The sequence below is a fragment of the Megascapheus bottae genome, chromosome 31 (genome assembly GCF_031878675.1).
Source record: "Megascapheus bottae isolate mThoBot1 chromosome 31, mThoBot2.hap1, whole genome shotgun sequence".
Taxonomy (NCBI): domain Eukaryota; kingdom Metazoa; phylum Chordata; class Mammalia; order Rodentia; family Geomyidae; genus Megascapheus; species Megascapheus bottae.
In genome coordinates, this window is record NC_143539.1 from 4,639,119 (window position 1) to 4,741,236 (window position 102,118).

A 102,118-nucleotide genomic window follows, 5' to 3' on the forward strand; every position below is an offset into this window, starting at 1 on the left:
AAAAAAAAAAAAAAAAAAATGGAGATTCTCCCGCGATGTGGGGTTGAGGGAGTTGGAGGCGTGTTCCGAATGCTACTTGTGAGTTTCTTCCCTCAGGAAAACTTTTTGATTTCATTTTAGTTTTGCTCTTTGTATTCCGAGTCCTGGAACTCCAATCGCAAAAGGGCTGTCGGGTGCTGTTTCCCAGGATGCACAGCGCTATGCAAACGAGGCTACTTCCCGACTGAGGAGGGATTTATGTGAAACAGTTCCAGAGAAAGAAAAGAAAACTTGCCAACCATACCTGTGATGCTTAAGGAGAGATGATAGAAATTCATGGATATCAAAATTAACTGGCTGAAAGTTCAAAAAAAAAATTATATCACCATGAGTGTAAAATGTTCACTTTCTGGTACTTTATATAGCTGTATGGAAGAGTTGCTTCCTGCCCGAATGAACCTCAGTGGTCTGGGGTGCAGGCTTCAAACCTGTAGCTGTTTAGCGACAGAGTGGTTCAATTCCACCTTTCGGGCGGGAGTATCTATCCCATTTTTGTCCCCCCAGACTAAATTCCCTTCTTGGCTTCTATTTCCTTAGGGGTGCGATTCTGGCGGCCGCCTGCAGAGGGCACTGTGACCTTCAGCTTTCCGCCAGCTTCCCGAGAATATTACAGATCCTTTAAAAAGGAGGATCTGTAGGCTATTAGGTATTTCCAGTGGGGACATTTGTTTTCCTTGCGTGGATTGGGCTTTTTAGTCACTGGTTCACTCACGGATTAATCACGCATTCTCTGAACCAGGGCCGCATTTGTTTCCTTGGCACATGTTTGCAATTAGTCATTGCACCGGTTTTTGTTATAAGATGATAAATGCATGCCACACCATCTACTGAGACCGAACCTACCAGATGGCAGGGTTCCTGACACTAGCGCCGACTCACAAAGTGTGATGGGGCCAGCCAGGCATTGGTGTTCAAGCCTGTAATCCCAGCTACTCAAGAGCTTGAGCTCTGAGGCTCATGCTCTGTAGCCAGCCTGGGCAAGAAAGTTCATAAAATCTTTACTTCCAATTATCTAGCAAAAAGCCAGAAGTAGAGCTGTGACTCAAGTGGTAGAGAACTAAACCTTGAGCACAAAGGCTCAGGGGCAGGGCCAGGAGTATGGCCTAGTGGTAGAGTGTTTGCCTAACATGCACGAAGCGCTGGGTACCATTCCTCAATAACACACACACACACACACACACAGAGAAACCATGTGTGCTATGACTCACATGGCAGAGGGCTAGCCTTGAGAAAGCTCAAGGACAGGGCTCAGGTCCTGAGTTCAAGCCCCAGGACTGGCACCAAAATAAATGAAAGGATGTAAGGGTTGGTTAATAGGAGGGGAAGTAGATTAGGTCAGAGACCAAAAGGATGGTAATGCACCCTCATTACTCAAGCTGAGTCCTTCCAACAGCCCATGCAGAAACTGAAGATGGGAAAGACAAAATCCCTTGGTGATGATCAAGCTTCAGCTCCATAATTGACTTCTACCTGCCTGTGCCCTCCCCCCGCCCCCCGCAACCCCTCCAGTCCTGTGTCCTCTCTTTCCTGCCACCTTGTCCTTTCCCAGGCCTCCTTCCCATCTAACTCCTCCCCTTCCCACTCCTCTCCATCTGATGGCTGCCAAAGCACAAACCTGTCTCAGATTCTCAGCTCCTCAAAAACCTGCCACAGCTCTCTAGTTCCCTGCAAAGAGGTGTGGCTGACATGGCAGGGAGTTGGGCAAGACACACCTCACCTCTCCTGCCTTCTTAGCCACTAAGACATGCAGGTGCTTCCACCATGCCCAGGGTGCTTGCAGCGGTGCAACTCAACACACTCAGCTCTTTTGCAGTTGAGCTCTGCTGCATGTTGTCAGTCCTCAGGCTTGAACTCAGGGCCTGGGCACAGTCCCTGAGCTTCTTTTGCTCAAGCTAGAGCTCTACCACTTGAGCCACAACACCACTTCTGACTTCGGTGTATGTGACACTGAGGAATTGAACCCCGGGCTTGATGCAGGCTAGGCAAGCACTCCACCACTAAGCCACATTCCCAGCCCCTCTGCTACATTTTTGGAAATACAAAATGGTGATTGATGCATGGGGAGTTCACCTAAGTGTCTAGCCTCTTTCCATCCTGCTTGCTGCAGGCGGATTCCCTAGTCGGCATTCCATCATGGCACTTGTGTGTGTTCTTCCGAATGATTTCATCTCTCTTGCTGAAACAAAGTTAAGGAATGCGTTCAGACAGAAAATAGACACTTGGGGTCCAGCGTGTAAATTTTAAGGATCTTTTATTATTATTATTATTGGCGACAGTGCAGAACCAAGAGGTGAGGGGAGGGCAGCCCAGTGCTTGCCTGTCCCACCCCAACCCCCAGGCAAGGTGCAAAATACAAAATAAAAATAAAAATCACAAATACAGCATGGTTAGCAGTTAGGGATTCAATATTGACAAGGGTCGGGCACTTTGAAATCTCCTAATTCTCAACAATCCCAGTCAGATGGTAACAACGACAATAAAAAAAAATGACAATCTTTCACTCTCTCAGCTTCACTCAAGCCAAACCACAGGTTCCCAGCGTGGCCAGAGTTCAAAAGATCATGGGGGAACAGACGCCAGAAAGAGACAGGTAGAGATGGTCAAAGGAAAACAGAGGGCAGGAGACACTGAGAGAAACAGCTAGCGAGGCAGGAGACAATCAGAAAAAAAAAAAAGGCAGACAGACAGACTCCAACTTTCCAGAAAGCACTCTCCAACTCCACCACACATGGCTTAGCTGCAGGAAGCGCTCACACACTCACACACACGCACACGCGCCACGCACGCCCATATATAATATACTTATTTATACATAATAGATTATAAGTGCCTTTGGGAAATCAGGAAAGGGATAAATAGCAGTGGGGGCCGGGGAGGGGCGGGTGGAATGTTCTAGTCCATGCAGCGTGGGGCACAGGGCCGCCAGACCCAACCCCGATATTAAAAAATAGAAATCTACCACGGGGTGGAATTCCCACGAGGTAAAGCACAAGGTGCGTGAGGGGCAGGGGAGCCAGAACCCCTGGAGAGGCGGAGAGAGGGAGGGAGAGGGTCACGAGAGCCTGGCCCCTCCACAGTGTCACTGATCCCCCCCAAAATAATTGGGGTGGAGAGGCGGGTCGAGGGGTGTGGGGGGAGGGCAGGCAAAGCCTCAGCCCTGAAAACTTCTCCAGCAAATACAAAAGAAACCCCGCTGGACCCACCCCCCCTTCTCCCCTTTCTGGAGAGGATTGGGGTGCAGGGTCAGGGAGAAGTTGGCGTCCTCGGCTGGGGGAGGCCACGTGGGGGGGGCGGACCACTGTCACCTCTGAGTGGGAGAGAAAGGGGGGACCACCGAGGGAAGGCCTTGGGGGAGTGGGGTCTCCCACCCTGCGTACCCCACATTCTGCCCACCGCTCATTCACAGTATAAACGCCCCGGCAGGAGGGCATCCCAGAGCCGCTGCTGTCTAAAACCAGAAAGGCCCAACGAGGAAAGCCAGGGCGGGCTGGGGAGGAGGGGGCGGAGGGGGGGAAAACGGGGGGCTAATACTGCAAAACAGGGGGGGGTGCTGAATTCAAACAGGAAGGACAAGGTCCAGCCCAGACCAGTTTTGCTGGGAAAGGGCTGGCCGGGACAGCCGGAGACACTTCACATTGTAGGTAAAGTTGGGATGCAGGTGTGGGGGGGCCCCCAATCCCTAGAGGGGGCGGTCGGCTTCCCTGTGTCGGGTAGGGATGGGAAGGGGGCTCAGTTCTGCCCAGAGGAGACTCCAGGGAGAATGGGCTGAAAGAAGCTAAGGGAGGGAGGGGTCGCCCCCTTGAAGGGGGGAAGGGGAGGGAAGGGGGGGCTCTGTGGCATTCCCTGGTTGGGCCTCTCTGAGCACAGGTGGGGGGAGACGCAAGTTCACCCCACAGCCCACCCTCACACCCCAAAACCCTCCCTTCCCTCTGCAGCCTCACACCAGGACGCCAGAGATGGGCGTCTTCCCCCACCCCTCCCACCACCCACGGTCCCCAGAAACGGGGTGGGAGTGACAAGAGCAAAAGGACATGTCGGGGTATTGGGGGGGGGCCATGTCCATCCGTCTCCACCCCATCTCCCTTGCCCACCTCCCCTCCCACCCCAGTCCCAAAGTCACCAGGGAGAGAGGCACGGGTTACAAGAGGAGGCGCGTGGGACGCATGGCGGGTCTTCTTCAGTCCAGTGGCAGTGGCAGGATTCGAACTCAAGTCCAGAAGATCCCCATGGACGGTGATGGTGGGGGGGGAGGGCTGTGTGTGTCTCTTCCCCAGTTCCTCCTCCTCCTCCTCCTCGGTCCCCAGCGTCCCCAGCGCTGGGCGTGGGGCGCGCGTGTGCGCGCGTGTGCGCGCGTGCCGCCCGGCCCGGGTGGGTGGGTGGGTGTGTCGGGGGGGCTCACAGGGCGAGGAGGGAGGGCGAGCTCAGGGGGTCCGCGGGCTGCTCGCTGCCGCTGCTGCGCTGGGCGCCGGCGAACTCGAGGACAAACGAGGAGGTGTACGAAGGGTTAACAACGGGGAAGGGGTCGCCGAGGCCCGGGACCTCACTGCGTGTAAAGAGAGAAGCCGTGAGGTGGGGGGCCGCGTCGTGGCCGGCGTGGAAGGGCGGGGGCGGCGGCGGGGGCGGCAGCAGCCAGCGCAGACCGTCTTCCTTGGCCGAGGCGGACCCCGGCAAGCCCCTCACCTCCGCCAGGGGCCCCGGGCCCTCTTCGTACGGGATCTTGCAGCCCGGCTTGTGAGCCACCAGCACAAACTCCAGGCGCTCTTTCTCCTTCTGCAGCTCGGCGATCTCCGACTCCAGTTCCGCCTTTTCTTCCTCCAGCTGGTCGGTCTCCTGAAGTGGGGACGGGGGACGGGCGGGGGTCCCCGGTGGGTGGGCGCAGGCCGGGTCAGGTCGGGGGGAGGGGCAGAAGGGGAAGGAAGCAGGGGCCGTCAGTCAAGGTGCCTGGAGCCCCCCAGGCCTCCCACAGACCAACCCCCCCCTTCCGCCCTGAGATGGGGCCTGGTGGGCTGCGACGCTGGGGGGAGGGCTGGGGGCGCCTCTGGGGGCCTCAGTTTCCCCCAGGGGTGAGCGGAGGGCTGGGCGTGTGTGTGCGGATGCTGTCCCTGCCGTTATTTGGTTTCGTTTGGTTTGGTGCTCTACCACCTGAGCCACAGCCTGGGCTTTCCAGCCTCTTTGGCTGGAGCCATGGGAGATAAAAGTCTGCCAGGAACTTGTGCGCCCCGGGGAGCTTCGGAAGCGCGGGGTTCAGATCCCAGCCTCCTCCGCCATGGCGAGGACAGAGGCCCGGCCTGGCGCACGCTTTGCGTGGGTTCCGCCAGTCCTCTGCCCGTTCCCGGGTGGGACACCGGGAGGTTCCCGGGTCCTGCGGGGGCCCGGGGGGCGGCGGTCTTAGCAATCTTTGATGGCCTCTGCCAGCCCCACTATGCTTGGAGAATGGTGAAGGGCTGGGGCTGAAAGTGAGCGAAGTGACTAAGCTGAGCTATTTGGTGGGACCAGTGGACAGGTGGGGAAAGAGGCAAAAGTTGGGGTGCCCAGGCCTCAGTGGAAGAAATGGCTGGGACCCCCTCTGCCAGTTGTCCCTTCTGGGACAACGATGTGTGTGGTCAGAGGAGATGAGGGACTGGAGAGAAGCCTGAAGGGGGTGTCTTCGTGTGATCACAAGGGGCCACCCCACGCAGCCTGGCCCCACGCGTGAACCCCGTTCCCACGCCCACCCCAGGACCGGTCCTTACCGCTTGCAGCCTGTCAGTCAGTTCTCGCCTCCGGTTCCTGCACTTAGCTGCAGCTAGCTTGTTCCTCTCCCGGCGAACCCTTCTCTTCTCTTCTTCCTCTGGGGTAAGCTGAGGCAGGGAGACAGAAGCCGTGAGATTCGGGGGCACCATGACCTTCCCCCATCTCTGCCAAACCTCCTCAGCTTCTAGAACTCCCACGAGCCAAACACGGCCCCTCCAGTCCTCACTACCTCCAGCAAGGTTTATTGAAGCTAGGAGGCTTAGGGGACCCTGCCTCACGGTGACAAAGTTGGACATTTCTTGCTTCCAATTCCCCCAGATTTAACTCTCTTCTTCTGTCTTTTTACTTTTTGGTGATGGGACTTCGCTTTGAACTCGGGGCCTTGACCCAATTCATCCATCCCTTGAGCCACACCCACCCAGGCTTTTTTTTTTTTTAAGGAGTTATTATTCAAAGAGGGTCTCTCACTTTCTGCCCTGGGCTACCCTGGAACTAACTGAGCTTCTTCTGCCTATGCCTGCTGTATGGCTGGGATTACAGGCATGCACCAGCATGCCAGCTCCCCTCCCCAGATCAACTTCTGATGCTCCACACTTACCGACTCTTCTCGGGGTCTCCTAGGCCGGGCTCGGGCTGGGCGGGAAGGCCCAGGTCCACTGGTGGTGCCACTGGTAGAAGGCCCGCCACTGGCAGCAGCTGCAACACTGCTGTAGCCACTCAGGCCTGGTGTGGAGTAGCTGGTCCCTGGCATATCATAGGGGTCCACAGCTGGGGGCTGGGAGGCCAATGGCTGCCCCTGGGACTGGGCCATGGAAGAGATGAGTGTGGGTTGCACAAGCCACTGGAGGTCCTGGCTGGTGGTGATCGCCGTGACCGTGGGCACGAAGGAACCGGGCATTTCCCCGAGACCGGCGCACTCCTACGGGGTGACACATACACACACAGGCGTAGACACACAAACAATGACACCAACACATACATACCCAACACACATAACACACACCGAGCCCGTGAGTGAACACCGGGGCGAACGGGTGTGGATGTGTGTGTCACAGGCAAAAAGCCACAACACCCACCCTTCCACTACACCATGACGCAGTGCTTAATGAGAGAATTTCTGCTCAACCAGCTTCTACCTCCTCCTTCTTCCTCGGGGAAAGGTTGCACGGTTGTCGAGGGTGGTGAATCACACCCCGGGTTGGTGACTCTTAGGTGGGGGGGGAGGAGGCTGGACACAGCCGGGTGACAGAACTCCCAGGATGGAGTCACAGCCACACACAGCCACAACACCCCACCCCCACCCCAGAGGCAAGGGGGAGGGAGCGGGAAGACCAAGCCTTCCTGCACTCACACACAGCCACACACCCCTGGGTGCCAGGCCCCGTGTAGGGGCGGAGATCCCCTTAAGGAGGGAGTAGGGGGACTGGCCTAGGAGTTGGGAGCGTTATTTCAAGTAATCATCTCGGCCAGTGAGACTGACAAGTGACAGGTGAAAGGGAAGACAGGAAGGGAAAAGTAACCGTCTGACTCCCTCCGTCTGTCTGTCGCGGGGGAGAGGGCTGCTGTCAGACCTGAGCCCCCAAACGCAAGCATCTCCCCCCGCCCCAAAAGTGGAATGCTGGAGCCACACTGCGGGATAAACTACTCTCCCGGGGGGCGTGGCGAGGGAAGGGCTGGCGCGCCGACCAATCAGCGGCCTAGGAACCCAGAGGGGGCGGAGCTCCCGGAGACCACCTGCCCGGGTCCCCTTCTCCGGAGCTAGCCCTCGGGTTATGTCTTTGGGACAGATCGGAGGGATCGAGTGTCCCGAGTAGAGGGATCGAGACTCGTGTCTGTGTGTCGCTGGAAAACCGGGGCGATAGCCGCCAGATCTCCCGAAGAAATGCCGGCACACAGACATCTACAAGCTGCTGAGAGCCGCGGAAAGCAGGTCCCCTGCCAGGTCCCCCGCAGACCCACTGGGTCACCGAGAGTCGTCCGGGTGGCAACAAGCATCCCCGTCGCTTTGCCTCTGGGCAGCTCATTAAAGAGACCCCCTCAAAACCCCAAAGAACCCCGAGTTCCGAGGACGGAGACGGGGAAAGGAGGGTGGGGGGAGGGGGCAGTTTCGCCCTACAAATAGGAAGGGAAGGTTGATTGGCTGGAGCCCGCGCCGCGCCGACCAATCAGGACGCCGGCCTGCCCCCTCCCTTAGCAACGTGGCCGCGGCGTTCCAAAATAGAACGCGCCGGGGACGTCAGGGGCGGGGCGGAGGGGGCGCCGAGCGCGCCGTGCGTGCCCCGCGTCAGACGGAGGATTCCAGCGCGTCAGCCCTTACGCACGGGTCCCCCCGTTACGTCTCCGCGCAGGAGGCGGAGGCAGCGCCGCCGAGGGTTCGAGGCTCTCGCTTTCCCGCTGGGCGGTGGAGGTGGAGGTGCAGGGGAGGGATGGGGCGCCTGAGGTGGCTCTCGGAAAGGAGCGGGACCGGGGAGGAAGCTACTGGAAGCTTCCCGGATATATTATATATATTATATATTATATATATATTATATATATATATTATATATTATATATATATATATTATATATATATATATAGTCCCTAACTGGTCTGAGCTTGAAGGTTCGGATGGTGCGGGGTGTTGGGAGAGACCCGAGGCCGGGGCAGATTCAGGGCCTGATCAAAGTTCTCAGCCGGTCAGCCCGCAGCCCCGCAGCACGATCGGCCGCGGTTCCTCCCCACGCTCGCCACAGTTACTTGCAGTTTGCTAAGTGCACTGTGACTTTTCATTCTCTCCTAGATCCTGGCTTAGGGCGCGACTTTATAACCAAATAATAATAATAATAATAATAATAATAATAATAATAATAATAATAATAAGCAGCGACACTCACCTGAGAGGTGGCGGCGGCGGTAGGGGGACTGCCGAACGAATCCACCGAGGACAAGTACTGCGACTCGGCGGAAGGCGAAGAGCTGCACCGGGAACCGGAGTCGTAGTCTCCGGGGAAGGCTTGAAACATTTCCCTGGGCACAGGGGGACCCCTGTGACCACGCTGAGGCCGCCGGGAAGCCAACGCTGCTGGCCGCGTTGATGAAGGTTAAGATGCAAATCCGGGGTGAGCCGAGCGTGTCCTCTTCTCCCCCCCACCCCCCAAAAAATCAAACCAACGAATCTTATTTCTTCAAGTGCGCTGTCCTCGGGCAGCTCGGGGCGGGGGGGCGGCCACGTCCCGCTCCGACAGTGCGTGGCAAAGTTTCGGTGTCGTCCCCCGTGCGGTGCCCCTGGCACCTGGAGGATGGATGTCGCCGTACCCCGCGGAGAAAGTCCAGGCTCCCGTCGGGGACTCCGGGGGTGATGGATGAGGACGAGGAGCGGTGGTGGTGGTGGTGGGGGGACCAAACCCCCCAAAAGCTTGAAAGCGTCGTCCCGCGGTGTAGAATTCGCTTCCCGTTCTCCTGGCGCGCTGTCCGGCGAGATGAATGGGGAGCAATAAGCTGGGAGAAGAAGAAGAAGAAGAAGAAGAAGAAAAGTAAGTCGATCTTCCAAAAGTGAAAATGAAGAAATATCGAGAAGGATTCCTCCAACACGAAACTTTCCGGAAACAAATTTTCACGGCTTCCAAGAAGAAGAAGAAGAAGAATCACAATAATCAAGTTCTTCTCTCACCACCCCCCCGCCCTCACCCCTCAAATCCGAGCGCCGCGTGTCCCTCCGGTAGCCGTGGCTCCTCAGTCTTATGAATGAACCCCAAAGCCGCCAGCCTGTATTTATACGCCCGGGACCCGCCCCCCCGCTTGCGTCACCTCCCCAACGCTCAACAAACTTCCCAAAATCTCCAACCCCCCTCCACCCAGCTCCCTGCGGCTCAGCCAGGGGCCGTCCCCGGGCTGGAGCTGGAGGTCCCTCCGACCCCTTTGGCCTTGGGGGTCTCGGGGGTCGCTTTCCGGCCCTCTCGGCGGGAGGGGATCCCGGCCCCGCCTCCCCGAAGTTCCTGTGACGCAATTAGCCATATAAGGAGCTCGGCCGGCGCGGCCCAGTGTTTGTTTGGTATCCTAGCAATGACGTCAGAGGGAATCCCTCGCTCGCGCCCGCGCGCGCCGGGAGCGCCGGCCCGCCCGCCTGCGCGTGCGCACTGCGGCGGCCGAGGGCGCCTGGACCGGGGCTGGAGTTCTTGTTCTCCCCATTGAGACTCCCGGGGAGGGTCCTCGCCCTGCTGACCCCGGCCGCGATGGGCGGGGGGAGCAAGGGGAAGACCCTCTTTCTACAGGTCTCCTAATTAACCCTGTCTATTCACCCCGATCCTCGCTGGCACAGCGCCTCCCCTGGAGGGGGAGAGTAAGATCGAGAATCTCAGCTAATCCTGATTAATGGGGTTCAGTCGCGTAGGCGGGGAAACTGAGTCCGAGGGTGGTGAGAAGAGGTCAGTGATGTTCCGGGTGAAAGGAAAGGTGAGGTCGGAGTCTCTTTGTCTCAATTTCTTCCCTGATGAGCTGTGCTTACACAATTGTTTGCCCTGTCTGAGTCTCAGTTTCTCCCAGATGACCCCCAAAAGGTGTAAAATTATTCATATCAATTTTCTTGGACTTGCCTGGCTTTGTATCCATATGCTAATATGGAGGGAAAGCCTCTTCCACCTAACCCCAAGACAGAATGAGAGGATGCAGTTAATAATCACATGTATTTATTATTATTAATCATCATCATCATCATCATCATCATTATTGATGGCATATATTTAGCACTTGAACTGTAATGTTTCCATCAACTTTGGAAGGGAAAGAGGATTTGTTTTAATTTCATAAAGAAGGAACACGTTTCTCCGAGAAGTTAAATGTCCTGGCTCAAGACCCCCAGTCCAAGACATTTAAACCCAGTGGGGTCAAGCCCTAGAACTCACTTTTCAATTCATATTATTTTGAAAGAGGGTCGTGCTGTACAGTGGAGAAGGCCCGTCTCCAATTCTTGGATTCAAAAAATGCTCCCATCTCTGTCTCTTAAGTAGCTGGGACTGCAGGTGTGTGTCTTACTGCTGGAGATTGGCTGGGAACAGGATTAGAGGTCCCCTGTCTGTGAATTTCTGGCTTGGTTTTTTTCATCTGCCTAGCTAGGGACATTGTGTCTAGGGAGTATATAAAGCGATTAGGGCCATTAGGGTTGTGAGGATCCGGATTAGGGTTGTTAGGGTTAGGGTTTTTTTTTTTTTTAGTGTCAGGTGTTATTAGGTTTAGGAACATTAGGGCTGTTAGGGTTGTAAGAGTTAGGGTTAGAGTTGTTGCCCCTCCTGACAGTGTGGTGAGGGCAGTATTGCTTGCTTGAGGCAGCCTTGTAAATAGGCTTCAAGAGCTTAATCTGAGCTGGGCGTGGTGTCTCATGCCTGTGATGCTGGCACTGCCCTCCCGTCACACAGTCTGAGAACCCCGGAGCACAGTGGGAGAGAAACACATTTTAAGATGTTGCAGCTCACAGCCCCAAAGAGGGACAGAGCATAGCTCAAGGTCACACAGCAGCTTTGAGGCAGATGGTATGCTCCGTAGTTTCCAGTTGAGTCTTTTCTCTGCTCCAACAGTGAGGAGGGATGGGGATGGTTAGTTATGGAGGACTTGGAGGGTGGAAAACAGGGAGACTGTTAAAATTCCCAGACAAAAGCATCACCTTCAATTGCCCTCTGTTGGGTTCTCCTACGCCCCCTCTGTCTGCCCCCAGCAGGAAAGAGAGACAGGGACAGAGAGATGACACAGCAGCCACCACTCGCAGTGACTGGACACCGGTGTCAGACAGGGAGGCTCCACATCCTCTGGCTTCTGAGACCCTCACCTCCTTCTGTGGGGGAAAAAGAGACAGTCATGCGCCCTCCCCTGCCCACCCCAACACAGACAGCCCGCCCTCCACAAAGCCACCAGCACCCACTCTCCCGCCCACAGGTCCTCATAGCCGACTCAGACACCTGCCCACACATACCAACACTCAGGCACACACTAGGATGGAATGCCACACCCTCCCAGCACTTGTGGCTCATGCCTGTAATCCCAGCTACTCGGGAGGCTGAGATCTGAGGACTAAAGTTCAAAGCCTGTCTGTGCAAGTAAGTCTGTGAGACTCTGGTCTCCTAATAATTACCAGAGGAAAAAGCCTGAGGTAGAGCTGTGACTCAAGTAGTAGTGCATCAGCCTTGAGCAAAAAAGTTTCAGGGACAGAGCCCAGGCCCTGAGTTCAAGCCCTAAGCTCAGCACAAAAAAGAAACCTCACCCACCCCTAACTGCTTATACACAGGTCTTTGCAAACATGAGCCAAGAGTTCAGGTGGTCGGCATACAGTGGGAGAGATGGGAAATACGCAAGAGGCACTGGGTCTTACTGCAGACACACATGAACACATATTCACACAGGAATGCACACACACACCACACACACACACACACACATGTGTACACACACACACACACACAGAACAACAAGTAGCATCCTGTAGAGTTGTCCTGGATCCCATATAGCAGCACAATAACAAAAAGTGATTCTTCTTCAGTGTTGATATTCACCTTGAATTCTCTTAAAGATGGGCATTACTATATTTTGTGTTTTTTTTTTTAATTTGCCAGTCCTGGGGCTTGAAGTCAAGGTCTGGGCACTGCCTCTGAGCTTCTTTTGCTCAAGGTTGGTGATCAACCACGTGAGCCACAGTGCCACTTCTGGCCTTTTCTCTTTATGTGGTTTTGAGGAATCAAACCCAGGGCTTCAAGCATGCTAGGCAAGCACTCTACCACTAAGTCACATTCTAGCACAAAGATGGGCATTATTGACAGGTGAGAAAAACAGAAGCCCAGAGAGGTCAAGTCATGGTGCAGAGTCACACAGCGGTGTGTGGCAGAGCAGGACCAAGCACGCAGGGGGCAGGGCAGCACATTCTGTGTTTTCCACTGTATATGTTCAATGAGTTTATTAATGTATTTTTGCCAGTCCTGGGGCTTGAACTCAGGTCCTGATTACCGTTCTTGCGCTCTCTCAAGGCTAGAGCTCTACAACTTGAGCCACAGCACCACTTTCAGCTTTTCCTATGTACATAGTAGTGAGGAATCGAACCCAGGGCTTCATGCATGCTAGGCAGGCACTCTACCACAGCCCTTGCATTGTTTTCATTTGTTATAATAAAGATGGTGTACAGAGGGGTTACAGTTACATAAGCCAGACAAAGAGTACCGTTCTTCCTTCCTTCTTATTTATGTATTTATTTATTTATTTTTGTAATTCATGGGGCTTGAACTCAGGGTCTGGGCACTGTCCCTGCGTTCTTTCTACTCAAGGCTGGTGTGCTATCACTTTGAACCACAGTGTCACTCCTGGTTTTCTGGTGCTTCCTGAGCGGTAAGAGTTTCACAGACTCTCCTGCCCAGGCTGGCTTGCAACCATGATCCTCAGCTCTCACCCTCCTGAGCAGCTAGGATGACAGGCCTGAACCACTGGTGCTAGGCCAGGAGTATCTTCCATTCTGGACAATCTCACACGTTCCCTTGCTCTGCTCTCTCCCAGTTTTTCCCTCCCGTCCCCACCTACAAATTGTATAATTCATTTCCACATAGTGTCTAGTGAATATCAATGAGATTTTTTTAAATTGTGTGTGTGTGTGTGTGTGTGTGTGTGCTCACACGCGCGTTTGCCAGTACTGGGACTTGAACTAGGAACCCTTACACTCTTCCCTGGCGTTTTTTGTTGGAGGCCAGTGCAGCTTGTAGGCTCTTCTCCATTTCCCAGAAGTTCCTGAGCCATGGCTCCTTTTGGTAATGTGTTGAATTGTTTGCAGGGCTGGCTTCCAGGACCTGGTGTGGGTTAATGCTTATTTAAGTGCCTAAATGTAACTGAGCCACAAGCCTGAACCCCTAGTCTTGTTTTAAAATTAAATATGTAATCTTCCTCTGCCGGTACTGGCAGAAAATGTGATCAGCATAGAGGTAATTAGTGATCAAAATAGTGTAGTCAAACATGGTTAATAATCATAGTGACTGAATATTATTACTGCCACTCAGACTGAGGAAGCTGAGGGTTGGTCAGCCTGGGGTGGAGGGGGGGCTGAGGTGGGTGAGGAAAGGGCACTTAGGCTGGATGGTGTGGGTGTGTGCGTGCGTGTGCACGGGTGTGCGTGTGCATTATCTGGTGACTCCATTGCCCTCTCACCCACAACTTTGCAACTTCACTATTCTCTGCGCAAATCCAGATGTCCCCCCCAATTCCAGGTCCTCACCCACCCCCACCCCGCTGGTCCCCAGTTCCCTGCCCACAAGCCACAGCCTCCCGTCACACTCCCGTCACACACTACTTGTGTGACTGTTCCTCCCAGCTCTTCCCTCTGTGCACCCAGGCTGCTGTGGCTGTGGGTTTCACTGGCTTGCAGCCATCCTGTCCCTGACTCAGGCCCATGTCCCCTCCCTGACCCGCCAACCCTGGCCACGGCCTGGGCGCCCCCGCAGCCAGACAGGCCAGGTAGGGGGGGTGGGGGTGTCCCCAGGGGTCACCGCCGGCCACGTGCCCGCGCCCAGGGCGGCGGAATTCCGTGTGTGATTCAGTCCGCTTGTCTGGGCCACCAGGGTGTCCTGGCCGGGTGATGTCAGCGGCCAGGTATGTGGCCAGGGTTTCTCTGGGGTGACTCAGCGGCCAGCTCCCCTCTTCCTCCTGCAGACACCGAGCTGGGCGCCTGTCCAGGACCACAACCGCCCGGCCTGACTCTTCTTTCCAAGCCCAGGCTGCGAGAACAGCCTGGATCCTGACAGAACTAGAGGTGTCAAGGTAGGGCCCCAGGGGAGCTGCCTGGAGCTTTTCTCACCTTGCCTAAGATGTGTGAGGGTTGCGAATGGCATTCATTCACTCAAGCATTTGTTCATTCATGCCTCCATTCATTCATTAATGCATCCATCCATTCATTCATTCATGCACTTAACCAGCATCCTTCCCAGTCCCTGGCTTTGCAAAGTTCCTATTCCACTTTGTGGTTGTTGCTAAGGGAACTTGAATTTGAACATGGGGCCTTATGGTTTCTAGGCAGGCTCCCTAATGCAGAACAAGGCTTCCAGCATGCCTTCTTTTTTTTTTTGTTTTGTTTTTGGTCGGTGGTAAGGCTTGAACTCAGGGCCTGGACTCCGTGGTTGATCTCTTCTGCTCAAGGCTAGTGCTCTACCACTTTAAGCCACAGTTCCATTTCCAGATTTCTGGTGGTTCGTTGGAGATAAGAGTCTCACAGACTTTCCCACCCAGGCTGGCTTTGAACCCTAATCCTCAGATCTCACCCTTCTGAGCAGGCCTGAGCCACCAGCATCTTGTCTTATTATTATTTTTTAAATTTAGTCTTATCTATTTTCAGTAATTCAGGGATTTGACCTCAGGGAGACAGAAATTCTCACTTTGGCTTTGAATCTTCATCTTTCCAGATCTCAGCTTCTTGAGTAGCTAGGATGGCAAGAGTGAGCGATTATTAGCACTTGGTACATTTTATTTATTTTTTGAAGTTTGTCCTTCTTCCTCAATTCTATCAACCTGCAAGATCCCAGGCTTGCTTTTCTTACAGGAAGTCCATTCTAAAGTCTGCCCTTCAGCCAGCCTGTGACTCTTTCCTCCCTTGGTGACTTTCCACATTGCTAGCTATTTGACTTTCTATTCACACCTCGCTAGACTCTACTTTCATCTGCCTCTCTCCAGAACCTGCATTTCCCAGGTAGGTACTGGAGAGTCACTGCAAATGTACCCAGCTTCGCTGGAGCCCAAACACCCCTACAGCAAGTCTGTGAACATGCTTATCATACAAGTTGGAAACTGAGGCTCCGGTTTTGATAGCTCAGATTCTAATACTCCTTAATTCAAGTCCAGATGGTGAATGCATGCCTACAATACCCTCAATACTGGTGGCAGTCACGCCAAAAGGCCTTGTGTTCTACCATTTGAGTCACAGCTCCATTTCCCTCTTTTTTTTTTTTTTTTTGCTGGTTAATTGGAAATAAGTGTCTCATGGATTTGTAGCTAACAGTCCAGTGAAGGAGACAATCATAAAGGAACAAATACATCCTGAAACACTGTAATCAATCTGCAGTGGGAAGGCTGACAGATACTTTACACATGGGTCACTGAACCGGCATGGTGACACCGAGATCAGAAATTCACAGCAAGAAATACGACCACACACACTCATTCACACTCATTCTTGCACGCCCACCTACCTCCCAGGTGCCACATACAGAAATGCACAAGAGCTCACACAAACAGCCATATGTGTCAACAGGTCACACACACAAATGTGGGTCTCACAGACCACGGCTGTTCCCAACACACCACAGGAGCTCTGGAAAGCTGGGTGTCACCCAGGAAATGCCAGCCGTGCCCGGGGTCCCCTGGGCTCTGCTCCTCCATGGACACTGTCACACACACACACACACACACACACACAACTCACAACTTCCCTCTGCTTGGAGATTGGCCCTGTCCTTGGTCACATGAAGCTACGGACTGGGGTGTGTGTGTGGGGGGGTGGATGAGTTTCTAGAACCTCCCAGCTGTGGACAGCCTCCAGGACACGAGAGGAAGGATGGCCGGCCGAGCCTGCCTGATGGAAGAGCTGCAGGAAAGGCAGGCAAGAAACTGAGGCAGCGAGAGAGGACAGGGTTCAGGCTCAAGGTGGGGCAGTGTGTGTGTGTGTGTGTGTGTGTGCGCGTGTGCAGGTGTTTTTTCCCCCCCGAGCCCGGCTGCACCGGTTGGGAGTCCCCCAAATCCCAGCCATGCACCCGACCCCACCCCAAGCCCAACAAGGCTAGACAGGGAAGCTGGCCGGCCTCTATTGTGGTGGCTTGTTGGAATGAGACAGTCATGGCGCGGGTGGTACAGGACAGACAGACACAGGGGGCGGGAGGAGGATGGGGACAGACGGACACCCGAACGGAGGCGGTCCCGGGGAAACCGGCAATTTGGGTCCCCCCGCGGTCGCCACGGCATCCCCCATCCCAACACCCCACCCCCGTGGTGGGCTCCCGGGCACGGTGTGTCCGCCCGGGCCGGAGTCGGCTGTGGCCGCGCGCGGCCGTGCCGCGGAGCCGGGGACAAACAACCCTCGCGTTGCCGGGCGACGGCGCTGCACCGCGCGCTGCGTCAGCGCGTCTGCGCGGGCGGGGCGGAGGACGGGGGGCGGAGCGCGCAGCCGGCCGGCGCCGGGTTTGTTGTCGTTGCTAGGCAACCGCCCCGGCGCTGCCTGGCAACGCCGGCCGACTGTTCGCAGTCTTAAAGGGCCCGCAGCACTTTCACTGCGTCTGGGGCGAGGGGAGGGCGCTCCTTCCAGGTTTTGGTCGACCTGGAGGCCGCGTTGGTGGCCCTCAGAGGCAAACGAAGACGTCCTGGCCAGGGTTCCTTGCTAACTGAGTTGTCGCCGTGGTGCTGCGAGCACGTGGGGACCGGTGGATTGTCCGCAGAGCAGGTGGCCCAGGCAGATGGCTAGAGAACCAGACACCCGCCCTGTGACTCTGACCTCTGACTTCCTCTGAGCCTCCTTCCTTCCCGAAATGGGGAGCAAACATCCCTCTTCACCTATGAGATTCCGTGCAGCACTTGGTCAGTGCTCGGCTCCTAACAGCCTTGGTGTGCACTGTTCTCTAAGAACTGCGCCTGCCCTCCTCCCTCATTGGAGTTCGCTGCAGCGCCTTGGGTGGTTGTATATGAGTGTTTATTCTTGCATTGGGTGGATAGGACAGGACACTGGCAGATACTCCTGAAATCCTGGGCCTTGCAGAATCCTGCTGCGTGACCCCAAGCAAGTGCTTTGCCCTGTCTGACCTTCTTGTTGCCTCTCAGTGAGACGTGAGGCGCCCCTAAATTCACAGAGTTCTTTGCAGGTCATGGTCGTGGTTGGGGTAGGGGGTCCCCCTCACTGGGCATGTCAGGTCAGTGCCCCTTGTCTGTGGTGTGACTCATGGTGCTATGTTATATAAAGCTTCCAGATTCTGCACAGAGGACGGGCAGGTTATATAAACGTGTGTTCTCTGCATCCTACTGAGCAGGCCTGGGGGAGAGACCTGATTTGGGATTCTGAGCTTGCCAAATGGCTGCATTGGCCAAGTGTACACTGTCTCATCTCTTTCAAAAGAACACATATCCCTCCTGGGGGATCTCTCTGAGCCCCTAATTAGCAACCTTTTCTCTGACCTTTAATGTGAGTGTGTGTATGTGTGTGTGTAGCTTTCTGATCAAGACCTCTCTGATCTTTGTGTCTCTTGTCACTCTTCTATTCCCTAGTCTCCCTGTCCCTGACACTCCTTTATTATCATGGGGCTTTGAACTCAGGGCCTGAGCACTGTCCTTGGCCTTTCTCAAGGGTAGAGCTCTACCACTTGAGCCTCAGCACCACTTCCAGTATTTTCTATCTATGTGGTACCAAGGAATCGAACCTGAGTCTTTGTGCATGCTAGGCAAGCACTCTACCACTAGGCCTAATCCCAGGCCCTCCTTTGTCATTTCCTTTAACTCTTTTCCACCTTGTTCCTAAGGGACTCAAAGGTGAATGGTGGAGCGCTGAGCCTTTTACTACTTGAGGTGAACCCTAACTTTAGTGCTCCTCTCTTCTCATCTGGAAAATCAGATGGAGTTACTGGGTGCTGGTTCTCATGCCTCTAATCCTAGGTGCTCTGGAGGCCAAAGTCTGATCACAGCCATTAAAAGTCAGCTCAGGCAGGAAAGTCTGTGAGTATTTTATCTCCAATTATCCACCAAAAAAAAAAAAAAAAAAAAAAAAAAAAAAAACACAAGTAAAGTGAAGCTGTGGATCAAATAAAATAGCACGAGCCTTGAGTGAAAAAGCTAAAAGCTAAGTACCCAGGCCTTGAGTTTAAGCACCAGTACCTACACACAACACACACACACACACACACACACACACACACACACACACACACATCTTCTGTGCTTTCTGCATACCACCTTAGAGCCCAGGGCCAGAACACCTCTCTGCACGCAAAACCTTGGTGCATGTGTGTGCTTGCGAATAGCAGGTTACTGCAGGCCATGTTGGGGTGTGCCCAGTCGGGCTGTAATCTGATGTGGGAGGCAGATACTAGTGGGAAGGTTCTGGGTGCATCCCTTGGCCTGTGCCTGCCTGCCTCTCTAAGCAAGTGCCCTGGCCTGGCACTGGTGACAGCCTGACAACTCCAGCACTAGTCAGGCAGCATTCTCCCAGTCGCTAGGACAACACCCTACTGGGTGTGGTTGTAATGGGGGATTGGGCACAGGGCTGGGTGTAGCTCCAGGCACTGAGGATGCTATATCTGGGTGTGTGAACTTAAGAGTTTGACTGAGCTTTGAGTCCCTGGGAAAAGTTGAATGACCTTGCTGGGCCTTAGTTTCCACATCTGTAAAGTGGAAGAAGAGCTAATCTGGGCAGTTGGGCTGACCTCAAGTAGCCGTTGCCTTCTATTGAGCCATGGCCGGAATGTGCTTGTCTGCAAATTCTGCCGCTCAAAGTTCATACGCCTCCAGATTCTCTGCTAATTCTCAAGCCAAGTAATGGTCACTGCTCTCCTTCCTTCACTGGTTTTCTGGGTTCACTTGTCCCCACCCTCCCCCAACCAATTCACTCCATAGAGCTAGAGGCATCTTGTGAAAATCAAAATCAGGAAGGCCTGGTAGCACACATCTGTAGTCTCTGCATTTGTGAGGCAGAGGCAGGATGACATATTCCAGGGTGTTGGTGGCTCTCCCTTGTAATCTTAGCTGCTCAGGAAGCTGAGAACTGAGAATTGTGGTTCAAAGCCAACAGGAGTAAGAAAATCTTTTAATGTCAGTGCAGTGGCTCATGCCTGTAATCCTAGCTATTCAGGAGGCTGAGATCTGAGGATCGAGGTTCAAAGCCAGCCCAGGCACAAAAGGACCTGAGACGCTTATCGCCAATTAACCTCTAGAAAATGGGAAGTGGGGCTTGGCCCAAGGGTAGAGTGGTACCTTGAGCTGTAGAGCTCTGGTACAACACCCAGGCCCAGGATTGGGCATTAGCCTTGAGCTCAAGAGCTCAGGGACATCAGTCTTTGAAGCTACGAATGTGGTTCAGTGGTAGAACCTTGTTTAACATGCATGAAGCCCTGGGTTCTATTCTTCAGTATCACATAAACAGAAAAAAAGCCCAAAGTAGTGACTCAAGTAGTATAGAGTTAGCCTTGAGCAAAAAGAAGCTTAGGGAGAGTGTCCAGGCCCTGCAAGCCCCAGGACTAGCAAAGAAGAAAGAAAAGAAAGGAAAAGAAAGTCTTTGAGAGTGTTATCTCCAACTAATCTGCAAAATGCTTAGATTGTAACTGTGGCTCAAATGGTACACCAGCCTTAAAAAAAAAAAAAAAAAAGCCAAGTGAGAGCCTGAGTCAAGAACTCTACCTTGGCTGGGAGTTTGGCCTAGTGGTTAAAGTGCTTGCCTAGCATGCATAAAGACCAGGGTTCGATTCCTCAGTACCACATACATAGGAAAAAGCCAGAAGTGGTGCTGAGGCTCAAATGGTAGAGCTCTAGCCTTGAGAAAGTCCAAGGACAGTGCTCAGGCCCTGAGCCCAAGCCCAGGACTGGCAAAAAACAAAACAAACAAACAAAAAAAAAACTCTATCTCTTGAGCTACACATCCACTCTTTTCGTTTGTCTGGTAAGATCTCCATTTTTGCCCCTAGCTAGCCTGTGATTCTCTTATCTATGCCTCCAACATTGGGATCATTGATTGAGATGGGATGTGGAGGGGGTCTAACTTTTGCCCATCTGGAACTGTATCTTCCCATATTCTTTTTCCTGGGAGCTGGGATTACAGGCACGAGCAGTTGTAAGGCTTTCAGTGCTTCCTAATTCTCCAAAGCACCATAAAATTTGCCCGTGTATTACACACACACACACACACATACACACACACACACACACACACACATATATATATATATATATATATACACATATATATCGGTAGTGGGACTTGAACTCGGCCTGAGCGCTGTCCCTGAGTTCTTCAGCTCAAGCCTAGTGCTTTGAGCCACAGTGCCACTTCCTATTTATTGATGGTCAACCCATTTTTTCTTTTCTATTCCCAAAGAATAACGACCCCAGGAAGGTGGAGATTTTTTTTTTTTGAGCACTCCTAGTGCTAAACAAGGACCTGGCATTCCAGAAGACAGAAGGTGCTCAATAAAGATCTGCTGGCTGCGTGGTCACTGTCAGGAACCATGCTACAAAAGCCCTGCACAGTGACGCTCACACAGGCACTCTTGGCTAAGCACCACCCTAGGAATGGGGTACAAATTTGCAGATATGAAACTTGAGGACGAGAGAGGGAAAGTGCCGGGAACAGGCCGCAAAGGAACCAAATACCCTCAGAGCTCAGTGATTCTACCCTGCGTGTCGTCCCTGCGGGTCAGGGTAACTCCCTACTTAACCACACTTTCTCCGAGTTTAGGTCTAGACCGGCCCCTCGTCTCCATTGGACCGGAGCTGCTCGCCGCCCGCCGCGCCCCGCCCACCCCGCCGCCGCGCCCGCGTAGCTCCGCCCACCAAGGGCGGGACCTGTTGCCTGGAGACCAATGTTTTGCCGCGGCAAACTGGGTCTCTGGGCCACCGCGGGAGCGCAGCCTGGGAACCCGAGCGGGGCGTGGGAGCGGGCCCGGAGGGCAGCGGGGACCGGGGAGCGGCTGGAGGGTGTGTGTTTGGGGGGGTTGTGTCAAGAAGAGGGGGACATAGAAGAAAGGGTTTGGGGGACGAGATCGTGATAGTGGGGCATTTCCGAGGGGCCAGGGAGATTAGGGGACGAAAAATAAAGATTATTAGGTGTGAGTTTGACGGGAGCGGAGTGGAGTTTGGAAAGACTGAAAGTTATTGGGAGGGATATTAGAGGAGGGGGACAAAGGTAGGGATTGGAAACGTAAAAGCCCGGACCGGGAAATTTAGGGGAGCTGGAAGACCAAGAATTAATGATCCAAGGAAGAGCATGGAAAACTAATTTTAGCGGTTTCGCTGCTTGCAAGTGTTTGTAAGCACAGGGAGGATTTTTTTTGGGAGGTCTTCAACTTGAGGGCAGAGGCGCCTTTGGAGGACACAGTCACGGAAAGAGCCGAATTGTGGGGTGCAAGGAAATAGTAGACTAGATTTCCTGAAAAGGAGGCCGGATCGGGCCGGAAATGAGGATGAATCAGAACGCGGCCCGGTCCACTGTCCGGCTCCTGGCGGGAGGGGCCCTGCCGGCCCATTGTCCCTGGCCCGCCAGGATGTCTGGCGACGTCCCTGGGGAACCAGCCAGACCGCGCGTTACGTAACCCGGCCGACGTGGCCCCGCCCCGCCTGGCCCCGCCCCGCCCCTCGCGGCCCGGCCACGCCCATCGCCCATGCCGCGGGGCGGGGCCGAGGTCGGCCTCGCCGAGCAGGTCGCGTCGTTCTGGGGGGGCGGGGCCCCGCGAGGCGCGAATTCGATTTTTGTCTTCCGGAGGAGAACTCGGGTCCTGATCTTGGATGTTCATCGGTGCCCCGGGTGGGATCAGCCCAATGGCCGCGTCCCAGATGGGTAAACAGTCCCGGAGAGTCCCCTTTCGTTTGTTTCATTTATCTTAACAAAGGTTTACTTCTCACTTTTTAAGGGTCCCAGTTACTCCCCGGTAGTGATGGTGATTCAGCAGTCCAGGAAGTGGGAGTCCCGGATCCCAGAAGTCGCTGGGACTGACCCCTGTCTCCACCCCGATAGTGGCTGACCCTTGCCGGATGTCCTTGAGGACTGGCATTCTGTCCTGGACCAGGTCCCAAAAGCTGGATCTTTTCCAGCTAGCCCCCTGAGGAACCCTCGCCTTGCGCAGACCATCGGTGCCTCCTGTCCTAATCCCCTCGTGGGGCATGACTAGAGATGCAGCTGGCGAATCACTTCCACGTCATTACAGCCAGCTGTGCTGTCACCGAGGTGTGTCCCTGAGATGTCATCAAGGAGCCTCATTCTCCTGGAAGTATCTCTGGGGGCCTGCTGGCCTGACGAAGGGGCTCTACTCTGCTACTACTGTAAATGCCTCAACCTCCCAAAAGGGATGAGCCACTTCCACCCAAGGCCTGCATCAGGAGGGCCTGGAGGGTGATATCTCCACCACTCTCACACCTTCTCCAGGCAGCCTTCCCTGATTTCTCACCTCTCACCTTGCCTCTCAAACAATGTCCACTTCCAAGACCCAGATTTTGAAAGCTCTTCAGGGCCTGCTTGCCCCCACATTGCACCTCTTCAAACCTCACTTCAAAAACAAATGTCATTGCACTCCCACCCCTAGTCACATGTAATTTCTCAGCAAGTTCTCTGTGTGCTGGACTTAGTCCAGGTGAGGCACTGGGACAGTGAAGGAAAAGTTAACATCAGAAACCAGGACCAGAGGGTAGAGGAAAAGTTTTCTGTTTCTTCTTGCTTTAACTTTTTCTTTTTGTCTCTATTGGGGGTTGAACCCAGGGCCTCTATCATTTGTAGATACCTTCCTTCCTATTGTTTCTATTTTAGTGTCTTTCTTGGCAGTACTGGGGTTTGAACTCAGAGCCTCATGCTTTCTAGCAGATGTTCTATAAACAGCAATTTTTTTAAAAAAAAAGGAAACTAGGTACAAGTGACTCATGCCAGTAATTTTAACTGCTCTGCAGGCTGAGGTCTGGAGGATCTGGGTTTGAGGTTAGCTCAGGCAGAAAAATGTGAGACTCTTATCTCCATGCCATTCTATGTGAACTAGCCTCTGTGTGGCTCACCGGGGGGGGGGGGGGGGGGGGACTGGAGTCAGATCCCATCACATCTGAACTACCTGGTCCTGGAAACTCGAAGCTGTCCAGCTGGTTGAGAACTTCTGGAAAATGTAGTGTAGCTTCTGGAGTCGACCAGATCCCCGCGAAGGGCCCATTGCCCAAGGGGATCCGGCTGGACCCGCTGCTCCGAGCTCTCGAGCCCATGACATTAGCGCAAGGGGGTCCGGGTGAACCCCACAGGGGCCCTGAGCTGGGACTCGGAGACCTTCCCGCCCCGTGGGCCGCCTACGGGGGCTGGGGGCAGGGCGCGCCCCGAAGCTGGCTCACCTCACCGGGGTGCTGAGCGCGGACCCCAGACCCAGCCCAGCGCCAGGCAGTCAAGCCTTCCCCCCAAACCCAGGCCTCCTGTGACCCCAGGACCCCGTGGGGTTCGAGATCGGTGGCAGTGTGGGGCGGGGGCGGGGTGAGAAGAGCGCAGGGTGGCCGGGGCCTGGGTGAGGACGGGGCGCCGGGGTCCGGGGTCGCAGCGGGCGTCCGGGTGACCGCGGCTCCCTCCCGCCTCCCCTTCCGCTCCCCGGAAGCGCTGAGTCGTCCTGCCTTATCTGGGGCCGCTATTTCGGGCTCCGCTCCGAGCGCCGCCACTATTTTTAGCGATGCTGGGGTAAAAATGGACGCGGCGCTGCGCGGGCTCCCGAGGCGGTGCGCGCTCCCCGGCGCGCTCCACCCCCCGCCGGGCACGCGTCCGAGGCGCGGCGCGCAGAAACTTCCAGCGGGGCCCAGACGCGGCGGCCGCAGACGCCTGGCACCCCCTGGTGGCCGCGGCGCGGAACTGCAGGCGCGAGCGGCCCTAAAGAGAAGGCATCCATCCGCTCACCCCTCAAGTGGGGAAACTGAGGCCTGCACAACTGGATTGCAAGGAACGATCTTGGAGCTTGTTCCCCATAATGCACTATTTATGAGATTAAGACTTGTTTATTAAACTATTTGACAGGCTGTGTGCTTGCTAGGCAAGCCACTTAACCCCACTCCCAGTCCAGGGTTTTTTTTTTGTTGTTGTTTTGTTTTGTTTTTCATTCTTTTCTTTTTTCTTTCTTTCCTTTTTCGTTTTGTGAGTCGTGGGGCCAGCTATGAAGAGAGAAATTTAAATCAAAAATGAGGCTGGGCATGGTGGCTCACGTCTGTAATCCTAGCTACTCGGGAGGCTGAGATCTGAGGATCAAGGTTCAAAGCCAGGCTGGGCACTAAAGTCCTTGAGACTCTTGTCTTCAATTTACCTCTAGAAAACGGGAAGTGGGGCCCTGGCTCAGGGGTAGGGTGGTAGCCTTGAGCTGAGGAGCTCAGGGACAGCACCCAGGCCCAAATTTCAAGCCTGGCAACGGGCTTTAAAAAAAAAAATCTTATTCTTATTTTTATTACTTGTTGTGTCTCTGTGTGTGACAGAGACATAGTACAAGGGCTTGAATTCAGATCCTGGATGCTGTCCCTGAACTTTCTTTGCTCTAGGCTGGCATTCCATGCCACTTGAGCCACAGCTCTGCTTCCAGCTCTTGGTGGTTAATTGGAAGTAAGAGTCTCAGAATGTTGGGTCTCAGCCTCCTGGGTAGCGAGGACGACAGCTACAATGCAGCTGGGGAAAGTTGCTGTTTGAAATATTTGTTGTGCCCACAGCACACCACTGGGTGCTCAAGTTAGTTTCAAATTCAAATTTCTTGTCTGCCTTTCAGGTTGCTCAAGTGTACTCTAGACATGGACCCTTAGGTGTTTTTTTTTTGTTTTATTTTGTTTTGGGGGGTGGGGAGGGGCCTGGAGACGGGAGTTTGGCCTAGTGGTAGAGTGCTTGCCTAGCATGCACGAAGACCTGGGTTTGATTCCTTGGTTCCACATACATAGAAAAATGCCAGAAGTGGTGCTGAGGCTCAAGTGATAGAGCTCTCACCTTGAGAAAGCCCAAGGACAGTGCTCAGGCCCCGAGTTCAAGGCCCAAGACTGGCAAAAAAAAAAAAAAGGCAAGGTGGGAATCACACTGTGAGAATTAGCCTTTCCCTCTTTCTGTAAGGCTCAGAGTTGCCACATGGAAATGTAGTGCACTGGGGGGGGGGGAATGGGGATCTGGGTCCCCCATTCCTAGTCTTTGGGACCTTTCTTGTTGCTAACTAGATCACGCTATTTTTACATATTCAGAGGGATCATTTTTGTATGTGCAGAGTACATCCTTCCTAGGGCCGTAGCAGGCTCGTAGGAGTAGGAGACAAGTCAGCAGTCGTGCCTGGCACAGAAGCAGAAAATAAAACATCTGCTGCTGTAATTTGGGAAGTGTCATGTTATTTTTTCACCAACACTTTTTATTCATGCAGGCTGCTTCCCCCCCCCCAGCCTCGGTGGGGAGTGGAACCCAGGACTTCTTGCCTGAGCTTTACACAACAAACCACAAACCCCATCCCAGAGGCCTGAACTTGGGGATGGTAGGGAGAGGTTGGTGTCTGGTTCCCCCCGGGCGGAGGAGGGAGGAGCTGCGGCCCCGGGGGACCCTGGCTGGCGCTCTGCCATTTGAGTGGAGGCTCCACTTCCAGCCTTTGGCTGGTTCGTGGAGATGCAGAGTGTTGCAGGCAGTCCTGCTCCCGGCTGCCTTCGAACCCAGGTCCTCAGATCTCAGATGCCGGAGTAGCTGGGAAGACAGGCACGAGCCAGAGGCCCACGGCTCTGTGACCGGTGGAGAAGAGGGTTCTGGGCTGGCTAAGGCCATCCTGCAGCTCAGGGATCCTGGGGAGGGGGGAGAATACACCCAGGGTGGGTGGATCAGGAAACAGAGGGGCTCCAGGACTCTCAGAGGGTTCCTAGAAGTCGGGGGCAGAAAGAAGACAATCATATAATCATATATGGGGGAGGGGGCTTTTTCTGTGTATGTGGTACAGAGGAATAGAACCTAGGGCTTCCTAGATGCACGGCAAACTCTCTACCGCTAGGCCACACTCCCAGCAGGATATGTCCTATTTCTAGGAAAGAAAGATGGGCCTGGAGTGTGGCCTAGTGGTAAAGTGAAGACCCTGCTTCAATTCCTCAGTGCCACATACATAGAAAAAAGCCCAAAGTGGTGCTGTGGCTCAAGTGGTAGAGCTCTAGCCTTGAGGAAAGCCCAGGGACAGTGCTCAGGCCCTGAGCTCAAGCCCTGAGACTGACGAAAGAAAGAATGAACAAACTCACCCCAGCATTTAGGAGGTTGAGTAGGAGGATTAGATGTTAGAGGTCCAGTTGGACAGTCTTAAGAAAAAATGTACAGGTGGCCATGAATTTGGCCCAGTGGTAGAGCTCGGTTCAAGTGGTAGAGCTCTAACCTGGACTAAGTGCAAGGACAGTGCTCAGGCCCTGAGTTCAAAGCCAGGACCGGCAAAAGAAAAAGAAAAAAAATGTACAGGGCTGGGAATGTGGCTTAGTGGTAGGGTGCTTGTCTAACATGCATGAAGCTCTGGGTTTGATTGCTCAGTACCACAGTAAAAGCCAGAAGTGGTGCTGTGTCTCAAGTGATAGAGTACTAACCTTGAGCAAAAGAAGCTCAGGGACAGTGCCCAGGCCCTGACTTCCAGCACCAGGACTGGCAAAATGAAAATAAATAAATAAATAAAATGTAGAGAAGATTCACCAACAAGCAGTTGAAGTAGGTGGTTGCCTGTGTTTCACATGAATAATCCTAGCTACTCAGGAGACTAAATCTGAGGATAGTGCTTTAACACCAGTGTAGGCACTGAAGTCCTTGGGACTTTTATTTCCAGTGAACCACCACAAAGCCAGAAAGCCCGAAGTGGCGCTTTAGCTCAGGCAGTACAGCAAAACACTTAGTGACAGCTCCCAGTTCAAGTCCCAGGACAGATAGACAATACAATTATGACATTTCTTTTTTTTTTTTTTTTTTTTTTGCCAGTCCTGGGCTTGAGCTCAGGGCCTGAGCACTGTCCTTGGACTTTCTCAAGGCTAGAGCTCTACCACTTGAGCCTCAGCACCACTTCCGGCTTTTTTCTATGTATGTGGTACCGAGGAATCGAACCCGGGTCTTCGTGCATGCTAGGCAAGCACTTTAACCACTAGGCCAAACTCCCGGCCAATTATGACATTTCTAACACAACAAGCCAAGGGCAAAAGTCACCGGATAGATTGTTAAACAGGTGGAAACAAATCCTAAGAACTTCTAGATAAAATTCCAATACAAAGAATAAACAAGAGGTTCCATATATTGACGATGAATAGAACTGACAACACAGGAGCAGAATCAAAAATTACTCCCGTACATTAACAGTAACGATAATATTATTAATAATAATTGCTCCCAACCTATGCCTATGTCTATTTGAGGAGGGAAAAAAATCGTTTTATCGAATTGCTTCTTCTTTTTTTTAATGGACAAAGGAAATGAGCAAGCCACTCAGAGCACAAAATATTTATGGCCATTAATCTCACACATACAAAAAAGGCATTTTATTTCCTTAGTAATCAGGGCTGCGAATTGGAACACTGTGATACTGTCGTCTCAGGAAATGACTAATTCTAAGTCATCCGCCGGGTTTGCTCCGGCGTCCCTTCCTCCAGGAAGTCCTTCCAGACTTCCCGGCTGGGTCCAGCGCTCTCAGCCCCACCCCGGGGGAGGAGCCTTCCACCAGGGCCACGCCCACTCCCAGGTCGTCAGGGAAACGCGCCTGTCAGTTGCTGGGCTGAGGATGCTGGAAAGTGATGCAGGCCACGCCCACATTCCGGGGGTGGTGCGGGAATCTGATCGGATCTGACATCTCTACTGAGCCCTGGCTGGAGTCGGGCAGCACAGGAAACGCTACACGGAGCTCTGGTATCAAACTATTGCTTTTTGATAGTGAGGACTGTCGAGTCTTTACTACGTCCCCATTTCCACGGTCCTCCAGGACCATAGAGAGCAGCTCCTCTCTAGGCTCCACTCGCCCTCGGAGCCCCAACGAGACGGACGACGCGGCCGGAGAGGCCGGAAGTGCAGCGGGTCGGGCCGCGCGGTCGGCTGCACTTCCCGATACCCGCCCCGCAGCGTTGATTCCTCCAGGCCTAGGGTCGAGTAGGTGAGTCCTACACGTTCGGTGACCCCCGCTTCCATGTAGAGGTTGAGAGGGGAGGGGGGGGGAAAATAGAGGCTGCGATTGACAGCCTGAGTAGCCAATCCTTGCGGATTCTGAGAGCCCACCACCAGGGGGCGCGCCTTGTGGGCGGGGACAAGGGAGGTCGGGTTGCCAGGGGCGGGCAAATTGGCGTGTGCGCCAATGAGGAGCGTGGACAGGCGAAGGGGGCGTGTCCACAGAGGCGCTGAGCCGGGGAGTCCTGAGATGCTTTGGGCGGGAAATCCAGGCATGTGGGCTCCGGCTGAGACGAAGCCCATGCAAACGCTGGTTACCTCAACCGCTTGGTGCCACCATCTTTCTCCACGAGGCCCCAGATGGACCCTGGAAAAGGAGAGGAGGGGGCACCGCCTCCTGAAGCGCCGCCCGCCAAGAAGAAATTTGTCATCCCGCTGGACGAGGATGAGGCCCCTCCCGCAGGGGTAGGAAGAGGACTGCAGAGGCTGGGGGTGGCTGGCGAGCGGGACGCAGTGCTGCAAGGAGGAGCAAGAAGGGGCTGCCATGGTGGGGGGGCACGGTGTGGGTCCTTGTGAGAAATCAGCTTTTTGCCCATTCCAGGCCTCAGTGTCCCCATTTGTAAAATGGCATGCATCACGTTTCAAAGTGACACTGAGGCAAAGTCCCACCAAACTAGAGCAAACAGATTTTAAAGTCATTGTGTTGGTGGGGTGGGGGGTGGGAGAGGGAGTGCCAGGGCTTGATCTCAAGGCTTGACTGGTGTCCCTGAGTTTTTTTGCCCATGGTTGGTCGGTTGGTGCTCTACCACTTGAGCCACAGCTCCACTTCTGGCTTTTTGCTGGTCTCACAGACTCTCCTGCCTGGGCTGGCACCAAACTGCAGTCATCAAACCTCAGCCTCCTGAGTAGCTAGGCATACAGATATGAGCCACTGGCTCAGGACCCCCATTCATCCCACCCTTTCTCTGTACAGGCCAAACCTTTATTCAAATCCACACGGAGCCCATCCACCACTGTGACCTCTGCCCAGGAAGCCCCTCAGACGTATGCAGAGTATGCCATTTCTGGTCCTCCAGGAGGAGCTGGGACTACCATTCCCCCTGGAGCAGAACCACTGACACGAGAGACCTCTAACCAGACCCTGAAACCAGGGACAAAATCCAGTAGCATCATCGTGAGCCCTCGGCAGGTGAGGAGACAGAGCTTTGGAGTCTCAGAAGAGAAGCCCTGGTATAAGGATTGTAGGCTGGGGGAACAGTAGAAGGAGATATAAATTCTACCCGGTAGTGGGTAGTGCCTTCCCTCCCTCCCTTTCTAGATGGGATCTTGATTCTGGAGAAAAAGTGGTAGAAAATCCATGGCATCTCTGCCCCTAGTGATGCCAGCAGCATTGGGGTCAGAGAGAGGGACAGTATATGGTGACCTAAGAACTAAGCATGGGAGAAAAGTCCCAACATTGTCAACCACAGAGAAATGCACACCAGAAATCCTCTTGGGGTGGCACCAGTGACTCACACCTGTAATCATAGCTAGTCAGGAGGCTGAGAGCTGAGGCTCATGGTTGGAAGCCAACCCAGAGAGGAAAGTCTGTGAGACTCTTAGCTGAATTTAACCCCCACAACACCAGAAGTAGTGCTGTGGTTCCATGTACTAGAGTGCTCAACCTGAGGGAAAAGAAAACTCAGGGACAGCACCAGGCCCTGAGATCAAGCCCCGTGACCAATAAAAATCAAGAAAAGAAGTCCTCTTGGAGTCAGTATAGTGGTTCACTGGAAGTAGGAGGGTGGAGAGATCCGGACCAGCCCTGGAAAAGTTACCAAGACCTCGTCTCAGAAGCAAAATACAACTGAGCTTGGTGATGCTTGCCTGTAAGTCTGTGATGTGAGGGGCGTGGGTCTGAGGCTGGCTGGGGTAAAGTTACTGAGACCGTAGGTCACCAGTAGTTTGCCAAAAGCAGTGTGGGAAGGTAGGGGGAGCAGGCCTGTGCTGCCCCAAACTCCCACATGGGGGGTCTACCCCCCACCACACCCAGGACATGTGCTGCTCACAAATGAAAAACACTTGTTTCTAAGTGACCCTTGCTGCCACACTTGACCGGTGACACCAAAAGGCACATGATACTCAAGTTGGGATAAGAAAACAGCAAGTACCCCCAAGCTCACAGACCCCCTCAAGTCATCTGTGCCCTGGGGTCCCCACTCACCGCTTATAGGGGTCGTAGGTGGGGCTCTCTCGGCGGGCATAGCTAGAGAGGAAGCAGGGAGGACAGGTGAGGGCCCACAGCAGCACACCTGCGGGCTTGGCCCAGCCCCATCTCTCTCCCACCCGTCTACCCCACACCTGCCTGCCCAGCTCACTGAGGACCCGCAGGACTGCACCAGGTGTGGCCACATGCTTTCTAGTGCTCTCCACCACTCTGATATCAGAGAGCCAGGCCCAAAGAGACAAATTCACTCACGAGCCATTATCTAAACCCAGACCATGTGGCATGGCTTTGGTCTGGGCTCTTCCACACCCAACCCGGGCCCCGAGCCCACAGCACAACCCTCCTTTAGCACAGGCAGCTAAAGATGCATGGATTTTCCCTGGGGGACAGACAACCAAACCCAGTTGCTCAGCCCAGATCTTGATGGACACCTCTGGAGGAAGTGGGGACAGGGTACTGGGACAGTGCCCAGGCCCTGACTTCAAGCCCCAGGACTGGCCAAAAAAAAAAAAAATAGAATGAAGACTGGGAGTTTGGCCTAGTGGTAGCGTGCTTGCCTAGCATGCATGAAGACCTGGGTTCGATTCCTCGGTACCATATACATAGAAAAAAAAAGCCAGAAGTGGTGCTGAGGCTCAAGTGGTAGAGCTCTAGCCTTGAGAAAGTCCAAGGACAGTGCTCAGGCCCTGAGCTTAAGCCCCAGGACTGGCAAAGAAAAAAAAAATAGAATGAGTTGGAGGGGAGAGAGGTCCAGCCAGGCTCTCTGGACCATGGAGCATCTCCTGATCGGGGCAGTGGGAGGAGTGGACACGGACCATGGAGAACCTGGGGTCCAGCAAGACACACTGAAGCTGGGGAGGGAGATCAAGCTGGAACCCATAGATAAGGTCTAGGGTTTCAGCGATGCCAGGGTCAGAGCATCTAGAACATTCCAGAGGAGGAAAAGGCATAGCTGAGACAGGTGCTAGGTGAGTGGGGTGAGAGGTGGTGGGAGTTGGGGAGTGTGTGTTGGAGGCTTTCCTAGCCAAGGTACCAGGGTCATTCCAGCCACTGCTCCAGCCCTTTTTCCACAGAGGGGCAATCCAGTGCTCAAGTTCGTGCGCAGTGTGCCCTGGGAATTCGGTGACGTGGTCCCCGACTATGTGCTGGGCCAGAGCACCTGTGCCCTCTTCCTCAGGTAAGTTCTGGGGCTCTGCCCATTCTTAAGGAGAGGTTACCCTGTGAGGTCCAGTTTTTCATGTTGGGCCACTCTAGCATTCTCTGGGCATTCTAGGATTCTCCACTGCAGGATCCTAGCCACTGCCTGGCATTGCTGACACAAGGGGGCTTTCAGGGTCTCAAGGAGACCAAAACCCCCACCCACTGCCTGCTGCCTCTCTCTGCTCCACCAGCCTCCGCTACCACAACCTCCATCCCGACTACATCCACCAGCGGCTGCAGAGCCTGGGGAAGAGCTTCGAGCTTCGCATCCTGCTGGTCCAGGTGGATGTGGTAAGCCGTGCCTCTGCAGGCCTCAAGCTTCCTGGCTAATGTGCAGCTTTGCAGCCCTGGAGTGGCATGGAATCCTTCTGGGGAAAGCTCAGCCATTTTCCACACCTCACATGGACCCATCTCACCCTGAATCAGCCAGGCTCGGAATGGTAGAGTCACAGGTCCTTCTTGGCCACACCACTTCTGTCAAGCAGGCCCCCTATGTACACACCCCCTCTGGGTGTGTGTAATCACTGGGGATGGGACCTAAAATCTCTTGCAGGCAAACCCTTCTTACCCCTTCAGCCATGCCACTGGCTCTAAAAATCAAACAATCAAAAACCTTTTGTATGTGAGTGTGTGCTGGTCCTGGGACTTGAATTCAGAGCCTGTACTTCATGAGCTTCCTTAGCTCAAGGCTGGTACTTTGCTACTTGTGCTATAACTCCTTTTCTGGCTTTTTGGTAGTTTAATGGAGATAATCCCACAGTTTTTCCTGCCTAGACTGGCTTTGAACTGTCCTGAGATCTTAGTCTCCTGAACAGCTAGGATTATAAGCATGAGCTAGCAGAGCCCAGCTAATCTCTATTTTCCCCCAGTCGTTGGGCTTGAACTCAGGGCCTGTGTGCTGTCCCTGAGCTTCTTTTGCTCAAGGCTAGCACTCTACCACTTGAGCCATAGAACCATTCTTGTTTTTTTTTCTGTTTATTTAGTACTGAAGAATTGAACTCAGTGTTTCATGCATGCTAGGCAAGCACTCACCACTAAACTACACTTCCAGCTTCTCAAATACTTTGGTTACTATTATTTTGTATGCAGGTACTGGACCTTGAACCCAGGGCTTAGGTGCTGTCCCTTAGTTTTTTGTTTGTTTGTTTATTTGTTTTTGGTCTCAAAGCCCTGCTCAGTCACTGCTAAGGCTTGGCCTTGCCCACTACAAGCTGGCTTTGGCTGGCACCACAAACTTCTGTTTTCAGATTGTAAGTCTTTATATCCTGACAGGTCTCTAATTCTGATCTTCTCTTCCAGAAAGATCCTCAGCAGGCCCTCAAGGAGCTGGCTAAGATGTGCATACTGGCAGACTGCACACTGATCCTTGCATGGAGGTAAGATCGCACCCCCCCCCAATTCAGGCTACCTTCCTACTACCCAACCCTGCCCTCCACAGCTGGAGGGTTCTTCCTCAAGCCAGGCCCTGCCCCTCTCGGTCTCAGCAACCTCATCTGGGAAGTGAACTGACTATACCCAGCCTTCTTACATACTTATAGCAGAAAAGTGCATAATACACATGAAGCTTTCAGACCTGCTCAGTGTTTCAGTTACATATAAAATCTGACTGGAACATTAATTCTTTATCTATGTATTTTTTTTTCCCCTATGGCAGTACTAGATTTGAACTCAGGGTCTTTCCCTGACTAAGTAGGCTGTATACTACTTAAGACGTCCCTCCAGACCTCTTTTACACTGAGATAGTCTCCTTTTTTCGCCCTGTAGTTACTCTAACAGATGTGCACCACCACACCCAGCTTTCTTCCACTGAAGTCTCGTGAATTTTTTTATTTTTATTTTTTTTAGGTTATGAGGCTTGAATGCAGCCTGGGTGCTGTCCCTGAGCTCTTCAGCTCAAGGCTACCTCCCTACCCTTGAGTCAAGCCCTACTTCCTGTTTTCTAGACATTAACAGGAAATAAGAGTCTCATGTCCTTTTGTGCCCGGGATGGCTTTGAACCTTGATCCTCAGACCGCAGCCTCCTGAGTAGCTAGGATGACAGGCGTGAGCCACCATGCCCCAGCTAGTCTCATGAATTTTTGAGCCTGGGTTGGCCTAGATCTAGTTATCCTGATCCCAGACTCTCAAGTAGCTAGGGTGACAGGTGTGGACAGGTGTGGTTGAGAAGAGATTTTGCAAATGGTTTGCCTTCAGCAGGCCACAAACCCCAGTCCTCTTGAACTCATCCTCGCAAATAGAGGGCTAGCACTTCTTTTTTCTTTCTTTTTTGGTTGTGGGTCTTGACCTCAGGGCCTGGCTACTGTCTGTCCTTGAGCTCTTTCACTCAAGGATAGTGCTCTAGCACCTTGAGTCATGGCTCCACTTCCAGTTTTCTGGTGATTCATTGGAGATAAAGAGTTTCACAGATTTTCCTGCCCAGGCTGGCTTTGAACAGTGATCCTCAGATCTCAGCTTCCTGAGTAGCTAGGATTGTAAGCATGAGATAACATCATCCAGTGAAAGCTAGCATTTCTTAACAGGCTTTGAACAACCAAGGTTCTTATCACTGGTCAGTGACCAGCTGAGGCCCACAGAAATCAAGTGGGTAGGGGCTGGGAGTTTGGCCTAGTGGTAGAGTGCTTGCCTAGCATGTATGAAGACTCAGGTTCAATTGCTTCATACCACATACATAGAAAAAGCTGGAAATGCTGGGTATAGGGTGTAGTGGCTCACGCCTTTAATCCTAGCTACTTAGGAGGCTGAGATCTGAGGATTGCAGTTCAAATCCAGCCCAAGTACTAAAGACCCTGAGACTCTTATCTCCAATTAACCACTAGAAAGTTGGAAGTAGCACTGTGGCTCAAGGGTAGGGCGGTAGAACTCTAGCCTTGAGAAAGCTCAAGGACAGTGCTCAGGCCCCAGTTTAAGATCTAGGACTAGCCAGGGGGAAAAAAAAAGGAGAGAGAGAAAGAAACCAAGTTAGTAGCCCAGGGTCACCCAGGCAGGAGGCAGGACCTGACCCCAGCAACTTGGGCTCCCAAGCCCTACCTCTGAGCTAGAAAAGAAGCAACCAACTGGTATAGTGTGGACTAGAATTCCAGAGCAGCCTCGGGGAAACTCAAAGCTGAAGATCTATCCAGCAGGGACTCGGGAGCTTTGAGTTTGCAGTTGTTGCCCTAGCCTGCATTGCATATAATAAAGGGAAGCCATTCTCTTGTGTCCTCTCACCCCAGCCCTGAGGAAGCTGGACGGTATTTGGAGACCTACAAGGCCTATGAGCAGAAGCCAGCAGACCTCCTGATGGAGAAGCTGGAGCAGAACTTCCTGTCCCGGGTAAGGCCCCTCCCCTCCTCCCTCCCTTCTCCCCCCCTGCCAGCTCCCCTCTTGCCTTGCAGTTTGTTTTCATAAGGATCTCATTCTAGATGGTGTGAGGATGTTCTTTGTTTATCCCAAGTGGAGAGCAAATACCATAATCACTATTATTAGCCAGTACTGGGGTTTGAACTCCACCTCTTGCTTGCTTGACTGGCACAGTACCATTGAGCCATCATCTGCCTGCTGTAGACTTTCCCTCGTTCCTGGGTTGTGGACTTCGCAGTCCTCACAATCTCAGCCTCCCCTGTAGCTTGGGATGACATACTCCATTACAACCAGCTGTGGGGTTAGAAGAGATCTTTTCAACCTTTCTGCCAGTCTGGCCTCAAACTGATCCATCTGTCCTTAGCCTCCCAAGAAGGTAGGATTGTAGGCGTGAGCCACTAGCAAAGAACATCAATGTTGTTAGTCTTTTCCTGATTACTGATTAGTATTATTTCCCAGTCCTGAGGCTTGACCTCTGTCCTTGATCTCCTTTTGCCCAAGCCTAGTGCTCTACCACTTGAGTCACAGCACCATTTCTGGCCTTCTTTGGTGGTTAGCTGGAGATGAGTCTCTAGGACTTTCCTGCCCAGGTTGGCTTCTACCTGCAATCCTCAGATCTCAGCCTCCCAAGTAGCTAGGTGACAGGGGCGAGTCCCAGTGCCCAGCTCTGATTCATTGTTTCCTCCCCTTCCCAGGCCACTGAATGTCTGACCACCGTGAAGTCGGTCAACAGGACAGACAGCCAGACTCTCCTGGCCACTTTTGGAGTAAGCATCTCTCCCTCCTCAACAGTTCTCAGAGGGCCCCCCTGTCCATTCCCTGTCTCCCACCCCCCCCCAACCTCTCAGCACTCCCAAGCTCCTCCCTTGGTCAGGCCAGGCCCCTGACCCTGTCTCTACTTCCTGCAGTCTCTGGAACAGCTCATTGCTGCTTCGAGGGAAGACCTGGCTTTGTGCCCTGGCCTGGGACCCCAGAAGGTAAGAATTATGGGCAAAGGTCAGAGGAGTTGGGGTAGCAGTGGGACCAGAGCAGGGGCTCAGATGCCAAGGTTTCAAAGTTTGTGGATTCACACCTACACCTCTCCGTTCATAGAGTTGTTACCTGCACGTTTGAATGAATCAAACATCTTGTCCTTGTTAGGCAAGTCACATTCAGAGCCTCTTTGTTTTTAGTAAGATTGCATCTTGCTACCTTTGCATACACTGTTCTCAAGCTAGTTCTCCTGCCTCCAACTCAGAAGAGCTGGGATGACTGGCTTCAACCTTACATTTCACCTTCTTACAAATGGGGAAACAGGAGGCCTGAGAGACTGAGAGCCAGCCCAGCCTCGCCTCCCATCTCCAGCTGGGTAAAAGGTAGAATGGGGGGGGGGGGAGATGGACACAATGACAGGACGACATGACACCATACCAGAGACGCATTCGATGCAGTGAACAAATGGCTTCTTTAATGATGGGTTCTTCATTTCTCTCTTTGCCCCAGGCCCGGAGGCTCTTTGATGTTCTACACGAGCCTTTCCTGAAAGTGCCTCCATGACTGGCTGCTGGCCCAACCCAATGACCCAAAGTCATAATAAAGTATTTTCTGGGTGCAGGCTCCTGCTGGGTCCGCTGTGTCACCTCACTGGCTGGTGCAGAACAGGATGCTACTGAGGTTTCTTCTGCTTCCTCTTGGGTCTTCTGGGGGTGCTAGCCCTTCTTTCTTGGTGGATCTTGGAGCAGACCTGCCCCAAGACCCTCGCTCTCCTGTGGTGGGTCTGTTGTTAGCTACTCATACATCAGTGCTGTCTGTTGCTTTGTGCCCTCTGTCCTTCTTCTTCTTCTTCCGGGAAGCCACAGCTGCCTGGGGCTCAGGGTCACCAGCCTCCAGTGTCACATTTTGTGGCTTTTCTTTCTTCTTTTTCTTGGGGGACACGAGAGTTGTCCCAGCCTCTGGTTCTACTTCCTCTGGGAGTTCAGGAAGCCCCAAAGGCACCCCCTGTGGCTCAGTCCCCTGCTCCATCAAGGCAATCTGCCTCTTTTCTTTCTTTATCTTCTTTCTTGGGGAAAGTGGGATGGCTTCCTCCTGTGCCTCCACTTTCACCACTGGCTGAGAACCAACCACTGCCACTGTCCCCTCCACCTCGTGGGCCCCCTTGGGTCTCTTTCTCTTCTTGGTGGGAGGCGGGGCTGTCTCTTCAGGAGGCTCGGTTTTCACCACAAATTTCAAGTCTGTTAGTTTTTCTTCTGGCTCTGCCATTTCTGCCTCCCGGGGCCTCTTTTTCTTGGCAGTGCCTGAGTCCAGGCCTCCCAGAGGCTCTGGCATCTCCACTTCTGGCTCTAGCAAGGGAACCTGAAGCTCCAGCACCCCCACTGCAGGCTCCATCACCTCTGTGTGCGTGTGATGCTTTTTTTTTTTCTTCTTCTTCTTCTCTCCTACATCTATTTCTAGGGCCAACTCAGCCATGCCCACCTCCAGGGTCCCGTGGCCATTCACAGCCTCTGGAGTGGCAGCAGCCTCTGCCATCTGCCTCTTCTTCTTCTTTTTCTTCTCAGAAGTAGGTGACTTGGGTGTCAAAGCTGAACAAGGCCCAGTGACTGGGGGGTTACCTCCAAAGGCACAGAACCGAGGTCTCAAGCCAGGGGGGATTTGTGGTGGGGGGCTTGCAAGAATAGGTTGCAGAGGGGTTCCTGGCAAGGATTCTTGGGGACTCTCCATGATCCTGAGGCTGCCATGGGGGACAGGGGCACAGGTGAGTTCACCTCCTGTGGCTGTGGAAGGAGCAAGCAGGGTCGCTGCTCCATTGTGGGAGCCACTGCTGCTGAGGACATGATAGCGGTGCCGCTGGCCCCCCAACTTGCCCTTCACAATCCTTGATCCAGAGAGAGGTACTCGACGTCCATCCAGGCTGAGAGAAAAAGAGGGAACAGGCTTGGTTAGACAGAAGCTAGCGGTATTTCTCTGTGGCTCAGAAATGCCCCTGTGGGAGGGGTCACAGGATCGCAGAGGCCCACACCTGCCTGTAATCCTACCAACTCAGGACGCTGAGATCTGAGGCTTGTGGTTCAAAGCCAGCTCGAGTCCTGCCCGTGAGACTCTTTATTAACCAGCCAAAACTAGGAAGTGGAGCTGTGGCTCAAGAGGTAGAGTTCCACCTTGTGTGAAAAAACTAAGCGATAGCACCCAGGCCCTGCGTTGGAGGCCCAGTATCAGCACATACAATTAAAAAGAAAGTAGGGGGCCAGGAGTTTGGCCTAGTGGTAGAGTGCTTGCCTAGCACGCATGAAGACCCACGTTTGATTCCTCTGTACCACATAGAGAAAAGCCTTATCGGGCCAGTGGCTCAGGCCTATAATCCTAGCTACTCCAGAGGCTGAGATCTGAGGATTGCGGTTCAAAGCCAGCCAGGGCACAAAAGACCTAGAGACTCTTATCTTTAATTACTCACTAGAAAGCAGGAAGTGATGCTGTGGCTCAAGGGGTAGGGCAGTAACCTTGAGCTGAAGAGCTCAGAGACAGCACCCGAGCCCAGAGTTCAAGCCCCAAGACCCCCCCCCAAAAAAAGCCGGAAGTGGTGCTGTGGCTCAGGCGGTAGGGTAGAGATGTAGCCTTAAGAAAGACTAAGCACAGCGCTCAGGCCCTGAGTTCAAGTCCCAGGACTGGCAAAATAACAAAAAGTTGCTCCTCCGTAACGATCCCCGGTTCACTCACCTGCTCGGAACAAAGTCTGCAGGGGCCTGGATAAGCCACAGCTCCGTGTCCGGGCCGGTCAGCGCCTCCAGGGAGAATCGAGGGGGCTCCGAGGCTGGGGGCGTCGCGCTGAAGTTGGGGGGACAAGAGAACCGAGCGGCCCCTGCGGGAAGGAGAACGGGGTCTGCGGCCGGGTCCGACCCGCGGGTCCCAGCAGCCTCCCAGCCCGCCGATCCCCGGGGGGCGCCACCCCCTCGCTCCCGCCCCTCTCCTTCTCCGATCGCCCCTCTTTCCGCGGGCCCCACGCACCTCCCGCAGCCCGCTCCGCAGCCCGCTCCGCACACCGCCCGCTGGACGACTCAGCCCGGGCCGGGACCCCCGCCATGCCCGCGGCCGCGGCGCGCGCCGCCCAGACACGCGGCAGACCACGGGGACGCGGGGCGGGGCCTCGCCCGGGGGCGGGGCCTCGTCTGGGGGCGGGGCCTCGCCCGGACGCCACCACGGGGCGGAAAGGCGCAGGGGTGTCCCGCGGGTGCCCGCGGACTCTGTGAGCGGGACGGAGGGACATTGTCACCGCTGGGTCGTGTCCAAGCCAACGCTGCCTCCAGGTCTGATCATGACAGAAGCAGACCGTCGGTCTTCTGAGAGTGAGATTTCCACCCGGTCTCGACGGGTCTCACCCACAGTCTCTACGACATGGTTTGCCCCAACGCCGCCTTAAAGGGGCAGTCACTCTCTTAAAGAGACAGGAAGGTGGGTTTGGCCGAAATCCTTCAAGAGCCAGGTGAGTCTCCTGGCTGGCAGGGCTGTGCCCTCGGCGGTACGGGTTTTTTGTTTTGCCTTTTTTTTTCACCCCCTGTTGGAGGCTCCGAAGCCTTTGGAAACTTAAGTCTCGAGTGAGAGATGTGAAATGGAGGAGTGGGGGGCGTTTCGGCTCCCGGACTCTCCCCGAGCGGGAAACGCAGGAGGCGGGGCCTGCGGGATCCAGGGCGGAGCCTCGGGCCCGGGAGCTGACTGGCCTGGAGGGATGCGGGGTTGGTCCGACCGGGCTCGTGGATCAGACAGAGCTCCTGGGACGCCCCCCCGAGCTCCCAGTCTCTTGCTGGAGGGAAACCACACCATGGCTTGGAGGAAGGGACGGGGTGGGAATCTAGATCGCCTCCTCCCCTGCTCCCAGACGCGTGTAAACAACCGCACGTGGACGGGGTTCGGGACGCGCCCGAGCTCTTTCTCATCGGGGCAGTGCCCGGTGGAGCGGAGGGTGGAGCCGCCGCGGGACGGCGGCGAGACGGGGTGACCCGACTGCATTCCTGGCCGGTGTGTCAGAGCCGCTTCTCGCCGCCTCGGCCGAGATTTCGGATCTTACTCCAGTATTAGGCTGCCCCTCCCTTCCCGGGATCTCCAGACCGTTCCCGGCCGTGGGCGGCAGCCGTCCCCGCGGGCTCCGGAGGACCCCGACGGGGCGGTGCTGGGCGCGCATCCCTGGGACTCGTGGGACGGCAGGCCAGCCTCGAGTAGGGGCTCCGGCTGGAACACCCTGTAGCGACCCGAGCTGGTTGGGGCTGAGAGAGCCCAGCAGAGACTGATTTCGCTACGCACACAGAAGGGGGCGTTTCCTCCCATCTCGTTTGTCCGGCCGGTCGTGGGGCTTGGACTCAGGGCCTGGGCACGCACTGCCCTTCAGCTCTTTTGACTCAAGGTTGGCGCTCTTGCACTTGGTGGTTAATTGGAGGTAAGAGTCCTTCCCAGGCTGGCTTTGAACCGTGATCCTCAATTCTTAACTTCCCGATTAGCTGGGATTACGGGTATGAGCCACCAGCGCCCGGCTCAGACTCCAGTTCCCCCCTCCCCTCCGTCAAGGCAATTTACTGTTTGTCAAAAGGGTGCCGTGCCATTACTTTACCCAGAGCTGGGCAGGCGCACGGTGGAGGGCAGTTTCCTAGGCTCTTATCCCAATCCAAACTGTCCCTCCTCCTGTCAAGGAGTTAGGCTCACGGTCTAAGTACAGTCGATTACCGAGGTTGGAAAGAGTCCGCCTCCAATCTTGTATCGGTTTGGTGAAGTTCTACATCTTCCCTCAGACAGGGGAAACTGAGCCAGGAGAGGCAGGGGGGAGGGTGTGGCTCAGATACCGGTATTCTGCATCTCGACACGGCAGGAGTCCCAGCTCCTCCCGCGGGCCTCGCGGGCTGGGTCGCCCCCAGGATCTGGGCCTTGTCCTTCCCGTCTGTGTAAAGGACTTCGGGGGTCGGCGCGTGGGCGTGTCCCGGCCTGCGGCCCGCCCCCCTGCCGGACTACAAATCCCAAGGTGCCCCGGGCCGCCCTGGCTCCCGCCCCCGGCGGGCCCGCCTCCCTCTGCCCGTCACGTCGTCTAACCTGTTCCCGGCGCCGACCCCGCCCCGCCCCGCGCCCCGCGCCCCGCAGCTGGATTCCGAGCCGCCGCCGGAGCAAGCCCCCCGGTGCCCCGGACCTGTGAGTTCCACCCTCGGGGGGTCCAGCGGCCTCCCGGAGCGTCCTGACACCGCGTCCCTCAGGAGGGAAGGGCGGGGACGCCACACGGGGTCCCGGGGCAGATCTTGGGGTGCGCGGATGTCCTGGAAAGAGGCAGCTCGGAAACTTGCTTTTCTGGATAGAGGGAGAAGGGGGGAGGGCTCGAATGCCGGAGTTGTAGAATGAGGGGCTGGGCCCCCCCTTGGCCTCCCCCCTTGATCTCGGGGAGACGTTGGAGCTAGGCTTGCGGAATGCCCTGAATTGGGGGCTCTCGGGGGTCTGAGTGACTTTGGGGTCTCCGATCTCGGAATCTGGGGGGAGAGATGGTGGCGGGGCTGGAGCCGGTGGTCGCCCCCGCCGGCCTCCCGCCAGCGGCCTCTGGTCTGGGCCCCGCCGGCCTGGAGTGTCAGAGTCCAGGGTGCGGCGGGGGTGGTGGAATTCGGGTCTCCCGGGGCCCCCGGAGGCTCTGCCGCCACGTTCTCCCCGCTTTCCGGCCCTGGGATGGGGGAAGGGGGGTGAGAAACCGGGACAGCTTTCCTGCCTCCCCGGTGCCACTGAGCGAACCCCAACATGTCATTAACCCGGGGCGTCAGACCTGCTTAACCAGGGGAGGGGAGCCCGCCCCAGGGCGCCCCCTGGCGAGGACCGGGCCTCGCGTGGCCCCACCGGGGTGGGAAGGAGCTGGGGTTTGCAGAGGTCATTCTGGAGAGCCCAGGGCAGAGCTCTGGAAAGGCAGGGTGGGATGCGGGCTGCCTGCGAAGGTGCCGAGCACGCCTGCCTTGCACACAGAGGAGGGGTAAACTGAGGCTGAGAGGGCCACGCAGCGGGATTGAAGGCCCTAAGGGAGCTGGGAGTCATCTCCTCCCACTACATTTTCCAACCGCCCCCGTCTGGGCTCCTGGGCCTGACCCGGAGGTGAGAAATGTCACCCTCCACTCCCATCTGTCTGACCTGAATTATTGTGGGAGATAAGGGAGGGGTAGAGACTAATTCTGGAGGTGTGTGTCTGTCCTTCAGCTGGAGGCGGACAGGGGCAGGCCGGCCTCTCCCCCACACCCCTCCACCCCTATGCGTCATGTGTCAGGGATTAAAAAGGGAGCAGGGACGGGAGGAGATGAGCCCAGGATGTTTGCGTATGTCTGGGTGTGAAGGGCATTTGGTGACAGGCAGAGATGACATTAAAAATACTACCCGTGACCGCCAACACAGGCCATACCCGGTTCAGATCTGACAGGTAAGCAGGACTGCATCCTGTACCTCTAAAGACATCTTAGGCTCCGCCCCATGGGCGGGCTCTGAGTTTTCCCTTTAATAGTTTGCTGACCCCAGGGAAGGGACTCCTCCCTACCAATGGGGAAACTGAGGCTGGCAAACAGACATCACCCACACCTTGGGTTTTTGCCAGCTTCTGTCTGGAATCTTCCATGGCTCTCCCTGCCTTGGTCTCCCAAGTTTTTGGAGATGATTGATCACTGGCCAGAATGCAGAGATGAATGTGGGAATTGAAGCCTCGGAGATCCAAGGACCTAGAGAACTGAGATTCCCACCATCAGAACTCATGCAGGGCTGAAAGAGCCTTTTTTGGGGAGAGGAAGAGGGGAAAAGAGAAGGCAACACAATGCCCTTGGGTGGTGAACCCTCACCATTGTGTTGTCTTAATGGCCTCTGGAAGAAGGCCGATAATTAATAATCCTGGACGTGTGAACTTTGTTTCTTGCACTGCATAAATAACGTCACCCAATCCTCACACCTTTGGAAGCAAAGGTACTAATTCCCCATTGTAGTCAGGGGGGGAATGAGGTAAGGAGAAACACAACCAGTCCAAAGTAAGAGGTCCAGCCTGGGGGAAGTTGCCAACTCATTCACAGCTGTCCACACGGGAAATAGAGTCCCAGAAAATGTGGAGGCCTCTCCCAGCCATAGAGTGACCCACAGGGAATCCAATCTGGGTGTTACCAGCCTAGCCTGATAACCCTGACCTGGTTCCTTAGGAGGAGGACGAGGACGACTCCTCCAGGAAGCCCACGGGGATCATCCTTAGTCCCTCCTTCTCCGCCCCCCCTCCCCCAAGGGGGGGAAAAAAAAAAAAGAAAACCTGTCAGGGATGCAGAGTAGGTGGGCAAGGTGGGGAGGGAAAGGGGACCCTGAGGGGGTGGACAGGAGCCTGAAGGAGGGGAGTCAGGAGGGATCCCAGGGAAGAAGATTTGGGGTCGTAAGCTTGGATCCTGGGAACAGACGCGGCCCACGCCACCCTCGAACCCCGCCCTCGCGCTCCGCCCGGGGAGGCCCGCACCTGTCCAGACCCGCCACGCATTCCCGGGGCCTGAGCTAAGGAGCTGGGGACCCGCCCGCCCCGCCCTGCCCCGCCCTGCCGGGACCCGGGCGCCCCCTGGTGGTCCCGTGGGGATCAGCCTCCCCCCACGCCCCCCAGTTTTAGGTATTTTTCAGTTAAGGTTTCAGTTCTTTCCTGTTCTAGCCTTGGGACCTCAATCCGCTTACCTATGTCTCCTTGGTAGCTGGGATGACAGATATGGAGCCCCATACATGGCTTTTGATTGAAATGGGGTCTCAACCTCCTGATCTTTACCTCCCATGTAGCTGGGATTACAGGGGTGAGCCAGCATGCCCCAGAGCCCTGAGATTTTTGTTTTTTGTTGTGTTGGTCATGGAGCTTGAACTGTGGGCCTGGGCGCTGTCCCTGAGCTCTTCAGCTCAGGACTACCGCTTTACTACCACAGCACTACTTCCAGTTTTCTAGTGGTTACTTAGAGATAGAATCTCATGGACTTTAGTGCCAGGGCTGACTTTGAACCATGATTGTAAGAGCCCAGCCTCCTGAGATTACAGTTGTGAGCTACCGTGCCCAGCAGCCCTGAGTTTTTATTTCTACTTTCTTTTGCCTTTTTGGGAGGTGGATTTTTTTTTTTCCTTTGGTCGGTCGTGGAGCATGAACTCTGGGCCTGGGTGATTTGGTGGATTTTTGAAACAAGGTCTCATTTTGTGTATGAAGATTGGCCTTGAGCTGGATCTTCTGGCTGAGGTTTCCACATGCTGGGATTACAGTCATACACTACCCCACCCAGCCCCATAGTCTCCACTTACTGAGATTTTCCTTCTCAGAAAGAAACTACATGTATGTTCAACAGTAGTCCTGTGGAGTGAACTGTGGACTGTCCTCCATTTCCACGTTTGAAAACTGAGGCACGCTGGTCAGGATCTGCCAGGGTACTGCCAGACTTGACCCTTGGCTCCTTCAGTGTGCTGCTTGCTCCCTTCTCTGAACTTCCAGTGTGGTAGGATCCTAGGATAGATCAAAAGTGAGGAAAGGGTAGGACAACTGAGACCAATAGAGAATTCTAGAACGTTCCAAACATAAAATTTTGGACTCACGACTTCCCAACTCTAGACTCCCAAGCTGAGGGGTGCCAGTATCTCATGCCCTCACAAAATCAGGATGAAGCCTAACTGCAATAGAAGTTGAAGAGCCTGCCTTCCCTCCAAAGCTAGTTTGCTTCCTTTCAATATGGGGAAACTGAGGCTCCAGGAGTGGAGAGGACTCATCACCCAAGGTCACACACACTCCTAATACACCTAAAGGAGGCATCAGCCTCAACAGGTTCTGATCTTGTGGCCTCCAGACACGAGGCCAGTACCGACAGGTTCCATCCAGCCTGCTGCCCACGCTTGCACCACCAAAGCCCAGGTCGTGTAGTAAGCGGGGTGACAGCACTGGCGGGCGTGGCGGCTGCCATGGGGATGTGGTTGGGGCTGGCTTGACCGGTTTCCCAGGGGCCAGGGGGCCCCCTCCCTTTCTAGGCTGGTGACCACAACTGCCTACCCACCCCTTCACCTTGGCTGCCATGTTCCTTCTTCAAACAATGTGTTCCTGTGAGCCTGACCTCCAGCCTGGTGGAGACAATGAAGTATAAACAAGTTAGGTCCCATCTGGGTGTGAAACCCAGAGACTGAATGCAGGGGTTCAGGCTGCCTGGCCAAGCCCTGCCCCTTCCGGCTGGCTGGGACAGCTCTGCCACTCTTGCTTTTAGTTTCTTAGGTAGGTAGGGTCTTTCCAATTCTCCCAACTTGCTTCGCAGTGGTCTTGGACTCTGGTCTCCATTCTTTGCTTCTTGAGTAGCTGGGCCCACTGGCTGTGCCACCATGCCTAGCACAAGTGTGATTTTGCACAAACGTTGCTGAGCTTTACTCTTGTGTCTGTTAAGAGTGATTTTGACCATGACTGAGTATAAAGCACTTAATATAGGTCTAGAAGGCAATGTCCCAGCACAGCATTAGTGATTCGTGTTTGCTTTTTTGTTTGTTTGTTTGCCAGTCCTGGGCTTGAGCTCAGGGCCTGAGCACTGTCCTTGGACTTTCTCAAGGCTAGAGGTTTACTACTTGAGCCTCAGCACCATTTCCGGCTTTTTTCTATGTATGTGGTAGCAAGGAATTGAACCCGGGTCTTCATGCATGCTAGGCAAGCACTCTACCACTAGTCCAAACTCCCAGCCCGATTCTTGTTGTTTATAATCACATTATATATACTCCAAGTCAAATGCAGGGGGCACAACTATTATGCTTCAAGTTTGAGTCTTCTAGGCTGTGTATGAACCAAACGTTGAAGGACTTGGGATTTCCCAGAGCCAGAACATTTCCAGAGGAAGGCAGGGGCTCTCTTGATTGCTTCTCAGGCCCGTTCTTCGTCCCTGCCACACACACACACACACACACACACACACACACACACTGAGTCTCCTGAGGGTGGGATCAGGAGGGGCGGAGTCTGAGATGATGCGCTCCAACACCTTGCAGGCGCCCCCGCTCCGGCCTGGCACCATGGACAGCGAGGCGTTCCAGAGCGCCCAGGACCTTCTGGACCTGAACTTCCAGTGTGAGCTGGGGCAGGGGGCGGGGCCCGAGGGGCGGGGCCTGCCAGGAGGCGTGGTCCTGACCCTCACTCCTGCCCGCCCGACCAGCGCTGGCCATGAAACACATGGATCTAAAGCAGATGGAGCTGGACACGGCGGCCGCCAAGGTGGACGAACTGACCAAGCAGCTGGAATCCCTGTGGTCAGACTCACCTGCACCTCTTGGCCCCCAGGCCGGAGTCTCCCCCAGGGTGAGCCTGATCCCCGCCCTGACCCCAAAGCCAGCTAGCTTCTTCCTATGCCCCAGGCCCTCTTAGGCAAAGTTGTCTCCTGTTACTTGAGGGCAGATTGTAGGGTGCTCAAGGAGGGAATCAGTGGAGGAGGACATTTATTTCATAAGAAAAGGCTCACTTCTTTGTTTCCTTTGGTAGTACTGAGTTTGAACTTCGGACTTGAAAACTGAGACATGTCCCCAGAGCTTTATTGCTTTATTTTTCTGAACTTTTGCTCAGGAGCAGCCTCAGAAAGTCACACTTTTTTCTGCCTCCCCTTCCTGAGTAGCTGGAATTACAACAATGCGTTTTGTCATTGTTTTGTCATTGTTTTGTCTTTATGTGTCAGCACTGAACTCAGGGCCTCAGCCATCTCACTTGTTTGTTTCACTCAAGGCTAGTATTCTATGACTTGAGCCATACCTCTACTTCCAACATTTTGCTGATAATTGGGAATAAGAGTCTCACAGACTTTTCCTACCTGGGTTAGCTTCAAACAGCAGTGGTCAAATCCCAGCCTCCTAAATAGCTAGTCAGGTGAGCCACCAGCTCACTGTTTAGTTTTGTTATTTTAAGATAGGGTCTCCAAAACATTGAGTTTTTGTTTTGTTTTAGCCCCACTAGCTCCCAGTGCTGGCCCTCCTATCTCTATCTCCCCAGGGGCCTTTTCCTGAGTCACACAAATGAGAGCCTCAACATCTTTCCGCTGGGCTCACTGCCCACATTCTTACCCTCAACCAACACCTCTGGATTGACCTTAAATAACCGCTCTTGATTTCCTTCACTAACGTCCCCTTTGGCCCCTAACACCCCTGCCTCCCCGCAGATGCCCCGATACAGCTCCAGTCCGGTCCCCGAGCCTTTTGGCAGCCGAGGGTCCCCCCGGAAATCAACCACCGACAATGCGGATGCCCAGTTTGGACGCTCTGAGAGTGCCCCGTCCCTACACCCCTACAGTCCGCTGTCTCCCAAGGCCCGGCCGTCATCGCCGCGCACCCCTCTATACCTGCAGCCGGACGCCTATGGCAGCCTGGACCGCGCCCCCTCGCCTCGGTCCCGCGCTTTCGAGGGGACGGGCGCCCCGCTTGGCCGTGCGCCCTCTCCACGGCCTGGGCCAGGCCCTCTCCGCCAGCAAGGTCCCCCCACTCCCTTCGACTTCCTGGGCCGCGCGGGCTCCCCTCGCGGAAGCCCTCTGGCCGAGGGGCCCCAGGCCTTCTTCCCGGAGCGGGGACCGTCCCCACGGCCCCCGGCCGCCGCCTATGACTTGCCAGCCTTCGGGAGCGCCCTCCTGGGGGCGGGTGGCAGCGCCTTCGCCCCGCCCTTGCGTGCGCAAGGTGAGCTGGACGGTTTACTTGGGCGGGGTGCGGGGCGATGTGGGGGGCCGGGCCCAGCATGTCCATGCGCAAATGCCCCCAGATGACCTGACCTTGCGCCGGCGCACTCCAAAAGCCTGGAATGAGTCCGACCTGGATGTGGCCTATGAGAAGAAATCTTCACAGACAGCCAGCTATGAACGTGAGTGATGGAGAGTGAGTGGGGGACCTTGAGGAGAGACCCCCGCCCCCCACTACACCCGGTCCTAATGAGTCCTCCCACCCCCTGCCCCGCAGGCCTGGATGTCTTCACAAGGCCTGCCTCACCTGGCCTGCAGCTGTTGCCTTGGAGAGAGAGCAGCCTGGACGGCCTGGGAGCGGCTGGCAAGGTCAGGGGCGGGGCCATGCCAGGAGGAGGGCGGGGTCACGTCAGCGGATTGGACCAGGCTTGGGGGCGTGGCTCGGTAGGGGCGGGGCTCTGTCCGCAAGACCAGGGTCAGTTTCTGAAAGTCCTTCATTGTTGTTTTTTAAGATATTTTATTCACATTGATTTTTTTACATCATATTTCAAATGTGAAGCTTAACAGATAAGTATTCAAGAATGACATCTCTGTATGCAATCACTGGCACATACATTTAAGAGCAAAATTAATGTTAAGCTGAGAGTTTGTATGTCATGGATACAAATCCATCTATGTAACGTAACATTATGTCTGTAGAGTATATATCCCATTTGTCTATATAGTTATATTTATATTTCCAAGATCATGTCAAGGATTTTGGGTCCCCGGATATTGAGTCATAGTTCTTGTACTGTTTGGATATAATATCCACATATCAAGGAGTCCATGCACCTTTTATTCCTTTGATCTTGGCTTATCTCACTGAGCATGATTTGCTCTAGTTTCATCCACTTCCCAGTAAATGCCATTATTTTATCCTATCTGTTGGCTATGTAGAATTCCATTGTATATATATATATATACCACATTTTTTGTATTCATCTGTAGTGGGGCATCTGGGTTGTTTCCATCATTTAGCTATTGTGAATAGTGCAGAGATGAACATGGCAGTGCAGGTGTCCTCATATCCTGGGTTAGGATGCTCAGGGTTGATGCCTAGGAGTGCTATGGCTGGGTCATAGGAAAGGTCTAGTTTTACTTTTTTGAGGAACCTCCAAACTGCCTTACAGAGTGGTTGTATTAGGTTTTGTTTTTGTTCTTTTTTTTTTTTTTGCCAGTCCTGGGGTTTGAACTCAGGGCCTGAGTACAGTCCTTGGGCTTTCCTCAAGGCTAGCTCTCTACCATTCGAGCCACAACACCACTTCCAGCTCTTTCTGTGTATGTGCTATTGAGAAATTGAACTCAGGTCTTTGTGCATGCTAGGCAAGCACTCCACCACCAGGCCAAACTCCCGGCTTGTATTAGTTTTTATCCTGGATTTTCAGCCCTCCTGGGCCCTCCGCCTCCATCCTTGGGTTTCCCTCACCTCACCCCTTCTCACCTTTGCCCCTACTTCTCTCCCACCTAAGCCTCATCTACCTCCTCTCCTTCTTTTCTGTTCCCTAGGACAATCTTACGAGTGCCACCCTGCCCCGCAATTACAAAGTCTCCCCTCTGGCCAGCGACCGGCGTTCTGATGTAGGCAGCTACCGCCGCTCCCTGGGCTCTGCAGGGCCCTCGGGGACTTTGCCCCGCAGCTGGCAGCCCGTCAGCCGCATCCCCATGCCCCCCTCCACCCCCCAGGCCCGCAATGCCCCACGCCAGCGCCCCATCCCCCTCAGCATGATATTCAAGCTACAGAATGCCTTCTGGGAGCACGGAGCCAGCAGGAATGTGTTCCCCGGATCCCCCATCTTCTCCCGAGCACCTCCTCCTAAGCTGCCTTCCCAGCCCCAACCACCCCTACAGCCCCAAGTCCAGCCCCAGCCCCAGCCCCAGGTGCCTCCCCAGCCTCAGCCCCCTGCCCAGCCCCCAACTCCAAGTCCTCAGCTTCCCCAGCAGACTTGGCCCCCAGTGAATGAAGGTAAGTTGGCAATGGGGGAACGAGAGGGTCCTCCAGAGGGCTGGAGGGAGGATGGATGATATCAGGGCAGAGCAGCTGGGGAGCCATCACAGCCAGGCTCCTTCCAGACTGCACCCCTGCAGACAGCCAGGCCACCGGAGCTTAGGCAGGGGTGGGCAATAGTTAAACAGGGACTCTGCAGCTAGACTGACTGATTCCATCCTGTGTGACCTCAGGCAGATCACTTAGCCTCTCTGGGCCTCAGTAGTTTTGAGTGTAAAAGGTACAGGGTGATAGAAATGATCATATTGGCCGAGAGCAGTGGCTCATGCGTGTAATCCTAGCTACTCAGGAGGCTGAGATCTGAGGATCTCAGTTCAAAGCCAGCCCAGGCACTAAAGACCTTGAGACTCTTATCTCCAATTAACCACTAGAAAACCATCAGTGGTGCTGTGGCTCAAGGGGTAGGGCCATAGCCTTAAACTGAAGAGCTCAGGGACAACACCCAGGCCCAGACTTCAAGCTCCACAACTGACCAAAAAAGGAAGAAAAAAAAAGAAGAGGAAAAGAAATGATCATATTGGCCACACTGGATTATGATACTAAAACTATACCATACCAAGTCCTTAAACTAGACAATGCACAATAAGCACTCGGTGTTAATCAGAATAGTTAATAAATGTGAAATCTGAACCAGTGGAGGTTGAGTCTCTCTAACCACAAACTTGCTGCGTGACTCAGGATAAATTACCTAATTTATCTGAGCCTTTGCTCAGATAGGTTTATAGGGGGCAGTCATGACATCTGTCTTGAGGGATTATGACAGGGATTATGGGAACACAAAGAATTGTTGTTGTTGTTGTTAATTATTCCTGTTTTAGAAACACTGTGGTGATACATGCCTATGAATCCCGGCATTCAGGAGGTAGAGACAGAAAGATCACAAATTCCAAGTTATATTGGGCTCCAAAAATAGATAAGGAAGGGGCCGGGAGTTTGGCCTAGTGGTTAAAGTGCTTGCCTAGCATGCATGAAGATCCAGGTTCGATTCCTCGGTACCACATACATAGAAAAAAGCTGGAAGTGGTGTTGAGGCTCAAGCAGAAGAGCTCTAGCCTTGAGAAAGTCCAAGGACAGTGCTCAAGCCCTGAGCTCAAGCTCAGGACTGGCAAAAAAAAATAGATAAGGAAAAAACCCAGCGCTGGACCACTGGAGCCACAGCACTAGCCTTGAGCTGAAGAGATCAGGGACCAGAGTTCAAGTCCCACAACCAACAACAACAACAGAAACCACAAAACAGCGTGTAAAGCATCAAATACATCCTAAGTGCTCAGTAAATGGTTGTTATCATAACTGTATATTATTCACAGTCAAGGGAAAATAATCCAGAGAGGCCAAGGACTCCCCTGAGGTCACAGAGCAACAGTACTAGGCATAGGTCCTAGAAGTTTTGCAGGTCCTGGGGGACTTCTGAGGGTTTGAGGGTTCATTTCCTGATGGTGCTATTGCTCCTGCCAGGCCTTCTCAAGCCCCCCACTGAGCTGGAGCCAGAGCCGGAACTTGAGGGTCTGCTGACACCAGTGCTAGAGGCTGGAGATGGAGAGGAAGGCACAGTGACCCGGCCCCTCAGCCCCACAAGGCTGCAACCGGCTCTACCACCTGAGGCGCAGTCAGTCCCTGAGCTGGAGGAGGTGGCACGGGTGTTGGCTGAGATTCCTCGGCCTCTCAAACGCAGGGGCTCCATGGAGCAGAGCCCCGCTGTGGCCCTGCCCCCCACCCACAAGAAACAGTATCAACAGATTATTAATCGTCTCTTCCACCGGCATGGTGGGCCAGGGCCTGGGGGCCCAGAGCCAGAGCTGTCGTCCATCACAGAGGGATCTGAAACCAGGGCAGGGCCCCCTGCTCCTGCCCCACCAGCACCCATCCTACCCCCAGCCCCACCCCAGAGCAGCCCACCAGAGCAGCCACCAAGCATGGTAAGGAGTAGGAATAAACTGCTATATGTTCTAACATCTAGAGGTAGCAAAGATATCTCCATGTACAAATGGTTCAATTCCCTGAACTATTTTTCTTTGAGTAACAGCCAGGGGGGTTGGATGATAGCCTAAGGACAGCTCAAGGCAACCCAGCCAGAAACTATTCTGGTCACTGGTGGTTTCACACCTGTAATTCGAGTGACTCAGGAGGCTGAGATCTGAGGATTGCTGTTTGAAGCCAATGCAGGCAGGAAAGGAGACTCATTGTTAACCACCGAAAAGCTGTTTAAGGGAGCTATGACTTAAGTGGTAGAGTGCTAACCTTGACTGGAAACTGCTAAGGGACAAGCACCATAGTCCCTGAGTTTAAGCCCTGGTACTAGCACAGAGAGAGATGCTATTCACCCTTTTTGGGGGAGCACTGTGTGGGTAATTCAGGAGTTTCTACTTGCTAGGCAGGTGCCCTACCTCCTGGGCCACACTCCTGGCCCACCAATTTCCTTTTCAAGCAGAATCTAGATGTGCATATCTGTCCTATCCCATGAGCTGTGAGGCTGATGGGAGTTGAAGGACCCTGGCCCCCTAGGCCTCAGCCCCCTCCATGAGTTTGCAGTACTGGCAGGCTCTCTTCGTGGCCAGAGTCAGTCCCGCACCCTGCCCCACAGGAGATGCGCTCCGTGCTGCGGAAGGTGGGGTCCCCACGCAAGGCCCGGCGTGCTCGCCTCAACCCCCTGGTGCTGCTGCTGGACGCAGCGCTGACCGGGGAGCTGGACGTGGTGCAGCAGGCAGTGAAGGAGGTGAGGGGCCCTTCGGCGGGGAGGGAGGTGACAGGGGCGGGGCTGAGGTTTGGAGGGGAGGGAGGTGACAGATGCAGGGCTGAGGCTTGTCCTTTCCGGTCCTCCAGATGAACGACCCTAGCCAACCCAACGAAGAGGGCATCACCGCCCTGCACAATGCCATCTGCGGCGCCAACTACCCCATCGTGGACTTCCTTATCGCCGCGGGCGCCAACGTCAATTCCCCCGACAGCCATGGCTGGTGAGCGTGCTGGCATTGCGCATGCGCCCGGGGTGGGCGGGGCGGGGCTGGTGTGGGTGGGCGGGGCCAGGGCCGGGCTCTCACGAGTTCCTCCTCCCTTCTCCGGGCCCAGGACCCCATTGCACTGTGCGGCCTCCTGCAATGACACGGCCATCTGCACGGCGCTGGTGCAGCACGGGGCTGCCATCTTCGCCACCACGCTCAGTGACGGCGCCACCGCCATCGAGAAGTGCGACCCCTACCGCGAGGGCTATGCCGACTGTGCCACCTACCTGGCAGGTGTGCCACGGGCCTGGGGCGCCCACCTGGCGGGTGGAATCGGGGCTGGGACTGCACCTGGACACCTGTAGATGATGCTCTGGGAAGGTGTAGATTCCAGATGGACCATCAGCCTGGCACTACCTGGCTGGGCAGGTGGGAACGGCAGCATTGCACACACCTGGCAGGTGAGCAGGCTAAGCTGCCGGGAAGTGGCTTGCGCAGTGACTTGCAGAGAGGCCCGAGTTGTACCTCATCTCTCCAGAGGCCCTCTGCATCATGGGGTCCCAGGTGGAAAGGACAAGGTAGATGACGCCTAGAACTGTGCATAGAGTCTCTTCTCTTCGACTTGTGCACTGTAGATTTTATTATTATTATTATTATTATTATTATTTGTTGGTCATGGGGCTTGAATTTGGGACCTGGGCACTATCTCTCAGCTCTTCTGCTCAAGGGTAGCACTTAACAATGTCAAGTCACAGCTCCACTTCCTGCTTTCTGTTGGTTAATTGGAGATAAGAGTTTCATGGGATTTTTCCTTCCCATGCTGGCTTTGAACTACAATCCTCAGATTCCAGCCTCCTGAGGATCTAGGATTACAGGTGTGAGCCACCAGCACCCAGCTTAAAAAATTAATTGGCTGGGGCCAGGAGTTTGGCCTAGTGGTCAGAGTGCTTGCCTAGCATGCATGAAGACTTGGCTATGATTCCTTGGTACCACATACATACAAAAAAAAAAGAAATGTACTCGGGACCGGAAGTTTGGCCTAGTGGTTAAAGTGCTTGCCTAGCATGCATGAATACTCGGGTTCGATTCCTCGGTACCACATACATAGAAAAAAGCCGGAAGTGGTGCTGAGGCTCAAGTGGTAGAGCTCTAGCCTTGAGAAAGTCCAAGGACAGTGCTCAGGCCCTGAGCTCAACCCCAGGACTGGCAAAAAAAAAAAAAAAAGAAATGTACTCTTGGGCCGAGAGCATGGCTTAGTAGTAGAGTACTTGCCTAGCATGCACAAAGACTAGGGTTCGATTCCTTAGTACCATACACACAGAAAAAGCTGGAAATGGTGCTGTGGCCCACGTGGTAGAATGCTAGACTTGAGAAAACTCAAGGACAGTGCCAGGCTCTGAGTTCAAGGCCCAGGACTAGAAAAAAAAATTAATTTGCCAGGAGTTTGGCATAGTGGTAGAGTGCTTGCCTAGTATGCACGAAGACTCAGGTTTGATTCCTCTGTACCACATATATAGAAAAAAGCTCGAAATGGTGCTGTAGAAAGCCCAAGGACAGTGTTCAGGCCCTGAGTTCAAGCCCTAGGACTGGCAAAAAAAAAAAAAAAGAAAAGAAAAACAGAGAGAAAGAAAGAAAAAAGTTAAGTAATTGAGTTATTTATTTATGCAGCCCAGATATTTATTTATGCAGTTCCAGATCTGGATGCTGTTCCTTAGTTCTTTGAAAGCATTTTTTTTTTGCAAGTCTTGGCCCTTGAACTCAGGGCCTGAGCACTGTCCTTGGGCTTTCTCAAGGCTAGAGCTTTACAACTTGGGCCACAGCACCACTTATATTTTTTTTCTATTTATGTGATACCAAGGAATCGAACCCTGGTCTTCGTACATGCTACACAAGCACTCTACCACTAGGCTAAACTCCTGGACTGTCCTTACCTCTTTGACTCAAGGCTGGTGCTCTGTCATTTCAGTCACAACTTCACTTTTGGCTTTTTGCAATTTAATTGGCGATAAAGTCTCAGACTTTCCCACCTGGGCTGGATTTAAACCACAATCCCAAGATCTCAGCCTCTTGAGAAGCTAGCCTGATGAATTTGAGCCATAATCTGTAGAGATTTAACGGAGCGCCAGTGCAGACTATTGTCAAGAGCCAGGGTTCCTCGCCTTACGGGGGCTGACATGGTCCCGGTCCCCATCCCTCCGCGTGGACCTGGCCCAGTTTCTGTTCCCAGACCTACAGCTGCATTCTCACATCCCGATCGTGATTTTTCAGACGTGGAACAGAACATGGGGTTGATGCACAACGGCGCAGTGTATGCCCTCTGGGACTACAGCGCCGAGTTCGGGGACGAGCTGTCTTTCCGAGAGGGCGAGTCAGTGACCGTGCTGCGACGGGACGGGCCCGAGGAGACGGACTGGTGGTGGGCAGCGCTGCACGGCCAGGAGGGCTACGTGCCCAGGAACTACTTCGGGGTGAGCCTGGAGGAGATCTTGGCGGGGAGGAGGCTCCTGACAGCAGCTGGCTGCAGATGCCATCCCAAAACGACGAGCTTGGGACTTTGCTTGCCAGGTCCCAGGACCCTGGGCTCCCCCTCTGCAGGAGGGCGGGAGGGCAGCCCATTATTGAGGGAAAAGGGCGATTGGAGCCTATCATTGGTCGTGAGGCAGAGAGGAAACGCCCACCTTAGTGAGGGGCGGGAAATGGTGTTGCCTTCCTGGCTGTTGATTGGTTGATGCTCAGTCTTTCTCTGGACCGGCGGCCTTCCTGGCCATTGATTGGTTCATGCTAATTAGATGCTTCCGTTGGTCAGGGGCGATGCTCGGGGGCGCGACTACCTGTCTGTACTGGTGATTGAGGGGGTAGCCAGGGTCTGGGAGCTCCTGGTGTCTGAAGATCGTCTCCCCCCCCCCCCCCCCCAGCTCTTCCCCAGGGTGAAGCCTCAGAGGAATAAAGTCTAACGGGACAGAAGGACGTTTCCCGTGGAGACAAGCTAGCCGGACTGCCTCTGCTCCTGACCTCCCTCCCCGGAGATTACTGCTGCGTGCACCTGGACCCCTTGCCCCTCGGGGATGCGGCCCTGACCTCCAGGGGGAGAAGCAGAACCCCAGCCTTAACTTTAGGATCCTGCCTCAGCCCGAGGAGGTGCAGGGGGCGGGGTCCGGAACCTCTCCCGCGTTTGCCAAGCCTGATCCTGTCTCAAGTGCCTCTTTTAGCTACTGCCAGTCACCTCCCAGCCTCCCCGCTGAGCGTGGGAGTGGGACCTGCCACCCGATTTCCCTGAGAGTCCCCACGACCATGCCATCTCTACCGGCATGGTCCATGGGGGGTGAGGGGCCGGAATGAGGCCAACTAGGGGATCTGCCCCCATCTCCCACCGTTAAGTGCCATTATGAAATGTGGCTTTCTAACAACGTGAGGACTTTTTTTCTTTATATAAATAAAGGTAGTTTGCACAGAAATTGACTTGTCATTTTGATTTTGTTCTGAGTGTAGAAATGTTCATCATTCCTTTTTTTCTTGCTTGCTTTTTGGAAGCAAGAGGATGGAATCCACCGAGTTATATCCTCAGATCTTGGCAAACCAGTGTTTTTATTTTGCAGATACTGGGGGCTTGAAAACAGGACCTGGGTATGGTCCTTTAGCTGTTCTGCTCAAGGCTGGAGCTCTGTCTATCACTTGAACCACAGCTCTATTTCCTATCTTTTGATGGTTAATCAGAGATGAGTCTCACAGACTTTCCAGGCAATGATTGATTTGAACCGAGATCCTCAGATCTTAGCCTTCCAAGGAGCTGGAATTACACACATGTATACCACACCTGGTTCTCCAAAGATGAAGAACACAGGGGAGCCACAGCGCTGGGCTAGGAGGCATGTTCATTTCCTGTGCAGCTGTAATAAATGGCCTCAAGCTTCCCGGCTTAGAACAACATGTTTATTTCCCACAGTTGTGAAGGTAAGAGGTTTACAGTTTCAGCATAGGCTGAAACCAAAACTTTGGCAGGCCTGGCAGGGCGGGTGCTTCCTAGGAAGTTTCTTTGCCTTTTCAGCTTCTGGAGCCAAATTCTTTACATTCCTTGGCCCAGTGGCTCTTACTCCTATCTTTCCCCCTCCCTTTCCTCTGCAGTACCCAAGATAGAACCCAAATCCTACAGCATGGAAAGTAAACACTTGAGAGCCAAGTCTCCAGACCCCCCCCCTTTTTTTTTTTTTTTTTGCTGTTGACAGGGCTGACTGAACCTGGATCTTTCTGCTTGACTCCTAAACTGGATTACAAGCATGTGCTACCATGCCTTTAAGATGGAAATCTGGCCCTTGTGTGTGCTGAATCTATACTCTCTAAAGCTAGAGATCTAGCCCTCAAACACATGATTTATAAACCATCATGAAGCTTAAATACAGTGCACTATCCTGGCTTGAGTGAAGCCTGCTGATTTTTCATTCTTCATGTATGTTAATTTAAGCATCATCTACTTGGTAATCTAACTGTTCCTTTTTTTTTCCTGCAACTGAGAAAGGGAAACTGAGAAAAGTTGGTTGATCATGTTCTCGCGGTTAATATAGACAGTGGAGTCAAGATTTGAACCAGTTGTTGTGTGTCAGAGCCTAAATCATGTTTAATCATGCTTTGCTTCCTTTCCAATACTGCCTGATTAAAACACTTATCAGTAATTTCTCAATAAAAGGGAGGAGCTGTTTATTAGAGGCTTATCCTAAGTCTAGACACAGCAGTTGTTTCACAAAGGCAGGGTTTATGTGGTGCAAAGAAGCTGGTGAGTTCTCAATTTCCCCGCTTATTCAGACAACCTGAACTGACTTGAGAAGCACCAACCCTAATGAATTAGATCGATTCTCTCGGCTCTCTCCCTCCCAGGTTAGTTCCTTGTTCTCGGCGATCGTCAGCCTTCCATCAAAGTGCGCACGCGCAATACCCAGATGGGGGTTCCGCCTTGCCGGAGTGACGTGAAGCATTGGCCAATGATACGAAGCATTAGCCCTCCGGAGTCCCCACCCCCTTATTGAATATTCATGAGAAGGGCGAGAGGACGCAACTGCACGCTGCCGCCGCCATGAAGTGAGCTGGGGTCTGGGTCTGGCGGCTCCTGAGGAGATTTATGGGGGCTCTGGAAGATGGGGGTCCGCAGCGGGCGAGCCTCGGGGCTCGGCAGAACGAAGGGGAGCAGAAGGGCGGGGTGGAGCTATGGGGCCGGGGGGTAATGGAGCGGTGGTAGCGAGGAGCCGCTGAAAGAACTTGGTTGGGGGCGCCGGGCGCCGGTGTCGGGGGGCGCGGAGGCGGAAGCGGGGTCTCGGGGCGCTGACCCTGCAGCTCTCGACGCCAGGCTCAACGTGGACGGGCTGCTGGTCTACTTCCCGTATGACTACATCTACCCGGAGCAGTTCTCCTACATGCTGGAGCTCAAGCGCACGCTGGACGCCAAGGTGGGGGGCTGGGGGGAGGGGAGGAGGGGTGGGGGGGCCCCGGACTTGTTCGCTTTAGAACTTCCAGACCCTCGGGAACCCACAACTTCAGAAGCTGTTATTTACCTAAAAACCATGGTGATTACCGGCCCGCGACTGTCCTGTTTTGAAACATGGGGTGTGAGGGAGACCCTGGGGTCCATCCCAGCACCGGGGAAAAACAAAAGTCGACGGGGGCTGGTGTGGTGGAGGTGAAAGACAGCTCCTTCCTAGATTTATGGGGGTTAAACCACTTTGGCCACCCCAAAAAGACCCCTAAAAGGGCCCCCTGAGGTATCTGAACACTCCTACAGGGCCAAGACAGCTCCTCCACAGCCCCGACCCCCCAATGCCTATTTCCTGCCACAAATGTCAGTAGAGCTGAGTTTGAGAAACCCTGAGGTGAGATACTTAGAATCCCTACTAAGTGCAGGTAAGTACTCTAAGTTAAAGAGGTTTGGTATCCAAGAGAAAGGTGTGTACCCCTGGATTCTCAATGGACCTCGAGGTGTGGTGTGACTTGGGGTTTCTTAGGATCAATCTGGAGATCAGGGTACTTGGCTAAGACCATTCAGTAAATGGGGTGGCAAGAATGGGGTTCAGGGCCCGGGGTATGGCCTAGTAAAGTGCATGAAGCCCTGGGTTTGATTCCTTGGTACCACATATTCAGAAAAAGCCGGAAGTGGTGCTGTGGTTCAAGTGATAAAGCACTAACCTTGAGAAAGCTCAAGGACAGTACCCACGCTCCAATACTGGCAAAAATGGGGTTCGGGAGTGGTGTAGTGGTCTGCACCTGAAGTCCCAGATATTCAAAGTGGAGGCAGGAGGATGGCAAGTTCCAGACCAAAAATCTTTTTGGATGGTTGTAGAGCCTGGGACCTGTCCCTGAGTGGTAGAGGCTAGCACTCTACCACTTTCAGTCACAGTGCTACTTCCAGTTTCTGGTGGTTAATTAGAAATAAGAGTATTATGGACTTTATCTGTCCATGCTGGCTTGGAATTGCAATCCTCAGACCTCAGCCTCTTTCCTGAGTACCTAGGATTACAGGTATGCGCCACTGGTGCCAGGAGAAAAGATGAATTTGATCAAAGTACATCATATGCATGTGTGTAACTATCACAGTGGAATTCCTTACTACAATTAACTTGTGCTCATACAATTAAAAAAAAAAATACAAGCTGAGCACCAGGGGCTCACACCTATAATATTAGCTACTCAGGAGGCTGAGATCTGAGGATCGCAGTTCCAAGTCAGCCTGGGCAGAAAAGTTTGAGACATTTTACCTCCAGTTCCCCATCAAGAAGGTGGCAGTGGAGGTGAGGGTGGCTCGAGTGTTAAAGTGCAATCTGGCATGTATGAAGTTCTGCTCTCCATCTCTATTGCCCCCCCTCCCCCGCACCACACACACACATAATGGGATTCTAGCCTATTTCCCTAGTCCTATACCACTTGAGCCATAGTGTCATTTCTGTGTTTTAACTGGTTTGTTGGAATTTCTTTTTTCTTTTTTTTTTTTTTTTTTGGTTTGGTCATGGGACTTGAACTTGGCCTTGGTGCTGTCCCTGAGCTCTTCAGCTCAAGGCTACCACCCTACCCCTTGAGCCCCTTGGTGATTAATTGGAAATGAGTCTCAAGGTCAGTCAGGCTTGGTGACTCACACCTGTAATCCTAGCTACTTGAGGACCAAGGTTCCAAGCCAGCCCAGGCGAAAGGACCTGAGACTCTTTATCTCCAGTTAACCTGTGGAATATGAGAAGTGGGGCTTGGCTCAAGGGTAGGGTGGTAGCTTGGAGCTGATGAGCTCAGGGACAATGCCCAGGGGTAAGGTGGTAGCCTTGAGTTGAAGAGCTCAGTGACAGGCCCAGGCCGCCGAGTTCAAGCCCCATGACCCACACAAAAAAAGTCTCGAGGTCTTTAGTGCCTGGGCTGGCTTTGAACCGCAATCTGAGATCCTCAGATCTCAGCCTCCTGAGTAGCTACGATTACAGGCGTGAGCCATCACACCCCCATTAGGTTTTGTTGTTGTTGTTGTTGTATATTATTGTTGGGAAATGTCTAGAGAGGTTACAGTTACATTTGTCAGGTACATTATTTCTTGAACATTGATACCCCATCCCATGTTTTTCTCCCACTTTCCCTCCCCCCTGAGATTCATGGACTTTGCTGCCCAGGCTGGCTTTGAACCATGATCCTCAGATCTCAGCCTCCTGAGTTGCCAGGAGTATAGGTGCCCAGTGGGTGTGGACTTTAAACTCCCTTGTTGTCCAGCTTTTCTCAGATGGTGGCATTTGGGGAGGGTCCTCAGTGTAAATTCCTATCCTGTCTCCAACTCACAGGGTCATGGAGTCCTGGAGATGCCCTCAGGCACTGGGAAGACAGTATCCCTTCTGGCTCTGATCATGGCGTACCAGCGGGTGAGTGACTCTCTTGCTGGTGACGGGAGGGAGGAGCTGGACGAGGGCTGAGACCGCTGGTCCTTGGCAGGCGTACCCGCTGGAGGTCACCAAACTCATCTACTGCTCGAGAACAGTGCCCGAGATTGAGAAGGTACGTTTGGGGGACCCTGTGCTCCATCCTTCTGAGGTCTTCAGCAGGTCCAGGAGGTTGGAAATCTGGGAATGAGGCTGCCAGGAGCGGCTGGGTACTTGCCATGACCCCAAATTCTTCAACACAGGTGATAGAGGAGCTTCGCAAGTTGCTAAACTTCTATGAGAAGCAGGAGGGTGAGAAGCTGCCATTTTTGGGTCTGGCTTTGAGTTCCCGTAAGAACCTGTGTATTCACCCTGAGGTGAGCATCCAGCCTTCTCCTCCCCCAACATCTCTCTCCCCTCCCCCTCCACCTCGCTATGAGTCTCAATTCCCACACTAGGTGTCTTGGGGAGTTTGTGGGGGCTGATTACAAAATTCCTTTCTAATTGTCAAATTCTGACTCCTGCTTCACTCCCAGGTGAGCATACCTCCTCTGGGGTGTCTTCTCACTACCCCAGCCAGGGTAGAGTCTGACAGGCTGGGCTTCTGGCTTGAATCTCTTAGCTGCATGCTTCTGGGCCCCGGTCTTCCCTGTAAAGTGGGAGAGAATGAAGGTTTCTATCTTACACTGGGTGAGGGGTTGCCATGAGAGCCCTTAGCAAACTCAGAGAGCTAAAAGAATACTCGAGGGCTGAGCTTGCTGGTGCACTCTTTAATCCCAGCCACTTGGGAAGTGGAGGCAGGAGGGCTGAGGTTCTAAGTCAGCCTGGATAAAAGTAAGATCCTCTGTAGAAAAAAAGAAAAAGGATGTGGCTCAAATAGAGTACCTTCCAGGGAAAGTAGGGTGGAAGTTGATCTACGAGCCTGCGTGGAGGCCCCCACTGGAGCAGCTGTGTACATGGAAGCTCATCTGTGCTGACTGCACCCCTGCCCACCTAGGTGACGCCCCTGCGCTTTGGGAAGGATGTAGATGGGAAGTGCCACAGCTTGACCGCCTCCTACGTGCGGGCGCAGTACCAGCAGGATGCCAGCCTGCCCCACTGCCGCTTCTATGAGGTGCCTTGGGGATGGGTCAGCCATCTGAGGACAGGAGGCCAAGACTGGGCAGCTGGCCCCCCTGACATCTGGCTTCTCCCCAGGAGTTTGACACCCATGGGCGCCAGGCGCCCCTCCCTGCTGGTATCTACAACCTGGACGATCTGAAGGCCCTGGGGCAGCGTCAGGGCTGGTGCCCATACTTCCTTGCTCGATACTCAGTGAGGAGGCTGGGGGGTCGAGGGGGGCTGAGGGTTACAGGTTTGTCTGTGACTGGTGGCTGTCTGCTGTGTGTAGGCCCCACACCCGTATTGTCCCTCTGGTGTAACCATCTGTCTCCCTTTGTCCTTGCCTGGGTCACTTTCCTCATGTCCCCTCTGGTCTCATGCGGAAGGCCAGCCAGGGTCCCCCTTTCCTTCTCCAGATCCTGCACGCCAATGTGGTGGTTTATAGCTACCACTACCTCCTGGACCCCAAGATTGCCGATCTGGTATCCAAGGAGCTAGCCCGCAAGGCCGTGGTGGTGTTTGACGAGGCCCACAACATTGGTGAGGAGGGAGCCCGGGTGGTGGTGGTGAGGGTGGTGCCCAAGACCCTCCATCCAGACCAAGCAGGGGCTTCCCCTCCCTCCCCTCAGACAACGTGTGTATCGACTCCATGAGCGTCAACCTCACGCGCCGCACCCTGGACCGCTGTCAGGGCAACCTGGACACACTACAGAAGACAGTGCTCAGGTGAGGAGCCTGTGGATCCCACCGGGCCAGGCGGCCCTGGCTCCCCAGAGCCCCAGTCCAGCCTCTCTCTGCCCCCTAGAATCAAGGAGACGGATGAGCAGCGCCTGCGAGATGAGTACAGGCGCCTGGTGGAGGGGCTGCGGGAGGCCAGTGCCGCCCGAGAGACCGATGCCCACCTGGCCAACCCGGTGCTGCCCGACGAGGTGCTGCAGGGTGAGCCCCTGCCCGCCCCTGCCCGCCCCTGCCCACCCCAGCCCACTCGTGCACGGAGCAGGAACTACACCTGCTAACCCATTGTCCTGCAGAGGCGGTGCCAGGCTCTATCCGCACAGCTGAGCACTTCCTGGGCTTCCTCCGGCGCCTGCTCGAGTATGTGAAGTGGCGGCTGCGGGTGCAGCATGTTGTGCAGGAGAGCCCGCCTGCTTTCCTGGGGGGCCTGGCCCAGCGGGTGTGCATCCAGCGCAAGCCCCTCAGGTAGCCCCTCCCCTCCCTCACCACAGCCCCGCCCACCTGCCAGGCAGAGCCAGGTAGAGATGCCCCACCCCCACGTGACAGCCCTCCACCCCCCTCCCGTAAAAGGCCCCACCCAGTCCCTAGCCACTCAAGTAGCCCCGCCCCTTTCCCAATGGCCACACCCAGCAGAAGTCCCTCTAGCCACCCAGCCCTGCCTTGGTGGCACGCCCTCGCAATGCCCCCGCCCCTTCCCCTGTAGCCTCGCCCACCTTCCTCATAGGTCCCTGAGGTCTTGTGAAAGCAAAAACAGAGCCTCAGTTATCACCCCAATGCCGTGTTTTGGGGTCCAGGTGGTGATTGAGACAGCAGGACTGTCTAGTAGAGGAGGGAAACTTGTCCTCAGCGTGACCAGTGTGGGGAAGCTGGGAGAGCCCAAGGCTCCTCACCTGTCTGGGGCTCCGCCACACACACACCTGCTCACTCACCTAGGGAGACACTTAACAGGATCCTTGACAACGCACGAGGGGCCCCGGTCCTGTGGGTCCTTCGTGGGGCACAGTTTCCCCCTCTCCTCCAGATTCTGTGCTGAGCGCCTCCGCTCCCTCCTGCACACCTTGGAGATTGCCGACCTGGCCGACTTCTCCCCGCTCACCCTGCTCGCCAACTTCGCCACCCTGGTCAGCACCTATGCCAAGGGTGAGCCCCGCCCCCCACCCCCACCCCGTGGGCCTCCACACCTGAGGGCCGGAGGAGCAGGGTGGCTGGGAAGATATCTGCAGGGGAGGGAGGAGAAGACCTTGGAAAGAACAGTTGGGGTGCCACCATTTCCTGGCTTGGGGGAACAGCAGCAGTCTCCCCACCCTGGCTTCAGCGTTAAGCTTATCCACAGCAGTATCTGATCCCTGATTAAATTCTATGCATGCAGAGGAGCAGGTCACCCTGGTGGCCTGTGGGGGACACAGCTGTCACCCCAGACTGTGCTGTATGCTTTTTAATTTTTGCTGTACATGCTGTACTACTTGAACCTTGTGCCCAGTCTTTTTTTTGGGGGGGTCAGTCTTGGGGCTTGAACACAGGCCTGGTCACTGTCCCTCTGCTTGTTTTGCTCAAGGCTAGCACTCTACCACTTGAGCCACAGTATTTTTTTTTGCCAGTCCTGGGCTTGAGCTCAGAGCCTGAGCACTGTCCTTGGGCTTTCTCAAGGCTAGAGCTCTACCACTTGAGCCTCAGCACCATTTCTGTTCTATGTATGTGGTACCGAGGAATTGAACCCGGGTCTTCGTGCATGCTAGGCAAGCACTCTTACCACTAGGCCAAACTCCCGGCTCCCCAATATTACTTTTTAAAAAAAATGTTTATTGTAATGTATAGAGGTTACAGTTACATTTACCAGATGGTAGGTGAATTACTTCTCACACAGTAATATCCCTTCTTGAGTTTTTTCCCCCTTTTCCTCCCTTCACCCCATCTTGTTTTCTCCCTTTCCCTTTCCTATTTCCAATAATCAAATGTATATACAGTATGCCAGGTAACCCAGTCATATAGTAACAATATGAGATTAACCAAAGGGGAACAAAAGAGAAGAACAATAACATGCCAGCCAATATTACTTTCTGTTTTTTATTTTTGCCCATCCTGGGGCTTGAATTCAGGGCCTGAGCACTGTCCTTGGACTTTCTAAGGCTAGCACTCTACCACTTCAGCCACAGCACCACTTCCTGGCTTTTTCCTACGGATGTGGTACTGAGGAATCAAACCCTGATCTTTGTGCATGCTAGACAAGTACTCTACCCCTAGGCCAGACTCCCTGTCCCCCATTATTACTGTGTATATAGAGGGAAGAGAGTCCTTACTTTTTTCCTGTGGTGGCCTTGAACCTGACTGAGGCTTCCCCCATCTCTGCACCAAACCATTTCTTGTTTTTTGGGTTTACTTGAATCTCGCCTTTTTCCCCTGTGCCCACCCCCCTGCCCCACTCCTGCCTAAACAACCAGGCACAGAGGTTTATCTGGGCCTTCTTTCCCCTCATCCTAGACCCCTGTACTCTCCTTCCAGCTCTATCTGTGCCAGACCTCTCTGGTCGGCTCTGATCCCTTGGGTGGCCAGGTGGCCCCGTGCAGGGCTCAGTTGTGACGTAGCAGGCACCTCCTCCTGGCAGTGTGAGGGCCCAGGTTGCCTGTATGCTCTGTGCCAGGCTGAGGGGGGCCGTTTTGTGGTCTCCAGCGAGTGCAAAGGCCCTGGGGGAATAAGAGGGTAACCCGTGATCCAAGGGTGGTGGTATGATGGGGTCCCAGGAGGATTGGAGCAGACCCTGGCTGGGAATCCACAGCAGGGCAGGGGTCGCCAGGCAACGTGGGCTGGGGGCTGGCGGTCAGGTTGCAGGTGGGGTGTGGAGGCAGCGCTTTGAGGCCGCTGCTGGCTTGGAAGGAAGGTGGGCTTGGCCTGGGCGCCCAACCCCTGCAGAGAAGTCAAGGGTAGGTGCCTTGTGCTCAGGGGCCAGGGCCCAGCCTTGTTTACTCACGGCCCCGGAGGCTGGAGTCCAGGCTGGTGGACGTGCTGTGTGCTGACCCCCAGGCCACTCACTGCCTCTCTGTGCACTCAGGCTTCACCATCATCATAGAGCCATTTGACGACAGGACCCCGACCATCGCCAACCCCGTCTTGCACTTCAGGTGGGCTCTACCCACGTGGCAGCCGGGACCCCAGCCAGCCTGGCCCTGCCAGTCCTCACCGCCTCATTATACCCACAGCTGCATGGATGCCTCCCTGGCCATCAAACCCGTGTTTGAGCGCTTCCAGTCTGTCATCATCACATCTGGGGTGCGGCCCCCCCCTCCCGTCTCTGCCTTCGCCCCCTCTCAGGTCCTGCCCCCACCCCTCGCTGCTCACAGCCTGCCTTCTGTCCCTGCTGCAGACTCTGTCCCCACTGGACATCTACCCCAAGATCCTGGACTTCCACCCTGTCACCATGGCAACCTTCACCATGACGCTGGCCCGGGTCTGCCTCTGCCCCATGGTGAGTCTGCCAAGGGTTGTGGGCAAGAACTGGCTGCCTCCCCACTGCACACAGGTGATTTTTGGGGTACTGGGGTCGGGGGTGAGCAGGGTTCGGCAGGCAGGGCAAGTGCAGACAGACTGGCTCTGTTCCTCCCTGGCTGTTGATTTGCTGTGTGACACGAGGCCAGTGAGGCGCCATCTCTGTGCCCAGGCTGGCTCTGTGTGGGGGGCTGACACCATGGCAGGGGTGGTATCCAGGCCACTGTGAGCACCTGCCACGTCCCCATCCCCCTCTCTGCTCACTGTAGATCATCGGCCGAGGGAATGACCAGGTGGCCATCAGCTCCAAATTCGAGACCCGGGAAGACATTGGTGAGCTGCCCGAGGGGCGGCCTTGGGTTCCAGGGGTGACGTCATGGTGCTGAACTGAGAGACCCCGGGTCCCTGTGGCTCCGCCCTCAGCACTGCCTTCCCTGGGGCCCTAGCTCTAGAGGCCTGGGGCTTCTGGGAAGTGTGCATTGAGATGGGATGTGGGGAGGCCAGGCGAGCACCTCGCACCCCGCCCCCACAGCCGTGATCCGGAACTACGGCAACCTGCTGCTGGAAATGTCCGCCGTGGTCCCCGACGGCATCGTGGCCTTCTTCACCAGCTACCAGTACATGGAGAGCACCGTGGCCTCCTGGTACGAGCAGGTACGTGGGCCCCCACCCCCTCGCTTGCCGAGTCCTCAGCACCCAGGGTGAAACCCCGGAAGGAGTGGCTCTGACTGTGGTTAGAAGGTTCTGGAGAATTGAAGCAGGACTGGGACTTGGGGTGACTGGAGGGGAAGACACTAATGGCTGCGTCAGCCCTGCACCCCGCATGCCTTTCACATCCTAGTTGGGAACCCTTTGAGCTGAGCATAGTGGCACATGCTTGTAATCTCAGCACTTGGGAGGCAGAGGCAGGGCTGCAAGTTCAAGGCCACCCTGGGCTACATTTGTCTGCCCCACTCATGATGTAAGTCTCTTGGGCTTCCTTTGGGGCTCTAAGGTTAGTGTTATCTCTGGCCCATCTTCGTGTTTGCGGTGGGGTCGGTTCGTTAGTTCTCGTGTGGAAATCTTGCGCTCTACCACAGTGGGAAAGCTCTCCCCTCTGAGGACAGAGCGGCCTCCGAGCGGCTCCTCTCTAGCTAGGATGCTGGCGCCGTCTCGGGCCACACCTCCTCTTCCCTTCTCAGTGTGGGGTGAGCTGAGCTTGGCTGCATGTGGGAGGCCCCGGTGGGCCCAGGTTTTACTGGCTGGGCCCCCGGCCTGACCTCCTGGTGCCATCCTAGGGCATCCTCGAGAACATCCAGAGGAACAAGCTGCTCTTCATAGAGACCCAGGACGGGGCTGAGACCAGTGTGGCTCTGGAGAAGTACCAGGAGGTGGGGACGGGGGTGAGGGTGGCAGGGTGGGTGACAGTGCGGGGTGCGGCACCAGGGTCACGCCCTGAGCCTGGGCTTCTCTTAGGCCTGTGAGAATGGCCGTGGAGCCATCCTGCTTTCAGTGGCACGGGGCAAGGTGTCTGAAGGGATCGACTTTGGTGAGTGCCTACCTCCCCCCGCCCCTTCCCCCTAGCACGCCGGAGGGGTGGCACTGGTGCACCTGTAACCCCCTCCCATCCTCAGTGCACCACTACGGGCGTGCAGTCATCATGTTTGGGGTCCCCTACGTCTACACCCAGAGCCGCATCCTCAAGGTGAGTCTGTGGCTTTGGAACGGGAGGGCCTGGCCCCGGTCTCTGCCTTGGGACCCTGTCCATCCTCTGGTCCCCCCACCGCAGGCCCGGCTGGAGTATCTGCGGGACCAGTTCCAGATCCGGGAGAATGACTTCCTCACCTTCGACGCCATGCGCCACGCGGCGCAGTGCGTGGGTCGGGCCATCAGGGGCAAGACTGACTATGGCCTCATGGTCTTTGCTGACAAGGTGCGGGCGGGGGCCCGGGGCGCCCCTTCCCTCCTGGGGCGGGGAGGCAGCACAGCCTCACGCCCTGTACCCCCTCCTGCGTGCAGCGCTTCGCCCGGGCGGACAAGCGGGGGAAGCTGCCCCGCTGGATCCAGGAACACCTCACCGATGCCAACCTCAACCTCACCGTGGACGAGGGCGTCCAGGTGGCCAAGTACTTCCTGCGGCAGATGGCACAGCCCTTCCACCGGGTGAGCCCGACCACCCCCTCCTGCCCCTGAGGCCGCCAGGATGGCCCCTGCGCCCGGTCCTAGCCCGCCCGCCCTCTGTCCCGCAGGAGGACCAGCTGGGCCTGTCCCTGCTTAGCCTGGAGCAGCTGCAGTCGGAGGAGACACTGCGACGAGTGGAGCAGATCGCCCAGCAGCTGTGAGCTGAGGGAGCGGGGTTCACCCCCCAGGTGACAGACACACGGAGCGGGGTCACAGCCTTTAATCGCCAGCCTCTGTCCCCCCAGCTTTCCGGGCCGTGCAGCCGTGGTGCTGTCCTCCTAACGCGGGCTCAGGTCCTGGATGCTGGCACTCAGGTGCCGGGCGGGGAGCTGGGGTGGCACAGGTGCAGCTGGAGCTCTGGGTTACCCCAGCTCCCACACGCCCTCCTTGCCCCGGGGACTCCCTTACCTGCGTCTTGGCAGCCCTGGGACTGTCCACATTGAGCGTGCTGAGCGACACGGCCCTCTTCATCCTGCGGGACAGCAGTGGCTGAGGCATGACTGCCACCTTGCCGGCCTGCCCTGCCTGTGCCAGACCCGCACGTACCCTGCCATGCCTGCCAGGCCTTCGCCCCGGAGGCGGGAGACCAGCTTCTCACTCCCTCTCCTGATGGACTCCCGGAGCTTGGAGAAGGAACTGCTCCGACGGAGGACCTAGGGGGTCAGGGGCCAGAGGTCAGGGGGCTCAGTCCCCCATCCAACCCCCTTGGGAACAGCCCACCGCCTCACCTGCTGTTGCACATCACCAGCTGTGCCTGCGCCCCGGGTTCCTGAGGGGACAGAGGGGTACATGATAGAGGCCCTGCGAGGCCTTGGGGGGGTGCGGGGAGAGGTGGGGGCTCACCCAGGGCGGCGGGGAGGCCTTCGGGGCCCAGGATCTCCTTGTACAGTGCCTCAGCTTGCTCGTACTTGCTCTGCTTGAGGTAGGCGGAAGCCTGTGGGCAGAGCAGGGCTTAGGTCCCCATCGTTGGACCCCGGTCCCGTCTCTGCGCCCACTGTCCTCAGGTCCCTTGTGTCTGGAGGCGGAAGCCAGGCAACTTCATCAGCTGACACTTGTGGGCCTCAGTTTCTATGTGAACTTGGGGGACAGCAACTCTACCTCACTGGGTCACCCCAATAAAAGCCCACCTCCGGCCCCCAGCTTTCTCGCGCATGGTTCCTAGTGTTTTGCTCGCCTAGCCCCTGGCGCTTTACCAGGTTGTTCTTGGTCTTGGCCACGTTGGGATCGTGGGGACCCCCCAGGGCCTCGTAGATGCTCAGAGCGCGGGCGTAGTGCCGCTCCACGTCCTCGAACTTGCCCTGGTTCTGGCACAGCAGGGCCAGGTTGTTGAGCTGCTTGGCCACATCTGGGTGGTCGGCGCCCAGGACCTGGGGGGTGGGTGACATGTCAGGACAGAGGAGCACAGCACCGCAGATCCAGAACCCGTGGGGTACAGGGTAGAAGCAGATGGTGTGACCTTCTCCCGGATCTCCAGCGCGCGCTGGCACAGGGGCTCCGCCTCACGGTATCGGCCGCGCTTCCCATACAGGACAGCCAGGTTGTTGAGGGTGGCGGCCACCTGGTGGTGGGGACAGCACGGTGAGACCCAGCTCGGGCCCATGCCGCCCCCCACCCCCAGCCCTACTCACCGCCGGGTGCTCAGGGCCCAGGGTCTGCTCCCGGATGTGCAGGGCGTCGTGGAGGAGCTCTGTGGCCTCTTTGTATTTGTTCTGGTCCCTGTAGGGCAGCGGTGACACCGAGGCCTGAGGCTGTGCTCAGCTGAGCACCACTGGGGCTCTGCACCACCCCCCCCCCCAGCCCATTACCCCGCCCCAGGCGCCGCCCAGCCCCCACTCGCACCGGTACACCAGAGCCAGGATGTTGAGCATGGTGGCCACGTCTGGGTGGCAGTGGCCTGAGCTGCGCTCTAGGTCCTCCAGGGCCTGGCGACACAGGGGCACGGCCACCTCGTAGCGGCCCTGGCCTGCGTACTGGATCACCAGGTTGTGCAGCGTGCGCAGGCGCGCAGGGATCTCATAGCCCCCCTGCTGGGCTGCGGCTGCCCCTGCTGCCTCGGGACCTGGGGGACACAATGGCCCATCATGGCTAGCTCTGGGGACAGCTGTTGTCCTGCCTGCCACAGACCTCAGGGTCCACCAGGCCCCAGTGTCACTAGGCCCTGCACCCACCTTTCCTCTCTTCCTCCTCGCTGGGGAACAGGGAGGCTAGGCTGTCTCGGCGAGGTGGGGACGCAGGCCTCTACGGGGGAACAGGATGGGTGGCGGGGTGTGAGGACCGGTCACTCCACAGCCCAGGCTGCCCAGGGCTGACAGGTGTGAACGACCACACCTGGCGCTCTACCAAGGTTTGTGGGAGGAGTTCCTGGGTCTTAGTGGTTCTGGGGGGCTGAGGGGCGCAGGGGACCTGGCTCTCCTCGGGCGGGTCGTACTGCCGCAGCTGCCCCAGGAACTGGAGGTGGTTCTTCTCCTCCTCTAGCTGCGCCACGGCCTCCTCGCTGGCTCGCAGCCGCCGCTGCGTCTCCTCCAGCTCCTCCCGCAGCCACGAGTTCTCCTGCGCCAGCCTCCGTGCCTGCGCCCGCAGCCTCTGCTTTTCAGCCTCCAGCACACCAACATGGGCTGACAGCGCCAGCAGGACCTGAGCAGGGGCAAGAACAGCCAGTTGGGGGCTGCTCCCTATCCAGCACACGGCTGCAGACACCCCCCCTTCTACCTGGGACACCCTCCCCACCAGTGTGGCCCTGACTCATCAGGATCTGCCTCTGCTGGTACATGTGATACCCCAAGACTGCCTGGGGCCCCCTCTAGGCCTTGCTTGCCCCCCTGGGCCTGTACCCCCAGACCATAGACCCCCGCACCCAGCCTCTGGTACCTGAGCCTCGCCCAGTCCCAGCTCGATGGCTTCCAGGGATCGTTCCACCACCTGCTGCTTTTCCTCCAACAGCTCGGGGCCTCCGGGGCCCAGCGTGGCCCGCTCTGCCAGGTGCCCGGCCAGGCCGAGGTGCTCTGCCCGCAGTGCCTCCAGCCCCTGCACCACCTGCCGTGTCTGCCGCACCAGATCCTCCGGGGTCAGGCGCTCCGGGCCCAGCCCCGCGCTTCCCAGGGACGCCACCTGCACCGACATGGCTGCGAGGGGTGACGGGGTAGGGCAGTCATGAGGAGGGTCAGACTCCCCCAAACCCTCCTGATGCCTGCCAGCCCTTGTCCCAGCCTCACTGGGACCCCAGGGTGCTACCCCCCAGTTCACAGCACACCCCTAAACTATGTGTGGTTACCTGGGGGGACAACTGGAAGGTGCCCCCAGCTCACCTGGCCGGCTCTGAGCACCCCTAGGCCCCCAGATGCCCAGCCCAGAGCTGGCAGGGAGGGCGGAGCCTGCGGAGGCGGCTGGTGCCCCTGAGCTCATTCTGGGGTGTTTTTGTTGGGAACCAGTCAGACCACTAGGGGGTGGGTGGGGCTGGGAACCGGAAGCAGCGCCGCCTCCGCTGGGAGATGGGAAAGGGGCCTCAGGTTGGTCTGATGGACCCAGAAGGGACACTGAGGTCCATCCTCCATCCAGACCAGCCTAGTGTGGCCAGACCTGCTGGCACACACGTGTGCCATGGCAGGTGTAGCCCATGGATGGGGCCGGCAGGGGACACAGGAGGGTTTGGGGCCTCGTGTGACTATATGTAGCTGACTACAGCAGACTCAGGCATTCAGCTGGTGATGCTAACTGGGTCTTGGGGTTGCCAGAGACAGACAAGACAGACAGACACACCCATGTCCCTTTTGGAAGACACAAGACCTCATTCTCAGAAACAACTCCACACACCCACACTCCTTTTCAGTACAACCTGACACACACCCTCTCAACACACTCATGAACCTTCCCTAATCCCAGGCCCCAGTGGCTCATGCCTGTAATCTCAGCTACTCATGGAGCTGACATGTGAGGAACGTGATTCAAAGCCAGCTCAGGCAGAAAATTCAATGAAACTATTATTATTTCTTTTGGTTGGTCATGGGGCTTGAACTCAGGGCCTGGGCACTGACCCTGAGCTCTTTTGCTCAGGGCTAGCACTCTACCACCTGAGCCACAGTGCCACTTCCAGTTTTTCTGGTGGTTAATTGGAAGAGATAACAGCCTCATAGACTGGCCTGCCTACGTTATCTTCAAGCCATGATCCTCAGATCTCAGCCTCCTGAGTAGCTAGGATAACAGGTGTGAGCCACTCTTGCCTGGCTGTCAACAAAACTCTTGTCTCCAATTAACTAGCATAAAGCTAGAAATGGAGCTGTGTGGCCCAAGTGGTAAAGCGCCAGCCTTGAGAGAGAAAGTCATGCAAGCAGGAATGCTAGGTCCTGAGTTTCAGCCCCAGGACTGGCATAAAAAAGAAAAAGTTCAAACAGGTGGAAACTCTCAGCTCCTTGCCACCTTCTAAAAATACAACCAAATTCCAGGCACTCACATGAGCTTGTCCTGGTCATACCAGGTCCCCAGAGCAGAGAACCCCAATGCCAGCCTACTCCCCACTCTGAATTCCCTAAGACTTTCTCTTCCTCCATGCTGGCTAAGCCAGCTTGGGTAGGCAGACAGAGCCATGCATTTGGAGGAGACTGGACTGAACTTAGTGTCAGCGGTGGATGCTCTGGTCACCAAGGGCTGTGAACACTGCAGGGGGTACCCCACTTCTACACACCCCTCACCCATGCACCTCTCTCTGTACATGAAGTTGTGCCTGTGTGTGTGTATGCAGCTCTCATACAATCACCAATAGTGAACCCCTTATTTGAGACAGGGTCTCACAAAGCAGCCCAAGCTGGCCTGGAATTCATAATCCTGCCTCAGAGTCCTGTGTGCTGGGATTACAGGCATATGCCACCACACCTGGCCAGCCCTAGACAATAATCTGGAATATGAATAGTGATTATTTCCCCTGTGAGCTCCGGGCTGACAGAGAGCTGCCAACATCACACGAAAACAAACTGCAGACCACCAGCCTGGGGTTAGCTCCATGGTGGGGAGAGACTGCTTGTTTGTCTGGCATCTATCCCAAGCCTACCAAACAAACAAAAAGGTCAAAATTCCAAATTTCAGAGTTGGAGCCATGAGTTCAAGCAGTAGACGATTTGCATATAGCCTGTCAAATGTTTGCTTCCTCAAAATCTGAAGTCGTTTTTCAACAGAACATAACAATGCGTTCACACGACGGCAAAGCCAAAAATCTCATCAAAGCATTCTGAGGACATCAAGGTGGCTCAGGCCTGTAACCCAGCTACTCAGGAGGCTGGGATGTGAAGGTTTACAGTTTAAAGCCAGCCTGGTTAGACAAATCTTGAGAGACTTCAATTAACCAGTAACATCTGGTGGTTTGGTTTTTTTTTTACTTGTTAATCTCTAATTAACCAGTAAAGAGTCAGAAGTGGAGCTGAGGCTCAAGCGAGCCAGGCTAGAGTGAAAACATCAAGCCCCAGGACCCACAGAGAGCACAAGACAAACAAGAACACTCTCCGGTGAAACCAAGCTGCGGGCACACGAGTGGCACGGACTCGCACACCTGCCGCAGAACAGTCTGATTCCCACATTTACCCTCACCCCCACCTGGCCAGCTCCTGCACACAACCTGGGCCCCCCACCCGGCACTCGCGCTGTGACACACACACACCAGCCCCACGCTCGCGTGCAAAGCCGCCCAGCCCCGCCGTCACCCCATCCCTCCAGCCTGCGGCCCGGCCACAGCCGCTGCGCTCACACACACTGGTTTCGTGAACCATTCTGCACCCCGAAACCGGCCGCCGCTCTCCAGCTCGCAGCCCTTACACCCAAATTTCCCAGCTGGCAGCCGTCACAAGGGGCCCCCCTTCCCTAGGCCCCGCCCTACTCCTGTTTACCTGCGCTCTCTGCGGGTCAAGGTGAAGGGGGCGCGGCCTCAGCCAGGCCACCTAGGGACCCCCCCAAATTCCCCAGACCCTAAGAGCCCGGATGTGGGGTCGAGACTAGGTTCCAAGGCCCAAATTCGCCTCCGCGCGGCCAGCGGTCCCCGGGTGCACCAGGCCTCGGCCCAACCCCCCACCCTGGCTCCTGGGACCCCCGGGGCCCTCGTCCGCCGCCCACCTGGCTGCGGAGGGTCCGCGCCGTCGGCTGCGCCCGCAGCGTCCTAACCCCGCAGGCCGGCGGCTCCAGGTGGATCCGGAGGCTCTCGGCGTCTCTTCTAGGGCGGCTCCGCCGGGGGGCGGGGCGTCTACACGCCACGCCCTGTGAACACCACGCCCCACAGGTGTGCAGGTCAGGCCCGCCGACGGCCAGCGGGTCCTACAGGGGCGGGGCGTCCACAACCACGCCCTCCGAACGACCACGCCTCCAACCATGCAAGCCACGCCCTCCGGTTCTCAGCGTCCGCTTCAGGACCCAGACTTTCACAAGCCGCTCTCCAAAGACCACGCCCCGGCGCGCAGGCCACGCCCCGGCGCGCAGGCCACGCCCCGGCGCGCAGGCCACGCCCATCGCCCGAAGTGTGAAACTTGGGATCTGGCGAACTTGGGGTCTCAGATGGAGCTGGAGGCCAGCTCGTCTGCAGGGCGGGGCCGGAGCCTTTGCCTCGGCTGTGCCCCTGCCTCCCACAATCTCTTCTGTCCCGTGTCAGCCATCTTCTTAAATGCTGCCGCTCCACAAGGCCTTCCCTGAGGTCTCCTGGTCAAGAGCATGATCCCACCCAAATCATACCTGATCGATCCTCTGATTCTCTGTGTGTGTGTGTGACCGTGACCTAGGGTTCGCCCTCAGGGCGTGGGCTTTGTCCTTGATCCTTTTAAAATTTTTGACCCAGGCTGGAACTCTACCACTTGAGCCTCAGCTCCAATTCCGGCTTTTTGGTGGTTTATTGGAGATAATTTCGACTTCGTTCCTCAGATCTCCACCTCCTGAGAAGCTAAGGTTACAGGTGTGAGTCACTGGCACCCGTCTTCCTGATTGATTTTGTTCAACTTCTTTTTTTCATCTTTTTTTTCCCCTTTTCTTTGTTCTGGTAATTGAACATAGGCCTTCCCGCATGCTAGACAAGCATTTGATTATTGAGTCTTTGACAAGAATGGATGGATAAATAGATTGATTGACTGATTGATTTGATACAAGGACTGAAAGTGGCTTATGCAGCCTAGGTTGGCTTCAACCTCTCAATCATCCTTCCTCAGTTTCTTCTGTGTGTACCATCACACTCAATCTCAGCTTAACATTAAAAAAAAACATAAATCCTATGATTGTTTTATTTGTGGTGTTCATTTTAGTGCTTGAACCCAACACCTGGGTACTGTCCTTGAGAGTCTTTGCTCACGGCTAGTGCTCTAGTACTTGAGCCACAGACTTTTGGTGCTTAATTGAAGAGTCTCTTAGATTTTCCCACCTGGCCTGGTTTTGAGCTCGATCTCCAGATCTGAGCCACTTTGTAGGACAGTGTTACTTTGCATATTCTGCACATTACATTCTTGGTGCGGGTTGTGATAGCCAAGAGTGAACTCTGAGTTCAGATTCCAGCACTTCCCTAGTGCTGTAAGGACTTGGGTAAGTAACATAACCTCTCTGTGCCTTTGTTTTCCTTAAAATCTGTAAAATAAGGCTGGTCTAGCCAGGCCCAGGTGGCTCACACCTATAATTCTAGCTACTCAGGAGGCTGAGATCTGAGGATCACAGTTCAAACCAGCCTGGCACAAAAGGACCTGAGACTCTTATCTCCAATTAACCACCAGAAGTGGCTCTGTGGCTCAAGAGGTAGAGCACTTAGCCTTGAGAGAAGAGCTCAGGGACAGCGCCCAGGCCCAGAGTTCAAGTCCCATGACTGACTACAATAGCAACAACAACAACAACAGAAAATGAGGCTGTTTAAAGAACAGGAGGAGGAGTGAATGGAGTTACATGGCCAGAGGTCGCCTTTAGAATCACCTACTGACTGAAGTGGGGCGGGCTCTGATGGTCTGGACATAGGCTTAGCATCAGAAGGGTGCCTGGCATGAAGCAGGGGCTCAATAAATACTGGTGTAGTGACTGATGGAATGAATCAGGTTCTAGATCCCTAAAATTCTTGAACCATACACACCTATGTCCACCAGAGGGCGATGAAGGCACAAAAGCTGCCCTGCCCTGCCCAGCCCAGCCCACCTTAGCTCAAAAGGGATAGAATCCTTCCCCTCCACCCTTAGTCCTGGGACTTAAACTCAGGGCCTGGACACTGTCCTTGGGCTTCCTCAAAGCTAGTGCTCTGCACCACTTCTGGCTTTTTCTATGTATGTGGTACCAAGGACTCGAACACAAGACTTCCTGCACTCAGCTGTCTGTGACTCCCTTCCCCAAGATGCAATCTCCAAGACTCCCATATTTCACTTCTGCCTACTCTGGGGGCATTATTCTCTGTTGGTGGTGGTGGTAGTGATGGATGGGTGCACGTGAGTGTGTGCCAGTCCTGGAGCTTGAATTCAGGGCCTGAACACTGACCCTTGGATTTTTCATGCTAGGATGGTGTACTATCACTTGAACCACAGCTCCACTTCTGGCTTTTGGTGCCTAGTTAGAGAGAAGAGTCTCACAAACTTTCCTGCCCTGGCTGGCTCCGAACCACCACCCTCAGATCTCCTAAGAGCTCCTGACAGGCCTGAGTCACCAGGCACCTGGATGGTCAGTATTCATTTACAGACACGTGAGTGTGTGTGTGGGGGGGTGTCCTACTGAATGGACTGTGAGTCCCCTGGTTCACAGGACGGGGCTCTGCCAGGAGGTAAACACACAGAGGGTGCTGCCACTGTGGAATCTGGGTGTTGATGGAAAGAAAACAGAAATGCAGCCAGTCGTGCTGGTGCATGCATATAACCCTGGCACTTGGGAAGCTTATGAGACGCGGGCCAGCCTGGGTTCAGATACACAGGATGAAGACAAGAAGGAAGCACTGGCATTTGCACGGGCCAGTCCAGCTCCAGGAGTTTGGCACCAGGTGGCCTGGGCCAGCATTTTTAAATTGTACCCAGAACAGGCCGCATACCAGGCCCTGTGTGCCAGCTAACCCTGCCAACCCCGTGCCAGTGCTCGATGTGCCCTTGGACACACACAGATGCCCTGTGCCAGGGCCAGCGCCCCTCCGATTCCCTTTGTAATTATTTCTCCGCTGCCTCGTTATTTTCACGATTATTTTGCTGAGGAATAGTTGCGTGGATTTTCCGTGCCAGAGCTACTGGCTTTAAATCAAGAGCCTCCCATCTCCCACTGCTGGGTAGCTGGGATTACAAGCGAGAGCCACCGGGGCCTGGTCTGGTGGGAGACCTAGCTGGGCTTCCTTTGGGACAACCTGCAGGATCTGCTGAACGGCCGTGGAGACAGTGGAGGGTGAGAGCTGGAGAGAAAGTCTTGGAACTTCGGTCTTTCCAAAGGCTCGGAGGAAGAATGAGAATTCCCTCTCCCCGGAGCCTTCCCACACAGTAGGGTCAGGAAGGGTTTCTCATCTGTCGTCAGAAGCCCTGGGGTCTCTGCTGTGCTCCTACAGCCCCTGCCTCTCCTTAACTCTCTCCTCTCCACTGGCCTTCAGCCTGGCTCCAGAGGAGTCAAGCCCAGGGCCTTTGCACCTACCATTTCTCCTGGGTATCCCCCCACCTTTGGCTTTCTCCCCTCCTTCAGGTCTCTGCTCAGATGTCACCTCCCAGAAGAAGCCTCCCCTCCCCACTACTTTTGTCTGTGACCTTTTGGGTGGCTCAAACCCTAGGATGGCCAAAAAGGGGAAAAAATGCATTGTCCTCATATCCTGCACTGTTGAACTGAAAGCCCTTTGTTCAACTCCTTAAAATAATTAATAATAATAATAATAATAACAAAAGCAGCCCTCTCGTGCCATCTTAGCTAGGCAGGAAGCTGGGATCTGAGAATAGCAATTCAAAACTAGCCCTGGCAGGGAAGTTCATGAGACTCCTATGTCCAATAAATCACCAGAAAAGCCAGAAGTGGAACTGTGGCTGACGTGCTGGAGTGCTAGGCTTGAAGAAAAAACCAGGAGCATAGCCTAGTGGTAGAGTGCTTACCTAGCATGCATGAAGCCCTGGGTTCGATTTCTTGGTACCACATACTCAGAAAAAGCTGTGGCTCAAGTAATAGAGCAAAAAGTGTCCAAGGGCAGTGCCCAGACCCTGAGTTCAAGCCCCATGACTGGGAAAAAATAAATAAAAAAGCAAAAAAGCAAGGCTAGAGGCACGAGTCAAGTGGCAGAGTACCAGCAAGCACTGAGTGAGAGAAGTGGGACGACCTGAACTCAAACCCAGGAAGTAGGTAGGTAGGTAGGTAGGCAGGTGACGGACAGCCTGGAGCCTTCCTGGCATGGGCTCCCCTCTTCCATGTTGAGGTCTCCTGGTCACAGTTGGGGTGCTCTGTTTCTTATACTGTGGTAGCTCCAGTCCCTTGGGTGCAGAGTGACAAGACCCGCCCATCTTCCCTTCCACTTGGGGTTGGGTTCAGCCACCCCCGGGCCCCCCGAGCTGCCCTTGTAAGGAGGCGAGGCTGGGGGACACCACAGGCCCAGTTATAATTAACCCAGACACGTGGCCGCCCCCCCACCTGCTGCCTCTTTGGATCAGCAGCGAGGCCACAGGGTGCCCTAAAAATAACCCGGGGCACAAATGGCCACGGGTGGAGAGGGAGGGGCGGGAGGAATGCAAACCCCCAGCCCAGAGCTCGCCTCTCCCCTGCATGGTCCAGCCTCAGTTTCCCTCCTCCTCAGTGCACCCCCCCACCCCCGTCACTTGTCCAGCAGTGGTCACACTCAGGGTGGCTGTGTCCCCTGTGGGCACCTAGTTCTGAATTTCCTAAGATGTTAGGGTAGAACCCAGAGAGAGAGAGGGAGAGGGAAAGGGGGGCTGTGGGAGCTGGGGGGGCAGTGGCCAGAGCGGGAGCCAGGGCAGGGTGGCCTCTACGTGCCTGGGACATCGGAAGGCCCCGGCCACCAGCCAGCTGTCCCCGCCAGCCCGACTCAGCACTTGCTCGTGGGCTGGGTGGGGTGTGGCTTTGGGGACACTGCGGAGGCCCATACAAGGCCACAGGGATGGGTACTGGGTATGCTTAGCCCGGGGTGGGCACAGTGCCCAGGGCAGTGAGAGGACGGGCTCGGCCCCCTCCCTGGGGATAGCCCCACCTGGCCAATCCAGCAGCCCGGGCCCCCAGATATAAAGCAAGGGCCCCAAGCCCTGCCTCCGGGTTGGTGTCGCCTGCAGGACCCAGACAGTTCTCTCAGTCAGGTATGGGGGGGGGCGGCCTGGGGGCTGGGCACTCAGGCTGGGGCTCAGCTGTGTCTGGGCCCTGGACTTCCAGTATGTAGCCCCAATCTGTGGCTCCAGTGTGACTATTTGGTGGCTTTTGATCTGAGTCCTGAGCCTTTTTGTATTATGGGGGGGTCCCAGATCCACAAAAGGGGTCCTGACAGCTGTCGCCCTAGCCGGGTGCCTGTCACCTGTCACTCGTCACCCAGCAGAAGCCACTGTGACCTTGTGTCTGCCTGTCCTGGCTCTGGGATTACAGGCATCTCCAGGGACTCACTTGACAGGGGACTGGGGGGGGTACGTGCTTGGCTCTTTGGAGTCACCTGCCTGGCCTCTGTGCCTTTGGGGTGTCCCTGGCGGGGTCAGGGTGGGTAGCACCCTCTCTCTGGAGGGAAAAGCCTGGGATTTCTGGGGCGTCCTTGAGCCCCAGGGCATGGCAGTGTGTCCCCCACACTGCCTGGTTCACCCGCCCCTGTGCTGACTTGGTGCAAACTGAGCCAGGGTGGGTGGGGCTGGGGCCAAGGGGGACACAGGTGCCAGGCACTAAAAATAACCCAGGCCTCCCCCCAGCCCCTCTCCAGTTCCATGACACCATCCCCCCCACCCAGCTGGAGCTGGGGGTCCCCCACGGTCTCCACTGGGCCGAATGCATACAATAATGCCAGTCCCAGAGCCAGCAGAGCTGGGCTGCAGTGGCTCAGGGGATGAGATGAGTCTAGCGCCTGGGGCACACAGCACGGACAGACCAAGGTTGGATTTGAACCCTGTGCTGTGTGGACTCCAGAGGCTGACCCAACAAAGAGCTGTAGTTGATGGAGGTGAGCGCCTCCATCCTGCCCTCTGACTCCCTGTCAAGATTGGAGCAGGACACACAGTGGAGAGCAGTGTGTCACCTTCCCAGATGCAGCCCCCCGCCACCTGTCATCAGCTCCCCAAACCCACTTCCACCAGACAGACATAGTAACAGCTAAATTAAACCATGCCGGAGCCGGCTGCCCCAGTACCCAGGAGGCTGAGCTCTGAGGATTAGTCCAGAGCCAGCCTGGGCACTAAAGTCCGTGAGACTCTTATCTCCAACTAACCACCAGGAAACCAGAAGTGGGGCTGTGGCAAGTGCTAATCTTGAGCAGAAGAGCTCAGGGGCAGTCCCGGGTCCTGAGTTCAAGCCCCGCCACCAAGAAAAAATAACTCTAGGTGTGAGCCAGACATGTGTACAAGTGCTTTCCCTGCATTGACTCCTTCCTTCCCCGGAGGCTCGTGTTATTACGGGGCCTCATTTTATGACTGAGTAAACAGAAGCCCAGAGAAGTTCAACAACATGCCCAAGGCCACACAGCTTGTCAGAAGTAAGTAGCAGAGCCAGGATTTGGATCCAGGCTGTCTCATTCCAGAGCCTACACCCCTTTTTTTTTTTTCTGCCAGTCAGTCATGGAGTTTGAACTCAGGGCCTGGGCACTATTCCTAAGTTTCTTTTGCTCAAGGCTAGAGCTCTGCCACTTGAGCCACAGCACCACTTCTGGCTTTTTCTGAGTATGGAACTCAGGGCTTCATGCATGCTAGGTAAGGCAAGCACTCTACTACTAGGCCACATTCCCAGCTCGAGTTTACGCTCTTACCCATGTCTCTTCTCCGGCTTGGGAGAAGGTAACTGGCCCTGGGTGACAGAGTGTAGCCAAGCCAGGGACGTCACCTGCTCCTCTCAGGCAGGGTTCAGGGGCTCACAGAGGGTTGGGGGACTCTCTTGTAGCAACAAGTCCTCAAGCTGCCTGGCCCCAAAGTCTCCCACCCTGCTTAGGTACAGCTTACCTACTTCCTTTCCTGTCCCTCCCAGACTCCCCACAACGCCGCCATGCCTTTCGGAAACACCCACAACAAGTTCAAGTTGAACTACAAGCTGGAGGAGGAGTACCCGGACCTCAGCAAGCACAACAACCACATGGCCAAGGTGCTGACCCCTGACCTCTACAAAAAGCTAAGGGACAAGGAGACGCCATCCGGCTTCACCCTTGACGATATCATCCAGACTGGCGTGGACAACCCAGGTCTGTGTGTTCAGGAGTCTGGGGGGGAGGCTGGTTTTGGGGGGTGGTGTGGGCTGGCTGCCACCAGTGCCAGGCTGAGGCTCCCCTTTCTCCTCAGTCCCCCCCCATCCCGCTTTCCCTCCCATCCAGACCCCCTCAGCTTCCACCTCCCCCCATATCCGCCGGTGCCTCTGACTTCAGCCTGGCTCCTCAGGTCACCCCTTCATCATGACTGTGGGCTGCGTGGCCGGGGATGAAGAGTCCTACACAGTCTTCAAGGACCTCTTCGACCCCATTATCCAGGACCGGCACGGAGGCTACAAGCCCACGGACAAGCACAAGACCGACCTCAACCATGAGAACCTCAAGGTCGACCAGGGGCCAGTGGGAGGGGAAGACTGCCTGCACGCACAGACAGACAGGGAGCCCTGGAAATCTGGGGGAGACTCAAGGAAGATTTTGGGGAGCCCTGGGCTCAGTGGGATGGTGTGCCCTTGAAGGTCTACCCTCCCAGACGCCTCTCCCGATGCCTTCCCCCTCCCAGGGTGGAGATGATCTGGACCCCAACTATGTGCTCAGCAGCCGAGTACGGACAGGCCGCAGCATCAAGGGCTACACGCTGCCCCCCCACTGCTCCCGGGGCGAGCGCCGGGCCGTGGAGAAACTCTCCGTGGAAGGTGAGCCCCCCCCCGCCCGCCTCACTTCCCCAGTCCCCCACAGACCTGGCCCTTGCAAGTGACTGGCTCAACTCAAACTGTCTCACAAACTTTGGGTGGCTTTGAACTCCAGATCCTCCCGTCTCTGCCTTCTGAGTAGTATGTTCCACCATCCCTGGCTGGTGTCAATCTGTTCCCAGGGAGACGTGGGACAGGTCACCAGTGGAGGTGTCACAGTGTTTAGGGTCTATTAGGTTGAAGAAGGCTCAGGCCATTAGGGGCCACAGCCTGGGGTCACCTCAACTGACCATCCCTGTGACATCCACACCGCCGCGCCCTCCCCTCCACCCCCATGTAGCTCTCAACAGCCTGACTGGCGAGTTCAAGGGCAAGTACTACCCCCTGAAGAGCATGACCGAGCAGGAACAGCAGCAGCTCATCGATGACCACTTCTTGTTCGACAAGCCCGTATCACCCCTGCTGCTGGCCTCAGGCATGGCCCGAGACTGGCCAGATGCCCGGGGCATCTGGTGAGTCCCTCAGCTCCTCTGCCACCAAGGGGAGCCACAGCCCCACTTCTGGCTTTTTTTTTTTTTTGCTGGCTAATGGAAGGTCAAAAAGTCTCAGGGATTTTTCTGTCCTAACATTGATCCTCAGATCTCAGCTTCTTGAGTAGCTGCAGTCTCTTTTATTTATTTACTTATTTTGTTGGTAGTGAGGTTTGAACTCTGGTCCTAGGTGCTGTCCCTGAGCTCTTCAGCCTAAGCCTACCACTCTACCCCTTGAGCCACAGTGCCATTTCCAGTTTTCTGATGGTTAATTGGAGATGAGAGTCCCACAGACTTTCCTGCCTAGGCTGGCTTTGAACTGTGAGCCTCAGATTTCTGCCTCCTGAGAAGCAAGGATTACAGGGCGAGCCACGGGGCCGGCTGCTGCAGTCTCTCTTAATTGAATGCTGTTTAATTCCTTTTGAAGCCCTTGACCCCAGGTGTGGTCTACAGATGCCCTGACAGCTGAGTGTTCCCACTCAAGCACCTGTGGTTTTGGGGGAGGGGATGACAGCCCCTCGCGGGGCTCCCCCAGATCTGACTCTTGGCCTCGGATCCCACCGTAGGCACAATGACAACAAGAGCTTCCTGGTGTGGGTGAACGAGGAGGATCACCTGCGCGTCATCTCCATGGAGAAGGGCGGCAACATGAAGGAGGTTTTCCGCCGCTTCTGCGTGGGGCTGCAGAAGGTGGGCGGCACCGGCCCCCTACGCCCCACCCACTCACGAGGCCACGCCCACACACGCGAATACAAGACGCTCCCACTTTCAAGGCCACACCTCTTCCGTGGAAAGACGCGTCACTGACATTGCCGAGGCCACGCCCCCTTTCATGTAAAAGACAAGACACGCCCACTTCCCCACACCACCCCCCCCTTCCTATGGAAAGACGCTGATATGCCCGACAGCCACGCAAACTCCCCAGACTCCCACTTTCAAAGCCGCGGCCCTTCACATACAAACTCACCGAGCTTCATTCAGAGCCATGACCCCCACCTTCTACACCACACCCCATCATCTGGAAAGGAACACTTCAAATTTCAAAAGGCCACGCCCCTTTCCACGCCCACACACTCCACTCTCAAAGCCACGCCCCTTTCTATGCAAAGACGCTGCTTCCACTTTCCAGGACACGCCCCTTCAACATACAAAGGCAGTGATAGGCCCTTTTAAGGCTCCGCCCACACCCACCCACGCATAGAAACACCACGCCCACTTCCAAGACCCGCCCCATGTAAAATACAGCTTCCCCTTCTGAGGCCACGCCCACTCATAGACACCGCTCCTCCCCCTTTCAAAGCCCCACCCACTTGTTGAGGCCCCGCCCCGAATCCAGCCCGTGTCCGCGGGGAGGGCGCTAGCTCTTTCTCCTGGGCTCCCCACGGGCCCTCCTCACTCACATCCCGGCCCGGGCCATGGCGGGTGTATTTGGGGTTCCGCAGGCGCTGACCTCTGGTCTTCTCTCCCTCAGATTGAGGAGATCTTTAAGAAAGCCGGCCACCCCTTCATGTGGAACGAGCATCTGGGCTACGTGCTCACCTGCCCCTCCAACCTGGGCACTGGGCTGCGCGGGGGCGTGCACGTGAAGCTGGCGCACCTGAGCAAGCACGCCAAGTTCGAGGAGATTCTCACCCGCCTCCGCCTGCAGAAACGGGGCACAGGTGCGCTCCCGCACGCCCTGCCCCCCCACGCCGGGGTCCCCAGGTCCGGAGGGGCCTCGGGCCCTTCCTGGGTAAAGGGGGCATCCACGAGTGTACTCAGGAGCTAAGATAATCAGTTATGCGACATGCATGATTGCACACCCCGGAGCCTCAGTTTCCCCTTCTGGCAATGCGGTGTTGGATGGTTAGTGGTGAGATGCCTACCGTTCCTGAAGCGGAATCCGGGCCCGGCTGCGCGGCTTCCGGGGTTGGCACAGGGTCGTCCCTGGCCTCCCCTCCCCTCCGCCCCATCCCTTCTCACAGCCCTCCCCCCTGCTCCACGCAGGTGGCGTGGACACGGCCGCGGTGGGCTCGGTGTTTGACATATCCAACGCCGATCGGCTGGGCTCGTCCGAGGTGGAACAGGTGCAGCTGGTGGTGGATGGTGTGAAGCTCATGGTGGAGATGGAGAAGAAGCTAGAGAAAGGCCAGTCCATTGACGACATGATCCCGGCCCAGAAGTAGGAGCCCCCCCTCGCCCGCCATCGCCCAAAGCCGGAGCCCCAACTCCGGGGAGGACCGGGCGCACCGGAGGCCACGCCCCCAGCCCTCTCCTTCCCCCACCCACCAAGCTCCCACGTCCAGGCACTCCTTCAGCCCTTCCTCGAGTGCCAGTCCACCCAGAGTTCCAACCTATGGGCTCCGTCCTCTGAGGTTCTGGCCAATCAAAAACTTCCTTGGGTTCCCAAGGCCCGCCCACCACCAGGAGCTCAGAAATAAAAGTGATGGTGGCCTTAGTTGTACTGCGTTATTGTAGGGAGGAGGTCTTCCGCCATCGGCTTCTGTACTCTGTGATTTGCCCTTCTGAGCATGTGCTTAAGCATGTCTTACCCATTCCTATAAAGACTTGAAATTAGGGCACAGGATTTACCCCAAATCTGTAAGATTCCTATGTTTGAGACCCCCAACGTGGCCTGGCCTACACAATGAACCAGACTGGCCTCAAACTCACGACCTTCCTGCCTGCGCCTCCCCAGTCCTACGATTAAGCAATCAAGCCTTTCAACTTCCTGTACTTTGCTCAAGAAAGAACCTGCCGTGACTCCCATCTCTCCTAGAATACACAATGGTTTGTTTTGAAACCCTGCAAGTCCGCACAGATCTGGCATGGATGTCATCCATGCCAGGCTCATCTTTCCAGTTCTCTCCCCATTACTGGGTTGGCCTTTGCTCTGCATACCCTGCCGCTCCCACCGCCCCCGGGGCTTCAGTCAGAGGATCTGAATGCTGAGCTGAGTCTTTGGAAAAGAGCCCAAAGCTGGAAAGAATTATAGGTAACTGAAGTCATTGAGTAGCCAAGTGGTGATTGGTTGTTGGGCACGTCAATAACTTCCCACCAGCCAAATAGGCCAAGACCTCCTTCAGTAAGGGCAGTGGGTGGGCCCTAAAAGAGACAGAAAATGGGTGGCTGGGTGAATGGACCACAGCTCTTAGACACCTGGTGAAGGCTTTTATTGATTTATTTTGCCAGTCCTAGGGCTTAAACTCAGGCCTCAGTACTGTCCTTGAGCACTTTTGCTCAAGGCTATAGCTCTGCCACTTGAGCCACAGTGCAACTTCTGGCTTTTACTCTGTGGTACTGAGGAGTGGAATCCGGGATTTCATGCATGCTAGGCAAGCACTCTACCATTAGACCACACTCCAAGCCTAAAGGCATTTTTGTTTTGTTTTGTTTAAAAAGCCCTTTAATAATAGTCAAGTGTGATCCAGCAGTCTGGATGCCAAGGCAGAAAAAAGGAGTTCAAAGCCAGCCTGAGCTACATGGAAATCTTATTTCCAAAGGAAAGAAAATAAAAAGTTCTTAGAGATCAACAAATTCACCTACTGCTATACAGGGTAAATTGAGACCCAAGGAAACCTCTCCTACCCACGCCCAAGAGTCCTGAGGATTAACCGATACAGGCAGATCGGAGCACTCGAAGATGAAGGCATGTCAGAGGCAGGGCTGTCCTAGGCAGCATTAATGAATGATGAAGTGTTCATTATTAATAAAGCTCTCAGCACTAATGCTGACTCCAACCCAAAGGCCAGAGCCCCAGCTGCTGGGGAAGGGACAAAGCCAGTCTCCAGCACAATTACTATTTGTATCTATCACCTGAGCCACAGCCCAAGTTGAGCTTTAGTTACGTTTTTCCAAGTAGGATCTCCTGCTTTTGCCTGAGCTGCTTTGTACAAAAATCCTACCTCTGCCTCTCCACCTAGTTTTGGGATTACAGGCGTCATCCGCCATGTCACACCAAGCTTTATTATGTTCCTGAGAAGGGTCTAAATAACTTTGCCCATGCTGCCTTTGAACCTAAGATGTTGGAATCTTTTTCTCCCAGATAGCTGGGATCATAGGTGTGTGTTATCATGCCTGACTTCGCAAGTCTCTTAAAATTCACCCCCTCTACCTCCCCCACTTACTCCCCCCCCCCCCCCCGGACCTCCAGGCTCCTACCCACCCAGCAAAATGGTTCCCAACTCTCCCCTGCTTGAAATCTCCTGAAAGCTTCCTGTTTCTCCTGGAAGAAAAGCCAGCCCCTCCCACTACCAAAACTCCAACCTCCCTTTAGTTACCTGATTCCACTCACCAGAGTCCCATGCCACATGCCAAAGGCCCTGCACCGTTCGCCTGGCTACTCTCCAAGCTGTTCCTTGTGCCTAGAATGCAAGTCCTTGCTCCTGGGTGTAGCTAGCTCCTCCAGGAAGCCTGCCTTGGCCACCCTCACTAGTGCAGCTCTGATTCTTGGTCTGAGAACACCACACCTGCTGTCTGCATACAGGACCCCTGCGAGGGTGGAAGCCAGGCTCCTGCACAAAAGCCTCCATGGTGCCCCAGTGGCTTGTGAGAAAGCCTACCCTGCCCACGCTCACCCAAGGCCTTGTGAACCACGCCCTGCCCATGACACGGCGTGACTTTCCCCAGTTTACCTCTGTTTCAAAACCCTCCCAAATCCCAAGTCCTGCTCCACAGAGGCCTAGCTTGAAATTTGGGCCTAGGCGCTGTCCCTGGGCTCCTCAGCTCAAGACCACCACCCTACCCCTCGAGCCATAGCCCCACTTCCCATTTTCTAGTGGATAATTGGAGATGTCTTTCAGGTGTGAGCCACCATGCCAAGCTCAGTCTTGGCTTCTTTAGAGCCAAAACCATTGGTTCTGGAGCAATCATATGACATTGGAGCTGGCCTTGGAACTTGTGCTGGAGGTTGATTGGCTCTGAGATGATCATATAACTCATCTGAGCCAATAAGAACTTGCCTTGAAATTTTGGCTGGTCATTGGCCCTGAGGATCTGCTGGGCCATTTTAAACAGCAGGATTTGAACTGAAGGCCTCATGCTTGTCAGGCAGGCGCTTTACCACTTGAGCTGGACCTTTAACCCAACGGGATTATCTGTTATTTGAAAATACTCCAACTAAATCTAGTGACATAATGGTGATGAGATTACTTGAGGTTTCAACCATGCCTGAAGCCTTAAGCAAGGTAAGGAAATTGCTAGGTCTAGGTATTTGTTGAGTCAGTTTTGCCACATAGCCCAAGCTGTCCTTGAACTCCTAGTCCTTCTCAATCCTCTCAAGTATTGAGATTACTACCTCACCCAACTTCTAACGCATTTCTTTGCCAATTCTACACATACACACACACACACACCAAACACAGCCATGCTGAAATCGTTTCTTTGAAGGTAGGCAATGCCCAACCCAAGGCCTAGACACTGAAATTTCTTTCCAACCCTCTTGATTTTGTCCTGTTGGTTCCCCAAGTCACAGTTCTAAGGCATTTGTCTCCCACAGACAAGGACTCCTGTGTCTCTGTGTCCTGCTCTGGGCCTGACATGGAGTCGGCGCCAGTCAATGACTGTTTATTGAATACATGGAGAAGAGTCCAGTGTAACGAGGAGGGTGAGAGCGGGGGCACGAGTGGGGGGGGCCTCACAGTTGAGCCCCATCTCAGCTCCATCCCCTTCCCCCTTCCCCCCTCCCCTCCACAGGTGGAGACTGAGGCACCTCAGCTCCCCTGCTGGAGGGCAGAGAAGGGAACCCTGGGGGCTACTCTCCTACGTTTATTGGGCAACAGGCTGCAGGGGAGGGGCTGATGGGAGAAGGGTTAATAACTTAAAAACCGAGGTGACAGCGGCAGCTCCCCGAGACCTCTGCAGAGGGAGGGGGTATTTACAGGGGTTTGTACAAAGTGCCCTTGCCAGCTTGGGGCAGGAAGGGGGTTCGAGCATGAGGGCTGAGGAGGGAAGGGAATCTGCCTCTGGGACCCCTGCTCCCAGCCCCCCAAGTTCTCCAGTCCCAAGGTAGGCTCAGCAGCTTTCTCCCCTCCCCCTGCCCAAGGCCTCATTCTTGAGTTGTTGGGAATAATGAAGAAGTTTCCTCAGTTTCTCTTCCTGCCCCTCCCCAAAGTCTCCGGTGAGGGAGGGGCAGAACTGGCCGGAGGCTCCAGGAGGGGGTGCCAGCTCCCCCATGAGCCCCTCATATCCTTGTCTCGTGCCATGTGGCCTCCAGGGGAGCCCCCCAGTAGAATCCAGCAACACCAACATGATGACAAAGGGGGTGCTCCCCCCCACAGCCCCTTCCCCTCCTGGAGACGGGAAGGGGCGAGGAAGGGGCTGTGGGGGGGGCGGTGGCTCAGAGCTCGAGGTCATTGGAGATGCGGGTGACGAGGGTGCGGAAGGCCAGGGCGGTGCCCGCCACCCTGCGGAAGAGAACGCCCCGCAGGCCCGGCCGGGGCAGCTGGCACACCTCCACTTCAAAGTGGGACAGGGGCTCGGGCCCGCCCGCACCCCCGTGCAGGCAGGCCAGCAGGAAGGGCTGCGGCTGGCGGCAGCGACAGCGGGCGGCCGCCGTGGCCTGGCGCAGAGCTGCCATCAGGGCCTCGGGAGGGCGCGAGCTGGTCAGCTTTACACTCCAGGGGAATCGGAGCAGCCGGGGGGCGGTTTCCGCTTGATCCCAAGGTAGATGGCAACTGGTGAGGGGGGGCGGGGACGGCAGAGGTCAGGGGGACAAATTGGGAGACCCATACCCAGCTACCGGCTGTCCTTGTGGCCAGGCCAGGGCCGTGAGCTCCATTCTCCTCCTCTTCCTCCTTCTTTTCCGTATTAAAGCCAGGGTCTGGAACCACACCCCTGAGCCCATTCTTTACTTTTTTGGTCAGATCCTGGGGCTTGAACTCTGGGCCTGGGTGACTTGGCTTGGCTTTAAATTGCGATCCTCACATCTCAGCCTCCTGAGTAGCTAGGATTACAGGTGTGAGCCACGGCGCCCGGCTACCCTGAGCCCATTCTAGCTCAGTTTGCAGACAGGGTCTCGTGCTTTTACCCTGGTCCATCTTGAACTCTGACCCATCCATCTCTACTTCCCTAAGAGCTGGGATTACAGGCATGCATAACCATGCCCGGCTCTTGTCCCTACATTCTAGCATCGGAGCCCAAGTGAGGGGTACAAATTCTGTCAAGGAAGCTGTAGGAGTTGTGCGGGGAAATGGCCCAGAGATGGGTCGTGGAGCACCTCAGGAAGCGATGTTGTATGAGCCCTACCTAGGGGTGCTAGGAGAGGGTCCCCACTCACCTTGTGACCTCAGGTCCCCCGATTCTCTCAGGTTCGTCTGTGACCCTAGGAAATGTGCAGGAGCAGCACAAGTGTGAGTCTGGACACAGACCACCCTCACGCCCCCACCCTCTGCCAGCAGGGACATCAGGCCATCCCTGTCCCAGCTCAGTGTCTCCTGCTGGCTTAGCTGGGATGGGAAGACCCAAGTCAGGATCGGATCCCCTCTGGGCTCAGAAGTGGAGGGGAGGCTCCCTCTGAAGTGGTTAGTGCAGGTAGGAGGAGAGATACTGAAGACGAAAAGAGGAGCAGGGAAAGGGGCAGCAGGCATGCAGCACCTCGAGCCAGGCCCTCCCCTCCCACCCAGGTCTGCTTGTCCTTTTTTAGTTCTGAGACTGGTATTTGAACTCGGTACCTGATGTTCTGGCTCACTGGCTGGCGCTCTGCCAATGGAGCCACACCTCCAACCCCTCTGTGTCTTCTTAGTATTTGTTACTACCTGATAGTCTACAGACTTTCCTTGCTGTCTGGCTGCCTTTCTAGAAGCTGGGCTGTGCGGGACTTTTGTACATTTTCTGCTAGGCACACAATAGGTGCTTAATCATGAGATAGCAAATTGTGTCTGTGTCTATTCACATAGCACATTCAGCCTCTGCATTCATCCCCCTCCCCCCCCAACTGGGAGGAAGGAAAGCCAGGCCCAGAGAGGTTGGGTGACTTCCTTGAGGTCACTCAGCACAGCTAATAAGTGGGATACCCCCCCCACAGCGGGGCTCTGGACCCCAGACTTGCAGCCAACTCTCTCTCAATATCAGACCCCACATATAGACCCTGTACCCCTGCTCCCACCCCCAGGGCCCCTCCTGATGGCCATGCTCACAGCTGGACGACATGCAGACAGGGAAGCAGGGCCAGCAAGGGCTGGACTTACTGATCTTGGATCCCTGGGGCAGAGAGGCGCCCGAGACACAGCGGTTAGAGTTCTGCCGTTTAGAGGGATCGAGTGTAACCCTGCAGCAGTGTGGGGGGATGGGTGAGGGGTGACAGAGGAGGAAGAAGAGGAGGAGGAAGCGAAGGAGGAGGAGGAGATATGAGGGTGCGGAGCAGAGTGAACGACAGGTTAGGCCCCCCCCACCCTTTCCAGACAGCTCACCTTCGGGTCAGTTTGGAGGTCAGCTTGGTAAAGAGGTTGGTGGTGGGGCGTGGTCGTCCAGAGGGCAGGGGTGAGGCCTCGTGGGCCAGCGTGGGGGAGGCAGGAGGGCCATTCTGCACACCCCCGCCACCCCCGCCCCCTGCCCGCCTGTCCCGGACCTGGCCACCATGGAAGGTACTGCGGATGGTGGAGCCCCGGGCTAGACGGCTCCGCTCCCCGGATGGAGGAGCCAGGCTGTGACTGGAGGGGGAGGCAGGGGGCACCCGTGGGGTGCCTGAGCTGTAGGCAGAGAGGGACATGTTAGGGGGTGGGGGTGGGGGCTGAGGCAGACCAGCACCGAGTCCCATTGCATCTTCACTGCCTTGTCTGAGTCCTCAAACCCCAGCCAGCTCGGTCGGAACTCCGAAGCGTTCAGTTGCCCAGAACTCAGCATTATGTTTTTGATTCCAGCTTTCTCCGTTACTTCTTAATCCCTAACCCCTCCCTCCATCTTCTCTCCAAGCTGAATAGATTTACATAACTTTTGGTTGACTGCATTTGCCCAGCCAACTTCAGGAGACAGATTGATTTAGCAGATTTTGCTCTGTGAATTCTTGTCACTCAAACTCAGGAAAGGAGCAGAAGTGAAGAATCTAAGGCCTCCAACTCTGCCCTGCTTAACTTCCGGTAGAGTTTCGATTCCCAACTTCCCGGGCCCCCCAGGACCAGAAAAGGAGCCTGCATATACCCTCCTGCCAAGAGACTACATTTCCCAGCGATCATTGCAGCACACATTGGTCATGTGACCAATACAAATTGCCCTGGCCAATAGGGTATAAGCAGCAGCTCAGGTACCACTCCTGGGGCCAAGCCTTCCAGGAATGCTGTTCACTCTCTCTGCTGTTCCCCACTTCGTTGCCTGTTGGCAATTACAGCAGCTGGCGTGGCAGCCTGAGACTCAGAGCTGGAGCTGGCAAAACTAACCAGGATCCTCAGAAAGTCTAGAGCAGACTCTTGATAGTTCCGTTCCTGAAGGTTAAATCTCCATCTTTATATTTTTTGCCAGTCTTGGGGCTTGAACTCAGGGCCTGGACACTGTCCTTGGATACTTTGTACTCAACACCAGTGCTCTGCCACTTGAGCCCCTGCGCCACTTCTACCTTTTTCTGTGTATTTGGTTCCAGGGAATCAAACCCAGGGCTTTCTGCATGCTAGGCGAGCATACTACCACTTCCTGGCCCTTGTTTTTGGTCGGTCATGGGACTTGAACTCTGGGCCTGGGTGCTGTCCCTGAGCTCTTCAGCTCAAGGCTACTGCCCTACCCTTGAGCCAAGTCCCGCTGCTGGTTTTCTAGTAGTTAAGTGGAGATAAGAGTCTCAGAGACTTTCGTGCCTGGGTTGGCTTTGAACCATGATCCTTAGATCTCAGCCTCCTAAGTAGCTAGGATTAGTTACCGTACCTGGCTTTTTTTTTTTTTTTAAAGTCGGTTGTAGGGCTTGAACTCAGGGCCTGGACACTGTCCCTGAGCCTCTTTATGCTCAAGGCAAGTGCTCTACCACTTGAGCCACAGTGCCACTTCTGGTTTTTGAGTGTTTAATTGGAGATAAGAGGCTCACAGAAACAGGCTGGCTTTGAACCATGATCCTCAGATTTCAGCCTCCTGAGTAGCTGAGATTATAGGAGTGAGCCACCAGCACCTGACTTCCTCTCCTACTTTATGACAATTCATTTATAATCTGACTAATCTACTATTTTGGCCAGAACTGGAAGGCCATGTATTATGATGGTCACAAATACAGATTTTGGAATCTTGTGTTTCTCAAATAACCTAAAAGCTGTGTTACTTAACCTTCCTATGCCTCATTTTCTCAGCTGCAAAATGGCGATTGTAGAATCTATACAATGTGGTCAAATGCGTCAGATCAGCTACGGGACACAGCCCTGTGACACGCGGCTGCTTGAAGAATGTTAACAGTTATTTAGTGACCTAAATAAAAACAAACGATGGACCAGATCCTGACCTCTATAGGGCCTGGCGGCAGTTAGCACTTGGCAGAGGAGAAAGCAGGCTCAGAGATCTTGCCAAGTCACCCCACTACAGTGCAGAGCCATGGCTCAAAGAGCCCTACTTGTCACCAACCCCCTCACCCCAATACCCGTAGCCAAGTGTCCCCCAAGGACTTGACCAGCCTTGTCCCTGGCCACCCTGGCACTGACCAACTGCACACCCTGCACGGGCACAAGTGTGGCTCTACTGGTGGAGCTGAGAGAGAGAGAGAGCCCCCCGCCCCCTGTCTCCGGGCCCAGGCCTCCAGCTAGCACCAAGCAGCCAGATGAGGATCGGGAGCTGGAACAAATCTGGGCTCCTGTTGAGTTCCAAAAATGGATCATTCACAAACCTGCCTGGGTTCCCAGGCTGGTGGGCGGGCTGCTTCCCTGGTTCATTGAGTCTGAGCATCTGCAGGGAGCGGTGGAGGAAGGACCAGCTCACCTCCCCGCCCCGTCCCCAGGATGCCTCCCACCCATACCTGTTTTCTTTGCCATTTGGCAACAGGGAGGGGCGCTCGGCCCCGGGGCGCTCAGTGCACACGTAGGTATTCCTTCGGGCCATCATGCTGGGGGGAAGGTTGTTCTGTGGGAGACAGGCGAGGCAGGGAGAGGTGAAGAGCCCACCCTCCTCTTCTGCTCATGAAATCCACCCCTGCAAGAGGCCTGCACGCTACCGCCCAGAAAGACATTTCCCATCATCCTTTGCAGCAAGGGCAGACCAGTCAATCAAAAAAAGATTGGCAGACACTGGCCAATCAAAAGAGACACAAGTCAGGGCGCCAGGACATCTCTCCTGCTTAGGTCAACCCTCCTGCCTTAGATCCCCACTTTCTCCTACAAAGCCTCCGACCCCTACCCTGCCAGGCCCAAAACAGGGAGTCCCTGGGCTCCCACAGAGCTAGAATCCTCACGTCGGCACCAATGTGTTCTTTCTGCTGAGGTCTCAGGGCACATTCCCACGTCTCCCATGCAGCAGGCTGGCACGCTAAGTATCCAGCACATGGTCAAGCAAACACAAGGCACTCAATAGTTGCACAAATGGCTCTCCTAGAGCCTGGGTGATCCAGGGACCAGGACGGCGCAGGGTCAGAGCACCATGCCACCAGCAGTGTGGACAGGTTGTCCCCCGTGCCAGCCACTCACCGGGGCGCTCGTGCTGTCCTTCCGCCGCTCAGGGATCTCGGCTTTGTTGGGGTTGTGGGCACTGCTGACCATGGGACTTGAGGGGGGCAGCCCTCGGCTCCCGCTGCCCGCCGCGCTGCAGCTGGCCTTCCGGCCTGGCAGCCGCTCCTCCTTCAGCTCTGCCTCGCCTGTGCTGGTCGGGCTGCGTTTTGGGTGCAGGGGGGCAGGGGACGGGCCACCTGGTGAGGAGAAAGGGCTCAGTCGCCTGAGGAGCCTCAGCCCTGCGGCTGGCATATAACCTCTGCACAGGGCCATTCTGAGGGCTTCCTACAAAGCCACCACCGCCTGTCCCTGGCCACTCACAGAAGTCGCTGTGCCTGCGCTGCCGGTGGTAGGTGGAGGAGCAGCTCCGCTGCCCCTTGCTGTGGCTGCTGCTTTTGCTGGAGCTCGTTCCATTGGTGGTATCGCTGGGCGCCCGCACCCGTGCCAGGGCCAGCCCAGGGGCGCCCCGGTCCCCACCCTCCTGCAAGAGCATGATAGAGGAAGGGGTCTAAGCCGGGTTCTGCCCCCCCCGTACCCCCCCCAGTCTGCTCCCCCGGGGCACCGCGCCCTCTGACCTCAGTCTTCCTGCCCAGCAGGAGGTAGGTGGCGGTCACTTCATTGTACTTCTGGCTGGTCAAGGCCTCTTTGATTTCTTCCCGGGTGTAGCCCATGCCCACCATCACCTCTGGGGGAGGGAGGAGGTCAGTCCCCAGCCCGTCCCGCTGTGGTATCTGCTCTTTGTTCTGTTTAGTATTTATCCAACCTCTCTTCTGCCATCAGTACGGATTGGGAAGGATTCTGCCCACTGGGGCTCCCTAGCTCACCCCCTGCAGGGATTCTACCTTAGGGCCATGCGAAGGATGCGGGTCTGGCTAGAAGCCCATTCTATCCCCAAAGCCACAAGGATGATTCAGAACAGACACATTCAGATTGGCCCAAGTTCAGCCAATCAGAGCGCTTGACCCCGCCCTCCCCCCAAGGAGGGCCAATGGCAACCAGCCTAGGGCTCCTACAAGAACACTAAGTAGGTGGCTTCCCTTCCAGGGGTGGTCCAGGCTTCCAAGTACTGGCTTTTACAGTTTGCCTCTCATGGCTAGAGCTACCATGCAGAACCTCAATTAGCTTGAAAATCCTGGATTCCCCTGAGGCTGGTCATTCTGCCCTTGGTCAATAAATGAATGAATCAATTATTATTGGGTTAGACAACATAAAACTGCTGATATTGGCAATATTTGACCTGGGCTGTGGTAATCTCATATGGTTTGGTCTATTTTATGATGATGATGATGATGATGATGATGATGATTTTGGGTTTCTGTTACTTGCAACTATAGAAGTCCTGCCAATATGGCCAGGAGCCTAGGCTAGCCTCAGTTTTCTCCACTGTACAATGGAGAGTACTTGGGTGGTTTCTCAAGGGGTACCTTCTGAGCTAACCTTTTGGGGTTCACAAATTTTAGGATACTAAGATAGAAGGATCAAGTCAAAAATGCACCAGGCACCACTGGCTCACACCTGTAATCCCAGCTACTCAGGAGGCCAAGATCTGAGCCTCGCAGTTCAAAGTTAGCCAGGACAGGAAAGTCTGTGAGACTCATCGCCAATAAACTACTCAGAAAGAGCCAGAAGTAGTGCTGTGACTCAAGGAGTAGACTAGCCTTCAGTACTGAGAGGCTCAGGGATGGCACCCAGGCCCTGAGTTCAAGGCCCAGGATTGGCCAAAAACAAGTACGTATGTCTCAAGGGGGCGAGCAGGCAGATATCTGGTGACTTGTGTTCAAATTCTCCTTGAATTGATCTACAATTTCTTTTTGAATTATGAATTACCTCTTTTACAGACAAGTCTGGCCTCAAGCTCAAAAGCCTCCTACCACAGCCTCCCTGGGCCTGGGGTCCCAGATTTGTGCCACCATACCTATCTCCTCCGAGCCTAATCACCCCGGCAGGCGCTGGCTTGGACTTAGGTACTTAGGTAGATCAACTTATTTAATCTGCATGATAGCCCTGCAGGACCTCGGAACCCAGAGAGGGAAATCACTGGCCCAGGGTTGCACAGCCCAACAGCGCAGCTGCAGCATAGGAACCAGAGTGGATTCCTAGCTGCCCAGTACCTGACCAAAGGGACCAGGGTCTGGTGGTTCCCGTCCTGCCTCTGATGGTGGCTCCCGTCCTGCCTCTGAGCCTCACCAATCCGTTTGGTGTCCCCAAAGTCTTCCTCGGGCTCCGTGTATGGCTTCAACTCCTCACCCTCGTAGCCAATGTTAATCCATTTGTCTTTCATGATTTGCTGGGCAGAGTGGAGGTGGGAGACAGGCGTCAGAGGGAACGGGAAACAGCACAGCTCCCCCCCACCTCCAAGGCCTAACACCCCCAAATCCAACGGAGGGCTTGCTGAGAGCTTTGCCCACCGTGCCCACCCCTTCTCCATGCCACACTCTACTACCTCCCTTGGCACCCTGTAATAACGCTAGGTGCTCATTAGCTAATTACTTTGCATGGTGGGGAGTGGGTGAGGCTGGCAGGGAGCCTTTTCCTGGGGCTGCCCCTCTATCCTCGCAGCCCTGGAGCTGGTGGTGGCTGTGTGGGGAGTGGAATGGGAGTCTGGGGGAGCCGGGGTGACAGGACGGACGGGCAGGGGGTGGGGTTCACCTCAAGGGTACAGCGTTTAGCAGGATTCAGCACCAAGAATCTCCGCAGTATGCTCTCACAGTCTGTGGACATGTAGAAGGGGACGCGGTACTTGCCTCTGAGCACCCGCTCCCGCAGCTCCTGTGGGGAGACAAGAACCGGGCGCCCGTCCTGTGAGGTCAGAGCCCCCCGCCCCACTCCACCCCTGCCTCGTACATCCAAAGCTGGCCACGTTATAGAGGTTTCAGGATGGGCATCTGTTCACAGTCCTCGCTGAGCAGGGGGTGAGACGGAAGCTGCTGGCCCAGGCCTTGGAAGGAAGAATCCCTCCCTTTCTCTCAGATCTTCTCTGGCCACATGGTTTCTAATTGCAGACTTCCTGGGTCCCCTGAGCCACATGGAGCAACCCGCTTCAAAATTCCCTCAAAGGGCTGCCCCAGTGTCCCAGGAGGGGCCACCAGGCGACTGGACCAAGGGACACTCTACTCAGCAAAATAAGCAGGCCTGTGACACCTGGGAAGCCACTCTGGCATCTAGAAGCCAGGAGATCCCTGACTGGGAGAAAAACCTGCGACCCAGCATATTCCTGAGGTGGTTGATGACAGCGGTGATTAAGGAGGACAGGGTGGCGGCCAGGACAATGACAATGTTGCACTTCCTGTGTGTGATTACCCACAGGAAGACGCCCCTGCTCCCAAGAGGTGATCTGAGATAGGTTTTAGGGACAAAGGGTCAGCAGTCTAGTGTCTGTCAATAACAATAATGAGGGCTGGGCATGGTGGCTCATGCCTGGAATTCCATCTGCTCATGAGACTGGCATGATGGAAGTCTGAAGACAGCCAGGGCAGAATGTTATTTGGAAGACCCCCATCTTAACCAGTGAGCCGAGTAACGTGCCTCACACCTGCGATCCCAGTTACTCAGAGACATTAAGTGGGCAGCCAGGGTAAAAACATGAGGTCCTACCTGAAAACTAAGTAAAGCAAAGAACAAAACAACAACAACAAAAATGGAGGGGCTGGGAATGTGGCCTAGGGGTAGAGTGCTTGCCTGGCATGCATGAAGCTCTGGGTTCAATTCCTCAGCACCACATACATAAAAAAAAGCCAGAAGTAGCACTGTGGCTCAAGTGGTAGAGTGCTAGCTTTGAGCACAGAGAGGGTCAGGAACAGTGCCCAGGTCCTGAGTTCAAGACCCAGGAGCAGCAAAACAATAATAATAATAATAACAATAATAGGATTTGCCTAGCAAGTGCAAGGCCCTGAGTTTAAACCCTAATATCACTCCACGGCACCCCCCCCCCCGAAAAAAAGATAAAACACCAGTGGTGAGGGCTAGCACTGCCACATGCACAGTGACAAATCTAGCTATGTGGCCCCGCGCCAGCCACCATGAATTTCCTGAACGGCACCAATGTTCTTTGCTGTGTTCTCGCGAGTTCTCTGTAGGCTGGCAATGGTTCAAAGGAAAAACACAAAAGCAAGCCAAGCAGATGACCCTCGCCCCGCACAGCCCACCCTTTCCAGTGTCTGTTTCTTCCCCAGCTTCTCCCTCATTTCTGTTGTTTTCTGCCTGGCAGGCTCTGGAATGTCACTGTGGCAGGATGGAAAGTTTTCTGCCATATATGAAGCAGTTGTTGGGATTTCGGTAGCGACTCCCTGGGCTGTAGGTCACTGCCATGGTCAACTTGAGAACATTTTTCATCAAGCTGTAGCCCCAGCTTCCCCACCCCCACCCGGCCTCAAACAATCAGTAATCTGCTTTCGTCCTCCAGGGATTTGACTATTCTGGTCATTTCATAGAAATGAAATCACTGTCCTTCTGTCACTGGGCATAACACTCAGAAGCTTGGGGATTTCTGTATCCGCACCCCTCTTTTGGTGGGATTGGTGATAAAACCAGGGCCTTACACAGGCTGGTTAAGATCTCTGCCACTTGATCCCTAGCCCCAGCCTATGTGTTAAGGATCTTGCTAACATTGCCTGGGCTGGCCTTGAACATTTCTTCCTCATGCCTCCCTCTCCAGACCGGCTGGGACTGCAGGTATCAGACACCATCCCTTGCTCTCTCATTCACTCCTGTTTCTGCAATGCTACACACACACACACACACACACACAGACCCCCAGGAGTGAGTGGTAATTATTTCCTAAATGAGAGCCCGGATGGAAACCCATTCTTGTTGGCAGCCAGGCACCATGGCAGCCACGCCCACATAGGGCACAACCACGCCCACCTAAGCCAGCCCAGGTGCAGCCACGCCCACAACCATGCTGTAACCACACCCACAGCAAACCACCAGTCGTGACCACACCCACATATAAACCTCAGGCAGGGGCCATACTGGCCACGCCCACCCCCCACAAAACCGCACCCACACAAGCCAGCTATTATAGCCACACTTCAAGCCCCACACCCCAGCATCCAACCCTGTGCTGGCGATGCCCCACCGCCCAGGCCAGCTGCTCTGCCCCTCACCTTGAGGTTGTGCCCGTCGAAGGGCAGGGAGCCGCTGACCAGGGTGTACAGGATGACGCCGAGGCTCCAGATGTCCACCTCGGGCCCGTCGTACTTCTTACCCTGGAACAGCTCGGGGGCAGCGTAGGGGGGGCTCCCGCAGAAGGTGTCCAGCTTCGAGCCCAGCGTGAACTCGTTGCTGAAGCCGAAGTCCGCAATCTTGATGTTGGCCTCAGCGTCCAGCAGGAGGTTCTCAGCCTGGGGGAGGCGGGGGTGGATGTGTGCATGTGTGGGGGGGTGTCTGTGGACAAGGGTGGACCACAGCCTCTCCCGCTCCGAGCCCTGTGGCATGCCCACCCTCACCTCCAGGCCACAGAGTGGGCACAGCCATCGGCCCCATGCCCCAGGAAGACAGAGCTAAGTGGAGGATTTTGTGCTATCATCATGTGTGGCCTATGGAGTCAAGCTCTCTAGGCATACTTCTGCCTTGCCTTGAGCCTCAGTTTACTCAGTAGAAAAAATAAAAGAGCTGGGGGAGCGTGACTCAGTTATCTAGTGAGTATGAAGCCCTGGCTCCTATCTCTAGCACCACAAAGAACAAAAACCAAAAAGAGAAAATGGCACATTCTTTAGGACTGTAATAATAAAAAACAATAACTATATTTACTGTGCATCTACTACGCGCTGGCTCTGAGCATTATAGGTAAGACAACTACTAACTGTGGGGTTAAGAATTTATAATGAGCCTCGCATTCTTTAGTTTTTTCTCATTGAATATTTCCTACAATTAATATTTTTTGGGGAGAGGGGTTCAGTCATGTGGCTTAAACTCAGGACAGACCCTGATTTCTTTTTCTTTTTTTTTTGGTTGATCAAAGGACTTGAACTCTGGGTCTGGGCGTTGTCCCTGAGCTCTTCAGCTCAAGTTTACTGTTCTACCACTTGAGCCACAGTTTTCTGGTGGTTAACTGGAGATAAGAGTCTCAAGGACTCTAATGGCTTTGAACTGATCCTCATATCTCAGCCTTCTGAATAGACCACGCCTGGCTCCCTGAGCTCTTTGTTCAAGGCTGGCACTCTGCCACTTTGAGCCACAGCTTCACTTCTGATTTCCTGGTAAGAATCTTAGAGACTTTTCCTGGGCTGGATTCAAGTTGTGATCCTCAGATCTCACTTCCTATGCAGCTAGGATTACATGTTTGAGCCACTGGTATCTGACTTTGATTTTATTTTGCAAAATCATCTGTACACACAGAAAAAAATTTTTAAATTTCTTTTTCCTGGGCTGGGAGTTTGGCCTAATGCTCACCTAGCACGCATAAGACCCAGGTTCGATACCTCGGTACCACATACATAGAAAAAGTCAGAAGTGGTGCTGTGGCTCAAGTGGTAGAGCTCTAGTCTTGAGAAAGTCCAAGGACAGTGCTCAGGCCCTGAGCTCAAGTCCTAGGAATGTAAAAAAAAATTATTTTTCCAGTACCAGGCCTTGAACTCCAGGCCTTCTGCATGTTTGCTTGCTCAACTGGTGCTCTACTAGTTGGGCCTTTTGGATTTTTTTAAGACAAGGTATTATTGTTTTCTAAACAGACCTAGAATTCCTGGGTTTCAGTGATCTCTCTGACCTGTGTTTTCCAATAGCCCAGGCTGGCCTTGAACTCATTATCTTCCTGCTTCAGCCTCCCTAGTACTGAAATTACAGATCCGTCCCACCATGCCAGACTTTCCAGAGGTCCTCTGAAAAGCCAAGATCCTTCTGGGATGCCCTCTTCACAGTGTCCTTACCCAGCGCCCACAGCCACCGCGCTGTGCCAGGACCTCTCCCCTCCCCTTTGCCTGCAACCCCATCCAAGGCCACATTGTGGGACAAAGCCCCGGGGAAGAGCCCAGAGACCTGGGTTCCCAAGGGAAGCCCACGGGGAGGGTCCCCAAGGCCACATGGGGCCTTACCTTCAGGTCCCTGTGGACAATGTTTTTCTGGTGACAGTAGTGCACAGCAGATACAATCTGTGGAAGAGGGTGAGTTACTTGTGGACGCCATGCCTTGGGCCCCCAGGGCCTCATGAGGGTCACCCACAGCCGGGCACCCAACAGGCTCCTGACCTGTCGGAACTTAGCTCGAGCTTCCTTCTCCTTCATGCGGCCATGGGACACGAGGTAGTCAAACACTTCTCCTGCGGGCAGAGGCCAAGCAAGGTCAGGCAGGGTATGGAGATGCAGGGGTGAGATGTGGAGAAGAGGGGTGGGGTGCAGAGAGAGGCAGGGCATGGGGGGCAGGGGAGGGGCCCTGGGCAGGGGCGGGCATGGAGGGCGGGGTGTGAGGAGTGTAAGGGACAGAGAATGAAGGACATGGGGTGGGCGTGGAGGGGAGGGGCGGGGCCGGCGCCTCACCTGCGCTTGCGTACTCCATCACCAGGTAGAGCGTCTTCTCCGTCTCGATCACCTCGAAGAGCTTCACTGCAGGGCCGGGAGGGGAGGGGAGGGCATGGGGTCAGGTGGCCAGACACTGCTCCATGCTCCCCTCAAGCTCCGTGTCCATCGGGGCCCCCACTCAGAAGCCCTCACCGGTTCCCCACTGACAGCAACCTCAGCTGTGCAGCAACCATGCACCCGGAAGGCATGACCGGGAGGAAAGCTGCCTCCAGATCCAGGCCCGGGTCAGGAGAGGCCCCGAGCGAGCCTCACAAGGACACCCAGGCTCCCGCACAGGAA

The 102,118-nt window shown here is 55.1% G+C and overlaps 8 protein-coding genes, 1 long non-coding RNA gene and 1 other non-coding gene across 14 annotated transcripts in view; 5 read left to right on the forward strand and 5 right to left on the reverse strand.

The window, feature by feature from the left end:
• Positions 1–426: 426 nt before the first annotated feature.
• On the forward strand, positions 427–513 carry Trnastop-uca (transfer RNA opal suppressor (anticodon UCA)). The gene has a single exon. It is a non-coding gene; the product is annotated as a tRNA-Sec (tRNA).
• A 3,807-nt stretch (positions 514–4,320) lies between these two features.
• On the reverse strand, positions 4,321–9,481 carry Fosb (FosB proto-oncogene, AP-1 transcription factor subunit). Of its 2 annotated transcripts, XM_090322261.1 has the most exons (5): positions 9,440–9,481; positions 8,647–9,250; positions 6,371–6,691; positions 5,772–5,879; positions 4,321–4,869 (listed from the first exon to the last, which is right to left on the reverse strand). In XM_090322261.1, the coding sequence occupies exons 2-5, from the start codon at positions 8,773–8,775 to the stop codon at positions 4,435–4,437; spliced, it is 993 nt and encodes a 330-aa protein (XP_090178387.1). In that variant the 5' UTR covers positions 8,776–9,250; positions 9,440–9,481; the 3' UTR covers positions 4,321–4,434. The 2 variants fall into 2 exon arrangements, with proteins under 2 accessions (XP_090178387.1, XP_090178388.1); XM_090322262.1 differs by lacking the exon at positions 9,440–9,481 and having other exon boundaries at positions 8,647–9,274.
• Positions 9,482–28,135: 18,654 nt separating this feature from the next.
• On the forward strand, positions 28,136–36,901 carry Ercc1 (ERCC excision repair 1, endonuclease non-catalytic subunit). Its single transcript, XM_090322700.1, has 10 exons — positions 28,136–28,551; positions 28,916–29,027; positions 29,536–29,751; positions 31,842–31,945; positions 32,160–32,259; positions 33,268–33,344; positions 35,181–35,280; positions 36,003–36,074; positions 36,216–36,284; positions 36,790–36,901. The coding sequence occupies exons 1-10, from the start codon at positions 28,199–28,201 to the stop codon at positions 36,841–36,843; spliced, it is 1,257 nt and encodes a 418-aa protein (XP_090178826.1). The 5' UTR covers positions 28,136–28,198; the 3' UTR covers positions 36,844–36,901.
• On the reverse strand, positions 36,735–39,361 carry Polr1g (RNA polymerase I subunit G). Its single transcript, XM_090322515.1, has 3 exons — positions 39,286–39,361; positions 38,998–39,139; positions 36,735–38,194 (listed from the first exon to the last, which is right to left on the reverse strand). Exons 1-3 carry the CDS (start codon positions 39,359–39,361, stop codon positions 37,078–37,080), a joined length of 1,335 nt encoding a protein of 444 aa, XP_090178641.1. The 3' UTR covers positions 36,735–37,077.
• A 1,235-nt stretch (positions 39,362–40,596) lies between these two features.
• On the forward strand, positions 40,597–56,371 carry Ppp1r13l (protein phosphatase 1 regulatory subunit 13 like). 2 transcript variants are annotated; one of them, XM_090322699.1, is made up of 13 exons: positions 40,597–40,708; positions 46,276–46,354; positions 46,440–46,582; positions 47,430–47,937; positions 48,020–48,118; positions 48,214–48,305; positions 49,485–49,941; positions 51,439–51,899; positions 52,565–52,696; positions 52,804–52,937; positions 53,050–53,216; positions 55,191–55,390; positions 55,838–56,371. In XM_090322699.1, the coding sequence occupies exons 2-13, from the start codon at positions 46,300–46,302 to the stop codon at positions 55,874–55,876; spliced, it is 2,487 nt and encodes an 828-aa protein (XP_090178825.1). In that variant the 5' UTR covers positions 40,597–40,708; positions 46,276–46,299; the 3' UTR covers positions 55,877–56,371. The 2 variants fall into 2 exon arrangements, with proteins under 2 accessions (XP_090178825.1, XP_090178824.1); XM_090322698.1 differs by lacking the exon at positions 40,597–40,708 and having other exon boundaries at positions 46,224–46,354.
• On the reverse strand, positions 44,316–48,285 carry LOC150043711 (uncharacterized). The gene is made up of 3 exons (XR_016533420.1): positions 48,244–48,285; positions 48,030–48,110; positions 44,316–44,767 (listed from the first exon to the last, which is right to left on the reverse strand). It is a non-coding gene; the product is annotated as an uncharacterized LOC150043711 (long non-coding RNA).
• A 1,807-nt stretch (positions 56,372–58,178) lies between the features above and the next one.
• On the forward strand, positions 58,179–69,402 carry Ercc2 (ERCC excision repair 2, TFIIH core complex helicase subunit). Its single transcript, XM_090322569.1, has 22 exons — positions 58,179–58,357; positions 60,713–60,790; positions 60,861–60,923; positions 61,051–61,164; positions 61,785–61,901; positions 61,985–62,101; positions 62,305–62,428; positions 62,518–62,614; positions 62,694–62,827; positions 62,920–63,088; positions 63,645–63,763; positions 65,670–65,739; positions 65,818–65,887; positions 65,982–66,083; positions 66,373–66,436; positions 66,636–66,757; positions 67,381–67,473; positions 67,559–67,631; positions 67,717–67,787; positions 67,872–68,015; positions 68,102–68,245; positions 68,332–69,402. Exons 1-22 carry the CDS (start codon positions 58,325–58,327, stop codon positions 68,422–68,424), a joined length of 2,211 nt encoding a protein of 736 aa, XP_090178695.1. The 5' UTR covers positions 58,179–58,324; the 3' UTR covers positions 68,425–69,402.
• Positions 68,483–74,445, reverse strand: Klc3 (kinesin light chain 3). 2 transcript variants are annotated; one of them, XM_090322571.1, is made up of 13 exons: positions 74,357–74,445; positions 71,132–71,385; positions 70,667–70,897; positions 70,432–70,501; positions 70,103–70,322; positions 69,892–69,979; positions 69,720–69,821; positions 69,457–69,630; positions 69,107–69,197; positions 68,992–69,032; positions 68,810–68,916; positions 68,672–68,735; positions 68,506–68,592 (listed from the first exon to the last, which is right to left on the reverse strand). In XM_090322571.1, the coding sequence occupies exons 2-13, from the start codon at positions 71,381–71,383 to the stop codon at positions 68,542–68,544; spliced, it is 1,491 nt and encodes a 496-aa protein (XP_090178697.1). In that variant the 5' UTR covers positions 71,384–71,385; positions 74,357–74,445; the 3' UTR covers positions 68,506–68,541. The 2 variants fall into 2 exon arrangements, with proteins under 2 accessions (XP_090178696.1, XP_090178697.1); XM_090322570.1 differs by having other exon boundaries at positions 68,483–68,735.
• Positions 74,446–79,471: 5,026 nt separating this feature from the next.
• On the forward strand, positions 79,472–85,149 carry Ckm (creatine kinase, M-type). The gene is made up of 8 exons (XM_090322999.1): positions 79,472–79,500; positions 81,353–81,563; positions 81,757–81,911; positions 81,988–82,219; positions 82,557–82,728; positions 83,313–83,436; positions 84,218–84,407; positions 84,733–85,149. The coding sequence occupies exons 2-8, from the start codon at positions 81,371–81,373 to the stop codon at positions 84,909–84,911; spliced, it is 1,245 nt and encodes a 414-aa protein (XP_090179125.1). The 5' UTR covers positions 79,472–79,500; positions 81,353–81,370; the 3' UTR covers positions 84,912–85,149.
• A 3,090-nt stretch (positions 85,150–88,239) lies between these two features.
• Positions 88,240–102,118, reverse strand: part of Mark4 (microtubule affinity regulating kinase 4) — a 21,483-nt gene continuing 7,604 nt past the window's right edge. Inside the window, exons 5-18 of one of the 2 annotated variants that reach the window (XM_090322691.1) lie at positions 101,798–101,863; positions 101,510–101,580; positions 101,357–101,413; positions 99,431–99,667; positions 96,975–97,094; positions 96,513–96,612; positions 94,901–95,010; positions 94,647–94,806; positions 94,305–94,522; positions 93,641–93,744; positions 91,134–91,412; positions 90,912–90,991; positions 90,002–90,046; positions 89,241–89,399 (exon numbers count right to left, since the gene is read on the reverse strand). In XM_090322691.1, coding sequence (XP_090178817.1) covers positions 89,335–89,399; positions 90,002–90,046; positions 90,912–90,991; positions 91,134–91,412; positions 93,641–93,744; positions 94,305–94,522; positions 94,647–94,806; positions 94,901–95,010; positions 96,513–96,612; positions 96,975–97,094; positions 99,431–99,667; positions 101,357–101,413; positions 101,510–101,580; positions 101,798–101,863 — 1,712 coding nt within the window. In that variant the 3' untranslated portion in view covers positions 89,241–89,334. Of the gene's footprint in view, positions 89,400–90,001; positions 90,047–90,911; positions 90,992–91,133; positions 91,413–93,640; positions 93,745–94,304; positions 94,523–94,646; positions 94,807–94,900; positions 95,011–96,512; positions 96,613–96,974; positions 97,095–99,430; positions 99,668–101,356; positions 101,414–101,509; positions 101,581–101,797; positions 101,864–102,118 lie in introns of both variants that reach the window. The other variant, XM_090322690.1, reaches the window with a different exon arrangement.

Bases quoted from the DNA above. Each gene is read 5' to 3' on its own strand.
- Fosb (XM_090322261.1), bottom strand. From the start codon at position 8,775: ATGTTTCAAGCCTTCCCCGGAGACTACGACTCCGGTTCCCGGTGCAGC. The intron at 6,692-8,646 runs GTGAGTGTCGCT...GTCACCCCGTAG, and splicing joins CCGCCGCCGCCACCTCTCAG to GAGTGCGCCGGTCTCGGGGA. The intron at 4,870-5,771 runs GTAAGGACCGGT...TCCCCACTTCAG, and splicing joins TGACTGACAGGCTGCAAGCG to GAGACCGACCAGCTGGAGGA.
- Ercc1 (XM_090322700.1), top strand. From the start codon at position 28,199: ATGCAGGCCACGCCCACATTCCGGGGGTGGTGCGGGAATCTGATCGGA. The intron at 29,028-29,535 runs GTAGGAAGAGGA...TTCTCTGTACAG, and splicing joins ATGAGGCCCCTCCCGCAGGG to GCCAAACCTTTATTCAAATC. The intron at 36,075-36,215 runs GTAAGCATCTCT...TACTTCCTGCAG, and splicing joins CTCTCCTGGCCACTTTTGGA to TCTCTGGAACAGCTCATTGC.
- Polr1g (XM_090322515.1), bottom strand. From the start codon at position 39,361: ATGGCGGGGGTCCCGGCCCGGGCTGAGTCGTCCAGCGGGCGGTGTGCG. The intron at 39,140-39,285 runs GTGCGTGGGGCC...TCCTTCCCGCAG, and splicing joins TGCGGAGCGGGCTGCGGGAG to GGGCCGCTCGGTTCTCTTGT. The intron at 38,195-38,997 runs GTGAGTGAACCG...TTTTTCTCTCAG, and splicing joins GCAGACTTTGTTCCGAGCAG to CCTGGATGGACGTCGAGTAC.
- Ppp1r13l (XM_090322698.1), top strand. From the start codon at position 46,252: ATGATGCGCTCCAACACCTTGCAGGCGCCCCCGCTCCGGCCTGGCACC. The intron at 47,938-48,019 runs GTGAGCTGGACG...AAATGCCCCCAG, and splicing joins CCCGCCCTTGCGTGCGCAAG to ATGACCTGACCTTGCGCCGG. The intron at 49,942-51,438 runs GTAAGTTGGCAA...TGCTCCTGCCAG, and splicing joins TTGGCCCCCAGTGAATGAAG to GCCTTCTCAAGCCCCCCACT.
- Ercc2 (XM_090322569.1), top strand. From the start codon at position 58,325: ATGCTGGAGCTCAAGCGCACGCTGGACGCCAAG. The intron at 60,924-61,050 runs GTACGTTTGGGG...TCTTCAACACAG, and splicing joins CAGTGCCCGAGATTGAGAAG to GTGATAGAGGAGCTTCGCAA. The intron at 65,740-65,817 runs GTGGGCTCTACC...TTATACCCACAG, and splicing joins AACCCCGTCTTGCACTTCAG to CTGCATGGATGCCTCCCTGG.
- Klc3 (XM_090322570.1), bottom strand. From the start codon at position 71,383: ATGTCGGTGCAGGTGGCGTCCCTGGGAAGCGCGGGGCTGGGCCCGGAG. The intron at 69,822-69,891 runs GTGAGTAGGGCT...CCCCACCACCAG, and splicing joins TGGGCCCTGAGCACCCGGCG to GTGGCCGCCACCCTCAACAA. The intron at 69,631-69,719 runs GTCACACCATCT...CCCACCCCCCAG, and splicing joins CGCTGGAGATCCGGGAGAAG to GTCCTGGGCGCCGACCACCC.
- Ckm (XM_090322999.1), top strand. From the start codon at position 81,371: ATGCCTTTCGGAAACACCCACAACAAGTTCAAGTTGAACTACAAGCTG. The intron at 81,564-81,756 runs GTCTGTGTGTTC...CTGGCTCCTCAG, and splicing joins GACTGGCGTGGACAACCCAG to GTCACCCCTTCATCATGACT. The intron at 81,912-81,987 runs GTCGACCAGGGG...AATCTGGGGGAG, and splicing joins TCAACCATGAGAACCTCAAG to ACTCAAGGAAGATTTTGGGG.